Below are 142623 nucleotides of genomic sequence, written 5' to 3'. Positions count from 1 at the left end.
TGGTAACACGGGTAGAAAATCTCTCAAACAAACAATACGAAATCTTCAGAAAACTGTCTCCAGAGAGTTCTTAATGAAGCCAAACAAAAGTTTTGTGTGTGGAAATATCAAGTATAGGCTTACCAATTTCATGCCTAGTTCGTATGCTTTGTACTGAGGATGTGAATGAGGAGGCAATGAATATCCACTTCGTCTGTCTGGTACAAACGTCTGTTTAACCAACTGCGCATACAGACACTTCGTAAAAGTAACCTGAAATGATCACAACATTTTATTAAATTTGCAGCTGCTTCATTTGAATGTACCGTATTTTTCGCCCTATAGGACGCACTTTTCCCCCTCCAAAAATGAAGGGGAAATGTGTGTGCGTCCTATGGGGCGAATGCAGGCTTTCGCTGAAGCCTGGAGAGCGAGAGGCGTCGGTGCGCACCGACCCCTCTATCTCTCCACGCTTCAGGAAGCTATCCGCAAGCCTTGCGCGCCCGGCGGGAGTTCCCGCGGGTGCGCAAGGCTTGCGGGAGTGGCAGCCTGCAGCCTGAAGCACGGGGCGCCCTCCGGAGGACGTCCCGTGCTTCGGGCTGCTGTCCGAAAGCCTTGTGCGCCCGACGGGAGGTCCTGCCGGGCGCGCGAGGCTTGGGGCGGCAGCCTGCAGCCCGAAGCACGGGGCGGGCTGCAGAGCACGTCCCGTGCTTCGGGCTGCTGTCCGCAAGATTTGCGCGCCCGGCGGGAGGTCCCGACGGGAGGTTCCGCCGGGCACATGAGGCTTGGGGCAGCAGCCCGAAGCACGGGGCAGGCTGCAGAGCACGTCCCGTGCTTCGGGCTGCTGTCCGCAAGCCTTGCACGCCCGACGGGAGGTCCTGCCGGGCGCGGAAGGCTTGGGGCGGCAGCCTGTTCTGTGGGCTGGGGTCGGGGGAAGCTCGGGCTTCCCCCGCCCCAGCCCTGTGGCTGGGGGGGAAAATAATTTTTTTTTATTCATTTCCCCTCCAAAAAACCAGGTGCCTCCTATGGGTCAGTGCGCCTTTATAGGGCGAAAAATACGGTACCTTGACTAGTATTTCAAGCATTATGGAAACTGGAAAAATACACACACGATTTTCCAAATATATACTGTTTGACACATTGGGGACTTCCTGTCTAATGACTCATGGTGTTTGATAACCCACAGCTTGATTCATCAGATGCACTAAGATGAATTTGAGTAACATGAGCCTGTAAAGCTTTTTCATTGGTGGTACTGTTACGGAATGTACTCCCTGCTAAAATATGAGACCCGATCTGTAATGGCATTCTGCTGACTTTTGAAGACACACCTGCTTACACAGGGATTCCCTTGATCATGCAACCTGAGTTTCCCATTTTAATTGCTGTGTTTTAATGGAATTGTTTTAACCTGAATTACAGATATTTTTATGTTTGTGTAACTGGTTTTTATACTTCAAAAATTGCTCAAAAGCCCATTTTGTCACAAAATGTTATATAAATTCATTAATAAATAATATTATTAATCAGCATCACTCTCTCTTAATGCTATAAAATATTATGGCCAGCATCAAAAGAGCCGCATGCAGATTTCTGCTCAGGGCCTCCCTTTCCATTCCAGCCCCTCCCACACATTAACAAAATGACTCATTGCCCTGAGTAGACACAGAGAAGAAAAATCACTAAAGCTTCAGATGTGAAAAAACCACAGGACTCTCTTGATCCTGGGCCATGCCTACTTCGTGTTTTCATGTTCTATTTTCATACATTTTCTTTGTTCTATTAAACCATGACAGAAAATTAATGCTTCTCACAAAAGTAGATTTCAATAGGTGAAGTTTCAAAATTTTTTGCATTTCTACTCATCTTATACACAGGAAAAATATGGCATGAAAGCCCATTTAAAACCTTATGTAAAGCACACAGGATGGGACTTGTAGAATCATCACTTACTGAAGTCATTATGCGTGTATCTGGAGGGAAAATTTTGAAAATGCGGCATGCTTTTAAGTCAATGGGGTCTCGCAGATAAAAAGCTTGGACTGCTGCAGATACTAATGCAGGACATTGCTTCAGTACTGCTGCAATACCAGCTGGAAGGTAACAGTGAGCCCGGTGAAGGAAAGTCTGGATTCGCTCAGGATACCTGTGGCACAAAATTGCAACAAGATGCTGATTAGGACACATAGTTTGAGCGTATAAACCTTGTTTATATGAAGGTAATTTCTCTCCTTTGGTCTAGCAACATACATCTGTATGTCAGATTTAAGGTAGCAAAATATATTTATAAAATCCAACTGGAAAACTCAAGCCTATCCACAGTGTCGGATATATTCAAAGTCTGGAAAGAGTCAAAGAAAAATCTGTTTTCTCCCAGACTTCCACAAACCCTACAATTACCCAGGTGAGTCTAATGGGGCTTACTCCCAAGTTAGTATTGGGCTGCAGCCCATGTGACTTGAATTTTTTTTCTATTCAAAGAGACTCTTTCTTCAGTATCATTTGTGATTTGTCTGCTCTGCCGGGGGGGGGGGGGCACTACTCTGTGTTAAAATCTGCTAATGCTATTTTCTCATAGACAAATGACTAAAAGACTGGAGTTGCCAGATTTTAGCAATGTATTTCTCCACCTCTCTCTCTCTCTTTTTTTTGCACAAGCTAGGTGTGAGCATAGCTTTGGATGTCAATGTTTACACAGTCCTTCCATTACAATATTGTTTTGAAATCTGTTCAGAACATGCAACAAACTGCAACACTGAGAGGAAGCCTAGAAAAAACTCTCATGCCTTTATCATAGAAAACACACCATAACATGGGACACCTAAGCAGTATGTGACGCATTCCAGACACTCTTAATAGAAACATTTTTTCCAGATCAGGTCACTTACCCATTGATGTGTTTGTATACTGCTGTTCTAATAGATTTTGCAGCCACAAAGCCACCAGAATGGGCAGATAGCAACTTCAGCGCCTGAGGAATTGTAGGACTGGTAGCAGGTAATAAGGTCTCTTCTTCAGGAGTTTTTGGCAATGGAATTATGCATAATTCCCCACAATGAAAAAACACCTGACAAAAACATACATTTCCTTGCTAAGTCTGAAAGTACTTCATCCAAGTTACACATTCACAATTTATCATAGTTTACAGAAACAAGAGAACGAAACGGAAACCCCACAACGTTAAAAGTCTTCAACATTGTTTTTCTGTAAGATAAACATTGAAAGCATTTTGAGCCACTTTGGGGGGGGGGGCATTTCCGAGGCAGCACAGGAAAAAATAAAACCATTTTGAACAGGTTAATTAAGCATAGCCATATAAACACAGGCACAGGTTTAGCACTGGTTTGGTAGCTGGCACACTTAAATCTCTCTTACCCGATTGCAGCTGTTTTCAGGATTCAACCACTTGGGAAGGAAGTCAGCTGCTTCTATCAGAAGGAATTCACCATCGTTATCGTCCACCCTATTGAAATGGAAAATGATGACAGAATTCAATGGGGCTTACGCAGGCACATGTGTATAGGACTGCAACTTTACTCCTATGTAAACCTAAAACATTCATTTAGCAAGAATGAAAGAAAAAACGATAAATTACTTGGATGTAATCAAACTATGGCCCACTCTTAACTGAATACCCCCCTCCATTGGACACTAGTATAATCTTAATCTAATGGTTTAACATATAGAAAACATGCACAATTTTAGCTTAAGCTGCTTCCACAAGTGACACCTTAATCAGCAAGTGTTCAAATTCTGAATGTAAAAATTGGTAATGAAAAGGTACCTGGCTGCTAATTCTGGAAACTCTTTTGTAATTTCCTTGATAAGGTATACAATAAACCATTCATCTTCAATATTATCCCCAAACTTTGTGAGTCCACCAATATGAGCAGGAATATGTTCTAAAAAAGAGAAGGGGAAATGAGACTACAGTATATTACCACCAGACTATTTTCCAGATAGCCTTTGAAATTACCCTCTATTCCCAATACCTTATAGCAATCCAGCCAAAGTATACTCATTGAAGTTCATAGTATGATCTTATCCTATGCTGCCATCGCCTCCATCTCCTCCCTCCCCCAAGTGTCTATTTTAAAACTGTAAACTCCTTGGGACAGGGCTCTGTCAAAACTGCTCTTTGCAAAACACAATGTAAATAATAGATGGTAACTCTAACAAAACCAATTTGTATTCTATTTTAGAAGTAAATAGAAATGTAATCAAGAGAAGGCTGCAATAAGAGAAGGCTGGAGGAGCTCTGATTCCTCTTACAACAAGGCTGATCATTCCGTTAAGAGATTTATGTTCATTTGCGTTTTTTCTGAATAATTGAAACTAGACTTTGCTGTTTCTGAATAATAATAGAAAAATAAACATAGTTTTAAGAGCATAGGAAACATTTAAATAAGGGCCTCAAAAACCATACAGAAATATCCAGTATGGCAAAAATTCGACAATTTTCAGGTAATCCATTATAAAATTATGATCAGCATAAAAATTTACTCTGCTGCTCAGAATGTTGCACAGAATAACTGTTTAGTGTCCAATTGGGTCAGCATAAATCATGATAATTCAGTATAAAAGCTCAAAACAGCCTGTATAATGCTACAGAATCACTACCTGCATGTTCTATTGTTTCTTACAGAATTGGGAGACCCTGCTCTAGATTCACAAACATCAAAACAGAATGGAGGCAAATGGAATAGCTTTACCTTTGGCAGGTTTGTACTTCAGATTAAATGGTTGGCTTTGCCAAATATAAGAAACCAGCATGGGTGCAAGGTGTGCTAATATTCTTTCAATGTATTGTTGAAGAATTTTTTGACAGTGCGCAGGGTCTTCTGGTTCATGTGTTAAGAACAACTGGTACTGCACTGCATCTTCTGTTGCTGCAAGGTTCAGTTTCTCCATTCTGTACTTCCTGAAAAAGCACCATTTATTAATAAATATTTCAAGACAATTTACACAAGCACAATAAGAATTCCTCCAACACACACCACACTGAAAATGCTGGCAGCACCTTCAAGCAGTGTTCGAAACTCCCATTGTTCTAGGCGCATTTTGCGACAAGGAATTTCATTAGGGCAAACAGTTTCTGAGCTCCGGGCGCAGTATTGCACCTAAGATTTCAGGTAAAAATGGCAAAATGGAAGGAAAAGAGGACTTTTTTCTGCTTTCCCACTTCCAGCTACTCTGTTAAGACTGGATAAGAGACTCACTTAAGAATATTAGGGGGGTGGGCAGGGGAAGAACTAGACCATGTGAAAAATAAACATAATATTTTAGCAGCAGCTCATTCATTTTCAGCTTTGTATTCTTATTATAAAAAGTGTGCTCCCATAACCTAGGTTTAAGGTGCCATTTAGCTCCTAGCTTTCATATCTCAGTTTCTAACAAGTCAAGCTTTTATTGAGAGAACATGCACACTTCTAATTTTCCTGACTAGGTCAAGGACAGGTATATCCAGACATTTCATAACGAGCACTTTTTAATCAATTCTCCCCTGACTTCCAAAACAGCAAGAAGAGTCCCAGAGACAAGAATCTGCCATAAGGAAACCTCTAAATTTTAAAAGCCGGAGAGGATATTTTTTTCATCTGTGTTATCATTTGGACACACACACAAAAACCATTAACCCGCCCTCCATTCAGCTTACCATCCCGATTAGCTGTTAAGTGACTGAGTGAAGTCCCTTTGAATTTCCTCTACTTCTGCCTGTTTGCAAAGTGCGCCAACAAAGCATTTGAAAAGAAAATACCACCGCCCCTTTCTATGTCAATACACATACACATAGCTGCTCATGTGTAATCAATAGAATATCTACCTTTGTGATAGTGTACACGAAAACACCCACCCACCCCACACTCTCTTCCCCACCGGGCGACCCACCGCTCACCTGAGCTGCCACTGCCGCCGCAAGAGCCCTGTTACGTCATCGCCGCGCGCCCTCCCCCCACCACAGAGCGGAGGCTTCCGCTGGCCTAGAGCGGACCGGAAGGGCAGGCGGGGCGGGGCGTCGCCATGGCGGCCGAGGGCCGAGCCGGCCAGCCGGCAGCGCCGACAGGGACCGAGATGCAGCGCTGAGGCGGGAGGATGATCTCGCGATACACACGGAAGCCGGTGGCCCCCGACGCCCAGGGGATGTGAGTGGCCTCTCCTTGCTGGCGTCGCGACCCTGAGGCGCCTTCCGTCAGGGCGGGGGACCCTTCCGACTCCCCGACGGCGACCCTGCCGCCGCGGCCTGGTGGGGCGTCCCGGAGGAGACGGAGGCCTCGGGAGGGAGGGAGGGGGCGGGTCCGGGCTGTATCTTTCCGGAGTGCCTTGGGGGAAAGCAGGCTCCCCTAACGGGATGCCCTCGCGCCCACCAAAAACAGGCCCCTCCACGTGGAAAGCCGCCTTGCTGGAGAGAAAGGTCCCAGCCTAACTTTCACCCTGAAGCCTGTATTCTAGGCTTAGAGCAGGCATAGGCAAACTCGGCCCTCCAGATGTTTTGGGACTACAACTCCCATCATCCCTAGCTAACAGGACCAGTGGTCAGGGATGATGGGAATTGTAGTCCCAAAACATCTGGAGGGCCGAGTTTGCCTATGCCTGGCTTAGAGTGTTGTTTTTTTTTTCATTGGTGGAGGAACAGTCTGCCATACTAACCCACAGGAGCTGATTTATCACCTCCCTGAAAACCAAGGCTGAGATAACAGCGACATCAATAAAATCTTGCCACTGCTACCACCTAGGGCAGAGCTTCCCAAACTTTCCGCTTTGGAGACAGGCATCATTTCACAACACAGTAATTCAGCTTTAAAGTGGTACCTTGGTTCTCAAACTAAATCTGTTCCGGAAGTCCGCTCCAAAACCAAAGCATTCCAAAACCAAGTTGCCCTTTCCCATAGAAAGTAATGCAAAATGGATTAATCCGTTCCAGACTTTTAAAAACAACCCCTAAAACAGGAATTTAACATGAATTTTACTATCTAACGAGACCATTGATCCATAAAATGGAAGCAGTAAACAATGTACTGCAGTCACAAAATCAATCAATCAGTAGCTGAACTGGGTTCCACACAGTTACAAAACAAAACAAAGCCACAAAAACAAAAATGCAAAATAAATAGCAAAAATGGATAGACCGCAGTGTAACACTCAAATTGTCAGCGTAATGCTCAAAATGGAAGTGTGGCACTCAAATCAGAAGTGTAGCTTGTGCTAGAGAGCCAATCAATGTCATACGAAAACCTTTTGCTTTCTTCTGGTATGACAGGCTTGAATGTATATTTTAAAAACTTAACGTACAGTGGTACCTCGGGTTAAGTACTCAATTCGTTCCGGAGGTCCGTTCTTAACCTGAAACTGTTTTTAACCTGAAGCACCACTTTAGCTAATGGGGCCTCCTGCTGCCGCCGTGCCGCCGGAGCCTGATTTCTGTTCTTATCCTGAAGCAAAGTTCTTAACCTGAAGCACTATTTCTGGGTTAGCAGAGTGTGTAACCTGAAGCGTATGTAACCTGAGGTACCACTGTATTTATGTTAATAAGAAACAGTTCCCAACAATTTTTAATGCTGATTGCTTGTTGGTAAGAAGACATTAAAGTCACTATTAGAGGCTGTAATTTATTTCCACTGAAGGTAAACGCTGTTTCCGTGCGCTGCTCTGGTTTGCCAGAAGTGGCTTAGTCATGCTGGCCACATGACCCAGAAGCTGTATGCCGGCTCTCTTGGCCAATAAAGTGAGATGAGCGCCGCAACCCCAGAGTCGGTCACAACTGGACCTAATGGTCAGGGGTCCCTTTACCTTTACTTTAATCACATTTTTACTTTTCTTCCCCCACCCTTTTTTTAGCCGAGGACTTACAAAAAGTTCCTTAGAACATCATCCCCTGCCAGACTCACTGGATGACAGTTATCCATCTACTGAAAGTCAGGAAGACATTTCAAGGTATTCAGATAGTGTAAATATTTGTGGGGGGAGGTTTGTGAGAAGAGGTTGGAAAATACATTTCTGTTGACTGCTTTCATTTTTCATTCCTATGGCTATTTCCCCCTCCACTTTTAGTAGGTCTGGGACACTTGTTAACCATCCAGTCAAATAGTGACTGTCTGTTGTTTGGCCATGGTCAAATGTTAATCCTACGAAGCCAGCAATGCCCTTTTGGAAAGGCGTAACCTAATGCTTTAATTTGCATCATGGTGTCATCAGATACCAAAGGCAAGAGATAGTCTTTCTCTCTCCTTTTTTTAATTACAAACTTTATTGAAAATAAATAAAGGCATTCTTTTTTCCAGTGCTCTAGAATGGGAACATGGTAATACACGGAAACCCCATTTAAGAAGAGGGACCTATTTTCTTGCACTAGATCATAGTTGCTTTTAAAAACAAGTCTTTCTTTTCTAGTTGATATGCATGTTTCATTTTTAGTTGTATAATTGCCACTTGGGGCTCCAGGGTAACAAACAACAACAACAACAACTGTTCTTAAGTATTCTTCACATACATTGATGTTTAAATAATATTGTTAGAAACAATATAATGTGATTTCATTGTTACCAATCTTTATTTCATGATGTTTATATAATATTGTTAGTTACAATATAATTTGATTTCATTGTTACTAAACTTCATTTGTTGATGTAACTTTAGCTTCCTTCTTCAGTCCAATAGTAATAAATTGAACTAAAACATATTTTATCGTTAGCAGAACTTATAAGTGTGTCTATTTTATGGTACCTTTAACGTGTATCCGCAGAATTACATTATTTGAGAGATACCTTCCCCACTAGAATCTAAACTGTTCCCCATATATTTCCTATTCACTTTGGAAAGCTGAACTCATATGACTTTTCTTATTTTAAGATTCCCTTTCTCTCTTCTCTCTCCACTCCCCCTATACCTTTTAGTGAGTCTGAAAGTACAAAAGATTCAAACTACCAATCTGTCACTTCAGTAGACGATGGAAACTCATGGTCAGCTAGTCAGAGCTTCACAGGCACCTCTACAGAAGACAGCTCAGTCTTTTCTTGGGGGTACGATGTGAGTAGATTATAATCCTTCAGTTAAAATGAGAATAATCCTTTGAAAAATATTATTGATAAGTTTAGACCTCTGTCCTTCACATAATTTCACACATTGGTCCTAACAAATACACTTATGAGTCAGTAGGCAGGCCGGTACAAGCGTTGGCATATTTCAGTTACACTCATGCACATGATTTTTTTGCAGTGAATGCTGCAAAAATATTGTAGTCCTAATAGAGTTGTGTGTATTCATTCTTGGAAGTTGGTACAGAGTTCAGCATCCTTAAGAACAGTCTTTATCTTAAAAATATTTGCAGGTTTCAGAGTCCAATAACTTTAGAAGAGTTTCTGATAAAAATTATTAGTGTAGTTCCTCTTTATCGGTTTTGGATAATTTAACAAACAAGATCCTTCGAAAATTAGAATTGCAATCTGGCACATTGATTCTTATACTTAAATAATCTTTTTACCTGGATTGTACCTGGGACTGAAGAACTCCTTCTCTTATCTGATTCTTCCCAATCCCTCCCTCTTCTGCTCTTCATCTTTGTTAGTTTTGTTATTGTATTGCTGATTAAAATGTATAAAGTTGCCTGCAAATCAGTCATTAAAACCTTCATGGCTTAGGATGTACTCAAGTCTTATATATTACTGCTTTAAATAGCTCTTGGAACAAGAACATTGAATTTTAAGGCCTCCTGATAAGATTCTAGAAGACTTAGTTCCCATCCTATAACAATGTACTTGGTGCAGCTCCATTGCTTTTTGGCCTTGAGCTACATTTTGAGTTGTACTAGCAATTCTGCATTCAGGTTACTCATTTATTCTTTCCTAGTGGGCCCTGCAACAAAGAGTGCTCCTATTCAGTGTGTCAGTCTGTCAGTCATAACCTCCCAATATATTTGTTTATGTATTTATTTTTTAAAAATAGATAGATATTCCATTGTTTCTCCCTCCTAGGTTTCCTTAGGAGAAAAAAAAACACTCTTAGCACACAGTCAGTATTCTCTGGCCTCTAAGCATATGCTTTCCTCATTGACCTGGATTTAAAGCCTTGGGTATCCCCCGAGGACCCCTTAACCCTTCAGGTGTGGTGCCTGGAGGAGGCATAGTGAAAAATGAATTATAAATCCCCCCATCTCTTCTCATGCGAGTGTGTGCTACAAGGTTAATTTTATATTTGCTTTATGAAGAAAGTCCTGAGTATCCTGCTAAATTGTGAAAGAAGCTAGTTGGTCCACATAATCCCCCAAAGATGTGATTTTGTTTCCCATTTTTATTTCTTCCCTAATTTCTGTTCAGGAATTTGATAAAGCTGCCACGCGGCAAGTACAACAAATATTTAGATATATTGATGAGCTCTTGTATGAACAGAAAACAAGCATGTATGTTGAAGGCCTAGAGGAGGAGTGCCAACAATGGATGTCAAGCTTTCCCCATCTCAGGTATTTTCATGATGTGTTAGTGATGTATTTCACAGTACTAGAAAACAGCACAAAGCTGTACTTTTCAGCTTCTTCACAACTGCTGTAGAGGTTCATTTTTTGTTTTAAATGTGCTGCCCTCTCTGCTCTTGTTCCTGAGTGAATCATTATGTACCAACACCGTGGCTGATTCTGCTGTTTCTTTCCAAATCTCTTCTTTGATGCTGAATGACTCAACTGTAAGAAGTGCTTTTGTTGGAACATACTAACATAATGTTTCAGGAGAGTCCTTCCCTCACAAGTAAATTCCTTCCTTGAGTTGTAGGTTTTGTATACCTGCTGAATGCTTTAGGTCTTATTTTGTGGATTAGGCATACTTTGCCAGTTTCTCCAAAGCCATTTGTAAAAGATTTTATAATTCTCTCTTTAATATCAGGATTGTAGGGAAACAAGTAGTGATTCCCACAGACGAAGGTTACGGCTGGTACTCGAGTTCAACTTGCAGCACCTTAGGTTCATCAGATATGACCCCATCACTAGAGAAAGATCCGAGTGAGTAAGTACCAGTGATCTCTAATTCTGCAGAAGGGTTCCATTATCAATGAATGATTGGCAGAGCAAACCTACTGGGGCAAGGTGAGGGGAATGTTTGTGGTGGATTAACTGCCAAGTACAAAGCTCTACTGAGCTTTCCCCTTATGGGCTTTTTTTTTGTAAAGCTCCCCACCCCACATTTTGCATCAAGGAGGCCTCAGTGGGTAGACCTCATGCCCCACATATGGAGCTTCTGTGGAGAGGGAAACCCGCTAAATCCTATCGCACTTTGAATGCTTTCCCCTCGCCCTGCCCCTGCAGGACCATGGGATTGCACTTTAGGACTGCAGTCTTATATACACTTTACCTTATATACCTTTACACTTATATACATACATGGGATTGTACCGTCAGCTGCTGTCAGATGAAACATAAAATGACTTTTTAAAAATAGCATAACTAACCACCTTATTTTCATTGGGATAAGAAATTCTTTTTCTTTGTAACTATTTTGTTTATGAAATATATTTGCCGTTCAGAACATGATTTTTGAAAGTAGCTATCGCATCAGTATATTGCAAGCAGCATTGATGCATTTCAGATATTGTCCACATGCCTAGCAAACACTGGAGTTATTGGCTAGGATTCAAAGAAATGAGCAAATGGAGACTTTACTATTGTTTCCTTAGACATCTGCCCTCCATGCCATATGGCAAACTGTTTCTGAAACTTATGTGAGCTTCAGTAGCCATTTATGATATCATATAGGAGTCGTCATTTTAAAGGGGGGGCATTATAGTAATGATAGCTTGTACGGCATTGGCAGAATGGTTGTAGTTTAGTCATTTAGTCGTGTCCGACTCTTCATGACCCCATGGACCAGAGGATGGTAGTTGTTCCCATGTCAGAAGGTATACCAAGTATAATAAAGGAATTAAATGAATCTCTAAACAATCTTAGCATTCTACTGCTAGTTGTACTAGCTTCTACAATGTCAGAGGGCTCATAAGCTAATTTCTCCACAACTACTTTCTGGAATATTTAAGAAAAATGTTTCTGAGATTATTTCTTTACTCTTAGTGCTTAAAAAGAAGAGAGAGGGTATAATTGCATTCAGGATAATTAGGTCTGTTTTTTGAGTTTGTTGTCTAAAATGAAATAAGAACTCAAAAGCCTAACATCATCATCATCATCATCATCATCATCATCATCATTATTAAAACTGAATAAGTTTTTTCAGCTTTCATTTTATGGTTGGGATTTGATATCTGTCCATTGCTGTTGGGAGAGCTTAAGAGCCTCCATGGGTGAGCGGGAAAATCTGCCCATGTCACCAGTACCATAACTGTACCATTGAGATATAAAAGTGATCCTCCTTGTTTACTGCCATTTTTTTCAGGTTTAGTATTTTGGGCAAAAAGGTTCCTGTTTCTGTTACTCCTATATGTAAAGAAGACAACATTTCAAAACCACCTGAATTGTGTTTATTGGAGAGTGAAGAAGGAGACGGTGGAGTGATTGTTTCTGAAGGTGTAATGGAGGAATATTTAGCATTTGATCGCAGAGATGTGTAGGTATTGAATATTTGTTTAACCTAGTCTGCACTGATATTTGCTGCTAGTGACTTGGAATTAATTGCTAAAATGTAATTTGTTCCTAACAGTAGAAAATAATAAATCACACAGTGATTTTGTTGTTTTTGTTGTTCTTCCACTGAAGTTCTCATAATAGTTTTGTAAATCCTTGTCGGCGCCACGCTATAGATTTGGTGATTTTCTCACTAAATAGCTGTTGAGTTTAAAATGCAGTTTATTCCTCCCCAGCATCATGGTGTTGTTCTTAATGCTGATTATCATGTAATGCGTAAAGTACTAGGTGAACAAGTTGCTGAATGGCAGAGGACACACTGGAAACTTGTGAGCCAAAGGACCTGAACTCAAGCTGCACATTTTATTTTTGTCTCATTTGAGTAAAATGTCTATTAACATGGTAGATCCAATGCTGTTTTACTAGCATAACTAGTGGAAATGTACTGCTTGCTATTTATCATTCACAAAGTTCCAAAAAAAAAGAAGTGCAGAGAGTTTTCCAGCCACTGGACTGACCGGGAATATGGTCAGCATTTAGTGAATGCTGCCTTCTAGAACAGTTATTCATCTTTACTGTAGTATTTCCTTCTAGCTGTCTTGATCATTTGTCTTTGGGATGGAGGTAGGGAGTGTTAATTCTGTGATCCAGTCATAGCCACAGAGTTCTGTGCCAAATCCTGGCTAGCCATTGAATCCCTCTATCAAAGTTTTGAATTGCTCAGCAGGAACCCATTGCGACGGGGAGTATATCTTAACCAGGGAAAACCACAGACTCATGATTATAGCTGAAACAAATCACTTGGTTTATTAGTGGACAAAGCTTAATGGTGTTATGACATGGTAATACGAAAGCTTACAGAAGTTACAGAAAACACATAAGGTGGAATATTTTAAAATGAGGCAACTTAAAGCAACTTGTGCATAATTTTATTTAAAGCAACTTAATACAAAAATAATTATTGGTTTATAATTAAACCATTGAAATGAATAAACATGACAAAGTTAAGACCATTAATTTCACTGGGTCTGCTCTGAGTAAAACTTAGTTGACTACCACTCTTAAGGGCAGGAGTCACCTAACCATCTCTGTCAGGAGAAGCCCTGTGCAAAGACTTTCACAACAGGGTTTGCTCTCCCCACCTCTTAGGGGCATTGGAAAATCCCCCCCAGAGCAGTGGCGGGGGAGGGGGGCTCATTCCATCTGGTAAGCTGCAGGGATTGCTCAGACAGAACATTAGAAGAGTTCAGCATTGAATTCCACCCATCAGCTCTAAATTTGTCAGGTAGGCACAAAGTCACTTCTGGCTTTGATTATATAAAATTAAAACAGAACTGTAACATTATCTTGTTTCATTCAAAGGGAAGAAGAGTTGCATGATTGGAAAATGGGTCTTTCACCTGACAGACGGAAATTAGGTTTCCCTCCTATCTCGCCATCCTACTGCATGAGAGATGCTGTCCTTTCCTATGTGTTTGATGATGTCTGGAGTGAAGTCTTGGGCCATATGGAGCAATTAATCTGTAGACACTGGGAAGGGTCAGTCTCAGGTAAATTTCAAGGCTAAAATGCAGTGGATATCATTCTCCAAAGTTTTCCCCGCCCACTTCAAAATGTAGTGTTAAATACTTAGCAAGCTATATCCCCCCCAAAAAAAATACTCCTTATGCCTAGAAACAGTTTCAGTCCAGTGAGTCATAGTCTAAGACTCTTGCAGTTTGCTATAAATTGCATTGGGAAGACTTATCCTGTGTGGATTTTAATGGCCAGATATTTTGGTACACTGACATGCATTGAACTCCATGTATTCTAGCTCTCTTAAATGTCTCTGATTAAAATCAAAAGAGTATGAAGCCCATTTATGTACTTTTCAAGGAGATAAAAGCCACCTTTCTTAAAATTTTGCTTTGTAAGAATCCAAAGTGAACAGTGCATAGTGATTTATGTTTGTCCTATTTCTGGTAGACGATGAGAAGAATGTCATAACTGTTGAAACAAACCGGACAGATTCAGGAAGTCCTTTTATGCAGTTTGAGCCTTTGCCACTGTTATTACCTCGAATGCCGCAAACTAAGATGCCCTCCATCCCTTCAAATCTGGTAAGTTTAAGAAGACACATCAGGTTGAGATGGTGTCTAGGCAAGGAAATTTGTCATGTTAACTTCCCTGAAAATTAGACATTGCAATGGCTTGACTATATCTGTCCTTGCAAAACTTTCACTTTATTACATACTGTCACAACTCTTAAAATTCTATCTACCTTATTTTGAAAATACTTTCCTTCTTTGCGCTTTGATGAAATATGAGGTATACAGAGTTAGAGGACTGGTATGGGAGATACCAACTCAATCATTTCCCAGCTTAGTGGGCAACAGAGAGCACTCTTATTTTGCTGCTTGGATGTATAAAGCATCTCTGTTAATTACCTTTGGTTTTTTTTAATGTGTACTAGTTCTTGCTCTGCATACTCTCCATAATAAAGATAAGAACCCAAGGTTTAACTAGTGTTTGTTCCATTTTAACTCTGTTTCTTTCCTTTTTTATTTCCCCCCTTTCACTTCCCTGTATAATCCTCTGTCTTCCTCATGTATACCTTATTGTACGCATAGTACTCAAAACACCGATGTGGCCGCAAAAGCAAAAAGAAGAGAAAAACACCGGAAGTATGTATGATGCAGGGGGTATAGCTCTTTTCTTTCTCCTGTCAGTGTTTCTCCTGTCACTGTCACCATCGTCATGGTGGGTGGATGACGATGATGATGATTTTGAGTTTTCCCAGATGATGCAGAACTATTTTGAGTCAAAATTCATTACCACAGAAGTATTGTACATTAATTTCAGCAGAACCTACTTCCAAATTAGACAGCTTTGGGTCACGCTGTTTCTTGGATTCCTTTGTTATTAAGGAGGCAATGGGACATATGATGCAGTGTCTGGGGAAGGGAGAAAACCTCATTCACTAGTATATTAAGCAATTTAGTTTCGTCATACATTAATAACATTCCATCTTAGCAGGTTTAGGCTGATCCTGAATAAATTCAGTAACAAACGTCAACGAGATTTGTGCTTACATTTTTTTAGGATTATAGATTTGGCACCCCAGTACTAAGCAGGACTTTTCCTAGTCCCCCTTTTGACCTTTCAAAAACCTACTCCTAAAGGTCAGCTAACTCTAGAGTGGTATTATATTGCATTGGAAGTTATAAGTGAGGGAAGGCTGCAGTGGGCTATGACAGACACTGTGTCTTTTCAGTACAGAAGCTGCTGTAACCAGATATACTTTAGGTGAGAAAATGCTTACAAGGCTGGGGGAGGCCTGCCACAAAGACGGGGGGGGGGTGAGGGACCATGCCCTTTCTCCTAACCTGATAAGAGAGGTGGTTGTGAAACACAGTTGTAAGCCCAGCTGACTTACTGATGCTCAAGTTTGATTTCTCTGCCACTGGGTCAGGATGTGGCTACCAATATTTGCAGCAGGGACCAGTTCAGCAGTTGAGAACAGCAAGTGCCCCCTCTCCCTGTTTCCTAAGATTTACCTCAAGATAATGCATGCTTTGTCATCAATGAGAATTTCAGCAGTCGAATACGTGTAGCTGGTGACAAGGTCCACTGAAATCAATCTATCATGCAGTCATGACTGAGTAGTTAGTTGGTAGCATATACACAAAGTAGAAATCTAACCATGTTGTCATGTTTGCTTATGCATGTTACCTAAACAATTTTTCTCTGCTGAAAGTATTTCGTCCAGATTAATTTATGCTAAGCTTAGATAATTAAATTACCTTGGTTACGAATCCATGTTATATAATAAACAGTGTGTAATTTAAAAAGATATAAGAACTGCTTATAAGACCATTCATGCCTTGTTACGTGTTACTTATGAACAAATTGAGGGTATGCACTGTTTTTCTTGAGTCCATTGACATTTACTCTTTTCCAATCCTTTTTTCAGTAAGAGCCGAGATTGGAAATTAACAAATGCACATCTTTCATTTAATGCTGAGGGCAAATTTAATTTCTTGTAACCTGCAGGCAAATCTCTCACAAGGAACGAGCGGTGGTCCACAACGTAATTTGAATGGTTTGATGGTTATTCATGGGATCCCCTTACACCAAAGGAACTTGCCTCTGATGGATAAAATATTGTAAGAGTAGCCCTCTTTTGTTTGTTCTGTATGAAAGCTGCCCTGCGAGTTAGAGATATAAGGAAGCAGTAGTGTTGGGATTCAAGTTTTTCTAAGTTTATATTGACTTTTAAACTCCTTCCTCCTGCTCTGTGCACCCACAGCTGTGGAGGAACCATTGAATGCTTCTACTCTAGTCCATTTTGGCTTGTCTAAAACTGAGCTGGGCTAAAGAACAAACTAGCTCAGGTTACTATCAAACCCCCTACATAGAAATCAATTACGCCTCTCAACATGCAGAAGATGTAAAATTCATACTTAATATGCTAGTGGATTTGCTAAGTCTAGTGGCTCCTGCACCACAATAGGTGTTGACTAGCATCCCCTTTTCATTGAAATGCAAATGCAAAGGGTAATAATGCTAGGATGGAATCTGTTTTCCTTGCACATTTTAAAAAACTCATTTTATACTGTGCCTTTCTTCTGTCATGGAGCCAAAAGTGGTGGACTTGTGGTTCACACACCCAGGCATGAACTGAACCTGCTTAGCTTTGACCTCATGTGCCTTCAGTCCATCCTACGGGCTTTGTACACACGGGCTTTATGGATAGAGCAGAATAGCTGTGCAGTAGCTGCCTTTGTAGTGGTATTGTGCCTCGTTAATTGATGCGGATGGTGCGAAATCAGTTTATGAATATTTCATTTTGCTCCTATGCTTTCCCCCACTTGGTGCCAGAGACTTGGATGACAGATTGCTTATGAGGCCAGGCTCCACTTCTATCCTGTCAACCAGAGCTCGGCCAAATCGCCCACTTGAGCTCAGTACATCTTCTCTGTCCTATTCTGCACAGTCTGCTAGAAGGCGCAACCCTCCACCACGTACTCTGCACCCCATCAACACGAGCCATTCTCGCTCAGGGACACCGAGACCCATGGAGGATGTCATCAGGGGAACACGGCTGTAGGTTGATATGTACTTCTGGCTTAAATCTCTGCCTTTTGAAATGTTCAGCGTGACAACATCAGATCTTATGGAAGTTGAGGGTGGGGTGGGTGAGACAGGCAGTCGGATAAGTAATATTTGTTATCTAATCTGTTCTGTTTTGCAAAAGGAGACACTAGACACTGCCTGTGAAAATTGTGACCATGTTCTGAGCTGTTCTTTTGTAAGATTTCATGTATGAGCTGAAGCCTTTCCTGGTTATCACTTTATTTGTGCAGTTATTATTTGATGTTGGCATGCAGGTGGCGCTGTGGTGTAAACCACTGAGCCTTGGGCTTGCCAATTGAAAGGTCGCGGTTCAAATCCCCACAACGGGGTGAGCTCCCGTTATTCAGTCCCAGCTCCTGCCAACCTAGAAGTTCGAAAGCATGTCAAAGTGCAAGTACCATATTTTTTGCTCTATAAGACGCACCAGACCACAAGACGCACCTAGTTTTTGGAGGAGGAAAACAAGAAAAAAAGTATTCTGAATCTCAGAAGTCAGAACAGCAAGAGGGATCGCTGCGCAGTAAAAGCAGCAATCCCTCTTGCTGTTCTGGCTTCTGGGATAGCTGTGCAGCCTTCATTTGCTCCATAAGACGCACACACATTTCCCCTTACTTTTTAGGAGGGAAAAAGCGAGTCTTGCAGAGCAAAAAATACAGTAGATAAATAGGTACCGCTCCGGCGGGCGTTTCCATGCGCTGCTCTGGTTTCACCAGAAGCAGCTTAGTCATGCTGGCCTCATGACCCGGAAGAACTGTCTGCACACAAACGTCGGCTCCCTCGGCCAGTAAAGCGAGATGAGCGCCGCAACCCCAGAGTCATTCGCAACTGGGCTTAACTGTCAGGGGTCCTTTACCTTTACCTTTTTATTATTTGATGTTGTAGAGAATCAAAATATCTGCTTCTCCAGCTTATACTTCTTTTGCAGGGAATCACCATTTCCCTATCACTCAAGTCACGATAGACTGTTGCAAGGAAAATGCAGACTTTCTCCAGCAATAGAGTACAGTGGTACCTTGGTTCTTGAACTTCATCCGTTCCTGGAGTCCGTTCGACTCCCAAAACCGTTCAAAAACCAAGGCACGGCTTCTGATTGTCTGCAGGAGCTTCCTGCACTCAGTTGGAAGCCTCCTGTTGGACATTCAGCTTCTGAAAAACATTCAGAAACAAGAACATTTACTTCTGGGTTTGCGGAGTTCAGGAGCCAATTTATTCGACAACTAAGCTGTTTGGGAAGCAAGGTACCACTGTACTACATAAAATGTGGCTGCTTATTATAGCCATCTGAAAGATAGTGCCCATTATATCTTTAGTACTGGGCAACACAATTCCCCTTCCCATCCAGTTCTTCACATCTGTTCTATTTTATGATCTACTATTTTTGAGGTAAAGCATTTCACCATTGTACTGCTCAAGAGCAGGAATGTTTATGAAACCCTTTAAAATAAGGACAAGGAGGGTAACTGGAGGTGAGCGGATCCTCTACTTTACATAAACCTTTAAAATTCTTTACAAAACACAAAGATTGGTGGAGGCTCTGTTCCTCTGGGGCATGGTACATTTTTCAAAAGCCGCCGAGGAACCTTTATTTATTAAATTTATATATCCCACCCTTCCTTCCAAAGGAGCCCAGGAACAGCACTTCCACCTCCAGAGCGAGTTTATCCTGCATGCATTGCATGTGGATAGCCACACTATGCCATTATTTATATCCCGCCCTCCCCAGCCGAAGCCGGGCTCAGGGCGGCTAACAACAATAAAACAGTACAACAGTACAACACAACACAACACTCTAAAATCATTCATTATAAAATTAATTCAAATCAAACCAATGGCAACCTCCGTGCAGATTGTCGAGGGAGGGAGTCAGGCTGCGCCCTGACCAAAGGCCTGGTGGAACAGCTCTGTCTTGCAGGCCCTGCGGAAAGATGTCAAGTCCCGCAGGGCCCTAGTCTCTTGTGACAGAGTGTTCCACCAGATCAGACCCACAGCCGAGAAAGCCCTGGCTCTAGTTGAGGCCAGCCTAACCTCTCTGTGGCCTGGGACCTTCAAGATGTTTTTATTTGAAGACCGTAAGTTTCTCTGTGGGACATACCAGGAGAGGCGGTCCCATAGGTACGAGGGTCCTAGGCCGTATAGGGCTTTAAAGGTTAAAACCAGCACCTTAAACCTGATCCTGTACTCCACCGGGAGCCAGTGCAGCTGGTATAGCACTGGGTGAATGTGATCTCGCAGCTAGGACCCCGTAAGGAGTCTCGCTGCAGCATTCTGCATTCAGCATTCCGCTGGAGTTTCTGGGTCAGTCTCAAGGGCAGCCCCATGTAGAGCGAGTTACAATAATCCAGTCTGGAGGTGACCGTCGCGTGGATTACAGTGGCTAGGTCAGGGCGAGAGAGGTAAGAACAGAATCTGTGCAATAGTTTCAGTTCTTTGTAAACACATAATTAATTCTCTCTCCGCAGTCCTTCTGTTCTTGTTGTTTACTTAGAAGTTTAGAGTTTTGTCTCTTCGGGATATTTCCCCTCGCCCCCTTTTATGGTAGCAGATAAGTTTAGAGTTGCATCATGCTCCCTTGGCTGTTGGCTTTTAGTCTTTGTTTCGTCGTGTTCTTTGATTTTGTGAAGCTGTTTTATTTGTTCATTGCTCAAAGAACATTGTTACAGAGTGGCTCATAAATATAATGAAAAAATATTACAGAAGCTCTGCCATGGAGGGGTGCTTGCTGAGCAGTGAGAGGGCCAAGTTATAGGCAGAACAAGGATTTCCTTTGAGTCCAGTATAAAATTGAGAGGCAGTATAGCGGTGCTGAAAGAGATTGGCTACTTGAGCTTGGACCAGTTGCAGCTACTCTGTATTTTCCATTCTACAGCCCCAGGTAGAGAGCCCTGCAGTATTCATCCCTCAAGGTAACCAAGGTGTAGACCTAGAAGAAGTAAATGTGACCACAGTTGAAACTTGGACACAAGATGGATTGGTCCCAAAGTGTGCACCACGTACACAATCAATGGACAGGTGCTGACAACTAAAGAGGCTGATGCAGAATCTGCAAAAAGCTTCCCTTTGCCCTCAAGCATCTGTCTTACTTGAGTTGAGTTTAACACAACTTGTCTCATCCATTTCAGTCATATATCAAGATGCATATTATGTCAGACACTTAGCTTCACTGTGTGACGATAGCTGCTTCAGATGCTAGTAAAAGCTTGCCTTGTTCCATTGGTATGTTTCTTGTGTTTCAGCTCACACATATCACTCTCTTCTCTCATGATTGAATAATGGATGGCAAGCGAGTATTTTGCCTCAATCCATTCCTGAAGTCTAGGCCTTTGATAAGACTTATTAGGCTATCATTGCAGATACATGTTAAGCTTGAGGCAAATCCGTCCGTTAGGTCACGTTGGCCATTGATTTTTAGAGGTAAAAGAGAAGCAGCGTTTTGAAAGGACTCAACAAGGAAGGCATTTCATAGACTGAAAGCAGTCCTGAAGTTGTGTTGCAGTTAATTGCGATGAAATAATTTAAATAAATCAGCTTTGAAGGGTGCCAGGTTACCTGTGGAAGACAGTTATTTTCCTCCTTTAGCCTTAAACTAGGAAAAGTGTTGAAGCTTGAAATAGCTGCAATCACTTTGTATTCCTCACTGGTGATGGTTCAGTATTGGAGAGAAATGTCTTCAAAATGCATGCCGATTCCTCCATTTCTCATCTCTGCTGGAGTTTCTCTCACGTGGAGCTCACCATTTAAGCCACAATCTCATCGACTCTCCACACTGAAACCCAGTATTTTTCATCAACTTGCATGGACACTTCTTTTTGTTATTTACCTTGAATTCACATCAGTCTTGTAATTTCCAGTGCAAATGTCATTTTTAGTAATTGTCATTGGTGTTTTCCAGGTCCACTGCAAATGAGCAACTGTCATCACCTTCCCCAATGCCACTGAGCAGAAATAACCTCCTTCCTCCAATTAGTACTGTAGATATAGCAGATCATTTGGGATCTCAAAAGCAAATGGTAAGCCACCTCTTCTGTTGAAACAATTCTGGTCTTAGAATGGCAGGGGATTCTTCGAGCCTCGCCTTGTGGTCCTTACTGTAAGATAGTAAGAATCGGTTTTTGTTTTGTTTTGTTTGAATGAATGTTTATGATTTACAAGAAAATATTATAAAAATAATTGTTGTGCGTTTTTTAAAACTAAAACCCACACCAACCCTCAAAGCAACTATTAATTCTTAAGTAGTTATATCTAATTTCTGGGTTGTGAGTGATCTGTTTTTACTTCTTGAGACTATCAACCTTGAAGCAGAATGCTTCATGCAGTGTGTTTACCAGGAGAGTGAAAAGGTTCGTCTCTCTCTGTTATTCATCAGATTAATCAACTGCACCGCTGTCTGTTACTGCCTTAATGCAGAGGGTATGATACCAGTATTTCCAAGCTTTTGCATTTCTTTTAGTGTAAATTTGTATCTAAAACCCATGGCTTTTTTCTCTTCACCATGCAGAAATCTCGGGGGAACGCTAGCCGGGCTCGCAGTGCAATAGCAGATGAAATTAACCATCAACCAGTGCATGAGAGGTTTTTATTACCTGATAGTTTATCCAGGCCCAACACATCGCATGCATTTTGGGTAAGGTGTGTTCAAATTACATTCAAACCTGGAAAGCGTAGCTATTCATCTTGCCATTATCTGTGGCCAGTATCAAAATCCATAGGACTATGCTTGCAGGTTTCCCTGTTATTTTAAGTGTGGGTACAAAATCCTTCGGCACTCAATGGTAGATTTTAAGGAAATGAATTAGGATCTGCACAGGTCCCTTCTAATTGTCCCAGGTTGTGTGGCTCCCACATGAATATTAATTAATTTATAGAACACCATTGCGTGCATGTAACTTGACAAATTCCTATGACCAAGGACTTCCCATCTAAAATAGGCAGAGGGAAACAAGAGGAAGCAAGGAATGGAAACATGGGTAGGTCGGCAGAGGTAGAAAATGGGATTGCTTCAGTTCCATGTACCTTGGCTTAGTTTCAGAACTATGGGAAACAAATGTGAGAAACAAATGTGTGTGTGTGTGACTGACTGGCTGACTGACTGACTTAGATATGAGAGCCTTCAGAGTGGCTGTCAGATTCATAATAGTAGCTTTACACAATGATTACTCTCTGCCTCTCAGTATGTGGAAGCAGCAGCATACCAGGACATTACACCCTCTCTGTCCATGCTTAAGTTACTTGAGATTTCGAGAAACTTTATAGTGCAGAGAAGGAAGAGTAGATGGGGATGTGGAAAGAGTACTGTTCCCCATAAAGTGCCTGTTCCCCATAAAGTGCTGCTCGGCTTTGGGGTAGGGAAGAAGCAGAGCTACAGGAGAACCAGACATGGGGAAGGATTGTGTGCTTTGAGTATTTTGATTTTGCAATAGCCTGATCCAAAACATGGTACCTCTAGTGGTGCAATGGGTCAGCGCATCTGGTTGGTAGTGGCTGAAGTCTACCCAGGACCAGCTGGGGGCAGGATTCCTGCATTGTAGGGGGTTGGACTAATTGATCCTCAGGCTCCCTTCCAACTCTATGATTCTTTAACTTTTTTTTTGCGCTTTTAGCCAGACTCGCAGTATCGTCGCTCTTGCACTGTTATTGATTATGCTAATCAACCACGAAATAGTAAAGGATCTGCTGGCACAGGTACGTGCAAAGTGGAGCATGTCTTGCTTAAAATGGCTTTGGTACGCTAGCTATATTAATAATATGCTACAGTTTAAGATTGAAATCTCGTATTACGTTACAGATGCTATAAATGTTGGAGTGATGGGAGTCAGTTTAGGGGTATCCAGCTCTTCCTATATTAATTCCTTCCACCACCAGGCTCTTGGTAATTTTCTGAATGAGGATGAGGAGGACAAAGAAGACCAACCTCCGCTGGGTAAGAAGTAAGAGGCAACCGATGCCCTTTATTTGGTTGCAAATCATAAAATACTTAGCATTCTCTTTGAAGTTGTTGGCCATTTTGTCAAACGTGTAATTTTGAGCCTGGAATAGTGCATTTAGGTTATATTCCTGTCGTTTCTACTGTCGAGCATACAAAGCAGGGTTCCAGCTGTGTTTATTCTTTCAGTCTAGCCGAGTACCCATGGCACACACCCTCATACATGACAGCCACGGAAGTCTTCCAAGTTCACACTTCTTCAGCCCTACAAATGTGAATTTCATATTCCAAATGTGTATTAATAGACAGTGCCTTTTAGATTGATAGCGGTAGCTTTGAATTGAGACTGAAATTGATATAGGGCTGCCATGTCTTTTCAAATACTTGTATGGAAAGAAGATGAAGCTTCTTCGATCACACCCAGTGTGAAGGAGCTGTGCTTGCTGTTTTAAAGACACAGAAGTCTTGCTCTGTCTTTTAATCCAGCAATATGAACCAAATTTAGGGCAGAGCACTGTTAATTTCCTTTTCCAATTGAGGTCTAGTACCTCCATTGCAGGAGCAGGGGGGTTGCTGTTCTCTTGGTGCCTTTGGTGCCTTTTGGGTAATGTTGTCATTACGTGGGGTGGGATGGACTGATGATGTGGCTATTTCCTGTGCTAGGTTCTCTGTACTGCTGAAGGATGTAATTACTGTCATTGGTCCCTCTCATCACAAAGTTGTAAAGGAAGCTATATGAGAACTCCTGAAAAGCAACTATACCCTTGTATAAAGTGGGCCTGAGAGCAAACTCAAATGGTACAGTCTTTTCACATGCCTGGGGCATCTTAGAATGCATCCCAGTCAAAATTTGTTTAGAAACGTACGTGTCATTGAGGGCCCCATATACATTATGATGTACACTGGCATGAGAGGATCACACCACAAGAGCATGTGCTGTTCTGAATCATCGACAGGTTTATTGTGGCATGAACACTTGTGGGCATAATTTTGGGTTGTATCCAGTGATGTGCCAGCAGGGTGGCACTTGTACAGTGGGACTTAGGTTTCCTCTCTTTCCCCAGCATGCCCCCCAAAATCTCCCCTGGAGGGTCTCCCAACCCTCTGGAACTGATTTTGAGTGTGCATGGGGAGCTGGAGGGGACAGAAGAGGAAGTTCTGTTCTGCACATAAAGTCCCCTGCAGTGCTGGATGCAGCCCATTACTGCATGCATGAAGTTTGCTTTTAGTACCGTTGCTTTCACACCTTTTATCTGGTTTTTGCTCAGTAGGTCTTCAGTTACATGGCTCTGTGAGAACTCACAGCCGAGGTGGATCGAGAAGCAGACAGGGACTATAACATTGTGGCAATAAACCATCTATTTCCAAGATGAGGGAATGACTGTAGAAGCTTTTACAATCAGTATTCAACTGTAGCAATATCAAACCTGTTTACAGAAGAAGTCTTAAAACTTTCTTTACAAAACGTCTTATTTTTGTATTGACTTAAAACAAATGCCAAAGACTACAAGGTTCTCTCTTATTTTTGTTCCTGTAAATCGGCTATGGTATTCTGTTGGGTGCTGAAAGCATGTGTTCAAGAAATCTGCTAACCTCTAGTATTGTTAATACAATCTATTACAAAGAATGTCTGCCTAAAGAACTGGATTTCTCTAACAGTGATAATGTTTTAACACCAATTGACTTGCCAGTTATTGGCACTTGATGGCAATATATTTAGTAAAATTAAATAAGTGTGCTTGGGCACACTTCCGGTATTTTGTCTTAACTGTATAAAATGTTCTGAATGCCAGTTGTTTGCATACTTAGAAAAAGCTGCAGGTGATGATGTCTGAAAGGTGGCCAAGATTAAAACTTGGGAGTGCAACAGTTTTGTGTACTACCATCTATACTTTCAGTATTTACTTTCCCTTGTTTAAAATGAAGCAAGATGTTTGGTACACACATAATGTACAGCAGGAAGGTTCAGTTTTAATGTTCTCTCATTGGGGAGAGAACACTTTGTTAAGATGGAAATTTTTAGAAAAAGCATTGCCTACATTGAATGTTGCATTTAATGTCTGCTGTAATTTTAATGTAACATAAAAAAATAGTTCTAGGTCTTACTAGACAAAGTAAGTGCCAGATGACAATTGTATGAAGTTATGTAAATTAAAGATAGCTTTGCATTATATTCTAGATACCATGTGAAAGTTGTAAAAAACTGGTGGGAACAGATTCTTATTAAATTGTAATACGGAATAACTTTTATATACAAATAAAAAAACATTTTCTAAAATGCATTTGAATTGTTATTAAATCCCAATGGGTAGATCTTGGCTTTGAGAATGGTACAGTCAAGAGTAACTGACCCAAGCAAGCTTCATGGCACAGCAGGGATTTTAACTTGGATCTTCCCAGCATTAGTCCAATTCTATCACTATAGCTTCTGGCCCTGAAAAGTTTGTATGTATGTTCATAGTTATAGGCATAAGTGGCACACTGTTGGCAAGACATTTCATACCCGGAGCACACACTGTTTTTTCACTCACTGCATGAATATTGTCCTCTTGTTTTTTAAAGTCTGGGGGATATTCTCCACCATTCAGGCTGCCCCTCCTGCACAGTTAGAAGGCAGGACCAGCTTGCTAATTTGCTTCTACTGTTGGACGGACTCCCAGACCACACATACCAGCAACAGTGAAGCAAGGTTTTAGATAGCATACTACAGAGCCCAACAAACACCTAAGTTTACCATTTCCCCCTGTCTGCCTCCTACCTTCCTTCTCCAACTGATGCATTTTAGCTAGAGCCCATCATGGGCAAGTTCTGACTTTTCACACACTTTTCAAAAACATACTTTATTAAGTTTAATAAATGCCTTTATAAAATCAAACTGACAGTCCTTGCCCAAACATATTCCTGCAACATACGATACCGTTTTACATTAATTCCAAGGGGAAGTTTTTTTTTAAGATCGATTTTTTTCATTTTACCAGTTTCTTTTTTGTTCACAGCAATCTTGCTGTACTGCTGCAGTCCGAAATGCCACCTTGAATCCTCTGTGGCATCTTGAAGCATTTAATAGCAGCTTTAGTTCTGCAGCTTGCCTCTTCAGAATGTCTTCTACCCAATGTGAGTTTCAATGAATTGATGAAAGCATCTTGCTTTCCTTGGCTGTCTCAAAGCAAGATTAATGCTAATGGAAGAAATGAAATGAAACCAGAAAATAAAGTCATTTCATTCCTTTCTTGGGTGCTGTTTTCTTTCCTCCTTTTTTGGATTTGGTTCCATACTTTGCTTCCATCTGAGCCAGAAAATCATCCATTTCCTTTTTTCGATTCTCATTTTTGCTCTGTTAAATGACAAAAACAAGATGGTTAAACGAGCTTACAAGTATTTCTCATGTTTTGACTACAAAAGGTTTGGCATTTATTCAAGTTACTAATAAGGTGGTATACATAAGAAAATATATATTAATATTTTAGAATAGTGTATCTGCAGAATATTTGAAAGAGATCAGATTGTTGTGAAGTATGAATAATACTGTTCAAGACGAACTATTTAAAAATGCAACTCTAAGGACAACTGTTGGCTGGCAGTTAACTATGATGAAGAAATCAGATCACACATTGCCTCTCCTTGATGCGCAAATTCCCTTAAATATTCAACCCCTTAGTCACAGCCCTATTCAAACCTCATCAGCGTGTATGTGAAATTACAGTTGTTATTATTTTGTCCCAACATGCATCACTTTACAACTTATTATACACACTAAATCTCACTTGCAATTTTGTCGCCTTTGGATACCACTATCATGAACAATTTAGTGTCATCTGTAAATCTGGCTGTCTCATTGCTCACCTGCGACTCCTGATCATTTTGGAATAAATTAAATAACACTAGTCTCTGTAAAAAAAAACCCCAAGGGGACCTCACTGCTTTTTGCTATCCTGAACATTAAAATTAGCTCTGCAATGCTGGAGGCTTAAATCATTTAGAGTTAAAGGCTCCCTCTAACCTAACAAAAGGTAATGCTATCTAACTCGTTAGAATGATTTGTAGCTTACTCCACTCTTACTTGAATTAGTGCTTTTAGGTCATCTTCCCCTTCACCAAGACCCAGTTCTTCTCTGGATTTTTCTGCCTCTTTAGCTTCTTGTCGAGCCTGAAACAATGACACAGTTGTTGAAGCGAAGGCTAAATTTTCTTAACCTACTGCAGCAGCAAGCAATTTATTTGTTAATATTATATTGTAAGCATTTCTACCCGGCCATTTTCAACAAATTTGCAGGATGGCTTGAGCAATGTTAGGAAAATTTGCTTATGAGTCCCAGAGAGAAGAAAGGCCAGCAAATGTTTTGCTGCATTGTAGGTAGATTCTAGTGTTTTACATTAAAGGATTATTACCACATCATAAATAGTAAATAAATGGGAGTATATCATAAAATCCTAGACGATACTCATTTAATACCTAGCTACTATAAAAGAAGGATCAAAAACCAATAGGATTCTGTTCCATAAGGATGTTCTGAATTTGGCGTGTTCACTCAGTGCATCAAGATAAAGAAATACAGGCTTTCTCTTCTCTCAAAGAACTGGGTTGAAATGGGGGGTGGGGGTGGTTTCCCCTTCATAAAACGTCCAGAAACCAGTAGCTGAAGAAAACAGGCTGTGTTCTCTCTGCAACTCAAGCACTGGTTCAAACCCTGAAAGGATGTTACATTTGAAAATGTACATTACGTGAAATAGGAAATATGTTTACAGACAGTGAAACATTCATAACTCTAGTTGATGGTAAGAATTACACATTTTGTCACAGTCTTTTGCCTCTTGCAAACCTACCTTCCTTTTTCTTGAATTCATCTTTTGCTTAGACTCTTTTGTAAAGGCTTTGTAAGATGGAAGTTCTCCAGAATCAATGGCATGTTGGATAATCTCTCTTATTCTCGGCTCATCTGTATAATCAACACAAAGTACAGATTCCATAATTTTGTCCATATCGCCTTTAAAATCCTCATATGCTGCTTTAATGTCCACCAGCTCTTCTGCAGAATCTTTGTACTTCTTCTCAAAGTCTTCAATGTCTTTTACCGTTATCTAATTTTAAAACAACAACAAAAAGAGTTGAATTCCATGAACGACAATCCTTTTTACCACACTCAAGTTACACACACACACACACACACACACACATTTTTCCATCCCAAATTCATTGTTACTTCAAAATTTTACTTTTCTGTAATTCAAGTTCATCTGTACAGGGCCTTTTTAATGGAAGGAAGTGTATCCAAAGCGAGGCAAAGCAAGATGAAGCAGATTGGGACACACACAGGTTGTATTCATCTGCAGAGGAAACATGCTTCATTTGGAGAAAATAGCTTGAATCCAATCTGCTTTCTCCAATTGGTCTTCAAGGGGGCTCCCTGTAATTGCTGATCGGTGGGTACTGGGAGCCCCTTCGAAGGCAAGCTCCCAGCACCAATCATCAGACTGGCGCTGAAAGAACATCTCCAAAACCATCAATCTGGTTACAATGAGCTCCTTTGAACTTTGGCAGGTGTCAGCCACTTGTCATTGACACCCAAAGGGTCCTGCCCACCTGTCAAAGTTGGCCTGCAAATGGGGGTGGGGGATTAAGGATCCAGAAGTCATACTTAGACCCAGGGAAATCGATGGGCTTGACTAACTAAAGTGTATTGATTTGAATAGGTCCACCCTTGAGTATTTCACTGTTGGATACAACCCATGGTGTACAAACTTGAAAGGATATTTCAGCACTAAAGCATTTCAGAGCTATCATTCCTTGCCATGCCATCTCCAAAAATTTTTTAGCTGCACTCCATTTACTACAACAGCATTAAGGAAATTTATCCAGGAATTAAATATATAATGAAAGGGCACTGAACTTCTTGAGCTGTGAAAACACAATGTCGTATTTTGATATTACACAAAAAAATCACATAAGGTTCAGGTTTGCAAAAATCGATTTTTGCAGCCAGAGAAAAATTTGGCATCACAAATAACAACCCATCCCGCAGATGAAAATAAAATAAAGGGGATGAGAGCAAAGGTCCCACAGAAGTTACATTTGCCCTACAGATAAAAGAAATAGCACTTTCTTTACAGATATTATCATTCCAGTTGTGAGATAAGGACCATCATCACATTGAAGAAGACTAACTACTTTTTTGAACAGCAGCCTCCAGTATTCTTCCCAGTTGCGGTCCTGAGTCAGCACAGTTGACTCCTCATCCACAATCCCCTGCTGGTCATACAGAGCCCGCAGTTCCTGGTCACTCAGTACTGCATACACCTTGCCCAGGATCTAAGAGGAGACAAGACAAACCACCTCACTACTCCAGTAAGACACAACCCATGCCATCCCACTGGCTTCTTTCTTATTCAGGTCATGATAGCATTCCCTCTAACAGTGGAATTTCCAAGTAGTTGGGTGCCAGTAAGTTTACAAACAAAATGGGACTACCCCAAAATTGTACAGTGGTTTCAACATACTCGAGGGACTCCGTAGGCAAACAGAAGGGTAAAATTATAAAACCCCAAAATAACACCAAACATTAGAGAGAACCAAAACTGGTAGGACACAAAAGGAAACTGGACTTCTCAAGTCCTAACAGCTTATAGTAAGTGGGATTTAGGTTGAAGTAAAATCCAGACACAAAAGTTGTTGAGCTTTTTCTGCAAAATCTCAAGAAAATAAGTAAGTTTTTGAGGTGTTTTTAAGGGAATTTGCCAAAATCTATACTTCCGACATGAGCTGCCATACATCCAAATTTTCAAAGAAAATGCTAACACAGGATGTTCCAGCACCTCTCAGGATTTGCACAATTGCTAGAAAAATGGAGGCGTTTGTGGCGAGTTCCGGCTCCTCTTTTTCTAGAATAATACCACTGGGTAAACCTTTCCCTTTTCTACCATGCATAACCATTAACCACCCCACCCCTGTTATATAGCTATAAAATACTCAGGTTCAGAATTAGCAGTGTGACCAATCCTCACCCATCTTGTGCTAGGCCACAGAGCAGGGCATGGGCTGGAAAAAAGGGAGAAATGGTCCTCTTGGCTCATGCATTTCCCACCAGGCCTGAACTGGAGCACTGCAACGCAATCTGGCAGGTTCTACGCTCCCCCTCTAAACACGAAGGTGAAGTGGTTTCTCAGACAGGAAGCAGAACAACCCATCCCACCAATAAAGACACAAGTTGGGGAGGGGGACTTCTTAAGTATGTAGATATACGCTTGTAAATTAACCTGTTAATCGATGCCATTTGAGACTGATAGGGCGGAAGGCAGGGACACCAACAGTAGGTGGGGGCAGGCAGAGGCAACTCTTTCTAGTTTTGTCCCATTCTCCTCCCTGCTGAGGAGGAAGTTGACAGGCAGAACCAGCCCCTGGAGTGGTTGTAAGCAAGGAGGCAGCCAAGGAAGGGCAGGGCTCCTATTGCAGGCCTGCCTAGAACAAGAGGACCCTCATGGAGCTGTGCTTTGTTCTCATTTTTTTAAAAAAACACATTTTTTGTTTTTTATCTTAAGCTGTGAACCGGCCTGAGATCTATGGATGAAATTATATACAGTGGTACCTCTGGTTACGTACTTAATTCGTTCTGGAGGTCCGTTCTTAACCTGAAACTGTTCTTAACCTGAGGTACCACTTTAGCTAATGGGGCCTCCCGCTGCCGTGCAATTTCTGTTCTCATCCTGAAGCAAAGTTCTTAACCTGAAGCACTATTTCTGGGTTAGCGGAGTCTGTAACCTGAAGTGTATGTAACCTGAAGCATATGTAACCTGAGGTACCACTGTACTGGAAGATGCTAGAGTGGTTGGAGTTACCCAATCAGATCTGTGCAGTACAAATAATAAGATCATCATCATCACCATCATTATTATATATAAAGAAAGTATTCTTATTATTTGGTGGATCCCACTTTGGTCGCATTTCCACCCTAGGAACCCAGGGTGGTACACAATTTTGCAAAATGAGGCGGAGGGTGCAAGTGGCCTATGTCACTACCTGACTTTTAGAAGGCACCTGAAGTTTAGGGAAGTTTCTAATGTTTGATGGTGTTTTTAATATTCTGTTGGGAGCCGCCCAGAGTGGGTGGGGAAACCCAGCCAGATGGGCGGGGTATGAATAATAAATTATTATTACTGTATTATATTATGATGCAGTCGAGCTTGGTGCCAAGCAGGTCAGACCAGGATTTGAACCCGGGTCCCGCGGCTAACCAACTCGCAGAACTTCCCCGGTTTGATTCCTGCCTGCTGAGGACGGGGAAAGGAGAACCTCCATCCGGCGAGTCCGAGGCAGGTTTCCCGGCGCCTCCCCTCACCTGGAAATGCCGGGTGGCCGCCTCCTTCCCGTCCGGGTCGGCGCGGTCCGGGTGCACCCGCAGGGAGACCTTGTGGTAGCCGCGGCGGATCTCGTCGGCCGAAGCCTCGCGCCTCACGCCCAGCACCTGGTACAGGTCGGCGGCGCCGAAGGCCCCGCGGCAAAGCTCCAGCAGCCCCATCCCCGAGCCCAAGCGCGCGGAGAGACCACCACCGCGCCTGCGCACACTCGCGCGCGCTCTCCCGCTCTCGGCGAAGGGAACCGCCGACACAACCTACTACTGCTGCTGCGCGGGCTGCTGTTTCTCAGCCGCGTCCGCCCGTCCGTTTTCCCGCCCGCCACGCCCACTCCTGCCTCCCCGCGCTGCTTTACGGCCGTCCCGCGAGATGTCGCGAACTTGAAAGGCCAAGAATTAAAGAGAAGGTGGGGGCAGAGAGGAGGAGGAAAGTGGAGGGACTAACCCTAGATATACAAAAAGGTGAAGAGTGACACATAGGCTGCAGTACCCGTAAGAAAATGAAGAGAGATGCTTGGCCGGGATTCTCCCATACAGGGACGTAGCGAAGCGGAGGCAGCTGCCCCTCATCAGTAAAAAGCAATACAAATCAATGCAAATTTGAGGTTTTGTCTCCCTTAAAAAAAAACAAAAACCTGCCTACGCCCATGTTCCTATGCGAGAAGTGAGTTTACAGGGAACCAGGCAGACGGCCTTCTCGGTAGTGGCGCCCGCCCATCAGATCTCAAGGAAATGAGCAACTATCTTACTTTTAGAAGACATCTGAAGACAGCCCTGTTTTGGGAAGTTTTTAATGTTTAATGCTGTATTATGTTTTTAATCCTCCGTTGGGAGCTGTCCAGAGTGGCTGGGGAAACCCAGCCAGATTGGCGGGGTAAAAATAATAAATTATTATTGTATTATTACTATTATTACTACTATTATTATTATTATTATATCTCATAATGAAGATGGAGCCTATGTAACCCACACGCGTTATTTTATATACTCTAAAGCTAGGAAGCTTACAGTGGAAAACTCCATTTGAGACATGGCGTGTTCGCATTTCTCTCATGGATGCGTGATTCTTCATTTTTGCTCTCTCTACCTGTAGAGTCTACCGCTTCAAAAGCAGCAGTGGCGCGCGGAGCTCGTGGGTTGCCCAGGCGATCCATTGCGCGGCGGCCAAATCCAACGGGTAAACCTATTGGCAGATGGCATTACAGTAGATCTCACTCGTTGCGATTGTGGTTAAAGCAACGAGTTGTCATGTTTTTGCTTGAGAAATACACTAAGACCGCAAGTTCCGCGGGGTTACGTTCCGGAGACCACGTCTAAAGCTAAAATCGGGTGTAGTCCAAACACACTGGGTTCAATGGCAGGTGGGACAGCCAAAGTCTTTTCCCCCAGACTCCAGCCCTTTTAGTTTTTTTTTGTCAAGTGCGTAAAGCTGAACGCACACAAATTAAATGTACGTAAATTGCAGGTATACTTTATTTCAATAACAGGGCGATATCCATCTGAGCCATATTCTGAGTAGATACACTTTACTCAAACGGGCTGGATTTATTTAAGCCTATATTTCAGTGGGTCTGTACAGACTATGGACTCTTACTGGATGTCGCCCATGAATATTTATTTTTCATAATTTAAAACAGGCTTATTTCCTTCTTGATTTAATATGTAAATCTGCCTTGCCACTTTTGAAATGCTCCTCCACTTGAGGTTGAAGAGTGTAAGTACTGAAAATGTATCTTGTTTGCAGAGGTGTTTAGTTCCCCCATATATATTTTTGCTTTTAAATATGTTGCTGACATTCTTCTAATTTTCTTGCTACCTGCTTTTTATGATGTTTTTGGCACAGAACCTCTAATGAACGGATTCAAATAACAATAAGTACAATAAAGATTCCAACTAAACATTAGGAAGAACTTTTGACAATGGAATATAGACTACTTCAGAAGGTGGTGGGCTCTCCTTAATTGTAGGTACTTAAACAGAGGTTGGATGACCATCTGTCAAACATTCTTTTGCTGAGATTCTTGCATTGCAGGGGGTTGGACAAGATGCCCCTTTGGGTCCTTTCCCAACTCTAAAATTCTCGGATTCTATGAATGAATCTCCATTGATCCAATGGTTCCTGGTTTCTCCAGCTAGTGCTGTAAAAAAACTCCTGTCTGAACTTCAAGAGAATCACTGCCATCAGAGTAGACAATACCAGGATATATGTAGCTTCCTTTTTTTGTTCCTGATACTATAGCAGAGGGATGTAGATCGTGATCTACCGGTAGATCCCCAGCTGATCCTGGTAGATCATGGGATCCTTATCGTGTACAAAAAGCTATGGGGCGAAAGCTAATAAATCCTCCCCAAAAAAGCTCAACAGCTCTGGGCAATCCACCCACCCTACGCACGCTCCTCCCTCCAATGACAATGGGTAGATCACTGCCAGTTTTTTTATACTGAGAGTAGATCAGTGTCTCTTGGGAGTTGGATATGCCTGCAAGACTGCAGCAAGAATGCCGGTGCAAGTGTTTGGATCAATATGCCAGTTGGGTTTTTTAACTTGTTTATGTTTAAAATAAGGGTTTATTTGATACAATAAAATGCATTTTGAAAACAATCTTAGACAGAAATGACCTTGTTCTGATTTGAATAAAATGAGAGGAAAAAGTGTTTTATATCAAACTTGCTAGTTTTATTTTTTCTAAGCAATATAAATAATAGTATGCATTGTCGGTACGTATAAAAATTGAAAAACACTATTGAAAATCTGTAAGTTCAGTAGTTCTTTAATTACAAGGCTGAAATCAGCAAATATACATGCTTTCTCCAGTGATTACATGCATTTACACACAAAATAAACTTGCAGCCTACATTAAATTTCTATTTCTAATTAGCAACTAGACATTATGAATTTATACAGATCACAGGATCTGCAAAAAGAAAATTTATAAGAGAATGCTTATATACACATTTATGGAAAAAGCACCTCTTCTCTCGTGATTAATCACTGCTTAAATTCTCTCAATCTTGATTTACTCTACTTACTTGACAATTTCCAAAATAAGTCTAACCTCTGATTTGGGAGTCTTTCCTTTAATGAATAGACTTCACTTCAGTCTCTTTCCACTTGCAATCAGAAATGATGAAATCCAAGTATTTTCCAACTTACTCCTCAGACTGCCTTGCCTTTACTTTCTTTTTCGCTGCAGCTGAGGCAACTTTGCTTCCCGAAGGCTTCTTTAATGTTGTAGCTCTCTTTTTTGAAGCAACTTTTTTTTCAGTTTTCTTTCTTTTTGATAGTTTCCTTCTGTTTTTAAAACGTATAAGATCTTCGCGTCCAATTTCTGCCATTTGCTCCTCCCATGATTTCATTTCATTTTCATAACGGATCTTATCATCCTCAGCAAGTTGCTGATATGTCTGGATATGCAGAAAGAAATGGAATTCACATACTGAAAAGTTGCTTGTGTTAAAAGGTACTACAGAAATGTCAGGATATTTACTTTCCACTACTAGAGACATCTCTGAAACATCTAAGGACTAATATTTCATGTGAAAAGGATTTACACATGTTTGTTTCATGCAGCAAAACACCACAAGCTGGTTATTATGACCCCTTGTTTTGCTATGATGCATAATCGTCCTTACGACAACTGCATGCATTTTAAGACGCAGTTTCATGTATGGCTTGAAGTGATGCCAGGATCAGTCCCTGAAAGCATGATTACTCATACAGTTCCTTCAGGAACACAACCTTAGGCATTTAAACTTTTGGTGGCACAAAATGCCAAACAGGTAACTGACATTCTGATTTGTATTTCAAATATTATAATTTGAATCAGAATTTGAAACAGTGATTCAGCCATACGTTAAGTATTAAGATTTGGCTTAGATTTCTAAACATATCTACAGCTACACACACACATTCATACACTGACTTGATTCAGACTTAACAGGAAACAATGGTGTCGTCCTTCAATGTACTGGGCTTACATTATTGAGTCATTATTGAGCCAGAAGAGTTTGAAAACTTTGCTTTTAATTTTAAAATGAACTGTTATCTGGACACAAGTGGTTGGTCTCCACGGCCAGTTCTTACTATAGGTGAATGGCATGTATTGAATTATTTCACACCTGTACTGCACCTTGACTGTCACTACTAGAACACTTGGCTGCACATTTAAGCATGACAGATTCAAATTCCTAAATTTAAATGTCAATTTATTGGAATTCAAAGTCACTTTTATGACAATACCTTCTTTTGGGAACTGCTCATTTTTTGCCATTCATCAAATAAATTTTTCATCTTTGCCTACAAGAGAAACAAAAACATACAATATTTGCTGAAGTTCTGTAGCAGAAATCTCCCTACACCCACCCACCTGCCATATTTATAATGCAAGATATGCAAAATATGGGTGCTACATAAAGTCAGTATTACTCAGAATAAACCAATCAAAATGTATTATTAAACAATTTAAGTCAATTGAGAAAGACTTAACCCCCCCCCCTTACAGCTGCACTTGTTTTATTTTTAAAATACCTGCAGGAGAGCTGGCCATGGATCTCCCATTGTCCCAACGAATTGGGCCCTTACTCATAGGCAACATTTAAAGTTTCCATATCCATTAGCTACAGCTATCAAGCTAGCTTGGAATTTCAGTATATGTAGCCTGATAATGCCAGATCTTTGACAAGCTGTTCAACAGCTCTTGTGTGGAAACTCTTGGTCAGGGACACTGCTATGAAAACCCGCGAGGCACTCAAAATACCGTAAAACTCCAACTGGACCTTCGACAGATTATGGCAATAATGGGAAACAGCCATTAAATCAGTTCTAATTTTCATTCTCAATACGAAAGACAGAATCTTCATCCTTGTAGCTGTTAAAATGAACAGCCCCCCTTGGTTTACCTGAATTGAGATTCCTTTAGCTTCTTGAAAGTGTTCAGACATAAAAATGTTGAAGGCACTCCGAGGTCTTTTAGGTTTTCCAAGCATTGTTAGTTGCTAAAATGACAAAAGGATATCAGTGAGCAGTTCTCTCAGGTGTTATTAAGTTCAGCCATAGAAAACACCCGCACACCCCTTTATGTCTAGGATTTAGGGAATGGCAGACTTGGACATTCAGCAGACCAAGATTTAGACTTGTACCCTATGAAGTGCTGCTCTGAAGCACCCTCTGACCTTTCAGGTGGAAGCTTTTTGAAGGAGGGGTATAAGGGCACCACAAGGAAGGGGAGGCTGAAAAGCCCCATGCATGCGAGAACACCAGACACTTCTGAATCCCAGCCGTACCAGACATACAATTTCCAAGACAGATAGAATTGAAATCAGAGTTCTTCAAGTCACATTAAAAAGAATATATTGTTAAAATCCAAAGATTCCTATTAAAACTGGCTTAAGTTAGAAAACCTTTGCCATTTCTGTGTATAGTGTTGCAGTGCTTTATGTTGAGTCCTGTAAGACCACAGTAGGGAAAGGGAAAGGCCAACCAAGCTGCTGACATGATGACACAGAGATCTGTCAGGGATGTTTTAGCTGAGATTCCTGAATTGCAGGGGGTTGGACTAGATGACCCTTGGGTCCCTTCCAACTCTTATCATTCTATGATTGGAGCACACAGCACCAATTCTGTGCCAACAGCACCGGTGGCTGTGTGTTTCCATGTTCAATTCAAACAGGTAGTTTTAATCTTTAAAGCCCTAAATCAGGGGCCCCCAACCTTTTTGAGTCTCTTGAGCACATTTGGAATGCTGTAGGTACCACCTGCTCTGGTTGCTTTTCTACCCACTTCCCCGCTCCAGACAGAAAAAGCACAGGTGTACACATGCAAAGGTGCTTTTTGTTTTTATTTTGCTTTTCCAGAGGCTTTGGGTAAAATTCAGACTCAGCAGAATTAAAATAGATGTTATAGAATCTGCATGATTTTACACAGATCACCCCAAAGCCACAATCAAATCGAAGTTTAAATTGGTAGATGTACAGTAAAAAAAAAATCTGTTCCCTTAGAAGTGAAGCAAGTTCAAACACTTAGGTTTTATGCTTTAATACCATTTTATTATTTGTATTGTTTGAAACTCTGTTTCTGTACACCACTTGTGTACTTCCTGAATGTAGAGTGGTTTATAAATTCTGGAATAAAAAAATAGAATTTAAAGCTTTTCCCTTTATACTATTCGTAAGCAGCAATCATAAAATATTAGGCACCAGTTGTAAGTATACAAAAGGAAAAAAGTTTTGAGTAGCATCAGAAGACACACCACCTTCATGTGTAACTGGTGTGAGAGCATCATGTGTTTTGTACTGAAACCTTAGTATAAGGTGGCAAACGTTCTTCAGGTACTTGGACAATGAGATCATCCTATTTCATGACCTATCCTGTTCCTGTGACTGATTTGTTTTAACTGTTTTTATTTCTGAATTTTAAAATGTAACCTGCCCTGGGACCTACTGGTGAAGGGTGGATAATAAAATTATAAAGATTATTTAGTATTAACCCTCTTTTTTCTTGCTGCTCTTCTTTTTTCCACTCTCCTTCTCTTTTCCTCTTTCAAAGCTGCCTCCTGGGCAGGAGTTAGTTGTGCTTTGTATTTGATCATTTGTTCTTTGTAGATCTGTCTGTCAGTCTTGGCGGCTGCTTCATATGGCTAGAATATGAACAAACACAATTTTACTAAAACTTGTGAAAAGCATATATATCTGTTTCAAATAATACAGAACCCTAGGCATTAAGGAGGTTTCTTCAAACCAAGGAAGCAATTTTATTAGTAAAATAGAATAACATTCTGTTCACATGAACACCAAAATCCATGCTTACTTGTTTGTCAGATGCTGGCAGCTCCCTCCAAGCGTGTGCTATCTTTTTTGTGATGTCCACAACACTTACGTCTGCAGAGTAAAAAAAAAGCTACAAGGATGAAGATCCTGTCAAACTTAGTGTCAAATTTCAAAAAGAAATTTAAGGAATCAACAAATTCAAATTAACGTCATCATTGATATACAAGTTGGGTTTGACAGACATATATCCAAACTATTTGAAACAAAGCTAAAATTTGGTGTGCATTGTACAAAACACCATTGTTACTCAGAAGTCAAAACACAGAATTTATAAAAATATTTATATAATGCCTTAGAGTTCTCAAAAGTGTGGTTTACAATTATGAACATACATTTTAATACAACAGAAACAGCAATAAAAATAGTGAAAACAATACTTTAGAAGACAGTCTCAAAAAAGATTAATCACTCAAATACTATCAAAATCTTGGCAAAATAACATCATCTTGGCCACCTACCAAAGCCAGGGGCTGATGAAATCCCCCCAGTAGTTACCTTAATAACTGGGCTGTGACCAAAAAAGTCTCACTTCAGCTGAAGCTGGGCAAAAGCACTCTTAGCCACAGCAAGGCTACCTGGATATCCAGCAGCACCCCTAAACTGCTAACCTGGTCCTTTAGAAGGAGTGGAATCACACCTAGAACAGGCCATACTTCCACTCTCAATGTGTCTACATGCAACACGAAGTCTCATAATATCAGCAGGCAATCAACTCGTGCAAGTTCTCCATACTTCTGGATGCAAGTCTCTGGTTCCCTAAATATATATGTCCATTATATTGCTTATTCCCAGAACTGCTGCACAGTGACACCACTCTATTCCTTCAAACAATTCCTCAAAACCTGCCATTTCTGGGCTGTTTCACCCGAAACTGAAATGAAGCCTAAATAAGTGAGGCGTGTTATATATTTGCTTGCATTCATTCTCTCCTCTTCTCTGCTGATTCACAGGGTAAAGTAAAATTTCAGAATTGTTTTTGAGTATATTACTCAGCAAAGTGATATACATACTGATTTTGTGGTATACTTATGATTACCTAGCCAAATTTAGGAACATACCATTTCCACTTGGCTCTTTCCTTCCAGCATTCTAAATACAGTACAACCTATCGGTTTTTGCAGAATGTGAGCTCACAGATTATCTAAATACAAGTGTACACAATGGCTATAAATGTAATGAAAAAAGAGGCTTTGGGGATTAATTTGCTGCACACAGAAAACCAACGATTCAAGCAAGTTAGGAGAATCCTGGCAAAAAAAATAAAAGGCCAGTCAGTCTTTTAACATATTTTACAAAACAACAAAAACTTTTATTACAGTGAAGTCTCATTCTTAGTGAATTCCTTACCTGGATTTTGTTTCTTATAAAAGGGTTGCTGTTCTTTATAAAAGCGAATGTATGCTGTCAGTGGCTGCTTTGGACGGTTATCTGAACTACTTTGTTTTGAAAACCATTTCTCTACTGAACAAGTTGCACTGCACCTTTAAAAAAGCAAAATTGATACCTATTAATAGAACAGAAGCTTCAGATAAAATCAGACATTACTCCAAGGAAAAAATGTAATGAAATGTAGTGGAAATGAATAATGCAGCTACATTCACAAATATAAAAAATAACAGCCTGATGTGGTATAGTGGTTAGAGTGTTGGACATGGGAGAGCAGGGTTCAAATGTCCACTTGGGTTGTTGTGATTAAATAAGGTTGAGGAGAACTATGTCACTTTGAATTCATTGGGAGAAAAAGATGGGATATAAATGCAATCAATCTACCTTCTACCCAATCCCACATTTAGCAGACTTCCAAGGGCACATTTTGAACTTGAACTTTTCCTAGACTCACCTAAGAATTGTATGACCAAGCCCAAATGGGTCAAGTGGACACAAACAGAAAAACTTGCCACAAAGTTACCTCTATGATTTTGGTTTGTACAGCAGACCAGCTAATGCTAGCTCTGCTTTCACCTCTATCCTCTGTAACAAATTGTCATAGGATCAAGCTCAGTTTAGAGATCAGATGCAATCACACACACTTAATTACCCCCCTACAAGTCCTATGCAACTACAGTTAGCTAATGATGATGTAAACTGCTTTGAGGTGTGTGTTTTTAAAGCAGTGTATAAATTTTATGAAATAAAATAATTTATTTTTGTTTGGATGCCATTAATTTCAGCAGACCAACAGCTTTGAAGGTGAACAAGAGAAATGTACAGTCTGGACCAGATAAAAAGGTACAGTGGTACCTCGGGTTACAGATGCTTCAGGTTACAGATGCTTCAGGTTACAGACTCTGTTAACCCAGAAATAGTACCTCGGGTTAAGAACTTTGCTTCAGGATGAGAACAGAAATCGTGCTCCAGCGGCGCGGCAGCAGCGGGAGGCCCCATTAGCTTAAGTGGTGCTTCAGGTTAAGAATAGTTTCAGGTTAAGAACGGACCTCCGGAACGAATTAAGTTCTTAACTTGAGGTACCACTGTATTAACTAAATATAAAACCCTATTACCATGCTCCCTTAATAAAAACCACAGCATTACTTTGTGTTGTTGAAGGCTTCTTTTTCTTAATAAAAGTTAGAACCAACTTACTCAGCTGAAGCATATTGGTGGAGAATTAAGCTAGAAGAAAATAGGTGAGAAATTTCAGCTGAAATGATGAGGAAAATATGGGTTTCACTTTGATTCCCCTCCAGTCAAGAACCAAGTCTCAAACAAAAATCCTTTCTAATCAAAAGATATAACCACAAGGTGGGCAGTAGCCAATTCTGGCTCATATTCTGAACAGGGAAAATGAAATACATTTCTGCTCCATAGCACTCAGAAATTCAAGTCAATTTTCTAATAGGTAAGAGTCATCAAGCCTCTTGAGCCTCTGACACTAAAGGCTGAAAACAAATTTATGTGCTGGTTGTGTGGGTTCTTCCCAAGGAGGAAGCAATGATACTGAAGGCACGGGATATAGATTATATAAATAGATAAATATATGGATGGTGTGCCTGGGCATTAGCCAAGATTTATGTTGGGGGGCATGCATAATGTTGGGGGGGGGGAGCAGAACTGAGTTATCTGTGACACAATTGGTTAGTTATTTTTATTTACTTGATGAGAGGGCAACTGCCCCCCACTGGAAATGCCCAGGATTGTGTGTATCGGGTCAGAGAATGATTTTTGAAGATCTCATTCATATGCACGTCAAGTACAAAGTTACTCTCTCCCTTGCCTGCCAACTTTCACCAGTGTTTCCAAGACAGGTACTAAGCCTGGTAAGAACACAACGGAGAGAAACAAAGGGTGGTTGAAACTTTTAAAAAATAATTATTTTATTGCACAAGAGCATGTAGACACCCAAAAAGAAAACCAGGTAGCCTAGACAAAGAAATACAGAGTTGCCGAATAAAACAGCAAACCAGCGTGCCCATGGTGATGATAACGCCAAGGATGCAGGTTCGATCCTTCCCCCCCCCTCCCATACGGGGCAGCAGCATTGCTGGGGGCTGGACTAGATGACCCTTTGGACCCCCTTCCATCTCTAGAGTTCTACGATTCACTGAATATCAGATTTTATTTTTAAGCATCCTAGCTCCACCTTGAAGAAAACTGGAAAACAGCTTCCCCTCCTTCCTATTTCAACTCCTACCCCTGGAAACATCCACAGCGAGACTTCAGTCTCCAGACACCCCGAGATCAAACCTTGAGATCTGGCAACGGCATGAGGAGGAGCAGCAGCAGCGAAGGACACAGAGCTCCCTTTACCTCACAGGTCAGCGGGCACCGGGTAGGACCGAAAATGGCTTTTTCTTTCATCGAGAAAAGCGAGTGGGGAGATGCCAGGGGAGGATGCCGCCCCGCCGCGGGCAGTGTTACCTGAGGAAATAACGTGGTCCAGAGACAGACGACGACCACACGCGGGACAGCAGCGCCGCCGCCATAGTAGCGCCGACTCCGCTCGACTCGCCTCAGCCCTCGAGCCTCAGAACCATCGCGCGCCACTGGCGCGGGGAATTGTGGGCAAGCCGATGAAACGACCCCACGCTCTGCTTATCTGCAATCCGCGCAGTCGCAGCCGGGAGGGGGGAGGGGCGGGGACTGGGGGGAGAATGACAGGCACCTGCGAGTGCGTGCGCTCGCGAACCTCGAGCAGGAGGGGGTGCGACACAACTATGCAAGACCTCACTTCCGGTTCTCTTTCGGCGCGCCACCATATGCGGGGACGAGAGCATAGGGTATAAATATATAAACATAGGGATGGTGTGCTTGGGCATAGCCAGGATTTATGTTAGTGTGGGGCAGGCATTATGTTGGGGTGGGGGAGCAGAACAGAGTTATCTGCGACGCAACTGGTTAGTTAGTCAGGGCTTGGAACCTTTGTTCCGCTCAGTTCAGGAACCGCGGGTGTTTTAATTCTCTCGTTACGCCGCTTCTCTTGGGGAAGCGGCAGACGCGGGCTCGGATGCTTTTCTGCGCGTGCGCGTCCATCCCGTCGGCGGGGAGGAATGTTTTGAGGAGCGGAGGGGAGGGCGGGAAATCCGGGTGGGAAGGTAGTTTTTGATTGGAGCGCGGTCGGTGGACGGAGCCAGCGTGCCCTTCGCCGCCTGTGAGGAAAAGGCGGGTTTAGTTGCGCGCCTCTCGCTAGTTGCGAAGGGAGGAGGGTTTGGTTCGTGGAGTCTGATGAGAGGTCGGAGCGCTTCTCATTCCTCGCTGCTAATAGGAGGAGAAGGGGAGAAATAAAGGCAATATTGGATCAATATGGATTCGCGGCAGGGAGAGCAAAAAAGGAGGGAAATCCTGCTTATCTGCAGTAATATAACGGTGATGCTCAAGGATGGTGTCTGGGCGCTGCAGGTTGCAGCTCTGGGCACGTTAATAGCTGCGTCAGGAGAAAACTAAGCACCCTCTCAGCTCGCTCTCTTCCGGGAAAAATATATATTGCCCATTGCCATTTGTAAACCCGGACACCCCCTTCTCTCGCAGCCCAAGCTCCCCATCCCTGCTCTAAAGTAACTGACAGCAACCTCGTGCCTTTCCTGACCCCATTCCTCACCCAGCCTGGCTATTCTCTTAAGGTAGGAGACCCTGGGCAGCCAGTACAAAGCAAAGCTGGACAAATGGATGATGTCCCAGGAAGTTTGCTTTTGCAAATTATTAATTATTATTATTAATTGACCCATCACCTCCTGGCAAATAGAAGGGGAAGAAATGGAGGCAGTGAGAGATTTTACTTTCTTGGGCTCCATGATCACTGCAGATGGTGACAGCAGTCACGGAATTAAAAGATGCCTGCTGCTTGGGAGGAAAGCAGTGACAAACCTAGACAGCATCTTAAAAAGCAGAGACATCACCTTGCCAACAAAGGTATAGTTAAAGCTATGGTTTTCCCAGTAGTGATGTATGGAAGCGAGAGCTGGACCTTAAAGAAGGCTGCTCGCCGAAGAATTGATGCTTTTGAATTATGGTGCTGGAGGAGACTCTTGAGAGTCCCTTGGACTGCAAGAAGATCAAACCTATCCATTCTTAAGGAAATCAGTCCTGAGTGCTCATTGGAAGGAGAGATTGTGAAGCTGAGGCTTCAATACTTTGGCCACCTCATGAGAAGAGAAGACTCCGTGGAAAAGACCCTGATGTTGGGAAAGATGGAGGGCACAAGGAGAAGGGGACGACAGAGGACGAGATGGTTGGATAGTGTTCTCGAAGCTACCAGCATGAGTTTGACCAAACTGCGGGAGGCAGTGGAAGACAGGAGTGCCTGGTGTGCTCTGGTCCATGGGGTCACGAAGAGTCGGACACGACTAAACAACATTATTAATTGAATTTATATTCCACCCTATACCCAGCGGTCTCAGGCAGTTTTTAGAAAAGATCAGGGTGGTTCAAAGCTATTCTTTGCATAAGAATGTAAGAGCCTGCTGGATCAGGCCAATGGCCTATTTAGTCCAGCAAGCTGTTCTCACAGTGACCAGCCAGATTGGCCTAACCAGCTTCTAAAGCCCTGCAAGTTGGTGGCCATCACTGCCTCCTCCTGAGGGAGCAAGTTCCATTGTTTGACTATGCTGTGTGTGAATAAGTACTTAAAAAAAAAATCTGTCCTAAATCTTCCAGCATTTCCCTTCCTTGGATGTCCACGAGTTCAAGTGTTCTGAGGGAGAAAAATAATTCTCCATGCCGTGCATAATTTTATAAGCTTCTATCATGTCGCCACTCGCTCTCCTTTTCTCTACACTAAAATGTCCCAAATGTTGCAACCTTTCTTTGCAGTGGAATCGCTCTATCCCTTGATCACTTTGGTTGCCCTTTTCTAATTTTTTCCAACTCTACAATATCCCTTTTGAGCTGAGGCGACCAGAACTGGGCACAGTACTCCAAATATGGCTGCACCATAGATTTGCACAACAGCATTATTAATGCTGGCTACACATGCACTTTCACATTAAACTAGTAGTGTTCTTATATAGTAGGAAAGGCTTTAATCCCAATTCCACAAGCATGTAACAGGAAGTCTTCATTACTTTAAGATAATTGCATCCAATATATTAAGCTGTTTCCGCCTTAGGTGACACGCTCCTGGTTCATAGCTGTCAACTTTTCCCTTTTCTTGCGAGGAATCCTATTCGGAATAAGGGAATTTCCCTTAAAAAAGGGGCAATGTTGACAGCTATGTCCTGGTTTGCTTCTGTGAGAACAAGCTATACCCTTAAGGAAAGAACCATGGGAATACAAGAGAGTTCAACATAGCTACTGAGTCACATCTTACATATTTAGAACCTGGCACTTTCAGTAATGTTTTGTTTTGCCAGCACTCTAGTACACGGCTCCAAAAGAACTTGGAGCCTCCTCTAACAGCTTGGATAGCAAAACCACACCTACCCTCCACCAGACAACTGTCACTTGCAAGTTTAAAGTGCTACCACTCCTTTTCTCACTCAAAAGGGTGAAGGTAAGAATAAAACTTGACACACTCAGATTTCAAATCAAATCTTTATTTTCATTCAAGCCTCAGCTGACATCTTTAGGCAGAAAAAATACCACATCAGAAGTAGCTAGAAAGTACGCCTTATTTAACAACTAGAATGACTAAAGATTACACTTCAAGAATTTCAGTGATACAGAGATCCTTTGCTTTAGTCATGCCAATAGTGCCAAGTGAGGAATATACAGAGAATGAGATGGCTCAGTTAGTGCCCTCGCTAAGGCATTGTACAGTATAAACTGGTATTTGGTGGAGGGGACTGAAGCACAGACAACATTTATGCCACCATAATGGAAGCACCAGGACTGAGCAAATGTTTGATACAAGGAGCGGGGCGGGGAAGGAACCTTCACAATGGATCATTTAAACAGCAAAAGAACATTTACCAGGAAATACAAAAATACTTAAGAGGGAATGCTTAACACCCTCAGAAGCTGTGGTTTAAAGAAAGCCAAGAGAATGGAGTTCTTGTCTTCTTAAAGGCGCTACGATTGGCCAGACAGTATGTAAAATAAGTCTCTGAACTTCAGGTTTAAATGTCACTGAAGAGAGAGACAAGTATGGGCTCAACACATTTGTTCACAAATAACTCTTATGAAGCAAGAATAAGAGGCTTGCTGATCTGCACCTTTTGCTCAGCCTGAAGACTTTGCATTATGGTAAGTAAATTCCTTTTTGTATGATGCATACTTCAAAGCATAGTAACATCTAAACAGTTTCAAACCAGCCTCCATATAATTTTAGCAAAGCAGAAGATTAAATGTTCTTTCACTTAACAGGCATGCAAATCAAACTACCAAATTACACAAGAGTTTATTGTAAGGGATTAAAGGACTATAAATTATTTAATCTGGGACAAGCCTATCATAAACATCTAAGACAGATAGGGGTAAAAAAGTTTGGGAAATCACTCCATCAGAATATTTTACCAAGGGGTAATTTTTTAGTATTCATGTCAAAATGTGGTGAATAGTTTTGCTTTTCAAGCTATGGCATCCCCTTTTTCAAGTACATTGAAGCAATCATATACTAAATTGAAACACTTATTGGCTATTTGTAGAAATTGTTTCTTTCACAGTAAGCAAAGTCACTTACAGAATGCAATGAATTTTTTTCAGTGCTTATTTCAGAAAGCTTCCATCTTACGATTGTACAGATTGAGGTAAACAACTGAAGCCTAGATGACCATTACGATAAGTAGAGACTTATTTCCTAGGCTGTCAGAACTATCCAAGAGTTTCAAGATTAAAATGCTGCACAGGTTTTTTTTAATTTTATTTAATTCCAGTAATACAAAAAATAGCCACTGGGATGCTTGCCACATTTCTACCTATTCCAGTTGTGAGCTTTTTGTTTAATTGTTCCTTGGTGTAGCCAAACACTAGGACTCTATTCCCTTCTCTGAAAGGGGTCAAATGGTGTTTATGGTGGCAAAACCTCCTAGTCAAGTAAGTTGTGTTTAGTTAGAATTGCTACAGCCACAAAATAAATGCATTCAATAAGCATTTACTACCTCAGAAGCAACATACTTTTTAAAAAATTAAAGCGCTCTTATTTGTAAAGTCCCTAAGGCTGTTTTTCTCCTTACATGCAAGGTGAAGTATACATATAATGGTTTAGAGGCATCAGCTTAGTGTGTGGAAGTATAACATCAATATATTGTTATACACGTGAGGAAGAGAAGAAGCGTCAGTGACATTTCAACATTCGTTATCAATTTAAGCAAGATTTGGAGATCAGAGAGAAGTTTTTGTAGTGGGTACAAGATCCAAGAACTTAGATCATATACACAACACAATGAATTTGCATGTAAAGTTATGCAACAGCTACCATAATATCAGTTCACAGCAATTTCAAACACACAGGCCAATTCCTCCCAATAGCAATTCACACATTTAACATTAACTTGATCTTTTCAGAGCAAGCACATGTAAAGGATGTGCAAGAGTTAAAGAACAGCCAAGACAAGTAGTAAAAAACACATTTTATTTATATGGAAAAGCTTCAAGTCAATTTTGTTAAAAGGTCAGAGATTATACTGCCCTTATGGGATAAAAAAGTCAGCTGTGAATAGAACAAAATTAGTTACATTTCTTTCTACAGAGTAGTGCAATTAGTTCACATTGCAATAAAATTAAGTATGCAACAGAATCAAAACCAAGTGTTTCTCCATAATCAGTATACTGAGAATTAGAGTGCAAAGTTTGTTTTAAGAAGTTTATCAGTTTATAGAGCATTCCTCTGGGGAGGAATAGTTCACTCATTTAATAGCAGTTGTATTTTTTTTTCAATACTGTGCAGAAAGTCTAAAGTGAGTTGACTTGCATGGTAAATAAAATATAGTCTATACAGTAAAAAAATACAAATTATACAATGAACTAACAAAGAATGAAATTCAAACACAGACTTACAGGACTGACATCTCAAAGACACACAGAATATCTCTCATGTAACACCTAGTTTTTCAGCAAAAATAATTTGGTTGCTCTACAACTGCATTATGGATCTTGTAGGCTGGAGACAGAGATGTCCACATATCTTTAAAAAACATAATAAATGTCTTTTGCAAAGCATACAAAAAGGATAAATACTCTCATCACAGTCTTCAGGTTAATTTTCGTAGTTATTTCCTTGTTCCAGAAACACACTTATATGGGTGAAAATCAAAAAGGGCTTCATGGTACACTGAAACAGTAAACTGTGCTCCATTTACTTCTAATTTTGAAAAAACCCTAGAATTTACAGTACTCTGGTATATATGAAAAAGTCTTCAAAGTTTACATTGCATATTTCTGTGTCCATTCTCTTGCATGTCTGTTGTATCTGTAAAAGAAAATAAAAGTGAAAACACACAAGCTTAGGAGTCACAGTGTTGCCAACAAATTTATTCAATGGCTTATTTAACAATCTTATTTGGTTATATGTTACTTATCTTTGCTTAGAAAACAAAGTATAGATTCAAAGCACACTTGGGCAACCTGAGCAGTGATAAGCAGCAAGCACCCAGGCCCACACTTGGGCAAAAGAGCAAGTGCTGAGCAGAAAGCAAAACAGTCTACGGACGGTGCAAAGTCTTAATGTTAACACCTAAGAGTAGCAGATGGTTTTGGTGCATTTTAATGGTTCTGCATTTTATAGATACAGTATTTTAAAGTGTGTTGGTTACTGTTATGTCTTATTTATTATTTTCTATTTGTGTTTTAATATTATTATTATTTGTATATCATCGTGAAGTCTTTGGAAGGAAGGGTGATTTGGAAATGCAGCTAATAATTAATGATTTTCCAAGGCAAGAGAACCCCATGATGCACACCTATTGCTTCCATTGTATAATATCATAGCTGTCTGCACACAATCAGTGTGTACATTTGCATCCTTCCTGGTCCGTCAGAGCTTAGGATACAAGCCGAATAGAGAGTTTGCTAGCCCAGCTGAAAAGCTGTGAACACGGTGATGTGGGATGTTATCCACAGCTAGTGGAATTTAATGGGTATGACTAATTTAGATTCATTAATTTCAGTGGATCTACTCTGAGTTGGATTTAGTTGACTACAAGACATGAATTGCAACTGATGGACAAAACAAAAAAAATTTTTTTCTTCCAGTAGCACCTTAAAGACCAACTAAGTTAGTTCTTGGTATGAGTTAGTTAGTTCTTGGTATGAGCTTTCGTGTGCATGCACACTTCTTCAGATACACTGAAACAGAAGTTGCCAGATCCTTCTATATAGTGAGAAGGTGGGGAGGGGTATTACTCAGAAGGGTGGTGGGAATGGGTGATTGGCAGATAGCTGTGATGAGCCTGTTGACGACTCTTAACGACTGCAATAGGTCTTACAGGAAAAAGCAAGGGGTGAGAAGGTGAAAAATGGCTTTGTCATGTATAATGAGATAAGAATCCAATGTCTTTGTTCAGACCAGGTCTCTCCATGGTTTTAAGTTTGGTAATGAGTTGCAATTCAGCAGCTTCTCTTTCCAGTCTGTTTCTGAAATTCTGATGGACAGTAACCTGATAATGGGCAGCACCACTATGCAAGATACAGACAGGGCTGCACAGAGATTACAACATGGGATAATTCCGAAGTACTGTACAGACTTTAGAGTAGCAATCTGTAACCTTTACAATGCCTTCATATTGCTATACCTCAACATCTTCCCCCCTTTCTCAATCTTACAATTTAAGAGACAGACGTTTACAAACTGAATTACAACAAATATTATCCAACACGTGGCAGGATTGTTGCCATCTTCCTGAATCAAACGTGTACACGAATTAGCCTAGTTACCTTCATTAGGCTGAGTACGATACTTACAGCCTGTCAAACAAGCAGCTATAATAACAACCATCTCAATCTGCTCACAAACTAGGATGCCACACAGGTAAAGACAGTGAACCTCTTAGCTAGTCTAAATTAGCTTAAAGTCTAGCTCAAAGCAAGGGAAGTATGCTGAACCACAGACTAAAGATGATATGACTGAACACAAGGTCAGTTTGATGACACCCCAAAAAGTTCAATGAGGTTCTCTTCCAAACATTTGTAGGGACACAAAGGCGGGTGTCCAGAACTTTGCAAAGCAGTTTGCTATCTAGAAATTGGCTCAAACATTAAAGCCAAGCTGGCAGATCAGTGAACTTTAGGATAAGTAATACATCAGAAAAAAGGAAGGAACAAGGCTGACATGGTATACAAGTTAAATAATTCTACAGACTAACTGCTGCTTCAAACTGAGGAATGCAAATTTAAAATTTTCTACTTATGTCCTTAGTGGCCCAAGTATGCAAGATGTCAAAATGGAACACTGTAAACATTCTGAAGTAGTACAATTGTTTGTAAGCTTTTTAAAAAATCCATTTTTATGTTAAAAAAAACCTTATGGGTGATATCCAACGTGAGTCCTATTCAAGAGTACACCCGCTGAAATCAATGAAGCTCCTCTGTTGCGTATCACCCTATCAGAGTAGTCAAATCGAAGTGTGGTGAGAGGCTAAGAATATAAAAACCAACTGATTCAGATTTTTAAAAAATATATCCATACTTACTTTTCCTTGTCTGACTTGTAGATTTGTGCAATATCTGGTACTAAAGGGTCGTCTGGATTAGGATCACAAAGTAAAGAGCATATGGACAAAAGAACTATATTAAAAAGAAAAAAGATCAGTTAAAGAGTGTTTATGACATGAATGTGATAGTAAAGGTTAAGAGGTAGATGCAAAATTTTTCTCCTTTATAGTAATGCAGATTTTCAAACTTTATTGAATGATATGTCTTCCAAAATAGTAGATGATGTACATGGTCACACAGCCAATGCATCTGGGTATAAGATCCTGTGGAAAACTTTGAAGATCAAACACCTCTGTCTAGATAATGCCTTCCTTTAAACTAGATGCATTTTCAGCTATAAATCATAATCAGAAACTGGGATGGTGGCGTTAAATTGGGCATAGTATTTCTCCAAATAGTTACCTTTTGATACAGTCAGAGCAGGTGACCACTGTGACCTCAGGATATCAAGACAAATACTCCCATTACTATTTATGTTTGGATGGTATATTTTTGTTGTGAATGCAATCTGCAACAGAAGAATGGTTACATATTTTTACAGAGTTCTAATCACACACACTGTCCTTTTCTTACTCTTTATTTTATTTCTCCATCTGACATCTCTAAAAGCCCAATACCTTGGCTTGATAACAAGTAGTGATACGTTCTGTTACACAATCTGTTACGAATGCACAAGGAGTATTAGCTATAGCTGTTCCCTGGGTAAGATGATATAAAAAGTGCCTTATGGGCTATGTAGAACATGACGATCCAATTCATCTAGCAGCACCTAAATGCAAGCTCCACAGAAAACATACGGCCACTTAAACAGATTAAAGCAGTAATTCCTATTTTAACTTTATATATGCAATTCTAGCAAAGTTAAGACTGTCAAAAATTAAGATTAGCAATGGGTTAGCACAAATATTTTTTTTCTTTTTCCTTTCTCCTCCTGTGATGAGGCTGCATTTTAATGTTTCAATATTTCAATTGTTGTATTTTAATCTTGTTTTTAAGTTGTATTCATTCAACTTGTTTTTATTATTGCTTGTTAGCCGCCCGGAGCCCGGCCTTGGCTGGGGAGGGCGGGGTATAAATAAAAAAATATTATTATTATTAAAGATGCATTAAAGCAATTTGCTTATTAAAGGAGTTACAGACCAATAGTTTTTAAAAATGCATTTGAGGAAAATGGGGTTCTTTGGAAACGTACCAAGATCAATAATGTCAAAGAAGCTCTGTGCAGAGACCAATGGTTTAGGTTTATTAAATTTATACATCACTTCCAACTAAAAAAGCCCCGAAGTGATTTACATCCAAAGTAAAATAAAATAGTAAAATCACAAGCATGGTTAGAAATGTGTTTTAACAGAACAATAGGCCAGATCGGTATTCCGCAAAAGCCAAGTGTACGCTTTGTACACTTCACAGAATTTCCTACATCATGGTTATTTTACCTATTACCTTCCATGGTCAATAAGCTGTGTGTGGAAAGAGTTCCTGGAATAAATAACTCATTTTAAGAGTTTCACAAGGCTCTCGGCTAGGCCCTCTTTAATTCTCTCTTGCTTCAGTAAGTTATCTATGCTATTCTAAGGGACGCAGGTGGCGCTGTGGGTTAAACCACAGAGCCTAGGACTTGCCGATCAGAAGGTCGGCGGTTTGAATCCCCACAACGGGGTGAGCTCCTGTTGCTCGGTCCCTGCTCCTGCCAACCTAGCAGTTCGAAAGCACGTCAAAGTGCAAGTAGATAAACAGGTACCGCTCCGGCGGGAAGGTAAACAGCGTTTCTGTGCGCTGCTCTGGTTCGCCAGAAGCGGCTTAGTCATGCTGGCCACATGACCCAGAAGCTATACGCCGGCTCCCTTGGCCAATAAAGCGAGATGAGCGCCGCAACCCCAGAGTCGACCACAACTGGACCTAATGCTCAGGGGTCCCTTTACCTTTACATATGCTATTCTATGCTGATCCTTCCAATGTATTTAGCTTGGATACATCAAAACAGATGTCAAACCTTATTCTAAAAAGTGCATGCTACATTTAATTTTCATTTATATTTGCACATTACACTTAATTCTGAAAAGCACATATCACATTTAAAAGATTACCTTTGGTGGTTTGAATGGGTAGTCTGTTGGAAAATGTACTGTGAGAAAAAAGACTCCCCCTTGATATGCACTATCAGGCTGGAAAGCAAGCAAATTAACAAGGTAATGCTTTCATTCTTCACCAGTATCTCCCTAGTACACTTTGCCCAAGTTCAAAGCCTTAGTCCTCCTCTTCTTCAACAGACATAATCTGTGGCCGCCACACTCTATGTTACAGGAACCCACACCATGCAGAGCATGATGCAAAAACTAAAATGTAGTATTAGGTCATCATGGAATTTTTGCAAATTCTGCTCATTACTTTTTTAAAAAAGAAAGTGTTTGCAGGCTCAGATCTAGTGTGTATAGAAGCATAACCCAGAAGAGGTTTCAAAGTATATTCTGCAGAAATCCCCATTACCTGAGAAAAACAAGTTAAAGAAGTTCAAAAGGCAGAGCACTGAACACATAGAAACTGAAGAATACCACAATGTGATGCACATTTGAGAGGCAGATTTAAAGTATCTTTCCCCACTTCCTTTTGATCAGGAGGATGCAGCTCAAATTACTGAAGAATATGTGTGTGTGTGTGTGTGTGTGTGTGTGTGTGTGTGTGTGATGAACTCAATGGCCATATCACTTTTAACCATAGAGAAACAAGTGTATCGCTTAAAAAAAAACTCCTCAGTATGTTCTTTTTAGGCCACTTCCTTCTCTGCACACCTTAGACCACACACAAATTTCTGACTATATGCATTTTTTTAACTTGAGGTTTTTAAAAGCAAAGAGGAATAACAGCCAATTTTATTATGAAGGCACATACCAGAAAGTATATATTAATTAGCAAATTAGGTTTTGAAAACTTGCCTATGTAATTCCTATCCAGATATGGCTCTATTTGTTCATATTTGACCTATCATGATATCAATACTACTTTTGTGTTGAAGATAATACAATAAAATACAAGCTTAATCAAAATAAACTGTAATCAAGCTGAAACTTGAAAGAGAAAGGTTATAATGATTAGAAATATACTGTACTTCTTGCTACAAAGGAATATAAAAAGGGCAAATTAATTATTTCTATAAGCCATAATTATAAGCCTTGCTATTAAAATATAACCAATGTTATGATACTATGTGATTATGTACCAACTCTATTCTGTATCCTACTCATTAATTTTTACCCCCCTAACTGTCTTATATGCATTTTGATTGCAAATGGCTCTGTTGTCAATACAAATACGAGTGGGGCTAGAGGATAATCATTTCTAGCTCTGTGTGAAAAACTGAGTATTTCTGAAGCAGTCTCATTTATATAGACTTTGCTTTCAGATTTCTGTATATAACTTGCACTCATGTCATAGATATTTCTCCAAAATAGAAGGTGTTCAAAAGTTTGAAATAGGAAAGACCTTTCAATTTTATCAAAAGCTTTTTAGTGTTGAGAAATAACAGAGCTGTTTCTTGCTCAGCAATAGAAATAAAATCTATAATATGTGGTTATATGTATTCCATAACTAAAATAACCTTTCATCAGTCTGATTTTATAAATTCATTTTTATGCATAATTTCTGCATGCCTTATGCTTTACTAAAAGAACACTTGTCTGAAGGCAACTGCTGGACTGGGAAAGTAGTACATTTACGTAAAACAATGTATGACTTCATAGTACAGGAATATGAATTAGGGAATTCTGAAATAGGGATTATTCTGCCACAGCTGGATATAAACCTAGTAGTAGATTGATCACAAATAAAAACACAAGTGGTCCTTGAACCCATCTTTGTTAGCTTACTTGTTATTTCACATAGCTCTCCACTACCATAGGTCTCTGCAATCCCATCTGTTGGTCCTATTTATTACAGTCTTTGGACTTATCTCTTATATGAAAAACATGATTCAGGCTTTAAAAGCAGACAGTACCTTGGCTCAGAGTTCTTGAATGGCTTAATCTCCAGTCCAGCTCTGGAGTTTATTTTTTAATTCCCTATGTTGGGCCAACGTGTATAAAGTGTGACAGGGTATCTCTCATTGTGTATAAAGTACATCTCTGGTCCACAAATAAGCACAGTCTATTTCTTCCTCACATATAACTCTATAATCTAGAAAACATTGACATCTATTGTCTAGAATACAGAAATCCATTAAAGCTTATTACTGAAGAGAAATCAGAAGATCAGTTATGTATAAATTGCATACTTACAGGTCCCATAATTGTTGCTTGCCAATGGAACACTGAAAAACACAAAATATTATTCACTTTATTAAGTGTTTAAGCATAACAAAATAGGCAAAAGTATCTTGCCATCAACTATAAAGATCTTACAGTCATCTCCAACAGGTCCTGCTGAACAGTGTGCAGGTGGGTCACGTTGCAGATCACTTAGCTCCTACAGGAAACATGAAAACATTTGCAATGTTACTTAAACAAACCCAAGATTAATTATCCAAATGTGGATCCTCTTTAGGTTTGATCAAGTGCTCCCACAATTTACAACAAAAAGGAAAGAAAAATTTCAATGAAGACAGAGTTTTCCAAATACAATGACAACCAATTCAGCATTAAGCGCTACAATTAGGCAGCTGATCACCATACTTTACTGCATATAATTTACACTTCATTTCCATTAACATGTTATTCAACAAGAAAGTATGCATTCCACAATATTTTAGTTCTCAAATGGGAAAAACCTGATGTAGGACATTGGTAAGTGGACTTGAAACTCAAGTTGACCACAATATTGTAGCTTGATCTAGTCTGTGACTTGCAAACAGGAACACACAATGCATCGTTATTAAAGCATGTTTATTCTGCTATTCAGCCAAAAAGATTCCCAGAATGGCTTGCAATAAATGGTGCGGAATGCCAGACAGAATGATCCCTCCTCTCCTTCCTCCATGTGCTGTTCTGGGGGTTCCTTCTCCGTGTGTAATATCATTCCATTCCAAAGCCCAACAATAACCTCCATTTCTTTTCCACAATATGAACTTCCCCTTTCAAACTTCTGCTTAGTTACGATTTATCAAATGAAGCTTGAAACACTGTGGTTCAGTTGTTGGTGCTCTTCTAACTACCATCAGCACCAGGCACCATGATCAATGACGATGGCAGTTGTTGTCCAGCAACATCTGGAGGACACCACACTGATGAGCCCTGGTCTAGCACAAACATGGGGAACCTCAGGCCCAGAGGCCAAATACAAACCTCCAGGCACCTATATCTGAGCGCACACCCTCTCCTCAGGCCACATCTCTCTCTGGCCCTCCATTGCACCCACGGGTACTTTTCCCTGGTTGGAGTATGTCCTTTAACTGCATCTTCCTAGCCTAGATAAAGAAGTGTGGTGTGTGTGTGTGTGTGTGTTTGTGTTTGCTTGCTTGCATGTGTGCGCACCTGCAGAAACCTCCAGTATTTGCACAGCTCAAATGTGGCCTACTGTATGAAGGACAGGCTACAAGAGTCAAATTAACTGCTCTGCTCACTTCTGCTTCCACAAGGAATTCAGCGTTTGCATTGAAAAAGATTCCTCACCCCAACCTAGTTAGGGCCATTGGCAAATGTCTGCCCTCATAGATATTCAAAAGAGCACCAATCAGGTTTTTGTGTTCTCAGTGGAATATAGGCAGTTTCTTGAGTACATTTAGCCTCATCACTTTAGGTTTTTAAGTTCTCAAAGTTACTTGCTGATCACTTAGATGGGCAATTTTCAGTTAGCTGAATTCTCTGCACATCATTTTTGAAGGTGCCATTCATAGGGATGTTGCAGCTGACTTCATTTCTCCAGAATACTGCTCTGGACATTTTGCTCTCCCACTGCAAACGTAAGTTTAATGAGTTACTGGTGGCATGCAAAATAGTTGGTTTGGATATGTGGTTCACCAACCAGCGGTTGATAAGCAGCAGGAAGGTGAGCAAACATAACACCATGCCATCCAGGGGTTCATCCTTATTGGTACAAAATAGATTTCCAGCTATGCTTGAGGAAAAATCACAGTTCAGGATTATTCACATGAACATTTCTTCTGGGAATATTCATTCGAGCAGAGCATATAGAAGGCATGGATGGGAGTGGTAACAGTATCCTGGAACTGTTTGCATTGGACTCACTGGCATATGTAGGACTCACATGGGACTCTGCTGAATAACTAATGGTATAATGTGGAACATGCAGGATTTGGAGCAGAGAACCCCATAGGAGTGGAAGCTTTTCGTAGCATTGCTTGCACAGGTATTGAGCTCCAGTAGGTGAAAAAAATCTTGCCACCCCTGAATAATTGAGATGTTTCTGGGCTTCAACCGAGTACAGTTAAGTTTTTAGAGAAGTGAACAATTTAAGGGATGTTTGGTTTCATCTGAAGCTGGAAACTGTAAAGATGTCTTCCTCTGCCTTGAGTTCTCCTGCTTTGTTTAACAGCTTGCTGGCTTCAATGTTCATGACTCATGGTGCTTGGAAATCTGACACTAGTGGATCCTCTCTCGAACTGGTAATATCTGGCTTTGCACATATAACTTGTTCTCCCCTCTCAGTGAAACCTGAGCCACTTAGATTAAAAAGGGAACTGCACTTCCAAAAGATTTTGCCATTGGTTTATTCGGACAAGTGTACACTCGAATGACCTCAGTGGACTGGCATGCAACTCGTTTCTCTGAATAAAATTAGTTGCAAGTAGATAGGTGAGAGCTCTTTTCTGAAGGTCAAGGAAATTATTATGTGAGAGTAACACGCCGGCTACTATATTCAGATAACAGAGCCAATAGTTTCCCCAAGATTGTTTGGAGAAGGGCAAACTGATGTTTTTCTGGCTGCCATTTGGAAAAACAGGATTCTTCAAAATAATTTAAATAAGTATGAGAGAAGTGCAAATTTTGTCAGGCTTATACATGTCCTGCTCACCTATGGTAATTAAGCATCATTCCCAGGTGACCAAACAGGGAAGCTTTTACAAACTGGGTATGATATAGCCAAAGCTAAGTACTTTATTTTCTTTTATTCCAATGATAGTCTCTAGTTTAAATCAACAGAAATACTTAACTTTCGTTCACTGTAATTGCTGAATGTGCCTTGTGATAGCAAATGTACTGCCTTTTGAACTGAAGCTGACTGGAAGGGGAGGAAGGGAGAATTAGGGGGTTGGGAAACCTTTAAAATAGTTTAAATAACTATTCACTAATGTTACTGGCGATGGCAGCGCTGTTATCTTTTGTAATTATAGAACTGCCTGAAACTCAGTCTTGATGCTGTTTGTTACAAATTATGCTCATCTTATAAACTCTAGTCATGACTTTTGGTTCCAAATTTAGCACTGCCTTTCGGGCAAGAAAGGCTTTAACTACTGGCGGTACAGCTCTTTAAATGGGTTCTGTTAATTAAAAAAATAATTCCCAGCTGCTGCCATATTGGGACATAGCAAAGAGGAAACTAGTTTGCATCAAGGTGAGTAGAGAGACGATAAATAAAAACTGATGGATCGTATCATTTTCCATTTAACATCACGAACAGTAAATTTGAAAAAAGGGTTTGTTAAACATTTTTGTTGTGACCCTTTTCAGAAGAGCAGGTACATAAAGCTTGCACCAAGTAACAACAAAACAATTTTTAGCCTAACAGACAAAAGGTGGTATCCTACTAAGTTCTACTTAAAGTAGGCTCGTAGACTTTAGTTGTGGATAAACCATTGATTTCAATGGGCCTCCTCTGAGTAGGATACCACACAGATTGTGGGAAAATGTAATGCTAAACAGTGAAGATGTAAATTTTGACTAATACACTGCTAGGAGAAATTGCTCCTTTATATAATTATAGAAAAGTAGTGCTCATTCATAATGGTACACGAACTTGAAAACAAGACTATATACAAAGGCAACTGGCCAATTCTAATCGGAACCTGAATAAGCTCATAATTTTTTTCTGCATTGGGCTTAACAGTTAATATACACTCAGAAGCACTTTTCAGCCGAAGACTGATTTGTACATTGAAATTAACCATTTATTTTTGAGTAGCTGATGGGCATGAACAATTTGTCATGAGGGAAAGTAATGGATTTTGAGAATCAAAATGCCTATTCAAGGAAATAGCTCCTGTGATGTTTCATGAGCTTAGAGATGCGAGCGGAAAGGAGGCAGCTAGCAGAGTTAGGGAGAGGCACAGAGTCTGCCAGCAGGCTCCCTACACAAGCAGCTGGTTCCAAGAGGCTATTGTTCTGGGAGGATAAGGCCTTGTTGAGGCTTTCTACCACCTGCCTGAGTGCCTGCAGCTGCTCAGGGCACCCCCAAACCATCACACCTTGCACTGGTGCCGGTGCAGGCTGCCCTGAAGGGGTGATACCAAAGCACTTTCCACCCTCTTTGGGTTGCATCTTTAGGACAGGTTGAGGACAAGGGTTCACCCTCTTTTAATCGTTTTATAGGTTTTATGTGCTGTATTTGTCTTCTCCTCTGGGGGGTTGTCATGTTCCCTCCTTAAGGCCAGATGGTACTTGCCCCTTTTCCATGGAATCATTCATCACCCCTAAGACCCACCCAATCAACTCTCTATGGTTAGCTTTAAGAAGCCAAGGCAGGCAAAGCTCAAGGGGGCAGGCGGTTAGCTGCACTTCTTCAAGCAGCTTGCTCAGATCCTCAGGCTGCAATAATCCAAGCTGATCCAGTACAAATGGAAGAGACAAGGCTCTGGATGCCTTGATTGGACATGCTCTAACTGTGGCACTCAAAACTATCCAAAAATCTGAGCCATCTTGTCCCTTAAGCACCCTGCAAAGTTGCCCCAGGAACCTTTCCAGATTGTAGCCACGGAAGACGGTTTTGTATGACGAGAGCTGTCTTGTGTCACCCATGCTACGTCTAGGCAAAGCTGCTGGGAGTTGTCATCAGATTTTGAATGAAGTGCCAACAATATGCAGACGACGCTCAGCTCTGTCTCTGTGTTCCATCTGAAGCGGGAAAGGTGGTTGATAAGCTGTATATGGGACAATAAACTGAAGTGGAATCCTGAGAAGACCGAAGTGTTGTGTGTCCCAAGTTCTCACGTCCGGGAGGTGGGGAGACAGCCTATTCTGGCCAGGCCTGCACTCCCCTGGAGTGCAGCATCGCAAATACTCCTGAATTCAACACTGCCAAAGGATGCTCAGGTAGTCTTGATGGCCAGGAGTGCTTTTTTTTAACTCCAACCAGATCGCCAGCTACGGCTCCTTTCGGAGAGGAATGACTTGCTTACTGTACTCCATGTTCAGGTATCTTCCAGACTGAACTACTGTAATGCACTCTCTCTGTGGTCGTTCCTTGAAGAAGACTCAAACTTCAACTGGTCCAAAATGCAGCAGCCAGATTTAGGTATCACATAACCCCTGTTTTAAAACAGCTGTGTTGGCTGCCAGTTTGTTTCTGGGCCAAATTCAAAGTGCTCACATTATTGTTTAAAGCCCTAAATTTAGGCCCCAAATGGAGGAAAGACCATGTCCTTCCCTTAAGACACTCTCTGGTGTTAAGATCAGCAGAAGAAGGCCTCTTTGTAGTTCAAGCCCCCTCAGAAGCATTGTCTAGGTCCAGGTCATATGCCTCCCTCTCCACTGAGGTGCATCTGACAACTCCAGTATAAAGCTTTCTGCAAATGTTGAAGACACACCTCTTTCCCCTGGCCTTTGACTCCTCAGATGTATATTGTTGGACCCCACCCTATTTTTGTGACTGTAAGTTATTTAAATTGTTGAAACCTGCCTTGGCACCTAAGCACAACTTTGGATTCAACCTCATAATCAAACCAATGAACTGAGATCAGCACTGATACAGTATCCTGGAACTTAACAAGACAAACTCTACATTCCATTCTATTGGTTGTATGATCTGTTTATGCCAACTAACCAAGGGGTTTTCTATACTGGATATTCAGTTTTTCCAACGTTTCAGGTACTCTTGCAAAATGATCACCAGGGGATTCACTGGGAAATTGTGGCCTAACGCTGCAAAGTGGTATTTGTTTATTTTTCTTTATCATGACTCCTGTTTCAATTATGCTTTCAAAGCCATTGAGTGGTTCACAATGAAGAAATAAGCCACATTGAAAAGATGTTCTCTGCTTAACGAATCACCAGGTAATTTTGTTATATACATTCATAGAAGAGCACTGGTGGGATCTTCTTATGCTTTCACAGACGGAGGATGAGTTTGTCTAGTTTCATAATGCTTGAGAGTCTGTTTTTTTTAAAAGGATGACACAGCAGCTGATTTAGATGACTTATCATGAGTAGGATCATTCTTGCAAAAATATGAGTGTGTTCTGGTCCTTGCCTGCTTCTAACCACTCACAATATGAAAAACAGTATTCAAAAATTGGTCTAAGTCTATACCTATCACTTCTTTGCTCCCTTGCCCATACTACAGCTGTCTTCTTGACCCACATTTGAATCCAAACTGGATGCTTTCTTTGGAGGAAATGGTGTAACACTTTCAGCTGAATTCTCATCACCAAGGGCTTCAGTCTCTATCTCCCCATGCACACACTTTTGATAAAAATGACAGCAGTGGTGTTTGTTTTGTCACCATGTTAGTGCTGCTACTTGTGCCTGGGTTAGCTATAATTCCTGCTCAGAATCCTCTTATCTGACACTTGAGTCGGTCTGTCTGACACAAGCAAGGAGCCCTCTCTGCAGTGCCCTGAAAACAAGTAATGGCTATTTTGCTCCTACAAGCTGAAGTGATGGACATCACCTTGGATGGCTTTAAAAGAGAATTAGACAAATTCATGGAGGATGAGGCTCTCAATCTCCATGCTGTACAGAATGCCTCTGAATGCCAGTTGTTGGGAATCACAAGCAGGGAGAGTGATCCTGCACTTAGGTGCTGCTTAGGGGCTTCCCATAGGCATCTGACTGGCAACCATGAGAAAAGGATAATAGACTAGATGGGCCTTTGGCCGTATCAAGCTGGGTTCTTCTTATGTCATCATCTGTGTTATCTGCAAACCTCAAAACCTATGCCAAAGTTTTGTGCTGGTTTTGTGTCACAAGGATGGGATTTTGTGTTGCAAATGACATACCCAGTGGTGGGTCCTAAGAAAGAAAATCAGGACTATTTCACACCTAAGAATCAAATGCATTTCCCTATAATAAGTGACTTCCAGCATGAATAATTATTTGCAAATATACTTTCCAGAAATATTTCATGGATTCAAATATTCCCCCATAATCCTGATAAGAATAGCTAGAATGAAATTTTTAAAGAAGTATTTCTGAGTAAAATTTGAGCTATGAGCAAATTTATTCCTTTCTTCTTTCCAGCAGAAAGGAAATAACTCCTTATGGCCAAAGCATCTTCTCTGCTGTAGCATTTTCAACAAGAGAAGTTGTAATAGAAATGTGAATGTGTACTGCCCACCGAGTCCTAGACAGTGGTTCTGCAGATGAGCTGTGTGAATGATTCACTGAGTTGCCAACCACAAATAGAGCCTGTAGAGTTTAAAATTAGCACCCTAATAACCTCTCCAAAGTTCCCAGAGGTTTACTGAGCAACTTGGCACTTCAGTACAGTTGAGAAAACACAACAGCGCTTTTTCAATTTACACCACAAAAATACTTCCAGTGTACCCAAGGTAGGGAGATGGGATTGAGAACATATATGGTACTGCCGGGCTGCAAATTGTTTAGACAGATTCTGCTTCAATAATGTTATAGTTCCTTCCTTTTCAACCATTTTCCTTGCCACTCCCCCAAACCTCCAATGTAGATTCAACACATCAAATTCCCAGCCACTGGACACTCATGAACAAACTACACCTTCCTCTCTGACCAGATACAGACCTATGGAAAATATTAGGGATGTTATAGAAAAGCTTAATGTTGTTATTAATCGGCATGAACAATTCATCCATGTGTAAGAATGATGCATGGAATCCATGGGATGTACCCTTTTCACACACTTTTCCAGTGTATTTTGGTGTATTTAATGTGTAGCTTATATTTTAACAACAACCACAAGCAGGGGGGAAGCAGGACTGGGGCATGCAGAGACAGGGTTAAATGCTCCCCTCTGACACGCCCCTTAAGCTGCTATTAACTTCAGGAGGAAAGCTACCATTGGTGGCAGTGGAAAGCATTACTTCCATGGCTAACATCATCTTGGGCAGGCAAGAGATTTTTCAATCAAATCACAGTATGTGTGTAGTTAAACCAGTAATCCCTGCAGTTCTGATTGTGATTGGGGCCCCTAGGGATGTTTAGACAGATTCTGCTTCAATAATGTTATAGTTCCTTCCTTTTCAACCATTTTCCTTGCCACTCCCCCAAACCTCCACATACTTGTTCAATGTATTCATGTATTTAACATCAAATCATCTTTGGCCCTCAAGACTCTGCAATAGCAACATCAGTAATAGTTTATTTAACTGGGCAAGCAGTAGGCTTCCATGAAGACCTGCACTCTAAAATCAATTAAGCTAGCTGGTCTAAATCCAAGATCCTGGTTTCACGCACTCTTTACCTATGTTACACAGGAAGGAGAAACCAGTCTAGAATACAACTGCCAGAAGCACATTAAGTTAGAGGGCATTAGCCTTGCTAGGCCTCCCAATCTGGATGTCGTATGACATCTGGCATGGGCAAAGTAAAAGCCACAGCTGGAAAGCACCAACTGAGAGTTTAAAACTGCGCTTTTTATTGTTCCTTTGTAAGCTTGACTTCCATTGGGCATTGTTTAAATTTGGTGCCAAATGCAAGCTGTGCTGCTTTCGGTCTGCATTGGTTCCACACAGGAGCTTCCAATTTATAGTCACAACAAGTCCTATCATTCCTGACTCGTGGCCATGCTTTCAAAGGCTGATGGGAGTTGGGAGTCCAACCTCGGTAGGCCATCATGCTGATTATAATACCCTGCTCTATCTAGTGCATTCATTTGCTGACAAGTCTACTTCATTTCCTCATCAAGTCAGTCACCAGCTGCCAGTTGCACAGGGTCCTTTCAAATTATCAGCACACCTTCTCTCACATATTAGCTCACTCTTCTAAATAATGACTTTCCTGAATACACCATATATCACTAGGTGGATCAAATTAGTATTAAAGCTGTGCTTTTATGACAGAAAACCTATTTCTGGAAAAGGACCTCATACAGGGCAATCTGAGATAGAAACCTATAATACAATTTTTGAAAGTATTCTGACAATACTCATTAAACATAAAAAACTTACTATAATGCAATCTCACACAAAACACAATATGAAAGATTAACGTTCAGCATAACTTTGCAGCTTTACCTCTCAGCAGGCACTTCACGTTAAAACGTGTACATTAGTAGAAATATTAATCTCAGCAGGAACTTGAGCTCCATGTACTCTATAATGCCCCCAGCTATTTTTAAAATACAGAACTCCTCCAAGATTAATTGTTTTTATAACTCTGAGATGGAACATGTTGAGCAGAGTTGCACATACATTTTCAGTAACAAGTGCCAGAGGGCAGCTGCTAATCTGCAGAGGTTTGCTGAATAACCATAATATGCATTGTGTTTTTTTTAAATGAAGCAGATGCCAAACCGCACTTGTTAGTCATGTTCAGCTGTTTTACATATTACTCAAAATCGTTCACTTCCAGCATATTTTTTTTTTACCATGGCTTGAAAAACTTCTCAATATTTGAACTTTTTGAGTTGTCCTTTCTTACCCTCTGATTATGAAATCCTTTAGCATTTTAGCATTATGTTTTTCAGTTTAGTCTCCATGACTAGGAGCTGTTTATTTGGCAGTTGTGTTACACCAGAATTCTACAAATGTTTCCCCATAGAACGTAAAAACAAATTGTGAATGGACATCTCTTTAACAGTGAGACATTCGAGGAGCCACAGTTATACTTTAAAATTGTATGTCACTGTTCCTCCAAGGAACCCAGGAGAGTATATAAATAGTTATCTAATTTTACCCACACCACCACCTTGTTAGACCAAGACACAGTGGCTTGCCTAAGGCTGCCTAGTGAACAGCTGAGCAAAGATTTGAACCTGGCTCTCCTCAGTCCAAATCCAATACACTGTCCGTGACATCTCAACTGGCTACATCTCCCTGCTACATCTCTTCCCTTCTTAATTAAAAATATTTACAACCAACACTGGTGTAAGTCATTATTTAACTTGGTTCCAGTAATTTCACAAGATGGAATTTGGAACTATTAGATTCTGTGCTTGTTAAACACTTCAATCCAGACTTAACATGGATCTATACATTTTTTCCAACCACCTTGTTTTTAAAAGCCATGTGCTTTATTTAGAAACCCAAGTATTATTCTGACTTGCATGCAATCATTCAAAGTCATTTTGTTTGGCTATATAATTCACACAACTTACATGTTTGCTTATCGTACACTGCCCTTGCAAATGTGGCCCATACTTTGACAACCACGGTGCTCAGTTTCTCTTAAGCCTCTTGTTAATAAGGAACTTTCTGCGCGTACAATTTGATGGTGAGGCCAACTGGCTTGGCCAATGCCTTTCTGACAGTGCACCCTAAAACATGGTTCTGGTATCCTCAGCACTGCAGAAGAGGTTCTATACCTTTCACATTGGCATTCCTCATCAGATAGGGAAAGGCTTCGTGGAAGATAGAAAGCACTGGTAAAGACAAATGTACCGTATTTCTATTAAACTTACCGCAAATTCTTTATGATGGCTGCCTTTAAGGCAGCAGATAGAGAACATAAGCCTGCTTTGTTGGTTATCAAGCAGATATTCCAACCCCTCCTGAACCCTTATCCTTATGGCTGTGCTGAGACACATCCCACTTTCAGAAATCCTACCACTTCATTTTAAGTTGACAGGCACCTTAACGTGGAACGTACCTTCAGATATAAATCATTCCCCACATGCTTTTAGGGATTCACTGTCAAATTACTCTTTGGTATAGCTCCCCTTCCCATCGCTTGTAAAAGTGTGTTTTAATTTGTTATTAGTTTATGTAGGCGCAGAGGGTACCGAGTGTATTTTGTTTTGCAAAGCTTCTCAAGCACCAGCTGACAGCTGGGTGGAGGGTGAAGTGCGCTAATTATTATATTACTTCCAGCTCTAGAACATAACCATAGTTAAGCACTGGAGGCTGAACACAAACCGCATTTGCCATTTATGATAGCAGCATGTCAGCCTTACTGCAAGTGTTAAAGCATAACGTCATCTACAATTAGTAGGGATGCTTGTGTTGCCTTGTAAGATTCTGTCCCGGAAAGTGTAAGATTCCGTAACCCTGAAGGGCAGCTGCATCGACAATAGCTCTCCAAATGTCTCTCCCCCCCCCCCATTTTACAACCTTTGTCTAAATCACTGCTCTTTTACAGCCAGATTTACTGCATTCCTCATTAGTATTTTATCACTTGGGAGTCTGGCTTGCAGTCACTTGCCCAGCCTGTTTAGGAGGGCTTTGGGGGTGAGAAAAGAATGGAAGTCAAGATGATGCTTAGCAACAGTGTTTTCAGAGTAGGTTCTTCTGTTACCCGGAGCCAGTGAATCACTGAGCCTTCCTCTACTGCTTAGGTAAATGGCTGGTCCTGGTCCACAGGTGAGAAGCTTACCCTGCAACAACCTGCCCATGCCATAGTCAGTCCTTCTGAAAGTGGGCCAGACCTGGAAAAAGAAGATCTGCAACATGGGACTTCTCACCTTACACCATGGTAAATAAAGGAGAAGTGCTGCAGCAGCTCCCTCACCACTGGGGATGCTGGCTGATGAGAGGCAGAAAGGGGCCCATTTTTGGACCTGATGATGTCATCCACTATCTATTCCAGTCATCTCCCTTCCTGCTTTAGCAGGACACTTATTTATTTAACATTGCTGACACTGCGGTAGCTGCCATGGTCTTACAAGCAACAGAGTGAACAGCAATGATTTGCCCCGCCATTTGTCATTCAAGCTGCAGACTGTGCAAGATTTTTATATTATCCATCTTGTTTATTTCAGCACTAAAGAAGCTAGCTGGTGGTTCCTTTGCTGTACTGAAGAACACCATTCAGAATATGCTTGTTCTTCACAGACCACCACATTTTCTTACCTTCTAGCTATGTCATGGGGAGATAAATGAAAAGCTTTCAAACTGAAACTTAACTATATTTCTGGTCACACAATGCAGTGAAGTTCTGCATGCAATTGGGGGGCAAGCAAGGCACACAATGGTAGTTTTGCTGAAGCATCCTCTTCAGGTACCTGCACTACTCAAAAAGCAATCTTGTCTTAAGCTACAACTGTATTCATTATTATTTCGACTATGCTATTAGCACACACGGTGCCTTAGAGAGCAACATAGGCAAAAACTGATAGGCACCCACCCCAAAGAATACAACTAGAAAAACGGAGGGACAAGAAAATGGCAGGAATAGATGCTTACCACAGAATGTGGGTGATGCATATTCAAAACGGAAATTGAACTTTAAATATATACGGTATTAATTTAAAAGAGTTGCCTCTTCAGCAGAGAGGCCATTTCAAAGAAAGCTTCCAAAATCTTACTCTATTCTGGTATTTTGAAGGACAACTAAAGAAGCACAAGGAACTACTCACACTTCCCAGACCACAGTTTAAGAACCAATACATTAACCAAACTCTCTAATCTAGCTTAATAGCGTAAAAGGCGTAAGGCCAACAGCGAAGCAGATTAAAAGATGCAACTTTTAATACAAATCCATTTAAATACATGCTTGTAAGATTCCTACTCTACTTTTCCACTATGAAAAGGCCTCAGGGCTATTTACAACCAGCATTACAATAAAAACATGTCAAATATCAAAATGCAGCATACTATTTTATAAAACCCTTTATATTATAGTAAAAAAAAATGCTTTTAATTAAAAGCTTAGGTAACTAAGATAGTCTTGCAGCACAGTCCTATGCATAGTACTCAGAATTAAGTCTCAGTTAGACTTACCCTGAGGTTGTGTAAAAAATGACAGCCACAGCCTATCACTGAAATTATAATGGAGAGTTGCAGTCATATATAGTTTGCTCCTTGTCACTGACCAGGTAGTAGGATTGAAGTTTGACTGATCAAGTGTCATCAGTTATTGGTCAAATACAAATCTATCAGAAGTGTAACAAGAGAAAGTATCTTACAATGATAAGGACTTCTGTCTAAGGCCCTAAAGTTCAGCTGACCAAGATGGGAAAAGTGCTGAGAATACAACAGAAGAGAATACTACAGACCAATCATGAATAATCTTATGATACTGACTAAAACTATCCAGGCTCATTCCAGAATACAGGGAAGCAAAGGGTGGTGTTTGCCTCCCTTGTGATGAACATTTCAAATCCAGCATAGGGTGGAAATACTATTCCTTTGTTGATCAGATGCCTTGGAATAAGAGCTACTCCATCTGTGCTAGACACACATGATGGATGCCCCTCAATCCAGTGTTGCTTGGTATTTACCTTGGTTGGACTGTGGGTCTTTAAAGTGTACCACAAATCTCTTAAGGGAGAGTCTGAAAGGCAATGAAGCTAGTAGACACAGCACCCCTCAATATAGGTGAACTGTAGAAATCATACCAGCATCCAAAATTTACTCAGGTAGTTCTGGTCATACCTTGTTAAAATGTGCAACTGAATTAAAAATACCTATTTCACTCTCTATGCCAGTAGTTCAAAACTTTTCTCCCATGGACTACTTGAAAATTGTTGAAGGTTTTGGTGAACCACTTAATTTTTTTCCTGCCTATCATAGCAATTGTAGTGCATTGTGCCAGATGTTGTTGTACAAGTTTAAATTGTATTTTTACAGACATGCTGCAGACTACCTGAATGAAGCTCGTCTGCAGACCACAGTTTGGGAACTCCTGCTCTGTGCATTAAGAACGTCTGCAAGGGAATATTTCCTATACCCAAAGTATTCTAAATGCCCATTCCTAACTATTCTATCTTTGAAGTGAGTCCTGATTTCAGTGGGGCTTACTTCTAAGTAAATGTAGTTAGGATTGCAGCCTTGGCACATTTGTAAAATGCCCTAAGCAGTAAGCTGCTCCCAGAACAACAAAGTAAAGCTGAAGAGTTATAAGAACAGCCCTGCTGGATCAAGCCAAACCCTATCCTGTTTCCCACAGTGGCCAGCTAGAAGCCTGTAGGATGCCCACAAACAGGGCAAAAGGCCTCTCCCACTGTTGTTCCCCAGCAACTCTTATTCAGAGGCCTGTTACATCTGATCCTAGAAACAGCATATAGCCTTCATAACTAGGTGCCATTGATAGCTGTCAAAAGAGATTAGAGACAAACGTATGGCTATCTAAGTTGGTGGTCATCAGCACATCTTATGGCAGTGAATTCCATAAATTAGATATGCAATGTATGACAAAGTACTTTTTCCTGTCCTAGATCTCCTGTCAAAGAGAATCTCCCAAAAGTCAACTGACTGCGTCTGTTGCAATGAGACATCACCTTGGGTAGACAATGAGTCAGAGATGTCAATTGTTCTTGCACATTGAACACAATTTCAGAAATGGTGTTAAGTAGTTCCCCTTATCTACATTCACAAAGAAACTGTGTTAAGTGACACCAATTACTGATAGCTGTAACATCTATAGAGCTTGCCTCCTTTTTGGCAAACCTTCAGTTTCTCAGTCTTTCACCTTCCCTAGCTTTTCACTATTAACATTCACTTGAATATCCCTTTCTTTTTTTAGACTATTAGCAAGTACTGAAGCATATCATTCATGTGGAAAACAAGTTAGAAACAAGAAATCCTCCCTCCATAAATGGCATTAGCAGCAATGATGACTACCAAGGGAAAAGGTAGAACAGAGGGACATTTCAAAGCAAATGGACCACAGAATGCTCTTTCAGTGAGGCAGGTTTTAGACCCCTAATATTTGGGGGCAGAGGTGGAGCAACCTGTGGTCCTCCAGATTATGTTAGACTCCCAACTCTCATCACTCCCAGCCAGTATGGCCAATGGTCAGGATGATGGGAACTGTCATCTGTCCCCATCCATTTTAGGGAAATACACAAAATTACACCTTGTTATCCCAAGCCACAAGTTTCTCTCTGCCCTCATTACATCAACCAGAAAGCACTGCCAGCACGGTATCCATGTACACTCCCAATTGCTACTAAGGATTAGTGTTTCAACAAAGCTACAAGCTAAATGGTAGAGCAGGAGCCCACCCACTTAACACATTTTTAATTAATGTGTGGATTGTGTCGTTATATGGTCTACTCACTAGGTGGCACTGAACTTAGTTATGTTTGGGTGAAATCTGGAGCTTCTTGTTGTTTTGGAGACAATTGAGTTCTTCTCTCGTTTCCTCACTGGTGTGAGTCCTCCAAACCTTCCAGGACAATTGGCTTGAATGTGAACTAGTGAGGTTTAAATATCATACTGTTCTAGCTGCATGCTAACTACTGCATCAATACTTATTCCTGCTTTGTAATGGAAGAAGTCCAGAACATGGCTGGAAGAACTCACACTGAACTCCCCTTGCCAGCATTGGCCCAATTTCCCAAATGCTGACCATGGTGTGGGGAGAAGCTGCAGAATGAACTTCTCAAACTATCCCAGCCACACACACAAAAATCTATTCCATGCCTGTGGAGCAACATAATGACGTCTCAGTATGCATTTCCCCAAGCATTCTTTTGCACCCATTTCCACACTTGGCAGCCTGGAATAAGACAATTCACTAAGACTTTACTTCTTGTTCCTGGGCTACATTAATTCAGATTGCTGGTGGATCGGGAGCCTCTGTATGTGCAAATGCTCTCCTGGGGATTTATTATTATTTGTTGATTTTATATCTCACCTTTCCACTAACTGGTGGCACAAGGCGGCTGATTATGACCATGACATAAACGCAAATGCAAAGAGCAATCCTGGATGCTAAAGCATTTTGATGGCCTAACTAGATACGGTAACCCTTCTTTTCCTGTTCTGATGTGATGCGTGTGTGTTGTGTGCGGAAGGTAGGTAATAAGCACACGCTGTACCCCTCTGCCTCCCTCCCATCCGAAGTGGTACAGTCCAGGAAAAAAAGCTGCTATACCATTGTATTGGTACAAACGCGAATATATAAGGCTTGCCTATGGGGGGGGGCCTGTCAGCTTAACGAATGATTTTTCAGTGACCCCCAAGCGTTTGCCTAAACCATTGCAGAAATAAGACGGGGCCCTTACGGCTTCCCTGAAGGTGTCCGTGAAAATATACATGCCATCTTCTATATTTAAAAAAAGGGGGGCGGAGGGTGGTCTCAACCGAGCCCCCCACCGCCCTTAAGCCCCTCCATATAGGCCCACATCCCCCCCTCAGCCATCACTCCCCCCACCTCCTCCGGCCCCTCGCGAGACCTGCGCATCCCCCCTCAGCCCCAAAGCGCGCTCCTCGCCTGTCTATTACTAACCCCCCGAGGCCCGGGCGGCTCGAAGCTCACCCAGTTCCCAACGGACGGCCAGCAGCCCAGCCCGGCCCGGCCCACTCGGGTGCTCTCACCTTCTGTATCCGTTTCAGCGCCATGGGGAGCCGGGGATGCGGGCGGGCCGGTCTGGGGAAGCTGCGAGAGGGGGGAAGAGAGAGGAGGAGGAGGAGGCGGCGACGGCGTTGGCTGCTCCAGGAGGGGGCCGGGCTCTCACGGGGCGTGTTAAGGCCGAGGCCGAGGTGCCTCTCCGCTCCCAATCGAAGGGTCTTTTGTTTCCGCTTCTACTAATAGACTTCCACGCCCCGCCCACCGCCTCCTGACGCCCCCGCGCTGCATTCTGGGGCATGTAGTTCCAGAGGCGCCCCGGCGGCTGCGGCGACCCCCGCGGTTCTGCTCCGGGGAGGTGGGTGATGACGGCAGGACCCGGAATTGGTCGGGAGCAGCCCCCCACGCGGCAAAATACTGGTGTGGGGGGGTGACTTTAAAGGTTAAGAGCATTAGGGCTGATTTGCTGCTACATGGCATCATAGGCATCCCTCCTCAGCAAAATATGATTTGAAGCTCCATAAGTAATTATTGCATATATTCCGAGAAGAGGTAGGTCAACAGGGAAACACGGTGGAAGCCATTAGATGGAGCTTGAATTTTGTTGTGCTTCATGAGAGAAACCAGCAACTGGTAAAGAGCAAGGCACAATTCTTTTGGTCTAAAAAGACAGAGGCCTCAGAGACAAAGAGAGCTGTGTGATGCTTTTATTTAAAAGTTGATGTTGGCTTAGAAAATAGTTTGTTTGACGCTGTGTAAGTAACTCAGTTGTCTTGAAGCAAGCAGTACAGTGAGTGGAAATGCACCTATGGGTTCTGAAATTGCACCCTTGAATCTCTGAAAGCAATATTTACTTATTTTTCCTGCTAGACTTTCTGTACCTTTAGATAGCTGCCTAATAATCAACAGTATTGCATGGCAGACAGACAATCAACATCTCCATTAAGCAGCCTTTCCCATCCTGGTACTATCCAGATGTTTTGGACTTGATAATTCATCAGCACCAGCCAGCATAGCTTGATGGTGAGGGATGATGGGAGTAGTAATCCAAAAATCTGGAAGACACAAGGCTGAGGAAGTCTGCTATGGAATTTGTGTGTCATGTATCTGTAAAGCAGAACCTTTTACAAGAAAGAGGTAGCAGGGCTACTTGGAACATGCGGTGAAGACAAAATAATAAATATGAGATTTCATTCTTAATATATGCAAATTGGCATTAGTTCACCACAACAGTGAAACCATAGATACCACTATCCTGCACACTACATAACTGGTATTGGAAGACTGCATAGGCTATTCTACTGATTTTCTTTATTTTTCTTTTTGCTGCATATGTGTGAAAGTTGGGGTTGTTCAGCCCATCCTCACCAGTTACATAATAGTAGATCTACTTTTCCAAATAATCTGGATACAGTGGTGCCTCAGGTTAAGTAATTAATTCGTTCCGGAGGTCCGTACTTAACCTGAAACTGTTTTTAACTTGAAGCACCACTTTAGCTAATGGGGCCTCCCGCTGCTGCCGCGCCGCAGGAGCACGATTTCCGTTCTCATCCTGAAGCAAATCTGTCCCCCAAATCTTTCCCGGCTCATTTATTCAGCTGCTTCTCGCATTTGCAGCATTTATGCTCAGGGTGGCATTGACTGTTCTTCCTCCTCCCCTTCTCCTTTAATCCTCCCGACCACCCCCGAGGTCTCTAAGTCTCCAGCCGCAGGCGATTTCACTCCCGACCCCTGACCTCCCTCCACCCTTCCTGCTAGAGCCGCGCTGGGTGGTTTTGCAGCGCTTGCCCCGCCCCTTGAAGCGGAGAGGCCGCCCCCGGCCGGCCGGCGCCATGTTAAAAGCCCTGGCGCGCAGGCGCGTCGCCGCCGGGTGTCGCTTCCCTCGCCCCGCCTCGCGCGCCCTTCGCCGGAGCCTCAGAGGGTGGCCGCGCGGCGTGCGTCCGGGGTGCAGTCATGGGGCTCGGGTCGAATTCCTCCGTGCGGGGTAAGAGCGTGCAAGGTCGCGGGATTGCAGCGGCGCCCTTGCAAGGGGGGGCATTTAGGGGGGCGGGTTATGTGGGTTTCTCCGTGGTTCCCGAGCAATTCTTTCCTCCCTTTTACCCGCGTTGCCAACCGAAAGAGAGAGACCTGTTACCTTAGCGCGGGGCCCTGTGTGCCATGCAGTTCTCTTTCCCCGTAAAAACAGGCATCTTCACGGCCGGGAAAAGAGAAAAGGCTCCGGGAATGCGGCGCCTGCAACGAGGCGGGCGGGGCATAGTTTTTTTTTTAATAAAGTGGACCCAGCCTGACTGTAATAGGGGGCGAGCAGTTTTGCACCTGCGACCTCTGCAGCTCCCCTGGGCTTTTTTTTGCAGTGACCTTCAGCAGTTCTTTCCCCTCCAGGGCTCCGGTCGCCGCTGTGGAGCGTTGCGCTGCGCAGCAGCAGCGATGCCCCGAGGCTTCTTCCTCCTTCCCTCCTCGGCTCATCTTCGCAGGCGTTGGCTAAGCGCTCGCCTTTCTGCCCGCACCTGTTTGCTCCGCGGGAGCCCTCGGGCGCCGCGCACTTCCGACAGTCGGGCTTCCCTGCCTGACTTCTGCGCCGAGAACAAAGGAACTCGTGACTGCGCTGCAAATGCCAAGCATTTCGGCTGCTGGAATTGTTGTCTTAGTTCTTTAAGCTGAGGCACCGCGTTCCTAGCCGGAATTTGGCTCTTTTTGGAAGGGGGCGTGGTGAAGCTCGGCCTCTGAACTGCTCGTGGTGGACGCCCTTGAAGCGCCTTTAACTAATACCTTTGGGGATTAGTGGGGTAGTTTAGTGCTCCTGCTGGGGGAAATGTAACTAGGTGTCGGTTTGAGAAAGGTTGCATTCAGGCTCCTGCTCCTAAGGGGAGAGGCTTCAGGGCTTCGTTTGCCTAAAAGGCGCACTTTGATGTCAGGGCTGGCTTTTTGGTCAATAGTGATCAGAGGGCACTTGGCACATAGTCAGAAACTGGCTGGGATTCTCCCGTTTTTACTTGTAAGATTTAGCAAACCAACATCAACTAAGGGTGCTGATTGCTAATTCATAATTTTGGAAAACTATTGCCCAGCTTTGAAAAGAAGAAAAGATTCTAAAGCAGGCTTCCTCAAACTCGGGCCCTCCAGATGTTTTTTTGGCCTACAACTCCCATGATTCCTAGCTAGCAGGACCAGTGGTCAGGGATGATGGGAATTGTAGTCTCAAAACATATGGCGGGCTGAGTTTGAGGAAGCTTGTTCAGAATCTAAAGGGACCTAACTATTCTTTGATCCTGGATAAGTAACAATCTTTCAAGTTCCAGGATATGTAGAGCAAAACTGTCATCTTGTGATGAAAAACAGGATAAAGCAGCCGGGTGCTGTACAACAACACTAAATAAAGCACTATTGCTGTAATAGCTGTTTTCAGTATTTGTGTTATTCCCTACTCCATGTCAAGTCTCCCAATTTCAGGCCTTAGTTTCTGGGCATTCACATCTCTAAGGACACCTGATGCACACCCAGAGTTGTAATTTTTTGTAGGTGTCTCTGTCCAGCATTTTAGGCAGGTGCCTGTCGGGATCATATGTTATATAGCTCATTCCTTTTGTATATGATATACATTCACCATAGTTCCCGATCACCCATTTTCCTTGTGCCCTACAGTGCTCTTGGTGGCAGCACTCCATCCTCCACTTATGTTAGTTAAGTTAAATAATTGGAATCAGAATACTCTTGCCATATTTTTCTTGGTCTGCGTGATCTGTTCCCTACTATGGTTTATATGTGATTATGGCACAGGTGCAGCCTTGCAGGTATGTAGTTAGACCCCACTAACTTTCAATAAATGCAGGGCACCTGAAAGTTGCAAGCTTCTTTTTGTGATGTGTTGGTCCATCCTTTCTTGTGTTCTGTCTGACATGAACCGGTTGGATTTCATGAGTGTGTAGTTATATACTATATAGCTTTTGTTGTATTGACATGTGTGGGTATGGAGTTTGTGAGCTGTTTGTCCTACTGAACTTGGAAATAAAACACGGCACCAAGGACTTTCCCCTATATACAAAAATATTCAGCAGCAGCTGTGTTGCTCCACTACAGTTGGTTAAATTGAGAGTCTAGTTTAACAGTTTTATGAGGCTTGCTAGATATTGACGGTAAGAACTTTACAGTTTCACAGAACTCTAGGCAGGCAGAGATAAAGAAGAGGGAGTAAATAGAATACTTTTGGTGCAGATGGAGTTTCTGCCATGCCCTCCAATATGTTGCAGTTTCCAAGATGGTTGTCCAGGAAGCCTTTTGCAGAGCTTAGTCTTATTCTCTGCTCAGCATGAAATATCTCTGGTTGTGTGATATGATTTTTCCAGACAATTTTTATAGGGAAAATTCTTCTGTAAATTAGGGTAATTTGCAAATGAGAAAATCTTCCATTTGCTTTAGTAAATTTTCTGATGTCCCAGATCTAGAGAATAACCTAATTCAACATGCTTATCTTAGTTTTCTTTAGTAGACAAAGCTAAAAACTCCGAAACCTCCAAGTCTGGCTAATGGCATCTATTCTGTATTACTAATGAGCTTCTGGAATGCAACATTTTCTGCAGAAAAATAACTGGGTGTTCTCAAAACATTTTGATTCTAACTGTAATCAGTCTTTCTAAAACACTGCCTTCATACTGCGACCACACATTGTAAACACAACTTTCTACCATGTCTTCGCTAACAACTTTATCTCTTCCCACCTCCCTTCATTTAATACTGAGCTTGAGAAGAATTCTGTGATGATTCTGCAAAAGCAGCCCACTTCTGGTTTTTGTTCTTAAGCTGGTCCAGATAAAAGTGTTATGGACTTGCACATAGGTGTTAGGGACCAGTTGGTGGAGCTTAAGCTTCCTACACTCTGGAATATTTTTGGTCTGCCTGGAAGCCCTGCTGAAGCTTCTAGGGTAAATATTTTGGTTGTGTTGACTGCCCCCCTTGCTTTAGTGCAGGGGTGGAGAACTTCCAGCTGGCAGGCCTGATTAGGCCAACCAGGCACCCTCATTTGGCCTATGAGACTGTTTTGGCCAAGCTGCAGTAACTTTCTCTGTACCTGATGCTGTGCATGAGGTCAGGGCAGGTAAAAACCTGGTTTAGCTGAAAGTGTGTTTATTTGCACTGCTGATCAGCACTTTGAAAGGAACTTCTGAAAATCCAATAATTGGCTGATTGTCAGAAGCCCCTTTCAAAGCCCTGCACAAAATAGAGTTTTGAGAAAGGGTTCTGAAGACCACCTCTGAGCAAAAAAGGCCAGTGGACCTCATTGTGACATCAGCTGATTGACAGATGGGGGAGATAACAATCTGGCCTGCTGGGCTAAAAATGTTCCTACTCCTACTTTAGTGGAACTCCTGATTCAACATAATGCCTTCTGTTGAAATAACAGTGTGGACAAGGTATAAAGAATTATTGCACAAGATTGCATCTTCAGGGTTGCTAATCCAAACACATAAATCCCAATGCAGTCAGTGGGATTTTTAGAATTTTTAATTGGGAAATATTTGCTTGTTTGCAAAGTTAATCACCTCTGGTTAGCCTGGAAGCTAGTAACATGCATTGTGTCAATGATTGTGATTGATGAATAGGTTGACTTCTCTTTCCTCAACAGAGTACTAGATTAATAATAAATAAATGTACTAGTGACCTTATTTTTACCTGCCGGATAATATTGGAATTCCTTCTCTTCCTATTAGAACCATTTCCAGGTTATCTCTTGTCTCAATATGTAGTTCTATGTAACTCTTTAGATCTAACTTACTTGTTTCTCATTTTGGCATTCCTTAAAGTCCTGTGTTAGCTACATTTTTGACCTTTTGAAAATAGTACTTACCGTACTTGGAAATGGTTGTGCCCTAAGTTGCATAGAGAGGGGGAAGAAGTCTTGAGGGTTAAGCATTTCCTTGAGAAGGGAAACACGATTTCTAGTATTCCAAAGTTTATTTACCCCTTCTACTGGGTCTACACAAAAGAAATGAAGTGGTTCCTTTCCATGAGTGTCAGAACAAAAACTAAAGCTACAATCGTATATTTGAACTTGATCAAACTCACCACTTGGTATAGAATAGCATTTTAGGGGTTGAATCCAACTAGGTTTTACTTGGAGCTAGACCCACTGAAATCAAGGGACTCATGTTAACTATGTCCATTAATTTCAATGTCTGTATTCAGAATAGGTCTAACATTAGATGTAACCCTAAGGCGCTAATCCTGTGCACACTTTGGAAGCAAAATCTTTCTGTGTTTAGTGAGTAGACATGCATGGGAAAGAGTGCTTTCAGTTTATATTCTGGCAGTTTGGGAACGCAGATTAAACCCTCCTAAATGCTATGAAGTTTGTATGAGGAGAAAATGAAAATTCTGTCAGACAGTAACTTCTCAGCACCAGTTCGCACAAAAGGCCTTAGTGAGTGCTCTTTAACAATTTCTCCATATTTCTGTTTCAGTTGAATGGATTGCAGCCGTTACGTTTGCTGCTGGAGCGGCAGCCATTGGGTATCTTGCTTACAAAAAATTTATCAGCAAGGACAGATGCTGTAATGGGATGGTAAATCTCCATATCCAGAAAGATAACCCAAAGGTAGTTCATGCATTTGATATGGAAGATTTGGGGGAGAAAGCTGTGTACTGCCGGTGTTGGAGGTCTAAGAAGGTAAGAGAAGAAAATGGCAAATATCTTGTAACTTTTAAATTACAAATTAGCTGAACCCTCCACAGCCAAAGTACTTACTTTTAGTTCATCACGAAGAATCAGAAGGAATAACTGAATTAGAAGCAGCCATTGAAGGAAAGTCCAATAATCGGCTATTTCTAGAATCAAAGCAATTTTCCATATGAGGAAGGTTTCCTCCTGAGAGCATGTAACATAAGAGTAAACACCATTGAATATTGATGTTTAAGCATTCATATTTTAAAAGACAACTGAGAGGGGTAGGTTATAGTGGGAAAAGAAATATTGCAACAGGAGAATAGGTTGTTCAATGTTAGAAGCAAAAAATGAATTATTATAGTGTAAATTGTAGCAGTGGTTGTATAATAAAGCAGAAATGTTGATCAAATATGTTGAAATACTTTGATCCTGTCCTTGTTTTCAAGGCCAAATGTTGATACTAGTCCTCAGACAAATGTATTTTATTTATAATGGCAGGAATTGAAAATTGCACTTTTTTGATGGTCCTGTGAATGTAAGCATTTTTGCAAGCCAGGCAGAATGACCCTGCTCTCCCCCCCCCACCCCAATGTGCTGTTTTTGGGATTCTCCTGACTCTCCAGAATAGATTTTGGGGGACGAGAGGGTAGAAGCCCCATTGCTGACTTCTGCTAGTGCAGTGGGTTAGTTGAATCTAGGTCTAAGTTTAGTACGGACAAGTCTTCTGTCATATCAGCACAGGAACTGTGATACCTTCTGATGGCCTACTAAATTACTAGATGGTAGCATAGCCAAATTTCTTCAGCATTGGCTGTAAACAGCATTTAACTCTTGACCATGGTTTGTATTAATCATGGTTTGCTTAGCCAACCGTGTGTTGGTTTCACACTTAATACACTGTGACTTGGTTCTCCAAAGTGCAACTTGTTTTCCACCTGTGCTGATCTTGTGGGCCTGTAGTTTGGCAGGTACCTGGGAAGGAATAGTCAAACAAACCATGGTTAAGCAAGGCCGTTGGGTTGAGAAATAATGCCAACCATAGTCTTTAAAATCAGTGATTTATAAGCCAACTACAACCCATAGCATTACATTCTGATTTTCTTGCCAGAAAATAAATCATGGCTATCCACTGGGCTGCATTCAGATTTTCAAGTGAACAACACTTAAGCTAAACAAACCATGACTTGGTATAAATCAGGCCACTCTTAGGTTTCCTTGTTGTTTGTGAATTGCTATTTGCTGTATATAAAAAAAGTAAATTTAAGGCATTTTTTCCTCCCTAGTTTCCATTATGTGATGGGTCTCATACAAACCATAATGATGAAACGGGAGACAATGTGGGACCTCTGATCATCAAGAGAAAAGATGCATAAATGATGAATGATCTGGACACCGCACAAACAACCATATTGCAGTGTTTTCTGCTCACTTGTAATTGGTGTAAAAATGAGGTCTTAAGTCATTTCACTGAAGATTTTTAGATGTGTGGTATACAGTATGCTGCAACTGATGTAATTCATGGTGTTTGCCTTGCTTAAACACTACAATGTATGTTAGGAATGAATACTTGTGACCTTGCTTTTGTTTTGTCTTGTAAACTGTACATTCTCATTAAGTGTATTAAAAAAAAGACCTTTAGAATGTACTCGGAACTATGTATGGGAAGATAATACATTAAATTATTTTCAAATAAGCTGTTGTAAGCTGTCTTTATTGTTCACATCCACAAGCAATATAACAATGAAATGACTCATTTTAGTTGTTATTTTTTAACCAAGTGGCATATTTCTTCACCTACTTCAAACATGGTGCGCTAGGAATAGGGCTTCAAAATGTAATGAAAGCATTAAAAAAAACTGAATTTATTTTAAGGAAGCATTTTTGACCTACTAATAGTTGGTATAATTACTTATGAATGCTTTTGCGTAAGACATAAATAATATGAGAGCATTTTCCCCCATGCAAAATTATGTCAGCTTAAAGCATAATCCTATACACGTCTACTAAGAAATTCATTGATTAATTGCATCTTATTTCCCAATGGGTGGGTATAACATTGGATCCATAATGCAGAGTAATCCTACAGTGGTAGTGGTGGGAAATTGCATGCCAGAAGAACTACCATTTCAAAGCCCTTCTGCTTGCTTTTACAGCAGAAGGTGAAGGAGGTGCTTTTCCTGTGCCCCCCAGGTTGTTGTTTTTCAACAGGAAGGGAAATTACACTGGCTCCAGGGCTGGCATAGATTTTGCCCCCTTTCAGGGGTGTGTTGGGGAAATGAAGTGGCTTTTCATTCTGCCCCTAGCACACTTATTTTTGGCCTCTTTGCCAACAAAAGATATTTCCTCTGCCACACTGCAGAAGCCTCCACTTAGGGAGCATAAAACGCCAATCCTGGCCCGACTGCACTGACTGCCAATTTCTGGGCCCAATTCAAAATGCTGGTTTTGACCTATAAAGCCTTAAATGGCCCAGGAATACAATACCCCAAGAACCGCCTCTCCCTGTATGAACTGACCCCACAATCATCATCTGAGACCCTTCTTCATGTGTCACCTACATAAGACGTCTGGAGGGTGGCAACAAGGGAATGGGTTTTATCTGTAGTGGCTCCCCACTTGTGGAATACTCTCCCTAGGGAGGCTCACGTGGCATTTTCATTATATATGAAAAACATTCCTCTTCACCCAGGTCTTTGGCTAATTAAACAATCTATGGCTTTTGAAATGTGTGTGTGGCAGGGGAATTATTTTTGGTTGTTGCTATGGTATGCATTTTTGTGTTTTTATATTGCAAACCGTCCTGTGATCCTCTGATAAAGGGCAATGTAGAAATTTAATAAAAACGAATAAACTGATAACTGTACCCCTAGGCAGAGGTCAATTAAATGTGCTACACAAGAATGACGATGATGTACAGATGTATTACAAAAAGCAGGTTGAGTAAAACAAGGTCGCTTGCAGGATTTTTACATTTAAGTCTAGAAAAGTTGCAGACCATTCCAGGCGAGAGAATTCTGTTTGCACAAGGTGGCATTATTTTGGTATGGAGTTTTTAAAGTTATCCGTTCCGCATTGAGAAGGTGGCTACCCAGCCTAATGGGAAACACCCACTGCCCATTTACCTAACAGTTGCTCTAGGGCTCCAACCAGATTCCTTGGACTCTGAATTATTGCTCTCAGTCCTACCTGTGACTATTAGGTTTCAACAGCAAGAAAGCTTCACTCCCAACATACAGCAGACCATTAACAAAAAGTATTCTGTTTAGTAAAAAAATTTTTTTCTGGGCCTGAGCTCTTGTTTTGCCCTGACTCTAACCCTTTATTTAGTTGTGGGCCCCTCTATGCTCTGGAGGAAATAGTAAAGGCATTTTTTTTTTTTTGAGTGCATAAGAGGAAGGCATTAAACACTGAGAACTCTGAGTACCACAGATAGTGTACGTCAGTATGAGACTGCTGAGTCTACAGCACAATTTGTTCACTGCTATTGGGCAGATATTACATGTAGCCTTTTCTTGCCAGTGTGTGACTCCTTTAACAACCTTGAGTTAAATTTATGAAGCTGAATAATTAAATCACTTCTAGTACTGCAAACCTTGTGAATAAATGGTTGCAGGCAGTCATTACTATTTGGCAGCAGCCAGGGTTTCAGCATTGTAGCAACTTACGTTTGTGATAGTCCTTGTTGTCTGTTAGTAACGCTGCAGCTTCTACTGTATTTCAGAAATTTTACATGCAGAAGCATTTGTGTCCTGTCTTTTTGTTATGTAGCATCCTGGGGCGCTTACAGAAAACTTTAAAAGACATTGAAACTGTTATTATACAAATGCAATCAAATAAAGTCGAGAGAGAATCAAGAAAAGAGCAAAAAGTAAAAATTGGTTTACCTAACAAAACAATTGCCTAAACAAGGCTTGGGGAACAATTCTAAGGCTAGATCTGCCAGGATGAGTGGGGTTAGGATCCAGCTGATCAGCTTAACTCCCTTAACCTGGCTCAGCCAGAGATAGGCTAGCATATCTCCTCAATCCTGGCTCAGCAGACCCTATTGGATCTTAAAAGGTAAAGGTAAAGGGACCCCTGACTGTTAGGTCCAGTCGTGACTGACTCTGGGGTTGCGGCGCTCATCTTGCTTTATTGGCCGAGGGAGCTGGCGTATAGCTTCCGGGTCATGTGGCCAGCATGACTAAGCCACTTCTTGTGAACCAGAGCAGCGCACAGAAATGCCGTTTACCTTCCCCCAGAGCGGTACCTATTTATCTACTTGCACTTTGATGTGCTTTCGAATTGCGAGGTTGGCAGGAGCAGGGACCGAGCAACGGGAGCTAACCCCGTCGCGGGGATTCGAACCGCCAACCTTCTGATCGGCAAGTCCTAGGCTCTGTGGTTTAACCCACAGCGCCACCCGTGTCCATGTAAACTCTGAAAAAGGGGGGGGGCAGGACAGAAGGGAGTGAAACCTAGGCTGAATCCTAATCACATCCATGTTGGTTATGTAACCTGGAGTAAATTAAGGCAACGAAAAGAGTGGTGTAACTCAATTTAAATGCTTTTTTTCCCTCTTCCAGGTTAGGGCAGTTCAGCCTAGTCCTGAATGGCATTTGGATCCGGTGTACGTTTGCTGACTTAGTTTATGTTGGTTCAATTTATACCAGCTTCTTGTGTTTTAAGATTGCTCTCAGTGGTGAAAAGATGGTAAGGTGGAGTCCAGGCAGGGAGTTCCACAGCTTGGGTGCAATTAAAGGGAAGGGCAGTATTCCTGTCAAATACACCACCTTGATAGGACAGGTTCTTTATGTATTTTGGTCCCAAGCCATTTATGGTTTTAAACATAATATGTAGCATGTTGACTTATGCAAATAAACTAATCGGTAGTCATTGCAACTGGAGCAACAAAGTTATTGACATTAACCCTATAAAGATCCTGCTGGGCTAAGCCTCTCACAAAACAGGAAATTGTTAATTAGGAAAATATGAAGATTTTAATCTGTTGACAGTCAATTTTTTTTTTTTGGGTGGGGGCGTGGTTCCTTCTCAAACTGAGAGGATATAATGCCCTTTTCTCTTCCTGTCTTCTGCTCAGGGTGTCCTGTTCAGTTTCCTAGCTACAAAGTCTCTGAATTTTATAGTGTCAGACTTGTGAACTGAACTCTTTATTAGGAAATGGAGATATATTACACATATGGAACAAAAGCTGGTGGAAGAAACTACCCATATTTCAATTGCCATATTTTAAATGCATACTTGTGGCATAGTTTCACATATCATTCAAACTGATTTTACTTGCTATATTTCTGTCCCTGTTCCTCCAAGGAGCTAAGTGAAACACACAGGTTCCCCTCCCCTTTATCAGATCAACAACCCTGTGAAGGAGATTAGATGGAGATGAAGTGATTGGCCCAAGGTTATCTAGTGAGTTTCAAAGCTGAGTGGGGATTTTAATCACTCCTAGTTCAACACTCTTAACTGTTCTCTCAGAGTGTCCCTTGGTCTGTTGTGTGAACCTTTCCTCCATCTTGCCATCCCACCTGCAGAATCCCTGCTCTCTTGCAATATCATGGTGCTTAGTGGGTCAAGTAGGAAATGGTGAATTCAGGGCTGTGACTTGGATGCTCTGCGTTACTAAACATATTTACTCAAAGTAAGTCCAATGGGGCATTTACAGCTTAGTAAGTGTGCTTACAGGGATGCGGGTGGCGCTGTGGGTTAAACCACAGAGCCTAGGACTTGCCAATCAGAAGGTCGGTGGTTCGAATCCGCGCAACGGGGTGAGCTCCCGTTGCTTGGTCCCTGCTCCTGCCAACCTAGCCATTTGAACGCATGTCAAAGTGCAAGTAGATAAATAGGTACCGCTCCGTGTGCTGCTCTGGTTCGCCAGAAGTGACTTAGTCATGCTGGCCACACGACCTGGAAGCTGTACGCCGGCTTCCTTGGCCAATAAAGCGAGATGAGTGCTGCAACCCCAGAGTCAGTCACGACTGGACCTAATGATCAGGGGCCCCTTCACCTTTAAGTGTGCTTACCAGAAATGTATCCTCTAGCTATCTAGCAGAAGTCTAAAGGCTAAAAAAAGGCTACCAGTGTGAGGAGAGCAACTTTGCTCACAGTGAGACTTCACTCATGGCCTTCACTTTGAGCCTTGTTTAAAATTTATTTATTTTAAAACTGAGCTTTGTCAGACCAGGGGTGGGGAACCTTTGATCCTCGATGTTGCTGAACTTCAATTTCCATTATATCTAACAATTGACCATGATAGGCTTGGGCGGATGAGAGCGGAGTTGGAGTCCACTGTGGCAGAGTTTAGTTTGTAGCACAACTTGTGGTTTATTACTAGAGCTCAGTCCCGTAAAAATAATATGTACTGGGACCTCTCTTCCACAGAGCACATACAGAGTGCTTTCTCCCTCTCACCACTCCCTAGACAACAGTAGGACTGGCCCACTCATGGGGTGCATGCCCTCCAACATTTCTCCGATGAAAACATGGACATCTTAAGGAAAAGTGGGACATTCTGGGATCAAATCAGAAACTGAGACAGCTTCTGTAAATCCGGGACTGTCCCTGGAAAACAGGGACACTTGGAAGGTCTGCTAATCAGTAGATCCCGGTTGAGAGCTTTATCTCTCCATTGTTCCCATAGGAACCAACTCCCAGGGGCCAAGGTCCCTTTGCCCCCAATAAAATATTGGAGAGGGCCGGGCACCCCCAAAGTTGATGAGCATTGCCATTCAGATGCTGTGTGTGCACTGCATCAGATGTGGGGCAGAGCTTACCTGTGCCAATATTTTATTCAATATTCAATCGACTACCAATTCAATTCAATATCCAATTATTCAATACCAATATTTTATCCAAGTTGGCACCCCTGATTGCTCCTGATGTAGTAGATCTTCCCTGGCGGAGAAGGGGGCACCATTCTCAGGTGCCAAAAGGTCTTGGGTCGGCCCTGGACCCCTGAGCTTAGAGGGAAAGTCTACCACCGCACAGAAGGGCGCGGCTGTCAGGTAGCGCTGTGCCCTTGATAACAGCAGCGCTGCCTCTTCCTCGCGTAGGGAAAACCATTCAGAAGCCGCCCCCCACCCAAGCCAGGGACGAGCGGCTTCAGTCGCCGCTACTGCGCAGGCTCGCTGCGAGCCGCGCAGGCCCAGTAACGCCGAGGTGCTGCTTATCTCTCTCTGGCTCTCTCTCTCTCCTCAGTGCCGCTTAGTCAGTCGACCCGAGCGGTTGAGGTGGCCGAGGGAAGCCTCCGCTCCGCTCGCCTGAGGGAGTGGAAGCACTGCGGGCGGGGGCGCACGCCATGGAGCCGCGGGCCTGGTCTGGGCTGCGAACGGCGAGCGGCGGCAGCGGAGGCAACGGCGGAGGAGGCCCTTGAAGGCGGGGAGGAGGAGGAGGAGGAGGACGTGGCGGCGGCGGCGGCGGGAGCCTCCGAGGAAATGGCCACCGAGCCCCCGCGCTGTGCGGCGAGCAGGGAGCCCGAGCGGCTTCTTCGGGGCGCCAAGGCGGACGTGCCTCCGGGCTCCGCGGCGTCGTCGTCGGCGGAGGGAGAAGAGGAAGGAGGAGGAGGAGGGAGGAGCGCCCGGCTGCTCAACGGCTGCGTGCCGCTGTCTCACCAGGTGGCTGGGCACATGTACGGCAAGGATAAGGGCGGTAAGTGGCAGGCCTGGGGTGGGTGGGTGGCTGGGTGCGTGTGTGGGGCGGGTCCTAAGGGGAGGCAGGAAGCCGGGACCCACGCCCCGGGCACCCCTTCGGCAGGGAGTGGGAAGTGGGGCTGCTCAGGTACCCCCCCAACCCAACCCAAGTCCCTTGGGTCCGCGCTCAGGAATTAGTTTGGATCTGGATACAAAGCAACCAAAGTCCGGTTTTTTCTGCCTTGGGTGTTATTCCCCTCAACGTTTCCAAGTGTGTGTGTGTTTATGCACGCGCGTGCGTGTTTTTGGTGTGTGGGATCCAGTGCCCTAGTGTTAAATAATAATACCAGGGCGAGTTTTGTTTTTACTTACGACATCGGTGTGTCCTTAATGTTGTGGGTTGCTTGTGTCTCTCTTTCTGACAGCCCTCTCTCTGAGCCGTGTGAGTAATATTCAAGACGTCCCTTGCATGCGTGGGGTTGCTTAATTTTGTCGTCCCCATCGTCCCCCCCCCCCGCCCCAATTCGGCGAGAGACTGCTTTGAGGTCTTCTAGTGACTTTTTTTATGGCTGAATGGTCTTTCCAGGCTCCCCCAATCCAGCTGAGAAAGACTACTGGCTGTGGCTCTATGCAACAATAGTATTAATTAAAAATAGGCATGTTAATTGTAAGCCATCTTGAGCAATATGTGTAGGAAGGACAGGGTGTGTTACTGTATATGACAGCTGAAAATGATGCTCTGAAATGGGTTTTCAAAAGTAGAATTTGCAGGTTTTTGAAATCCACGCAGAACTTCAGTTTGCTTTTTTCCTTACAAAATAACATAGTGGTATTCTACTGTCTCTGTTGTATACACCTTGGTGGTTTACAGTAAAAAATATTTTTTTTCTTTGTTGGGAATGTACTAATGGAGCAATAATGAAATGACACATTCTCCTGCCTAATAAGCTGTTTAAAGCTCTTTCTTTTATGGTGTCTTTGTTGTGTTTGCTGCCGCACATTTTTTTGTGTTAATTTGGTTTTCTAATATGACCTCCCTGCTCTTTCTAAATCTTCAGGGGTATCTACCTACAAGGTCCCTGCTTTTCTTGTTGATACCTAAGCATGTAGTCTTAATCTGAGGTGTTTTGTAGGTTTAATGTTTATGAATAGGAAGTTTTGAAGCTGGGGATATGACCTGATTCTCTCTTCACCACCCCACCCCAAAGAAAAAAGGAAATTGGATTGGTAGGTTTGGAAAATGCCTGTGATTCTGCTCCAGAAATCCCAAAAGCAGTTACTTTAATTGCGAAATCTTGTTTTGGATTTCTACAGGAAACAAACTGCATGAAGAATAAACACACGGATGTACTCCTGTTTTGAGTAAACAGAAGATTTGGCATTCATTAGGGAGAAATTTCATCACTGCAGAAAATGTGTTTATCCTTGTATTCACATTGTGTTTTGTGGCAAATGGACATGAATACAATGAGGAACTTAAAGAGATTGTGGCATTTAAAGTGATTTATATGGCAACTAGAGGGGCTTTACATGTGCATATATAAGATGCCGTTACAAGAGACAGATTCTGGTTGTTCTATTTTTCTTTCCTAGCTAGGTTCTTCTAGTCTTTGTATTAAACAAATCAGACATGATCAGCCAGTATTAGACAAATACATCTGCACTAAGATGAAGTGGAAAAGTGCCTGATCACTTAACCATGGTTAGGTTTTTCAGCATACTGGTTGCTTCTCCTCCCATGCCTCTTCTTCCCCTTCTTTGGCAGGTATTTGTAAAGTTGCTTGATACCACCCAAAGACCCTACCCGGGTGGGAGAGAGGAAGGAGAACAGATAATGTTTTTGTTTATATGATAATATATTGACCGAGATGGAGGTGAGTGAATGAGCTGGCTGTAACCTGTGCTTAATGCTTCTGGGGATGTTTTGCAAACCAGAGTTCCGGTTGGCAACAATTAGTTGGGTGGGGATTAGCTGTGTTATGAGTATAGTTAGTGGGAATACAGTGGTACCTCGGGTTACCTTCGCTTCAGGTTACATACGCTTCAGGTTACAGACTCCGCTAACCCAGAAAATAGTACCTTGGGTTAAGAACTTTGCTTCAGGGTGAGAACAGAAATTGCATGGCAGCGGCGCGGCAGCAGCAGCAGGCCCCATTAGCTAAAGTGGTGCTTCAGGTTAAGAACAGTTTCAGGTTAAGAATGGACCTCCGGAACGAATTAAGTACTTAACCTGAAGTACCACTGTACTTGAGAGTGAGGTTCTTATGTAGAGGAGTGCTAAGGCTGTGTCTGGGGCATGTTACTGTGGAGGTGGAAGTGTGGATACAGTTTCTATCTCATTTTAATTTGGCTAAAACTTTCTAAGTGGAATTGTTATTGTATTTAATTTTTACTTGCATTTTTAAAAATTAGGAACATATTTTGTTTTCCTCTTAATTATGCTGCTTTAATGTCTTTATTGTATTTTTGTACTTAAATTTTCAGTTGTAATATTTATTGAGATTTTGGAATTTGATGTTTTAAGATGGGTTGTAATCCACTTAGAGAACTTTTCAAAAATATAATGTGATATAGAAATGATTTGAATAAATAACCTGGGTGCTGTTGCTGAGAAGGCCCTCTAGCAAGTTGTAGATCACCTGATTGATGTATGCCCCCTTTTCTTCAGTAAACGCACTAGATGGTTTCTCCTAACTCATTCACACTTGTAGAGTACTCGTACTGAGTTCAAAAAGTGGTGAAAATCAACATTTCTTGTATTTGCACCTTATCCTTTCTTCCAGGAAGCTCATAGCAATGTGTTTTAGCACCAAAACAATGTCATGATTCAGGTTAAACTGATAGAGGGTGATTTGCCCAAGGCTGTGCAATAAATTTTGAAGCTGAGCAGGAATTTGAAACTGGGTCTGACACATGTTCAAGCTCAACATGTAAATATTCATCCCCATCATATTCTTGCATATGCATCTTTATATTTTTATAAGATGTAATTATTCATTTTTATAACATTGTTTACCCATGAAATGCAGATAGTTACAAAAGCATAGGTTCAAATGGAACAACTGAAAGCAAGGATTTCACAAGAAAACTGGTTTGTTCCTGAAAGGAGAGGATTTTTAAGTGAGAACATAGATTGTTTAGCTGCAGTTTTCATGATTAACCTTCCTCACTGACTTCTGCTTAAGCCAACATCCTTCTAAGGTCATAATGTGTGTCTCTTCTCTGGGGGGGGGAACCATGATTGAGAGCTATCCCTGTTGCAGTCAACTTCAGGAATAACAAATTTGCACGGATTATAAGAAGTTGAAGTTCAGGGCTCTGGCATGTATGTGGTAGTGGTTACAGAATTTAGCTTCCAGATTTTTTTTTAAAAAGTGTTTCTAGCCCTTGTTGACTACAAATATAGGTATGAAAATGCATGGTTAATGTCTTCTGGAATCTCAGAACCTAAAGTGGTGACTGAATGATATTTAAAACAAGAAAATAAGCAACTTTCACACACTTGCGTAACTCACACAGATCACAAGATATTTTTGCGTGTGTTCTGGGGTTACCTTGGTGCAGATTTTCAGGGTTCTCCCAACTCCTCCTCACTGCTGAAATTTAGATTATAAGCTCCTTGATTTTGTATTGTTACTGTGGAGTGTCATGTATATTAGAATTCTGTGAATGAAAGATACTTTTTAAACACTTCACATATTCATAAGGAGAGATCTGCTATATCATTCTATATTATATTTATACTTTACTTATTCCATAGGTTTTCTTGGGATATAAGAATATCAATGGCTTTTTGTTGTGCTGGCTATATTTCCTCCAGTATCAGAGTTAGTATGTATGCTTCTGAATGCCAGCTGGGTATAATAATAGGACTGAATCATAGAATCATAAAATTGTAGAGTTGGAAGATAGTGCTACTGCAGTTATGTCCTACTCATGGGCTTCCCATAGGCATCTGGTAGCCACTGTGGGAAGCATAATGCTGAACTGGAGTCCTTTGATCAGATCCAGCAGAGCTTTATGTATGGTTTCCATACATAAAATCATAGAATCACAAATACAAAAAAGTAAACATGACAGCCTATATATTCCACTATTAAACTGTTGAAACAGTGGAGCACATTAAAATACCCTTTTAAGTTTCCCAGTTAAAAATTTGTTGTAGTAAAACTTTGCTTTCGAAAAATAAACAAACTTGGGCTGAAGTAGTCTTTCATGAGCAAATAATTATGAAGTATTGGGGTCATCACTGAGAAGATCTTACTTCTCTTATCACTGTCCCAGCTTCTTACCTTAAATTTCCTTTCCCTAGTTGCTAGCACACACAGAATTTCAAAAAGTGGAGAGACTCCTATGAGAGTTGCTCTTTTCACTATACTAGAAAAAGGCTGTTCTGACATGTGCTCTGACTACTTAAAATTCTTAATAAAGGGAATTTATAATAGAGGTGGGAAGGGGTAAACACTCACATTTTGCTTGTCTGACAAAGTGGTTTTGATTGTGGCTTCACTCAGGGTTGCATAATGTGACCGTGATAAGAACAAAGATTTATTGCTGAAAATAACATGTTCAATTTTACCTAGAAGCTAAAGTTTTACTTTTACTTTTACTAATAATAAAGTCCAAAGGCTGATTTTTATAACTATAACCATTACTAAATAGAAACCTTGGTTATTCTTCAACTAGCGGAGATAACATTTATTGTAGTCTGTTGTCCTAATGGTAATACTGCAGCCTAGAATGAGTCTCAATTTTAATTTGTGACGTTGTGGTTGTATTAATATTGCCTGTCTTGAATGTCTTGAATAACATCATTAGAAAGAAAAAAAAATGACATGATACTGAAGTCTCATTTGGATCCAAAGGGCTTATTCCAGTAGTTGCAAATGAATGTTTAAGGATTAAATTTTAAGTTACCACTGCTGTGAAGAAACTTCAGTGAGATGAAACCGTTCAGAACTAACACTGTTTTGGTGATTGAAAAATAGCAGAGAAGTTAGCTGCAAAATAACAAAACTCTTGCTCCACATTCGTCCTGGTTCTTGTATAGCTAGGCCATGGCTCAGCATTACGTGTGAACCCTTCCCAGCAGCTTATCTATTGTTTCCTTATTGCCAGTCATCCATGATTTGAAGCCATGGCTTGTTGCTTATGAGCCTGTCTTCGTTTAAGCTATGGCTTGGCATTACATGTGAGCTCAGCACTTTCCTTAGCCATAGTTTGCTTGGCTACTCCACTCTAGATGTTCACCAGGGTACAAATGCATGAGACTATAGCAGATGGGAAACAGACCAAACTTTGGAGAAACAAACCATAGTTTGACAAATATGTAGGATAATTTATGGTTAACTACTGATTTGTTAAACAAATCATGGCTTAGCATTACATGCAAACCAGGCCAATGTGTGAAAGATTTGCCTGGTCTTCAGGATAAGTACCAGACTCTAAGGGTAAGGTGTATTTTCTCTGTTTTATTGATTTCATTTAAAGAAAGCTGCTTCCTAACACGAACTCTTACTTTTCCCCCTAACAAGAACTCTTGGGTTTTTTAGAACATTTAGTGTATATACTAGATCATGTTATCATAGTTGGACTCAAAGGCATGCTGAAGTTAAGATGTGAACAAATGTATTTGTTGTTTCCCAGGCATCCTGCAGCATCCTGATGGCACAGTCCTCAAACAATTGCAGCCACCACCTCGAGGGCCCAGAGAACTAGAATTCTATAACAAGGTAATTGTTTCCTAATTCATCCTCTAACTGAAGTTATGCTTTTTTTTGCTGAATTGAAGCACCCCTCTGTTTAATTATCACTGGGAACCTCTGTGCATAACCTTACTGTCCCAACTTAGCACATACTGTAAATGGCAAACTCAATATGGTAGTCTTGATCAGTGTCAGAGACTGATTATATGGGAGGAAGATGACATACTTTGGAGCTTTTGACATCAGTGGGTCTTGATTATGACTAGTGTTTGATGTCTTCCACTGTCAGTAATGTTGGTGTGCATCCCTTTATTGACAGTCTCAGAGGTCATCTTGTGTACACAGCAGACACACTGGTAGTTTCATCATGTGCCTGTCTGGTTGTTGGGCATCTATCCATAACTTTCTCCTTGTTTTTCTATACAGTCATACCTCGGGTTGCGAACGTGATCCATGCGGGAGGCATGTTCACAACCCGCAGCGCCGCGTCTTCACACGCACATGACGCGATTTGGTGCTTATGAGCAAAGTGTGATTTAGTGATCTTGCACATGCGCGAGCGCCAAAACCCGGAAATAACCCGTTCCGGTACTTCCGGGTTCGGCGCGGTCTGTAACCCGAAAACACACAACCTGCAGCGTTCACAACCCGAGGTATGACTGTATTCCATAAGTGAGCTTCATGCTAGTTGTGATGTGGCCCCATTGGCAACTGCTTATTTGATTATCTAGGGGACTATTTAGGCATGGAGCCTCTGGAGGAACAAAGACTGGTTTATGCATTGAAGAGGGAGTGGTACATTGCACCAAATAAAGTGTGATATTGGAGTAAAAGCCAGTTTGGTTAAGGGGTGCTAGAATGCTCCTGCTACCCTGTTTCCTTGAAATCACTGTACAGGAACCTGGGGCTATGTAGCTAGTTACTGGATCTCATGGCATAGGTGGCACATCTTTGAAGTTAAATTTTGGTTGTCAGTAGAACAAACTAATATTGCAAATAAATGTTGAAACCATTCTTGGAGAATGAAATTACAACATATGTTTGGTTGAGTCAGAGTGAATTATGTACTTTCTACCAGAGTTGCCTAAAGTAACATTAGTGTGCACGTGGAGAGAAAATGTAAATAGTTCATTAATATATGAGCTCTTGGAACAGTTTGTGCTGAAACATTTGGTTGCAAATGATTCCATTCCCTATTAAAGCCAAAGACAGTGTGATCCTCATTTAGGAAATGTCTCCTATAACAAAGTATTTTTTTCTGCTAATCAGACCTTATAACTTCTTCAGTATAAGTAATTTGATTATTTTACTATTCCTATAGCTGGATGCCTATATTGACTTGGTTTTTAGGGGGTGGGGATTTGGAAAAGGAATAAACAATAATAATTTAGAGTCCTAAAATTAACCTGTTAGCAAGCTTCAGCTTTTTCCTGACCTACATAGGAGACAGGCAAGGCAGCCTGTGATCTGTCACCTGGTTTCTCTTGGTGACAGAAAATCCAATAGTTCAGGCAGACAAAAGTTTGAAGGCATTTTTTCCTTTATAAGTATATATAATGGACAACAGTAATTTGTAAATCCAGCAACTCAGTTGTATGGTCTTGTTCATTTCCTTTTTAAGTGTAACTAGAATAACAGGACTGACTGTCATTCTGTCTCTGAAAAGTATTTGCTCAGCATTTTGCCTCTGCAGTTGTTATTGCCAACTAAGGGTCAAAATTTAATATTGAATAAAATATTTAAAATTGCATTGGTGTCACATTAGGAATTAGCTGTTGAGTTGCATGTTTTAATATTCTTTCTGTTCGTCATTGATGGTGTGGCTTTGCTGCAATTGAATGACAAGTCATGAACAAAATAAATAATTGCATCCCTCTAACAAAAGCCAGGTATCTTATGGCAGTAGAAACAATGCACTTTAACTGTTTTACAAATTCAATCAATGATAAAGCTGCTAATGTTACAGTACACAAGTTTTGCAGTCCACTCTACCTCACCTTCCCCTCCTCCTCCTCCCCTACTTGGAAGCGTAAACCCACAGTTGGTAGGCTATGTTAAGAGTTCCTGTATTTACTGGATGCTTTCTAGGGTTATACCAATCCAATATAATCTTTTAAAGGCCATTTAGTTTAGGAATTTGGGGAGGGAGAATGCAATTGATTAATTCATCACTGAAAGATTATCCTCCTCATACTTGATTTTGCCATAACTGAAGGTGAAAGGGAGACCAGACTTGTCTCCCTGTGCCCCATCCTGCCACTAGTGCACCTAAGAATGTTTTGATTAGATTGACTCATGCTGCACAGGATCCCTAAGCACACATTTGTGTGCTTTAGTGCTGTCAAACTCTGAATTTCAATTTGGGGTGGGGTTTTTTTGAAAGCAAAATACTTATTTTTTATAAAAGACTTAACAGTAGTCAAACATTCTGGCACAATTTACAGCATTTATTCTGAGAGACACTTTGTTTCCTTTCTAAATGGATATTTCTATTGAGTGTGAGGTTTTAAACATACAGAGGGTAAGATTCAACTAACAAGTCCTGTTAGTGGAAGCCCTGGGCAAGGTCTTTAGGTTGTGTACCCCTGAAACTGGCTGGGTGCTGGTGGTTGGAAGAAGCGCTGGGACAGCGTGCAGGGGTACGAGAATGAATTGTTCCATCTGGCAAGCCGAAATGCTTGTGCTGAAGATTACCTTAGCATGATGTTGAATTCCCCCCATAAGTTCTAAATATCCAAATGTAGTCTGCCACAAGAGGGAATTGAGTGGTTTGTTGCAGTTCAAACATATTTCTTTTATTTCAGGTGTATGCTGCTGACTGTGAAGACTCTGTGTTTCTAGAACTCCAAAAATATTTGCCAAAATATTATGGAACCTGGGCATCACCTACTGCACCCAACGGTAATGCTGTTAGACAGTGCAAGAAGCACTAATTTTTTGGCAACTGCTTGGGAGATGGCTCTGAAAATGCCAGAAACTAAGTACCCGAGCACAGCGTGATAAATCACTATCATGTGGAACATCATGAAACAATATATTGCTATGCTTTGTAGATGGAAAAATGTCATGTAAATAAGGGCTGTTTTCTGCAAACTCAATTGATTCTTCAGTAAGATCCAGTTTAGCATATTTAGGTCTATTGCAGAATTTGTATGACAAAATACACCTTCTACTGCTAACAGCAACAGGGGTACCACTAGTAAGGTACAGTAGTCTTGCAGGAAGATAATAAGATGACCACCGCCAAGAATAAATGTTGGCAATTTAAAGCATGCTAAAGGGCTTATTGTTATCTTTTAACATTTTATACTTTCTCAGAATGTTAGTTACAATTTGCTTCATTGAAAGGATGGTTACTGTAATTACTTACGTTCTTACACAGGAAGCTGAAGCTGACCTGGACAGCAGATTTCATAATAAAAATAATTTATAAAACACTACTATTATATTAACTTATACAACACTGTCTGATAGTGAGAAGGGATATAAAAATAGACACAATGAAATAAAATCACAGACTAAAAGGAATCATTGTTGGGAATTAGATGGTTAATATAATGCTTGTTGTAATATACCACCACCAGGAGGATGCCATCTTTGAGCCACTCCTGTACTTGTGTACTTTCCACTGACCTCTAATGATTGGGTTGGTTAGATTATGACATTGATCTAGTTTATTCTGAATTGTTAACAGATTTGTACCTGAAACTGGAAGATGTGACACACAGATTTAAAAAGCCATGTATAATGGATGTAAAAATAGGCCAGAAAAGCTATGATCCATATGCTTCCGCTGAGAAGATTAAGCAACAAGTCAGCAAGTATCCATTAATGGAAGAGATTGGGTTCTTGGTGCTAGGCATGAGGGTAAGATGCAGTTCTTCATTGGATTTTAAATCTTTTTATGTTCTTGACAACATGGGGGCAACTAAAATTATGTTTAGATGATATTTTCAACAAAACACCACCACCACAAACTGGCTTATAAGTATAAAACCAAATTTACTAGAATAATAGCTAGAATAGAGATAGACTTATAACCATTCAAACAACAAACATACTAAGGTGCCATGTGCAAGACAAAGCCTGGAGACACTGTAAACATGGAGTGGATAAATGTACAACTCTATCTTAACAAGTTACATGTACAGTAAACGTACAGACTGGATAAATGAACCGTTCAACTAGTAGCATAAGTCCAATCACGGAATGGCAACCCCGTGCTGCCACAACGGCATGGGTAGCATCCAGTGCCAGATAACGAACGAGACTCTGGCATGCTAACTAGTTATGCGACCCCAAGCTCCTTTTGCCTACTTGCGGTATTCTCACCAGGGTGGTAGCTTTGATTTTCCTTCCCGTGATTGATCCATGTACACGGCTTTGTGTTTCCAACTCAAGACCCATTGAAGAACATCTCATCCAGTTCAATCTTTGAAAAACAGCTTTGAAAAACCTTTTCATATTCTCCAGTGTGCTACCCTTGCCGTTGTGGCAACACGGGGTTGCCGTTCCATGATTGGACTTACGCTACTTGTTGAACAGTTCATTTATCCAGTCTGTATAACGTTTACTGTACATGTAACTTGTTAAGATCGAGTTGTACATTTATCCACTCCATGTTTACAGTATCTCCAGGCTTTGTCTTGCACATGGCACCTTATTATGTTTGTTGTTTGAATGGTTATAAGTCTATCTCTATTCTAGCTATTTTAGTAAATTTGGTTTTATACTTATAAGCCGGTTTGTGGTGGTGTTGTTTTGTTGTATTATTATCACTGTCACCACAGTGATACTTTGTGTATATAGATGATATTTTCCCCACGGAAAGATGTTACGAGTCAGCATGCTTTGGGTTTGAATGTTTTCTGTCATGCCGTATTCCCTGCTTCCCTTATTGCAGGGAGATGTAGGGGACTGAATTGAGACAATCTGCATTAACTTCTCATTAATAATAATAATGAGAAAAGAAGTGGGTAGGGTTGGCGATCCAAAGGAAGACCTATTATTGATTTCTCTTTTGAGTACAATAATCTGAACAGCATCTTCAAGATTTTCTTTTTTCTTTTTATAAAGAAGATTGTACTTAGTCTAGATGTGGACTTCGATAACATACCGTATTTTTCCCTCTATAACACGCAGATTTTTTCTCCTAAAAAGGAAGGGGAAATGTCTGTGCGTGTTATTGAGCGAATGTGTGGTCCCTGGAGCCAAATGGCAAAAAAAATCAGGCAAAAATCAAATCGCGCGTCTCGGAGAAGGGAAACCTGAAAAGAGGAAGTGGCTGCTTTCCTGCATTCTGCCTCAGGGTCTTACTGCCCACCCTCCTCTGTTTCCTTGCTGTGTTTGCTCAAACGGAACAAAGAGCAGGGAAAGCCCCTCCCCTCAAGGCAAGCAGAGGGGAAAGCAGAGTGTCGTCTCTGTGCTCCGGTGCTGCTGAAAACATGCAGGAGGGGGAGAGAGAGAGAGAGAGAGAGAGAGAGAGAGCGCTGGCTGGCTTGGGTGGGTAGGTGAGGGAAAACTTTTGCCTTCCTTTCCTCCCTCCCGTTATACCCCTCTCCTGCATTCTTAGCCAGCTGCTTCTCTGCACACCCCTCTCGTGCTCCTTGTCCATTCTGTATTTTTCCTTCCTTCCCCACTTAAAATGTGGTTAAAAAGCATGGATCCACATGGATCCTCAGGATCTTTGCATTGGGTCACCCCAAATTCACCATCAGATCACATAGCATGTCCATGGCTACAGCCTGCCCCCCCCCAAATCACGCACCCACTGTTGCCTGGGGCTGCAATGGTGCAAAAACGTGGTTACAAAACATGGATCCTCAGGATCTTTGCATTGGGTCACCCCAAATTCACCATCAGAGCACATAGCATGTCCATGGCTACAGCCTGCCCCCCCCAAAATCACACACCCACTGTTGCCTGGGGCTGCAATGGTGCAAAAACGTGGTTACAAAGCATGGATCCACAGGGATTCTCAGGATTTTTGCATTGGGTCACCCCAAATTCACCATCAGATCACATGTCTGTGGCCACAGCATGAAGCACAAAAATGATACATCCACTGTTTCATTCAGAATGTTTTTTCCCTTGTTTTCCTCCTCTAAAAACGATGTGCGTGTTATGGTCAGGTGCGTGTTATCGAGCGAAAAATACGGTATTTCTTTTTATCTCCCTGGTTTTCTCATACAGCTCTATCCTTCCTCCTTTATCATATTATATTCTCAGTAGTTCCGCCTCTTGCACCCCATACTTACGTTCCATTTTATTGTTCTACTCAATAACACCAGCAAATAGCTAGATTTGTTAACTTGGTTATGATGGGTTGCATTCAGAAATTTAAGCTGTTCACAGCAGTCCTCCAGAGAGCTAACATGTTGTGTTGATAGCTTGGCTATCCCTTCAGGCCTTTGGTGCAGCATGGTGATAAACTGCAACAGTCTTGCATAGCATTGTGTTAGTGAAGCATTAATTGACTTTTAATTTGAAAGATTTGGCTTTTAACTGTATAAACTGAATTCTGATGCTGAAGCGCATTCAAAACCTTAAAAATTAGCCTTCAGGCAATAGATTATAATTGTAATTTCCCTAGCCAAGTAGAAGAAAAGAAACAACATGTTTTCTGTTTGGTCCCCATAGAGACCTCAATGAGACTCTAGTTATTAACATATTTTATCAGTATATTACTGAAGGTGGATGATGTTGTTTGGCACTTGAATTTGACAGGCATTTTTGGTCTCTGTTCATAGATGTTTAGGGAGCTATTAATGTTCTGTACTGTATGTGATGTTCAAGTTCTTTAGTATTGCTGTCCAGTTGCTTTCTTATAGTGCCAAGCACATGTTCATTAACATTTGGAGGGAGAAGTGTATTATTCCTTTATCATATTCTTGCTGACTTCAGTCAAGTGTATTCCAACCATTCCCAGACTCCCTGTTAAAGCAGCCCTATATCTGTGCTTAACTTTCAGATCTGGTGTAGCAGAATAAATGTCCTATGTACATTCTGGATTGGCATAAAATATGTCAGCAAAAAAATCTGTTCCTTTAATATAATGAAAATGGGCAGATTTGGATAGAGACATAGATTGCAAAAATATATATGCTGTATTTCCTATGTCTGTATGCATCTCTCTGAGATTTTAATTGGAACACCATGGTCTGAAGCCTGTATAATAATAATAATAATTTTATTATTTATACCCTGCCCATTTAGCTGGGTTTCTGGTGGACCTTGCTGGATGCACTGTCAACTGCTTCTGTTTGTGTAGTTGCTGAGAATGAAAAATAAGTATCAGTTCATTTGCTGTCCCATGTAACAGATATAATTTAAATGTTGGTTTAGTGATCTTATTCTAGATAATTTTTATTTTGTTTCTAAACGTGCTGCTGTTAGTGGTTATATGCACACATATTTTTATATTCATTTGATTTCTATTTTTATTCAGCATGTTTATTGTTTTCCAGACAGACTTGTTTTGCAATGATGTGTGGTCATAAACTTATATGTCTGAGTTTAGATCCCCTGTAGAATACTAAGCTATCCTCTATCACTGGCCTATATCTGAAGACTACATAGGCCAGTTGATTCTGGGGCATCGGAGTAGACATTCTGAACACCCATAACTTTATTTGCACTGGTTTCTTGTTATTGGACTGTAAAGTATAGAGAGGTATATAACATAACATCTCACTGATGTATTATTCCATTGAAAAAGCTATATCTGAATATACAAAGTTTATGATGTTTTCAATGTGAACTTGCTGAGTTTGGATTGCTAGATAGATCCAGCTCATGAAATAGTTTCAGAGATGTGTGGATAAAGCATTTTGAAAAAAAGCCTTCTTTCGTATGCTGAAGAGTACAGTGGAACTAGTCCTAGGACAAAGACATTTTTTCAGAAATCAGATGGCAAAATTACATTATTATTTTGTGTGTTTTAAGGTTTATCGCGCCCATTCTGACAGCTATGAGACGCAAAACCAGCACTATGGAAGAGGCTTAACGAAAGAGACAGTAAAAGATGGTAATGTTTGGATTTAGACCAGGTTGTAGTACTACTATTTTAGGCCTTTATTACGAGACTGTGTGCTTATAAACTCCGTGTAGCTTGTCTCATAGTGAAGAAAATTGAGGACAATATTATAAAACCCTCTAGCATGCAGGATTGCCAGGGAAGGGAAGGAAGTGGGATCATTCTGACTTGGGGTTAAAGGTGGGAGAGCTCGGATGGGGGAAATATGTGTATCTCTGACTTAGCTTCGGATGAAGGAATTAAGGCAGCATAGCCTGCCTATGCCAAGAACCTCCTAACTCACATGGAGATGCACTAGATCCTAACCTGCTCATCCTAACTTGAGATCCTGCTATAGGATTGCTCCCCATGAATATTTTATAGGGCAGTCCCAGCTCTTTAGTTATAAGTTCTGAGCATTGATAGTATGTTTTGAGGGTTTAAAGTGATTCCCATAAACTCTCACAATAATCCTGGAAACTAGGTCACTTGTACAGTGTAATCACAACTCACTTAAGGGTTCTGTTCCAGAAGCAGCACACGCATGCAGAATTGTGCATAGTCAAAAGCTGCCTGCTGGAAGGGGGGCGGGGATCTCACGGAGGAGCTCCCTGCATCCCCACTGCCAGGGGAAGAAGAAATCTTGCCTTGGCAGCAAGACGCGTGGGGAATCAGTAGAAACAGATGGAGGAGGAAGAAACCTGGTTCCTTCAGCTGCAGAAGGGAGGAGAAAGGCAGACAGGGAAAGAGGCAGGCAGAAGCTGCAACACTGTTCCAGCTTTTTGCTTCTGCCTGTATGTCTCTGGGTTGGCCTCTCTCTTCCCTTCTGCAGTGGGGATTTTTTTCATCCTCACTTCCCTGCTCACCATGCAGCTGAGAGAGGTGGGTTTCTTCTTCCTCTGTCTGCCTCTCACCTCCCTTCTGTCTTAGTCTCCCCCCACTCGTCTGCTGTAACTGTTACCCAGAAGGCAACTGCTGCCTGAGCTGAGTGTGTATAATTGAATTTGCGCAATTAAAATGTCTGGAAGATGTGATCATGCTATAGTATTCCCATAGTGCATTGGGTGGATAAAACTGAAAGATGAGGGCTTGCTTAAGTGCATGTAAGAAGTGAGACTTGAGCCAGAGAACACCAGAATAAATCGGACACACTTGCTCTGAAACCTTTAACATAGCAATTAATATTTTGATGATGGGAAATCTGAATTGGGACACTTGTCTGAATTTTTGGGGGCATATTATCAGGTGACTGTGAATAGCAACTTAAACCTGAATTCTGTTATATGAATAGCTGAGAATTTGTTGTCAATTTTGCTTTTTGGAAGCTAGGCACCATTGCTATACTGCAGTTTGAACTTTTCCAGTCAGTGGCTATTAATTTTACTGGTTTCTTTCTTGCAGGTGTGGCTCAGTTTTTCCATAATGGATTCTGCCTGAGAAAAGATGCTGTAGCTGCCAGTATTCAAAAGATTAAAGAAATACTGCAGTGGTTTGAGAAGCAGAAGCAGCTTAACTTTTATGCAAGTTCTTTACTATTTGTCTATGATGGCTTGTATCCGATGACAACTACATGGTTAAATGATGGCAGTCTGGTCGAGAAGGGAAGAGTGTCCAAGGGTCAAGTGCCAAGTGGTGGTACATTGGAATATAATAATAACATTCGTGTCATCAGTTCTACAGAGAATGGCAAGGTAGAGACCTCTGTAGGCAAAGGCTTCTCTAAAATGTATGCACTTCACAAAAGGCACCAGAGTCAAATTTCCCTTCAAGTTGAAACTGTGGAACAAGACAACATATGGAAGAGCAGTGCTTGCCTTTCACAAGAACATCTGAATGGAAATGTTATACCTCAGCTGGAAAAAGTTTTCTGCCACATGCCTACTACGCTGCCAGAAAGCATGGAGGTTGAAGTCAGGATGATAGATTTTGCGCATGTGTTCCCCAGCAACACACACGATGAGGGCTATATTCATGGTCTGAAGAATTTAATTACCGTCCTTCAAAATATTTTAGATACTTAAACTTTTTGCTATGATTTCTACTGGGGGCCAATTATAATGAAAAGCAACAACATTTCTGCACTTGTGATTCTGTTATATGTTGGTTTGTATTGTTCTACATTTTACTTGTCTTTGTACTTTTGGTAGGATGATCAAGTATTTTATAATCTTACTCAGGAAAATTATTCTGTAGTTTCTTACAGTTTAGTAAGAGAGAAGCTAAAGAGATTTAACTGGTAATCGTAGGAACTTGCATTTAACTTGTGAAGCTTAGCTAAAATTGGGGGATGATTTGTGTCAGATAAAATGGTAGAGCTTTCTCATACCCTTAAATATTTTTAGCTTAATCAGAGTCCGTCCATGCAGCCAGAACACTGAGCCATATCTCTAAATAACGGGTTATTAGGAGAATATTAGAATATTATCCTTAGGTGTTTACTACATCTTTAGAACTGGAGCATTTCTGAGGGATAAATACTTAGAAATCTATATTCTAAATGAACCAGCATTTTAGTGTGAGGTGATCATACTGCTTCGTTCTTAAAACTGGGTAGGTATGTTCCTCTTTTCATGGCTAAACTTAAAAGTATACTCAAACAGTGTAATTTATTATGAGTGCTATTGAAAAGTTTTTCAAAACTTATGAAATAGGAGTTGTTTGCCATGTAAAGATGTTAAATGCTGTTTTGAAACCTTTGTGTCAGATTTTGTGCCCTATTTTGTTTATAAGCTTTATATTTAGATATTCAACAAGGAGTTGCTTTGGACATTGCAGAAAAACAGCAAAATAATATATCTTAGTGAGTCTACAATGTCTAAAGTCAGTTATAAAAATAAGGTAGTACTATGGCCATTCATTGTGTGGGCAGTTTTGTAAAATTGCACAACCAGTGGTTAAGATAGTTTTAAGAGGTTGCAGTTGGAGAGAGTATTTAAAGAGCTCTCCAGTCTCTTTAAGTTGCATCCTCTTGAAATCCTCTCATCCAAGGAATGTATGAACACTAGAAATAAGTCCATGTTGAAAAATGGCCATTATAAGCCAGGGTCTTCAAAATTATTAAATTGCCTATGGTGAGAATAAAGACTGCTTTATCAGACATAATACTACACATTGATAAATACAAGCAGATGGAAGCCAGAGACTCAAGTAGAGGATGTTTAAAGCTTACACCCACATTTTGGAACAAACCACAGTTTCTGTTAATTCCAAATACAGGATTTTCAATTTTTTTTTTTAAAGCTGAGTTAGTTCAGTCGAACCAAAATTGCACTGCGGCTTAATGTTGTAGTTTCAATAAGCCACAGTTTACCTGTATTACAGTATAATGGGAAACTGCATTTTGGAACAAACCATAAACAGTAGCTATAAATGCTTTCTTGTGCTCGAACAGGAGGGGAGAATTTGTTAGTCCGAGGCTAGTGTCTGCTTTCTCTCTTAGCGTTACATTTGAAATGGGCCTTATCGTGCAAACGTTGGGCTGATACAAGAGGGCTTCCTTCTGGCAGCATGTGCATCTCCATAAACATAAAAAAGGCAGAAAGGAGAGTATGGACCTCATTCAACTAATGTGTCCTGGTAGTGGAAGCCTGTGCAAGTACTTTTGTTAGCTCCTATGGCTCTATAGTGTCAGGAGACCCCCCAAAGCAATAGGAGGTAGAGTGTGGATATTTTGTCTGGCAAGCTTAAGTACTTGTGCTAATCAATGATTGGCATAGCTCTACAATGAATTTCTCCCTGGGTGACATAGCATGACACCCCACAGCAATTCTCATGGGCATGTTTCAGAATCTGTCTAGCATGGAAATGGTTGCAGTCAAATCCAGTGATACAAGATGGAAAATTGTACAAATCAGAAAATTTTCTGGAAAATCTTTCAGTGCTTTATTTTTTTCCATGGAAATTTTTTCCTTTTTGTAAGTTTATTAATAACTAGACGCCAGCTGCAAATACAGTTTAAGGCAAGCTTGGCAGTTTTGACATTTTTAGCTTTGTTTTTGAAACACAGGTAAATTAGATCACTTTTTATAAGCCATCAGAAAAAAATTCTAGCACAAATTATGCTGTGTAAATTAAGTTTACTTAATTTGCATAGGAAAAAATATCCTCTACCACCTCCTGAAATTCACGTCGCTGGAAAATACTTTTTAACCAAATGTCCATTTTCTAGTTGTGCCGTTAAGGAGAACACTTTGCTTGACTTCAAAACTACCAAGAACCAGAGGTTTCTGTCCCTGAGCGGGCCCCACTTGGAAGCACCTTACAGCAGTGCTGTGAGGGAATTATGCAAACAGACACTCTCTCCTGAATTTGATCACCCTCCCCCGAACTTTTTAGAAGGAAAGCTACAATTTTAGGATTAATTTCAATGTTCTGCTAATACTGCTTCATTGTATGGTGTTTTGTAGGCTAATTGGACATAAGAATTTATCAGAGTTTTGTGTTTCCACTTTCTAAGGTTCACTAGAATACTGATTTTAATTGGAAGCAACATGTGGTAAATATACATGGACTTTTTATTTTCTATCAAAACAAATGCTACATTGATAAACAGTTTTCACATAGGTTATAAAGTGAGCCTTAATTAATAAAAGCCTATGTCAAAGGTGATACTACCATCTTTAAGAGTGATTAGGAGAATTCAGTGTTCTGTGAAGTAATTTAAAGCATATTCTGGAAAAAGTTACACTATTCTGCCCTATTGAGCTACCTTTGTAACAATTAGCTTATTCTATAGTAGCTTATGTTATCTGTGTCTGTTTTCTGTTCAACAAAGAATCTTTACACTCACACACACACACATATGGGTATGTCTAATGTAGGCAGGTATTTATTCTTTCTTGTCCTGTACCATTTCACATCTGTAGAGCAGTAATCTGTGTGCTCTGTAATATTAGTATTATAATTGTTCATTGCTGTGCTGCTTACACTATTTAATGTAACTAGAACATTGTAGGATCACCTTACAGAAAGCACTCCTATCTAATTTTCAGTTTTTATAGTTGCAATTGTAACAGAATTATACTTATTTTTATTCAGTTGGAAGTTAATAGTACTTTAAATTAAAAACTGGGTACAGCTAAAGGTAACCCATTCAAATGTAGACTGCAGAAATGGTGAATTTAGAACTTATGTGACTTTCACGGGAGGACAGAAAAGAGAATAAAAACTCAGAATGGGATAGTATGCTTTCCTTTATGTTAGTATACTCTCACCATTGTTTATGGACTAATTTCCTCGTTTCCATTTCTTGTTCATAGGAAGCCTTGTAGAGTGATGCTTTAATAACATAAGCTTGGGTACGTAATTGTGAAAGTTCTTATTTCATAGATTTCCTGATTCTGTAGCTTATTGTGTATGTTGGAACTTGGATGTACACAGGAATGCCTGGTACACACAGGGCCTTCCCTATTCACCTAATGAAGGAGGCAAGTTGATTTTATGTGCAAAAAACAGATACGCCCACCTCTAATTGAAGTGGATATGAAAACCTGTGTATTATGATAACTTTGTGTACATATCAGAGCACCTACAGGGCTTGAAATTGGAGCCCTTGTGTAGCGTAAGGAGTATTTAAATGTGTCTCTTTGGAAGGAAGAATGACTGATGTAAACACTAATGAAGATGACTCCACAGCTACAGCCTCTGTAAATGACATTGATTTTGAAAAATTGGCTCTTGTCACAAGGACACTTCTTAGTATCGCTTCTGATGTGTTTGTGAAAATACTCCTTTTAAATGTATTTTGTGGGAAATTATGTACAATCTTACCTGATAAGAATTTAAATTATATAATTTTTTAATAGCAAAACATTTTCATTCTTGGTATTTTTGGATATTAGTGGTTCCTGGTGCATATATTCAAATGAAATTTAAAATAATGGTATTATGAAATGTTAAAATATTTTAACTAACTAGTTTTACAGAACTATGAAATTGTGTATAATTGTGTTTTCACATGGAGGCTGTATTTTCAAACTGAAATTATTTTTGTTCTATTGTACAGGAGAACTATTTTTGCGTATCCCATACATTACATACCATTCCATTTGAGATGCTTAAATTTTAGGAAGAGACTATTTTCACTTAAATTGTGGATTGAATGAACAATTTGGCAGGTTACAAGTAGGTCCTATGCATGCTTACCTGGAAATAGGTCCCTCTGCCTTTTGTGGCATTTCTTAATAAGCGTGCATAGCACCGTGGCCATAGTTTGCCATAGCAGAACTGAATAAGGGTCACTTAGGAATGTGACTGGTTGTCACTAAGGGTGCAAAATACTGCACGGATTTTGAGGGAAACATATTTCAGTATTAAATACTAATCTAGAGAGAGAGAAGAGGGCACAACCACTATAGACCATGAGCCGAAACCCTTCTAAATTCCTTTATATTATGGCCCTTTTAAAGGACTGCAACAGATACAAAACACTCCTTTCGACCTGTCCATATTTTAATTTTTTTTTAATATAGTTTACACTATTTGCAATAACCGTCCCTGCTGAGTGCCTTCTGCTTCAGGTTTGGTACCTTTTAAATGACCTCACGTAGCATCTATTGTGATGTAATGGAATGCTTTAAGGGAGAGTTGAATGACTGTATTGATTATGTCCCACTAATGTTGGAGAGTATGGTTTCAATAGTTAGCTTCTTTTGATCCAAAACAAATTCATTCGGTAAACTGCCATGCTTTGTGCTTAGTTCCACAATAATAGTAAATTGTGAGCCATGCTTAAAAACCTATGAGTGAATCACATAATGAATTACTGAAGCCCCTGCCCCCCCCAGTTATGTTGTCTGGCTCGCATGTTACCAAATAAGAAGCCAGAAAGGTTGAGGAGGCATCTATAGCAACAGGACTTGGGAACGGGGCATTCTGAAAGGGTGGGAACTGTGGCTTTGGCTCACCCACCCCATATCCCTTCTCAAGTGGCCCTACCTCAAAACTTTGCTTTCTGTGGACATACTGCCTTTACTCAACAATGACAAAACCCCGGGGGCTTAATACACAATCATATGCATCCATGTGCCTTGCCGGTACTCAAAAGAAGCATTGGATTTCAATTCCTGAAAAGAGGCGACCTCATCTGTGTGGTTGTGAACCAGTCCTTAGGGTGCTTGAATCTGGCCATATGTGAATCTTTTTGAAGAGAGCCTTCTGTAGCATATTGTGTGGAAAGGAATTTGAATAAGAGTCTAGGTGGGAGATGCTGAAGAAGGCAGCAGTAAATAATTTATTCACTCAACGTGTAGCTTTTTGCAGATCGTATCCATCCAAAAGCCTTACATTCAGTTTTGTTTTGCCTGTTTTCTATGTACTGTTCATGCTGGTAAACCATTGAATTGGAGCATAGAGTGATGAACTCATTCAGCTGTGAAATATTATTACATTATATATCCAGGAGCTAAATACTGCACATTTGTAATTGTTAATTGTGGTTTTGTTAGCTGAAGTTAATGCACACTTTAAAAAATAAAAACTTTCATACTATGAATATTTCTACTAATCTTCCCTAGGTAGCAATTCTGAGTAGTTTTGTATGTAGGTATAGAAAATTAATTTTTGTTTGCCATTTAGAGAAGTGACGTCTGTACATTTAGAGTTTGTTGGAGATTAATCTTTACGTGAAATCCAGCAACAGGAAAGAGAAAGCAACAGTGGTTTTGGGAACAAACGAACATTTACACACATTGTCTGAATCATTGTCTAAATATGCTTTTGAAACATGTATAAATGTTGGCACTGGAAAAAAAAAATCTGAACTGGCTGAACTGACTTTGAACTAAAATGTCCAAATATGATTAATATTGCACATCTGCATATGAATGATACCAGAGTGCACATAAGCACTTTAATATTCTGAGAACTGTACTGGAAAATATATGGAAGCATGTGAAATTGCACCTGGAGCTGGATTAACTGGTGGGGGTGGGAGGGGGGATTTTACAGTTTAAATGTACATGAATGAATGAATGTAATCTGGCCTCATTTTCTCTAGCTCAAAAAGTTGAAATTGTGTTGTGCAATGTCCTTTTTTGGTGTTTGACTGTAACTGATATTTTGGGAGGATTGTTGTTGGACTGCAGAGGTATGTGTTTTATAGTTAAAAAAATCTATTATGCTATATACCAATTCTTTTGTAATTTATGTGATATTTAGGTGATTCTAATAGCTGTATATTAGGCTGACTATTAAATTGTCTTTTAAGTTACCTTGAATGCATTGTCCTTGACTTCTTAAGCAATGTATTGCTTCAATTGTGAGAAAACATTCTCCCACTTTTGTAGTTTCTGTTGCCAGGTGAGTTTTTCCCCTCTTAGCTGTTTAGTTCCTCCAAGATACTGATGAAGGTGTGTACTATCAAGCCCCTCATACTTTTGTTACTAAGTTACAAGTATTAATGCACTTCACACTTATTAATGTACATCACACTTAGGCAGTATTATTAAGCAAAAAAAGCCTTTGGCCTGAGGAGCTTACTGTCTAAAACTGTGTGTTAGAGACAGAGGTATATAGAAGTAGATTGGTTCTCTGTTCCAGCATTAGCAAAGATCTGACTGATGGGCACTAGAAACAGGAGGAGATTTTTTGTAGTGATACTATAGTTGTGGAATTCTTTCTCCAGGGAAGTCTGGCGAGCCCCTCTGAGGGCACTTGAATTTTTATTATCATTATGTAAGGGAATTTACGATTGACATTATTATGTTTCTACTGCGTGCTTGCTGTGTTTCGCTGGCTTTTAATCTTGGTGTGTATTTGTATTTGTAGTGCTTTGTTTGATTTTTAACACTGTCTTTTCTTCTAATGTTTCCTTTGAGCTGTTTTAATTAGTTCTGAAAAGCAGCCTGTATATAAATGCATAAATAAGAGTAACAGGAAGAATATGTTCAAAGGCAACTAGATGTGCTTGGGTTTCACCTTTGTAGGAAGAGAGAGGCAAAGGTGGTATCCAGTAGCGATTTCCTATTATGGAAGGAATGTGTCTGCAAGACTGGGAAGGAGGGAATTCATCCTCCTCCTTGAAGTGCCCAGCACCCCCTAAAATCTTCTCTGGAAGGGCTCCCAACTCTCTGGAGCAGATATATAGGGGTGAAGGGGACTGCACTGTGGAGGGGGAATTGCCAAAAAACACCTGCTTCTCAGTTTTACTGACAGATTCCTTCTGTCAGTGAATGGTCACCCTTAAGGAAGTAAGCCGTATGCCTGGTAAAGAATTATGAGAGGTGATTTTTGAGGCAGTTTTGGTTTTCATTTATTACATATACATCCCTTTCTTTTATATAACTTGAATCCAGTGGACAAAGGGTTCCCAGGAAGCCAGTGTGGTGTAGTGGTTAAGAGCGGTAGACTCGTAATCTGGTGAACCGGGTTTGATTCCCCGCTCCTCCACATGCAGCTGCTGGGGGACCTTGGGCCAGTCACACTTCTTTGAAGTCTCTCAGCCGCACTCACCTCACAGAGTGTTTGTTGTGGGGGAGGAAGGGAAAGGAGAATGTTAGCCGCTTTGAGATTCCTTCGGGTAGTGATAAAGCGGGATATCAAATCCAAACTCTTCTTCTTCTCCCAAGCACTGACCAGACCCACTTAACTTTAGCAAGGTGGCTGTGTCATTTGCCTTCAGATAGTAATCCTACCCTACTTGTGAATGGAAGAGTTAAGTTGCTACAACAGAAAGGCAGGGAAGAGGGGGCCATAGTAGTCGAGGTGGAAAATGACAAGAGCAAAAGAAGTAGTGCTTGCCAAGGAGCTGAAGGAGGACTAGATTTCTGGAATATTGTACAGGGAGAAGCAGTTTAAGATTACGTTTTTACTAAGTTAGGAGTAGCAGCTGAAAAGTGTGGCAAATGGAAAATTGCATATTCCTGTGCAATGTGTATGTGCTTCTAACAGCACATTTTGCTGTTTTCCTCGTGTTTTTTCTCACCAGAGCAGCATGGAGGCAGAACAGATCTACACATTTATTGTAAGAAACCTGTTCCTATTTTACCCTCTTAAAATTTGAATGATTTTTTTGACGAAAATTTAAGATATTTTCCCATTGACCTTCAGTAACTATCTATCTATCTATCTATCTATCTATCTCTATCTCTATCTCTATCCCAGGGTGATTTACACAAAAGGGAATTAAAAAACAAAGATGTAAATAAAACAGACCCCAATCTTGAACTACCTAGAGGTATGCCTCAACATCTGACTGTGACGAACGCTTGGCCAAGGGGTTTTGGGAAACTTGAGTCCAGCTTGCTCCACATTTCTATTAAATCAATGAGCCTGGTCAAGGACTAGTTGACTGCTTTACCAGAGTGAAGAAGCAAATACTTTGGTTTCCTCTACACACACACACACACACACACACACACACACACACACACACACACCCCAGCTCAAGCGCAACCTGTTCAGACAAGTTAGAAATGTAAGAATTGTTGGAAAGTCCCCTGCTGTTTCCCTTACTACAGCTCTTCTGATTCTTAGTGGAAGTTTGATTTCTATACATTTCAGATGCAGTAGCCCGCAGGACAGCACAGCATGCACTATTTCAGAGGGAATGAATGTTTAAACCTCTAATTTTTTTGCCAGTGGGAAATACAGGAGCTGTGGAGTGCCACTAATGTATCTTAATTGCCATAACTTTGGATCTCAATGGGAAAAAAAACAGTTTACAAAGTATTTACAACCCCCCAGCCCACCCCCCAAAAAATAATCTTGAAGAAAGGAAAAAGAATGAAGTTCAAGGATGACTTCTCAGAAGTGGGAATGGTGGTGCTTCTCTAAAAAACAGACTACAAAGGTGAAGGAAAAATGTTAACACGGAAAAGATTTCTGCTCTGGTGGTTGTTTTCGACACAAGATAATACTACCTTGTGTCAATTGCAGTAGACATTTGTATCACCACCCTGTTCATTATTTTATTGTTATACTCTGGTGGAAGTTTGGCATAATCTAGCTACCTGGGAGAAAACACTGCTAAAACTGCTTTACATACTTGTTTAAATCCTTTCTATCTTTCTGCAAGAAAGGAATTTACAGATAATCTCACTGTGGGAAATACAGCAGATGCAAGTTTTTCTTTGGAGTCCCCTATTACCCTTATTGCCACATGCATGCATGGTTTTCAGAACTGATTTATTATTTCCTTCAACAATAAAGATGTTTGGGTTTTCCCTCCCTTTCGGAGAATCAAGATGACATTGGTGATCTCCTTCAGCCTGTTCTGTTTCGATGGTAATTGTAGTCCATTGTGAAATTGCAGTCACGGTCACGGTGCAATAAATTCCACCTGCTGCCATGAGGGTGCTAAAACCCACAGCGTTTTCATCTGATTTAGGGTTGGTACACGCAACCTGCCTACCAAGTGGGATCTACTTGCAGTGTCTCTCATTCTTGTGTCCATTTTGGGGTCTGACTTGTTTGCATTAAGCAGAGTGAGCAGAACTGCACATTAACCACAGATCTTTTCAATGTGTGGTAAATGATGCCGTGGAACAGACAGGTTGCCACGTTCTTGCTAACTCAGCTGAGAACGGTCAAAAAGTGGAAAGACTGGCCTGGTCAGCATCACCACACGTAGCCAGTGGTTTTTTTTTTCCTGGGGGGATGCAGGGGTACGCATACCCCTAAACATTTTGTGAATCTGTACTTTTCTCCATTTACTGTATTTTCCCCGATCTGATCTTTAAAATGGTGATTTTCTTGAGTCAAAATGAGAGCACCCCTAAACATTTTCTTTAGGAAAAAAAAGCACTGCATGTAGCTGTTGGAAAATTCAGTTCATCAGCTCAGAAGAGTACACTCAAACACTCATATATACAACCCGTTGTTCTTTTATCCAATATGCCAACAATGGTATGTCTCAAATGCACCCACAGCACACCTCCATCAGTTGCTGGTATAACCCTCACAACAGTAGTATCCCATATTTGGGTCACCCTGATTCAGTGCTTCTACTTAAGTAGATAATACTCAGGGCCGGATTTAGGTTTGATGAGGCCCTAAGCTACTGAAGGTAATGGGGGCCTTTATATGTCCAGCTGTCCTTTGTCAACAACAAATTGTCGCTGCTTTTTGTGTTGAATATATGCTATATGGTCACTTATGGACCTAATAGGTCTCTAAAGCCATTTTATTTGTTTTTTATCTTATATTTTGGAAATATACATCCGGTTTTTTTCCCTTTAAATTTTTTTTGGGCCCCCAAGAGAGTGGGGCCCTAAGCTATAGCTTGTTTAGCTTATATGTAAATCCGGGACTTATTAATACTTTATCTGTACTTTGACTGAAGATTTTCCATTGTGGGTTTTTGTTTGTTTGCATTCCTTGTTTTCTTCTTTACATTAACACAGCTGCTGTGGGGTGATTAAGAAAATGGTAGGTTCCACGGAGATGGCATTCCCACTGACCCCCACACCTTTGCCACAGTCCGGGAGCAAGCACATGTCCCAGGGTTCCTTGTTAATACATACTTGCCCACAAGCTATTCAAAAAGGTCAAGGGGCATGGCCTGCCTTGACTAGACAATTCCTCCCTGTGCCAATGCTATTGTTACATGGACACAGATACGGTATTTCTACTAGGAGAATTAACTGTCCAATGTGGTACTTTCTGTTTGAGATCAAGCTTCCTGCTCCTGTACATCCTAGCAGAGAGATCAGCATGTGCTCTTTGTCAATCATAAAAATGCCCTTGTAGTTGCTGTTAAAAGGTTCTATCAAATAAGGGAGTGTGCAGTGTAAGATTGGCAAACAACCACCAGATGGTGCTATGTTCAAAATTTGCTACCTAGAGACTATTACAGCTAGTGGAAATGCTATACGTATCTTTATTAATGATGCAGTTAATTCTGGAAAGTTTTTTTGTGCTACATAAATGTGTTGCCTACTTAAGTTTCAGTTTCTTCCAGTATGATGATCTGGAGTAACGGCTGAGCTGCTTCCTAAAAACAAGAGTTATTCTGCATCCCTCTAAATATAAGACAGCACATTAAAACCGCCTTGCGTTAAGTTTACTGCTGTGCATTCTCTGACCTTATAAATATGACTCAGACCTCACCTACAATAATATAGTTTTAATAGGGTTGCTGCAAAAGCAAAGAATAATTGAGCTCCTGCATAATGAGGAGTTGGGATAATTGGCTGACAAGTGAATTATTAATTGGTGTTTAGAGAAATTGTGCCCCTGTGAGGACAAAAATAGTGGCACATGTCCCTTACAGAGTCTCAAAGTTACATTTAATAGCCTGGTAAACAATGGCTGACCATTGTATACTCATCTGTTCAGCAGTTGATAGTGCACTGGAGTAAACAGAGGTAAGACTTGATGTGAAATACTTCCATAAAAACAACCTTAGACAAACAGACATTACTTGTGGAAATAAGTGTTGTCTGTTAGACAGCTGGTGTAATGGAATTCCACCGAGCCCCTTCTAGACAGATGTATTTAACAAATTTAGAAACTGCTTTATGTTATAAAATAAATGAATACATTATAAAAACAAATAAAACAATTTCTACAAACTAAATTCTACATTCCTGCAGTCTTTAAAAGCTTACATACGTAATTTTATTTGTAGGCCGCCTTTCCATAGTTTAAACCATACTCAAGGCGGCTTTTTGTTGTTGTTGTTGTTTAGTCGTTTAGTTGTGTCCGACTCTTCGTGACCCCATGGACCAGAGCACGCCAGGCACTCCTGTCTTCCATAACTACAACATAACAAAAAAACAGTCAAACATAAAATAAAACATTAAAAAAATACAAAACCAAACTCAGCGATTTCCACGCAAGTCACAACAAAATCTAAAAGATGCAAGATATCAGCGACAACACCCCCTTCCCCAGAAAAACAATACTTCAGCCCAAAAGTCTGTTCAGCATTTTAAGGTTTTGTAGCTGTAGTCCAGCCCCCTACCCTCCCAAGCCAGGTCGAAAAGGCCTGCAAGGCAGGGAGCAGCTCTTCCAGGACACACAGCCAAGATGGTTTCTGGCCTCTTTAGCAGCCTCCGTTTCAGCAGCTGTATGATTGATATTCGAGAAAGCCTTATTAAACCAAAATTTCTTCTGTAGGTGCCAAAATATCATGCTGCTAAGCAGCTTTCTAATTTTGGTAAATGTACAGTGTGGGCCCCTTCAAAGATGTCAAAGAGAACAACAACTACCAGACTTTTAGAAGGCATCTGAAGGCAGCCCTGTTTAGGGAAGCTTTTAATGTTTGATGTATTGCAGTATTTTAATATTTTTTGGAAGCCTCCCAGAGTGGCTGGGGAAGCCCAGCCAGATGTGCGGGGTATAAATAATAAATTATTATATTATTCAAAGGATCATGGGAACTGTAGCCAACCCCTCACAGAGCTATAGCTCCTAGCACCCTTAAAACCATAGCTCCACCCCCCAAAAAAACCCCTACATTTTTGATGTGCTTTTAATTGTAAGGTATGTCAAGCTTAGGCTTATCTAGTTTCAAGGTGCAACCTGAAACCTGCCTAGGTTTGCTGTGGGACAAAGAAATGCATAGTGGACGGCTCCACATTGTTGAAAATAGAAAATCCAGCAGCAGCTGCCTCTAGCCTTAAATGAAACACAAAGGTTCCTTGTTAGGTAAGGAACAGAAGACAGGGCTACTGAATCTATCACCCATGACTCACCCAGGGGAGTTCTGCACAAACAGCTTCCCAGAGCTCAGTTAAGAGGCACAGTGAAGTCCAGGTCAGCTTGACCAGAGTGGCAGAGGAAGGCAGTGAAAGAACTGTCTGTTCTTAACCAGGTGATCAAAATCTTCTTCCTTTGCTCTATTGCTTTTTCAACAGCAAAAGAATGGACTCCTCATGTTCTTACATGTAATTTGCTTTCTGTTGAAGTTAATGGCCAAAACCTTCATTGATTTTTTTAATGCGGTGGGTTTGCTCTCCTGAAGCTGACATTTCTTCCAGGCTGCCCTGATAGCAGTGGGCAAATGTAGTTTCATTTTCTTATTACCATATTGCTACTCTCCTGGGCTCATCAACGACCTCTTATAAATGGCCCTTTTAATTCTGAAAGAGCTTTGTAATCTTTTATTGAGGCCATCTTCCTACTGGTTCTAGGAAGCAGGCAGGTGGTCGGCGAGAAGTTGAAAGGGAGGGTAAAGACAGAGGCAGGAAAGGAGATTATTATTTTAACAGATTATATGTGGAATTTAAACATAAAGTAAACTGGTCCCAAGCTTTTAAAGGCTTTATATACCAATAGCAACACATTGAATTTGGCCTGGTAACAGACTGAACAGCTACTAATATTCTGTGACATGCAACTGACCACTCTCTGTGTGAAAAATGAAGTGGCCGAGTTGGTGTGCATGGGCTTCTCACACGTGTTTGGTAACAATGGGGCTTAAGGTATGAAAGAGAAGTCGCAACACAGAGGGAGAGGGGCTTGCGTCAGAAGCAGCTTTTCCACAGAGTACAGCCATTTTTGTTGAGGAGGCTGGTGCAGTTGCGAAGACATGAATCTCCATGAGAACGGTGGTCTATTTTGGGAACCTTCCTATATCTTGAAAACAGAAGACAAGATTGTGGCACTGTTGCAGTTAGCTTTTCTGTGCAAGATTTCAAGTTTCAGATGAGTTGAAAATTCATCCACTGTTTTTGAGTTATTTGTTTTTCATTTCCTTGATATAACCCCCTCCCCCCCTGGACTTTGGACTGTTGATGATAAGATTATTAGTTTTGATTTAGGCATTTAATCTATGTATGAGGAATCTTTCCCCCCCGCAACTACACTTCACCCTACAGAATACACATTTTCTGCCATTGCCCCCTTTCCCCTGCCATAAGAGAAGTGTCATTTATCAGTTGCTTCAGACATCTTGTGAGAACATTAGCTTTTTGCCCGGGCTTTTCCTGACCCATAAGATTGGACTTTGCTATTTCTGAATTCTTTTTTTTTTTTTTTTTTTAAATATCTGTTCTTGTTTTTATAATGCTGTTGTCTTATGTTTTTAATAGGCTGCTGAGGGATTTTTAAACAAAAATATTAAGCAGCTTAGAAATGCTTATATGTACATACATAATATATATCTTTGATTTTTAATCCTTTATGGGGGCTAAGCTGGATCAAGACAATGGCAAAGGAGGGTGGGACTTTTCTCCTGCTATAGTTTACAATGTCTGTTGGGCCTCATACTTGCCACCTTGAGGTGTGGCAGAGGATGTTTTCCTCTCACAAGTCTTGAAGTAAGATGTAGCTGCCACTCCCGTATGTAAGGGCTGCCATATACACAGCCAGGAAACGGGCTTTCAAATGGCATCTGGGCAGACTTTCTTTGAATTGGCAAAATGTCCCAGAAAAGCCCCTCCCCCCATACATCAAATGGCCACCATCTTGTCCTTTGCCTCAGTCTTGGTCAGGCCCTCATGCTCAGATGTAGCCGCACTACTTTCAGACAAAAATATTCAGGACAACAAGAGCCATGAAAGGATTTCTCCTCAGGGAAGGCCATGATAAAAATGCTGGTCATCATGGCTCCCTGTGAGCTATTCATCAGCGTGGGGAAAATCTTGACAGAGGTATTTACTGCTTGGCTTATTGTTTTGTATTAAGGTTTTCTACTTAGCCCCAGGAATAGAGATTCAGCTGAAAGTGAAGCCTATTAAGGTCTTTAAGTAAGACGCGGCACCCTAATGCAGCTCTGCTTTCTTTTGCCTGCAGCTGAAATAAGCTTTTAAGGAGGTAATGCCTTGAACAAAGAATAATATGAAATAGGTTATTAGATTCCCTTCCCTCTTCCACCCCACCCTGCTTCCAGAGGAGAAGCTCTTCTCTACAATATGCAGTTCAACTCCCAAGCTATGCCTCCGCATACATTGCTGTTCTTGCTGATGCAAAACCTGGGTGTAAATGCTAAAATGTGGACTTTTTTTTAGTGCATGCTTTGGGACTGTTTCAGGTGAGGTCGTTCTAGAACGGAATTGATTTAAAAACAAGACTGTTTTTATTGCTATTAATTTATAATGTAAAGTAATACTGACATTCCCCACCCACCTGCCTACAACCCATGCCCAAATTTCATTATTACAGGTGTAAGATTACAGATAAAGGCCATCTATATCAGGAATGGCGAATTGCTTGGGTCTCTTTTCATTGCATCTGTAGTGGAAGACTTCTATGAGGAGGCTGGCTTCTTAACTCTTTCATTTCCTGTGATCCCCATCCCCCCAACTGCTAATAAAACCAGCCCTCCAAGCTGCATTTGCCTTGCTTACAAACTGAATGAATCTTGGGTCATACACGAGAGAGGCTACTTGAATTTCCTGGAAGCTTTCTGTAATAGATGTGATATACAAAAACACATTGTGAATCTGCATTGCATGCGGGTTTCCTTTCCCTTTCCTTTCCCTTTCCTTTCCCTTCTTGTAGTTGTTCAATTTAATGAGAAGCCTTGGGGGGAAATGTTACATTTTGCTTTTCCCATTTCCCAGTGGCTTTGCGTTTGCTTGAATGAGACCCAGTAACTTAACAAATAAATAAACCCAGTGGCCAAGTAACAATTCGCTCAGTTGCTAAGCAGCAGATAGATTATTTAAAGAAATGGCCATCCACCACTCTGCCCATGCAATCCATAAAGGAATTCCAGGTCTCTTTTATCTCCTTGTCCTCTGCCTGTCCTGTTCGACACAGGCCCATCCATATTTGTGGTGCTGAAGGATAGCAGGTTAGTTGCATTGCTGAAGGGATTTTACAGTTCTTAGATCTCTATCTGTAACTGTGTTGGCAGACAGCTGCATAGCTACCTCCTTGGTTGTTCACGCTGCTGGACTTGTGTGTGTGATATCATACCCTCTAACAACCCACTGATTAAAATTGGGATGCGTGTCTTTCAGTGTCGTGCACCCATGCAAGCCAGCTGTGGCTTCCTTGCCCCAGCCTCCTGTCTCCGTTACTGGCAGCAGTTCCCTCAGTGAGCATCGCACTGGCACCTCCAGTTCCTCCTCCTCTTCACCATTGTCACCCTTGCCAGCTTCTCCTCCTCCTCTGGCAGGGGAGGCATTGGGTGGAGGAGGAATGGCCTCTGGGTTTGGCTTATACCACCCGCAGCTCCCCCTCCCCCCTCCACGGGCTTTGGCTCGGGTGCCTTCTTTCACATTTCAGCACACACATCTTTTGGGGCCGAGCTCTCATGTGAGTGAACCGACTTGCGTGAGAGCTTGGCAATGAAAATAGGACATCCAATCAGAAGTCGGGATAGCTTCTGTAATTCCAGGATGTCCCGGTCAAATCAGATACATTGATGTGTGTGTGATATTTTCTTTGGCCTGCCAAGATGCTTAGACTAAGACTTTATGTAGTATGATGTTGTGTGAAGCCTATATGCAACAGTGTGAGAGAGAGACAGAGAGCAATGTATGTTTTCCTCCTCTTGTTCCTTCAAACCAGGAGTCACCAGTCTTTTGCAAACAGGAACAAGTGTCTACTGCAGGCATAGGCAAACTCAGCCCTCCAGATGTTTCGAGACTACAATTCCCATCAACCCTGACCAATGGTCCTGCTAGCTAGGGATCATGGGTGGTCCCAAAACATCTGGAGGGCCGGGTTTGCCTATGCCTGGTCTAGTGTCACCACTTGTGCCCACTAGACCTGATGTAGCTGCTAAAATCGCATGGGGAAATGGCCAAGTTTTGGTCCCACCAACCCCTGCAATCTTTGATAACACTAAATTGGGAGCCGCCCAGAGTGGCTGGGGAAACTCAGCCAGATGGGTGGGGTATAAATAATAAATTATTATAATATTATTATTATTGCAGTCCTTGCAAGCATGCGGTGACACTTTTTTGCACATAGCACCAAACAAAATTGAAAAGGGTCTTATTTTGTTCCAGAAGGCGTCTCTGCTGTCACAGTTGCTTCTCTGATGGGAGAAAAGTTGTGTGCCCTCCATTTCTTTTGGTTCTTTCCCTAGCCTCCTCCCTTTGGAAAGAAACAGTGGTCCCTTAGACATTGCAATTTTATTAATACGCAGTACTTAGCAGAGCGTAAGTCCTATGCTTGTTCTTATGAGTGCACACACAATTAAACCATACCTCCTCAGTTGTGAAAAGAAACATGGAACTCTTTTCTTGATGCTCTCTGAATCCTGTTTTTTAAAAAACACATATACAAACCAAGTTCCCCATCCCTACAACATTTCAAGTGACATTTGCACACTCCTGTATATGCTAGAGAAGGGGCAGAAATCCTTTTATGCAATGTACATTGGATTGAGCTATGGGATAAATGTTTGGAAAAGGACATGCACAAAACTGTGGCGGTGGTGGCAGGAGCCGGGGGGGGGGGGCGAATAATGTTCATGTGCTGGGGCACTCATTTCATGAAAAATATGGTTGTGTATATGAAGCCTGAAAGTAAAATTTCAGCATGGGAAGATCTGGATCTTTTGGACACAGATTCTGACTAGAAGAATGAATGAGTTGGCTTGCTCACAGACACTGTCACAGGAACCCAAGTAAGAATAAAATAGAAGTGATTATTGAAACATAAGCATTCAAAAATATGAACGTATGTACAGTCATACCTTGAGTGGAATGAGCTTCGGGTTGAGCGCATTCGAGTTGTGCTCCGTGGCAACCCAGAAGTAACGGAGAGCATTACTTCCGGGTTTTGCCGCTCGCGCATGCGCTCAAAATGACGTCACGTGCATGTGCGGTAGCGACGAAACGTGACATGCGCAGACGCAGATGCATCGCCACGTCTTGCGTTCCATTCGGGATGTGAACGGGGCTCCGGAACGGATCCCGTTCGCATCCTGAGGTACCACTGTATAGAATACAAAATGCACTTTGTCCAAGCTGTGGCAACTGTATTAGCAACAATGAAGTTTTTGTCTTTTTGTTACTTTTTGTTGTCTTTGGGCACTCATATTTCTGTTTTTTTTAAAAATCACATACAGGGCTTTTTCCCCATCTAGAACTCTCTGGGACTCAGCTCTGGCACCTCTCAGGTGGGCACCATTGCCAATTTGAAAGAATGAGGGAAGTGTTCATGGTGAGTTCCTGCACCTTTTTTCTAGAAAAATAGCACTGATCACATATCTTGCTATGAACATGAAGACTACGGAGCTTGACTCCTTGTCTGTAGATGTTTAATTTCATTGTGGAACAGCAGACTCCAACTGTGTTTGAAAGCACTCTGAAAAGATGCTAGCATGTTGAGAAAGATGGAAGTATATTTGTGTGGGTGGGTGTGAGACGGTAGATGATCTTATGTTGTATATCTACACAGACAATCTGGTGACACAGGAAAAGGAACGCTACCCTGCTAGCATTTTGACAACATATCCAACAATAACCAATCAGCTTCACACATTCACAGCTATCTAATCTAACAAGCAGCATGGCCTATGGCTTCAAGGATTTTGGTGGGTGGCATGGTTTGTTAACAGATATCTGTGCATATTATCATCTCTACATTAGATAGATGTTTACATTCTGCTGGGAAACATTGAAAGATAACTTGAAGGTGCTAGCTTATCAGTAGGGTATGATTTCTCCCCTTAATATGAACGGCAGTTCCTGTTGTATCTTGCTGCTCATGCCCTTTCGATTCTAATTTATTCTGTGGGTTCTTCTGCTCAGTTGATTGAAGTGTGCCTCAAAGGCTTTCACATGGTACCTCACCCAACCCCCATTTTCAGTGGCATAAAGACATAGGCTACATTCACTCTATACATTTAAAGCACTATGATACCATTTTAAACAGCCATGACTTTCCACCAAGAATTCTGGGAACTGTGCTGAAGGTTATTATTCTCCTCACAGAGCTACAATTCCCAGAGTTTCAAGTGGCATGAGGGCACTTTAAATGTCTGGTGTGATGTGAACAGAAGCAGACTTTGATAATCTTTTGTAATATTGTGCCCTGTGCGAGGTCAAAATTGGGCACCCCTGAACGGATCTTCTCAATTATGGATTTTTTCAGTTTTGCGCACCCTTGGCTCAGCACCTTGTGTGGCGGAACCGTCCACACCACCCTAAATCTGTTGCTAGTGTGAAGGTGGCCTAAGTCTTGCTGAACCAAACCAAAGGTTCTAAGGACAACAAGCCAGATTGGGCATTTGCAGTGGAGTTCAGAGAACGATGCAGCTATGGAATGGAAAGAACTGCTTGCTGCTTATAACTTACGTTCAACTCTTGCTTCCAAGTCATGAGAAGTAACAGTCTATTCTGCTCTATTCTGAACTTCAGCTGAAGTTCTCTTTCCTTTTTTGGGCAGTACATTCCTGAGAATCTTTTTTTGGTTGCTGTAAATGGATTTGGATCTGAATCTCGAGAGCTTTTCTAATAGCCCCAAAGTATTAGATCTGAAGTATTATAGTCTGTGTGGAAATCAATAAAACATATTTATTACAGTTTAAATGTTAAGTTTGAGCAAATTCAAAGCTTTACTTGGGCATTTATTTTTATTGAACTGCTAGTAAACATTTAAAGACATGACAGTGGTCTAAAACCAAAGAATGGGGAGAATGTAGGAATAAGCCATCCATTTTATATTATATTTAATATGCTACCATAAATATAGCAGTATATTTATACTATTTAAATATACAATTGTAGCTTCCTCCTTTGGCAAATGCAGTGGTTTTTGCTTTGATTTTTTTAAAAAGATCTTGATTAATTATATATGTGCAGACTTTTTCAACACCAGATGTCAGTAGTGTCTCAGTTATTTCTTCTGTTCCATGTACCTTTGGTAATGCTTGCTACTCATATATAAGAAGCATATTATCCTTCACAAATGTTTTTCTTTTACTTTTTTGTGTGCGTAGTGCGTTTTGTGTGGTTGTCCTTTACTTTTTATTCATTGTTTATTAGGGTTCCCCCCACCACCACACTAGCAGCACAAAGAGAAAACAATAAAAAGGAGTGAAAACATACTGGGTAAAGCATGCCAATTCACAGCACCATCAGGAAAATCAGACACCTGCAGTCAAAGCCTATAAATATAAATATATCATAGAATCATAGAATCATAGAGTTGGAAGAGACCACAAGGGCCATCGAGTCCAACCCCCTGCCAAGCAGGAAACACCATCAGAGCACTCCTGACAAATATATCTGTAAGTAAATTTAAAAAGTGGTACTGGGAGAGAAGGGGCCAGAAAGGGAAGGGAAGAGTCGGAGATAGGATCCAGCAAAAGTCCACCTGGCACAAACAGCTGTGAGCAGGGTTTCCAGATATTGGAGTATTAAGTCTCTTTACACAGCTGAGCAAAAGCTGCTCTTTCATATACCACAAGGGAATAAAGGTTCTCTGACTGGTGAACAATACAGTGAACTGTTAGATCTTTCCAGCAATGTGAGACCAATCCCTTGGCCACCAATAAAGCATGCAATGAAATTCCAGAGCATCAAGATATAATGAAAACAACATGAACATCTGAGTATTTTAGAGAAATCCTAGGACCAAGTTAATATGCGTATGGACTTCTACCCAAAACAGGGCCACTATGGGGCAAGGTTTGATCATATGTTTCAGTGCTGCTCCTGTCTCGCCACATCACCAACACACATCTGTAGACCTAAGATGCTTGGGACAGAGGTGATGGGCCCAATATACACCCCCAAAACAACTTTCCCTTGGAAAAAATGCCACCTGAGGTCCAGGGAGCAAAACTGTACAGCATTCAATATTGATTGCCATTTTCTCAAACATATGGGATATTCCAGCTCTCTTCTCAACCCTTTGGGTGTTCATGAACTCTGGTTGCTGAATAGAGGAGCTTTTTATGCATGAACTGCATGAAATATACTCTTAATAGTTAGCATACCCACTGTCTAGGTGCTACTAAAACCCCTCAAATCTAGCTCCCTTCTGCCACACCAAACATGTGAGCAATAATTACCTGAGAGATAAATTAATCTGGTCTTCCTGATGCGATGAAACAAGATGTTATCAGTGATCATCCACAGAAACATGTAGTTTGGCAGCTGTGTACAGCAAAACTAAAAATAGCTGGAGGTATTCTAAGGGGGGGGGGAGTAATATATCTAAATCATGTTTGACCCACATTTCTTTCCCACTTTATTGAGTTTAAATTGGAACAGCTGTCAATCAAATGAATCAATAAAATGCCCTTTATTACACCATAGGAATTCATATGTGGGGGAAGGAAGTGGTAAATAAATTGTTGCTGACATTTAGGATTCCCATATTTCCCAGGTGATCTCAGCTTAGTACGCTTTTGAAACACCATGGAATGGACCAGAAATATTTTTTGTTTGGATTCTGCGTAATGAAGGAGATGTTTTGCAAGTGGGGATGGGCAAATCTGCCAGTTTTGGTTTAAGTTTCACATTTTCCCACTCTTAAGTTTAATTCTCCAGATTTCTATATTGGTTTGTGAATTAAAACAACTACGGACTGTCTCCTAATATGCATAATTTTTGCAAAGCAATCCACCCATTTCTTGCTTTTTCTGTATGTTACTTTCAGTTATATATGCATTTAATTTCAAAACCTACCCTAGTATAGACTTTCTCATACACATTTCTTGACTGGAGAACTGCATTGGAGAAGTTTGAATTTTGAAGGACAGCTGTATTTTGGTTCACATAGTGTTTCAAAGTGTGTCAGCTGTTTTCTTGCTCTATAGTTCAGGTGTTTCTACAGCAGGCATGGCCAAACTTGGCCCTCCAGCTGTTTTGGGACTACAATTCCCACCATCCCTAGCTAACAGTTCCAGTGGTCAGGGATGATGGGAATTATAGTCCCCAAGTTTGGCCATGCCTGTTCTATAGAGTGGAAAGTGAAAAGGCATCTCTGCATAATGCAGGGATTTGTTGTTTTCAACCCTACAGCACATATCCTCTCTCTACCCCAACGTAATTTGCTGTGCAAGTATAATTTGCTATAAGCTATTAAAGGTTTTACAAGGCCATTTTGCTCTCCTCTCTGTGTTTCATTTTCTGTGATCTCTAGCAACTGGTATTCAGTGGCTTAGGACCTCTGATGGTGGAGAAAATAGCCATTGTGGCTAGTAGCCGTTGATGTCCTTGTCCTCTATGAATTTGCTTAATCCTCTTTTAAAGCCTTCCATGCTGGTGGTCGTCCCTGCCTCCTGTGGGAGCAAATTCTGTAATTTAACTATGCTCCATTTTCAAGAAGGAAGCAGACTTAGGTGGCAGCTGCTGAGTTGAAGCTCTGCATGAGATCCAGCCCCAGAGGGGCTCTAGTTGCATACGGAGAGAGAATACAGAACCATGGGGATTTGCTTAGGGAGTGGTAATATCATATTTTGGGTATTTAGAATGAAGCTTTGTAGTGAGGGATCAGCCTAAACTACATTCTCACTACAGTGGTACCTTGGGTTAAGTACTTAATTTGTTCTGGAGGTCCGTTCTTAACCTGAAACCACCTGCCATGCATGATTTAGTTGAGATTCCTGCATTTGGTTTGGACTAGATGGTTCTCAGTGTCCCTTCCAACTCTACCAGATGATTGTATAATGTGTAACTCTGGCTTAAGGTTCCTTCCTGATGCTGACTTTGCTGTGTGTTGATGTGTTTTTTATTTTATTGGGTTTTACAGTGGTACCTTGGGTTAAGTACTTAATTCGTTCCGGAGGTCCGTTCTTAACTTGAAACCGTTCTTAACCTGAAGCACCACTTTAGCTAATGGGGCCTCCTGCTGCTGCTGCGCCGCTGGAGCACGATTTCTGTTCTCATCCTGAAGCAAAGTTCTTAACCCGAGGTACTATTTCTGGGTTAGCGGAGTCTGTAACCTGAAGCGTATGTAACCTGAAGCGTATGTAACCTGAGGTACCACTGTATAATGAAGCCAAACCTGGGGAGCAAAGGGGGTGGTGGTGTCAGGTTGGAAGCTTAACAGAGGAGTAGAGTTTCTTCCTAGCTTTTGCTGAAATCACAGAACTCCCTACAGAATAAGCTTATAAGGACCACTAGGGGGAGAAGCAGATCACTCTTCAGGGAAGACTTGGTATGCAAACTGGAAACCAGTGCAGTTCTCCACAGAGTGGTTACTGGTGTTGCCAGTAACTTGCTCCTGTGAACAGTCTGGCTGCTGTGTTGTGCACTAGCTGCATCTTCCAGATCAGATACAAGGGCAGCCCCACATAAAGCGCATTGCAGGAGTCAAGTCTTGCTGTTAAGCGGGCTTGAGAATGTTTCCCTGTTCGTTCCGCGGCTTGGCAAGGCAACTTTCCCATCACAAAGCGGGAAGTGCTGAGGCAAGCTGATGCGAACTTTGTGATAGAATCAAGATTCTAATTACTTCTCAGTGGGGAAGCTTGTCATAAATATTCACTTTGCATTTGGGCAAATATTTGTTCTGCTCTAGTTTTAGGCTTGGAGATGAAGCTGTTTCAATCTCATAAGCACATTTGACATGTTTACAGTTTCCCTTTCAATGGGACACAGTGGTTCATAGTGGTAGTACTGCTGTTCTTAAATGGCTGGCAGTTTAAGCTAAGTGATGCATCCTGGGGAGGACAGAATGCAGAAACCATTGAGAATAATGAATGTTCCATTTAAGAAAGAGTTGTACTCTAGCAGGCTTGAAGATGCTAAAATCAGGCCCTCATTGAAGTAGCCCTTTCTAGATCCTCATGACTTGAGTAATTATAGGACTCGCCTAACTTTCCCTTCCTAGCCAGGATGATCAAGTGGACCAACATCTTGCTCCTGGATGAAATTGAATATATCTTGATCTCTTTTAATCAGAGTTCTGGCTAGACTCAGGAGGGAGAGAGACTTAGCTGTCCTGATTGAAAACCTTCTCTGGCAGAGTGACAAGAACATGTGTGACCCTGCTGATTCTCCTCAACCACTCGGGTAGCCAGTACCATTGATCATGGCATCCTTCTCTTGCCAGACAGCAGTATTCTGCCACCATTTTCCATGCTTCTTCCAAATTTAATTGGCTGCATTTTAAGCTGGTAAGGTTCTATTAAACTAGGAGGAAGCTTTGTGTATGAACAGCCAAATCTATTTTTCCTGTATTCCTGTGAATACTGTGGCAGTCTCCATTGCTGAATAATTGCTTGTAGAGGTTACGAATGTGCTGGATTAGGGTGAATAAATGGAAATCAAATCCAGATGGAATGGAATTGCTTATGACTGGTGGTCTCTTGATCAGGCAAACGGAAATCAGCTAATTCTGCATGAGGCTAGCCTTCTTCTGGAAAAATAAATAAATATGCAAGCTCAGCATTTGAGGGTTTCCTGGATCTCTGCCTCCTTCCGTATGCTCAAGTTGAGGCTATTGGCCAAGAGTTCCTGAGCCTATTGTTTCTTAGTGTAGCAAATGACAGCTTCAAGGAAGGTAGGATAAGTTGGGGAATTGCCACTGAGACAAATGTTAACTTCTCCTCATCAAAACAAAAAAATATTTTCCTTCCAGTAGCACCTTAAAGACCAACTAAGTTAGTTCTTGGTATGAGCTTTCGTGTGCATGCACACTTCTTCAGATAGGTATCTGAAGAAGTGTGCATGCACACGAAAGCTCATACCAAGAATTAACTTAGTTGGTCTTTAAGGTGCTACTGGAAGGAAAATATTTTTTTGTTTTGACTATGGCAGACCAACACGGCTACCTGTCTGTAACTTCTCCTCATCACACATTATAGCCCTGAGATACGCAACTCGCTTCTTTTGGGATGGAAGAAAAAACATCCTAGCCCACCCCCAGAACTCCATATAGCAAGCAAACTGGCCTTTATAAGCTCATTGCACAGTGACTGCTGCTCCAAGTTTTTAGTCCTTATTTGGGTCACATCCACACTGTGCATTTAAAGCACCACTTTACCACTTATCCCACAATATTGGTTTCCCCTAGAGGATCCTGGGAGCTGTACTAGTTTGTTAAGGGTTCTGAGGTTTCCTAGGAGATCCGTCATAGAATTGCAAGTTAATTTCCAGCATTCTCAGGGGGAAGCCATGCTTGTTAAGGTGATATAAGAGTACTTTTAATATATGGTGTGACCTATTCAGACGCGCACCCCTTCATGAGATTACAGTGGCACGAGGGGGTACTGTGGAGCCATGCTTGCTGCCCCGCCCCCTTGCTGTCCACCCCCAGCACACATGTTTTGGCCAGGAAAGTCTGAAAGAGGCAGCCTTCCGGGTATCTCCAGGCTCCTGACATAATTCAGAGCCCTAGGTTGATGACGAAGAGGCAGGAACCATGGGGAGCCAATGGCTATGGCAGGTCTTTCAAGTGCAGCCCCACTCTCCTGAGGAGAATACTGAGGTCCAGCGCTGAGGGCCTTGTAGTGGTTCCCTCGCTGCGAGAAGCCAAGTTACAGGGAACCAGGCAGAGGGCCTTCTCGGTAGTGGCACCTGCCCTGTGGCACACCCTCCCACCAAATGTCAAAGAGAAAAACAACTACCAGACTTTTAGAAGACATCTGAAGGCAGCCCTGTTTAGGGAAGCTTTTAATGTTTAACAGACTATTGTATTTCAATATATTGTTGGAAGCTATCTAGAGTGGCTGGGCAAACCCAGCCAGATGGGCAGGGTATAAATTATTATTATTATTATTATTATTATTATTATTATTATTATTATTTATCCTCAATGGCCTAAAACTGTTTCCTTTATGACCACATGTTGGTTCTTAAGTTCAATCGCTATTCATTACGGAGGACCCCCCTTCCCTGATAATATAATTCTGCAACTTCACCATTCTTCCATAACTTGTGGCATGCATAGGTTGCTGTGCTGTCAGTGTCACTGCAAGTTTATGTACATGGTATTGTCATGTTACATCAGTTGCATCATGTCAGTGAGAGCCACAAAATGGTGCATGATGTAGCCCATGCCTCTCCACATCTGGCTCTTGGGACTTTCCTCCCAGGCCTCCTCCTCAGGCCACCCCCTTCATGGGCCCTGGCCCACATTCTCCTCCTGTGCTGAACGTCTCCTGGATCTGTAATCATGTCTCTTGCTTGCCTGGATAGTGAATGGAGGGATTGTCTGTGTGGGGTGCACATGGGGTGTTGTCTGGAAACATATGATCTTTTCTTCATCTGGTAACAAGCAGCAGAGTCTACAAAGGTCAGAGCAACAGGTCTTGTTCTGCTCACTTTGGCCTCTGGCCCTGCCAGGGCCGGCCCAGGACATTTTGCTGCTTGAGGCAAAAATGAAAATGCTGCCCTGTCTTCTCCTTCTCCATAGCCCTACCTGCTGCCACCTGTTCCTCGCCTCTAGCTCCTCCTGCCACTGCCACCTCTCCTCCTCGGCCTGAGGAAGCAGCAGAGAAGGCAGTCAACAAGTGCAATTCACTCCTCAGTCAAGATCAGCCACTCCTCCCAGCTGTCCAGAGCCTGATGCCTGAGGCAGTGGCATCACAATGTCTCTTGAGTGGGCCGGCCCTGGGCCCCATCCACTGTTTGCATGTGGCTTCTGATAGATTCCTCACAAAGGAAGATTGCCCGTGAGTTGAGAAGGTTTTCCCCATCCCTGGTGTAGCCTGAGATGAAACAAGAGTCAAGGCCTTCTGTGTTTTCCTGGGCAGGTCTACACACCATATTGAATGCAACTTGTCAGCCATGGAATTGAGTCCACCACTTGCTTGACAACTGGCCTGTTTTTGCAGATGTAAGTGGTCAGGGGGGGCTTTTGGAATTCCTCCTTGGCTGCTATGCAGGTTGCATTATGCAGACCTGACTGAGGGCTCCCCCCCACTCCCTTTCACCTTGCATGTCTTTCACATTATTCCTTGAGCGTTATACACAAATCAGAGGCTGCGGTGATTTAAGAAGTGGCTATTTCGGGAGAGCTGCTCATATAAGCAAGCCTTGGGTAAAGTATGAAATATCTTGCTCTGCATAATCATCTGGAGCAGTCCTGAAGAGTCGGCTTGCTAAGCGTCGTTCACCCCCACCCCACTTGCTAAGGACGGCACATATTATGACTCGCCCCAAAATTAGAGCTGTTTTAAAAGAAAATAATGAGTCCATTGAACGCTCTCTGTGACTGGAAAAAAAAGATTAATTAATTCAAAAGCGAGTGTTCTTCACTCCGGCAAGCAATCGAAGGCTTTCTCCCAAAGAAAAACATCTCACATTTCCTTCAAGTGCCGGAATGATTCATGTTAAGATGAAGCCAAGCACAACCCCCTTAGCAACTGCTTCACTTACCCATTTTAGTACATGAACATGTTCTTCTAGTAGGATTGATGGCTCGTGGTTGACAGAACTTAACCATTCTCATGCAGGCAAAATAAAACCGGCAAATTCGTCTGTTGAGCAGTCAGGGAGGAATTTTAATCTACTCCTAACCTTGGTTTTGAGCCTTTTTTTAAGCAGATCAGATTATCCACCACAGCCGTCAGTGGGAGCTGGGCTTTAGGATCACAGCCTCATGTTAGAAAGAGGCAATTGCTGCTGTTTTTTGTTTTAAGAGAGTTGAAAATCTTGTGCAAGAGGTTTTGCTTCCTGCGGTGTGGAGTGGTTCTTCTACTGCCCTGTCTGTTTAACCCTTCCAAACAATGTGAAAGACTGCTAAACCTGTTCATCTAAACTGAAAACTGGTGACCCATCTTGAGCAGCAATAAAACTGCCTTCTACTCTGTTCAGCTCTGTATGTGTGAGAGTCAGGACTGGAGTCAGTCCCAAGAGATAATAATGCGAGACCTGGGTCTGAAGTGAGCGATTGACTCATGATACGAGATATCTCTGAGAAGACACAGGCCCCCCATCCCTTTACCGCCTTGTACCATTTGTAAGTTCCTCTAATTGGAAATTGATCTATCCTATTTATGTGCCTTTTAGCTGAATGTGATCCATTGCATCAAGATTTGCATTGAAGTGGTGTGCTAGCACGATGCGTAATTGCTCTTGACATATTATATTGACTAAACTAAAATCTGGAAGAGTAAGATGAAAAAACATGTTTTAATCAGAAAGATATCGCAGTGGCTGTGAAGTCCTAAAGCCTTTTAATGTATTTTTAAAACCATTTCTCTTGTTCCCTGTTGTAACTTTTCCACCTTAACTTTCTTTCCTTGACCTACTTATTAAAACAAGATAACTGCCTTTGAGCCCACGCAGATTTATTTTTTTTTTGCCATCAGGTAATTTAATTTTAATAGAGGCTATGAATCAATGTTATTTAATTGTTTCATTGTCAGCTTCCTGTGAGCTATTCATAGGGACTTTCTGCAACATTGTGGAACAATGGTGAACTTTTATCCTAACCTCTAGAAAAGTAACATCCATCCATCTAGGTCTGAGGTCACAACCCCATCTGAAGTTACAAGCTAACTGCGGCTCAACAAAGCATATGGAGAATCGGAGTTCTAATGGCATGAAATGAAATTGCCCTTAAAGCCAGCATGTTTTCTCCTTGAGCAAGATCATGTGAGTCAAGAATAGGGCCGGCCCTACTGTTTAAGCAAGGTGAAATGGCCACTTCAGACAGCAGATTTCAGCATACCATGAAAGGAAGGAAACAAGGGTGCCATCTTGCCCTCAGGATTGTGGGTGCCCACCACAATAACATGAATGTGCGATGGCACACATCTGCATGTAGCGCATGTGATGTCACATGCATTATGTGTAGGCTTGTGCGGGTGATGTTTCACGTCCACATGGCAATGCTGGTGGCTCCTCTTCCTCATCTCTGCAGCCAGCAAGGCACCCTTTTCTGCCTCTGCTTCCAAACCCCCTCTGGAACTGCTCCTCTGTCAGAGGCAGCATCACAGAAGCTGGCTGGCTGCCTCTCTCTCAGAGGCAATGCTGCCCACTAGCTTTGCTTATTGACTTTGTGGGTGCCCAAGTACCCACAGCCCCCTGGAGTTGGCTCCTATGGGAGGAAATAATTGATTATTAAGGCTCAGGCTACCTGTGGCACTGACAAAATCTTCTCCAGCAATGTATCAAGCAGGAGTAGATGGGGTTGTTGTTATTTAAGAATAAAAGAAACTCTGCCATGGGTGTCCACTTATATATAAATATATAAATCCATATTTTGAAAACTTTTAATCATATTTTGTGCATTGTCTTGAGATACAGTGGTACCTTGGGTTAAGAACTTAATTCATTCCAGAGGTCCGTTCTTAACCTGAAACTGTTCTTAACCTGAGGCACCACTTGAGCTAATGGGGCCTCCTGTTGCTGCCACCATGCGATTTCTGTTCTCATCCTGAAGCAAAGTTCTTAACCTGAGGTACTATTTCTGGGTTAGCGGAGTCTGTAACCTGAAGCACCCGTAACCTAAGCGTCTGTAACCCGAGGTACCATTGTATATATTTGGTTACAGGAAATTATCAATCCCCTTCCAGTTTCCCCTTCTGCCGCCATTTTGCCAAGGCCACTCTGTCTTTGAGGTTTGCTTCTAATGCCTTAAGAGTACTGGATCAGCTGTACTCTTAAGATCAGCTGTACTCCTAAGACCTTGGCTACCAAAATATATCACTGAGGATGACAGCTCAGAGCACTGTGGGTCTCTATCCCAAAAGAATGAGGTTGAGCACTTTCAGTTAATAACACCAGTGGAAAGTGTTACCGGACATAAAAGTGGATGACAACGGTGCTAAAGACTTATTGATGCCCCACAAGAGTTTCTGGTACAGAGCAGATGCTCCGAATTGAATGCCTCCCCCAGTCAGGAATAAATCCATGCAGATAGCTTCATAGTGGTAGCAGCCCCATCTGAAAGCCATGTAGCGAGGTCCTTGAAGCAGCAACCCAACAAGTGTTAATATCCTGCCATTCATTTGTTCATTGATTCTTACTCATAGAGCCAGATTTCACAGAATCTGGTTGTACAAGCTGCAATGTATTTAGAAAAGTCTGCCTTATTCCCTCTTTTTCTCCCCCCTTTAATGTGCTTTAAACAAAACACAAAGAAACACAACAATGAAAATGAAACAATCCTATAATTTCCCCTCTCTACTAATCCCTTGGAAATCTTTTTAATCTTGCTTTCTTAAAAATTGGATTAAGATGGCTACATTTATTTCAGTGCCCCTAATGAATGACAATGGGCAATTATTATTTTATTGTTTTTGTTCCCTTATCTTAAATTCCTGGCCAAAAAGAGTACCCCCCCTTTGAACTGCTAGCAACATAATTCAATCCTGTTACAAGATACAATAAATATAAAATCTACTTATCTGTCCAACATTTCCACTACTATGATAAATTTCAGTAAGGAAATCAGCTGGCTTGTTAACATATGCAGCAGGATGTTGTGACACAAGTTTAATAAAACCACAAACAGCAAGGCATAGTTCGAGCTGGGGTTCAACAAGACTAAGTCCTTCAATCTATTTGTCATTGTCCCGTGCTTTCAATACATAGCCTAATGAAAAGAGAGGGGAAGAACCTCTAATTGTAGCCTCCTACCGTCTAAATCTACATGTGTAAACAATGTGTAAACAAAAGTGCAAGTAGATAAATAGGTACCGCTCCAGTGGGAAGGTAAATGGTGTTTCCATGCACTGCTCTGGTTAACCAGAAGCGAGATGAGTGCCCCAGAGTCATCCATGACTGAACCTAACGGTCAGGGGGTCCCTTTACCTTTTAAACAATGTTAAACGTGGGTCAACTATCTTTCCTATTGCCCCCATGAAAATGAAGAGGGCCTATTTAAATATTTTCAGGTGGGAAATTAATGGGGAAATTTCATGGGGGAAATTTGGCCAGGGAAGGCTTCTGACCTTAAGAAAATAAGAACATAAAAAGAGCTTGCTGGATCAAGCCAGCGGCCAATTTAGTCCACTATCCTGTTCTCACAGTGGCCAACCAGATGCCCATGGGAAACCTGCAAACAGGGTTCAAGCCAAGAGCTCTCTCTCCTCTTCTGTGGTTTCCAGAAACTGATATAAGGCTATCCCCCAGTGATAGAGTTCAGGCCCTAGGACACTTTGTGCTTAGCCGTGCATAGTTTCCCCTGACAACATGTTCTCATCGGACAATATGCAGCCAGAGAAGGCAGCAAAAAAAAAAAACCAGTGAGAAGAACGGGTTTTATAACTCTTTACTTCTGTGATTTCCCACCCTCACTATGCCCTGCAAGTGAACAAAGCTTGACCTACGGAACTGGCAAACATACCGGGAGAGACCATAGCATTTCCCAGGCTCTTGCTACTAGGAAACACCCTTGTGTGATGCTGCCTCTTAGGGTAGAGGATTGTGGTGCTGTAGACAGGCTGTTAATCTGAACTGGTTCTGAGGTCATCAAAGGGAGACATCTGCTGAAAATCATTTCTTTCAACACCGAGTAACCATGCAGTCAGCCTTTCACTAAGTCTTGGATTCAGGGGGATTTAGGGGAACCATTTTCAATTTGCACAGTATTACTTTTGTGCAGGGTGCATGAGACAGGCTGAGCACTCTCAGCTAAGCTCTCTCAGCTACACAACACATTTAAAGCATCTCCCTGAATCCAAGGAACTGCAGTTTGTAAAGGGTGCTAGGAACTGTAGTTCTGTGAGAGGTAAACTGCAGGATTCTTTAAATATATGGTGGTACAGCATTGCACGGGAGGCGGGTGGAGCTGTGAGTTAAACCACAGAGCCTAGGACTTGCTGATCAGAAGGTCAGCGGTTCGAATCCCAATGGGGTGAGCTCCTGTTGCTCGGTCCCTGCTTCTGCCAACCTAGCAGTTCCAAAGCATGTCAAAGTGCAAGTAGATAAATAGGTACCACTCTGGCAGGAAGGTAAATGTGTTTCCGTGTGCTGCTCTGGTTTGCCAGAAGCGGCATAGTCATGCTGGCCACATGACCTGGAAGCTGTACGCCGGCTCCCTTGGCCAATAAAGCGAGATGAGCGCCGCAACCCCAGAGTTGGCCATGACTGGACCTAATGGTCAGGGGTCCCTTTACCTTTACAGCATTGCGCAAGTGTACTTCCCCATCTGCAACCTGCACCTCCCCAATCTACCCTTGGCACTGGAGGTAATATAGCCATTGTGAGTAGTTTTAGCTGTGATAGTCTTATCCTTCAATCATTTTAGGCACATGTGTGCCTGTAAATATATACTGAGCAACTCTCCTTTGTGCACAGAGCAGAATTTTGTGTTGAACTCTTCTGATATCCCACAACCTTTTAAAAAAGACATTTTCATACAGAATCTGACCCTGAAACAAAATGGACTTATCTCTGTAGTTTTTGTCAGTACTGAAGAAGGAGAAACTTTGCAGGCTCTGTGCCTTTAGGGATGTGATATTCTTGGTTAAGGTGATGGATGTTTAAAAAAACACACAAAACAACCCAGCAAAACAACCCCCAAAACTTTCCTTCATCTGTCGTCTTTTCTCCAAACAACTTCTGAACCAAATATGGGGGAAATCCAAGATTTTAGAAATACCATCTCACCTCCTCCCTGCTCTTATTATTGTTGTTGGAGGAACAAAATTGACAACATCACAGTTGGAAGCCTTTGTGGCCTCAGCCTGAAGCTTTCGTAAAGATGGAGCAGTAGAGCCAGTCTGCCCTGAATAAATCAAACTCCGTAAAGCCAAAGGACTCATGGTGCAAAGCTAAGCATAAATGCAAGACCCTCTTTCTGACAACTGCAGGTAATATACCAGTAAGGACCCTGGAGTGAGTGACTGACACCTGCAGGGATTTTCGGATATAATGCTGTCCCAGATACATATAAAGCTGCTAAATCCTGCCTCTCAAGGTCACCTAAGGTCAATACCTAAGTGGTCTCTCCTCACAAATTTTCCTTCTTCGCTGAACACTCAGGCACTCCGATTCACTGCCAGCATCTCCCTAATGTTTTGTGGCCTTGAATAATAGCCACAAAGATAAAGCAGGTAGGAGAAGAAGGTGGAAACTGAAACTGAGCAAAGAAGCCATTATATTTTAAAAACCAGAAGCACATAGCCCGGGATAGCTGACACCAGAGAGAGGGAGAGGTAATAGCAGCAAGATGCATGGTTTAAGCGTTGTGAAAGGAAATAAGTACTAATTGGGTGAAGGAAACTGAATTCCATGAAACATTGGGTTTTCAAAATGGAAGCCAGGCCACGTAGTAGACAGAGGACTGAGGAATGGCGCATCTTATTTTATCCCTAACTCTGAAACTGATGTGTGTGTGAATTTAGGCAAGTCATTCTTGTGGTATTTTATTGTTATTATTTAACTACGACGACTACTACTATGCTTTGTTATTTACGGCTTTTAGTGATTTACCTCACACATCTTGCCTTCACGCAAAGTGAGACATCTTGAGCACTGAGGAGAATGTTGAGGTGAGCTATAGTGTCCCCCCCACTCCTATTCTATGGATGGGGGACTGGAGTGAGGGTTTCTTGCCCCAGGTTCTCCACTGGGACAGAGGTGGGGTTACAAGATGAGTCTCCAAGATCTGAGTCCTGCTTCTATCTTCTGTGATTTTCAGCTTTAGATGAATGTTGCACTTTCATGTAGCAACAGGAGATTAACATTCCTGCTAGGCAAAAAAAATACAAAAGTGCTTGACAAAACAAGGAGAGACCGAACTCATGTGTATTGGTGAAAAGTAATATAGCCAGGAAGCAGTGCTTCTGCAAAGAAGAAGATGCAAACTAGGAAAAACTAAGGGTGATGTTGAAATCAGTGAATGTCACAATGGGTGGTGTGCCTAATAGCAATTGTTTGTGTTAATGCTGGCACAGTAAAAGCCAACACAACATTGGTTGTGTTGTTTCATTGTCTTTCCCCCCATGAAAATATCCGAATACCCCCTCCTCATTTCCATGGGGGCAGGAGGAAAGATAGTTGACTCATTTTTAGCATTGCTACACTTGTAGTTTTAGAATGTAAGAGGCTACAATTAGAGGTTCTTCCCCTCTCTTTTTGTTGGGCTATATATTGAAAGCATGAAGCAGTTGTTGAAAGCCATTGCCCGTGGTCACACAGGGATACACACAAAGGCTGAAGAATGGGCAGGGACTCCACAAGGCTAATATACCAAAAAAGAGAAGGTTTTCAAACAGGCTTTAGAGTAAGACACAGAAGCTATAATTACCTGCAGTAAAAGAACTGAGTTTATGTGCTAATATGAAAGATAGAGGTTTTTTTTAAAAAGCCCCACTGAGGTCTTTGAAGCTGGAAGTTTTAATTTGAAAGGAATTCTTATCTCGGAATGTAACAAGAGAGAACAGAGCCAGCATATTACAAGTGAAGGCATCCAAGTGTGATCAGCCCCCAACCTCCCGCTATATATACAGAATTCTGTGCAGAATTATTGTCTTAAACACCTCGAGGCTGGACCACTTTTGCTAAACATTATATTGGCCAGCTATCAACCAATATTGTTCCGTTGTAATAACTTCTTGATAGAAGCAATATGTGTATTTTTAGATTCAGGGTGGGTATAGGGATATAGACCCAGTTTATAGGTGACAGTGGTATGTTCCAGAAGGCAACTATCTGGTGAACAGATGAGGGACAACAGAAGGAAGAGTTCAGGGAAGCTATTTTTCCATCTTGAACATTGACCTGATGAGTGGTAGCTATAGGGATATGGGAAATGGACACTAGCTGTCTAGTTCTAAGAGATCCCCTTCCTTCCCTAGAGAGGATTGCGGAAACCTCGTGCATTGTGGAGCATGCTTTGAATCTGCCACTAGCCTTGGGTACAGGAGTCCAGATTCTTGGTGGCATATCTTAAGAAGAGCCAAGGCTGGCAAAAGATTGCATTGATGCAAGAAGCACTGCAGTCAAGGGGCTAAGCGGTGAAATTGGGGGTTTGTGCTTGAAAAACAAAGAACTTATTTATGTATGCTACAACAGTGGCAAGAGTCTTGTTAGCACAAGGATGGAAGAATGAGGAAACCCCAATGAAAGAACAGTGGCAAGAAAAACTGATGAGTTATGCGGACCTGGCCAAATTGACATACAAATTATGTCAGAAGGACAATTGTGACTTCAAAGAAGATTGGGAACTTTTTACAAATTATTTTAAAAAACAACAAAATGACTTGGACTTGTTGGCAGGTTTTGAATAAACATACACAAATTTATTAATAGAATATATGACAGATAAGGTAATGATATGTACAATTTTTAACATGCAGAGAATAACAAGTGCAAACAAATCGGCGAAGGGAGCTGAGGGAAGTCTTGGGAGGGATGGGGAAGGGGGGATAAAAAGGGGAAAAAATAATGTAACTGATTATTTGGATTGGTAATTTGTTTTGTTGAAATTGTTTATATATATATATATATATATATATATATATATATATATATATATGAAGAATGCTAAAAAAAAGAATAGATAGAAACCTTACCTCTCAAGGCTTAGTGTCTTATTGAGGTATTTTTGGCTCCATCGCTTTGATTTAAGTGTGAACTCTCTCTGTATAAAACATTTCCCCTGCATAGAAAATTGGATACTACTGGCCCCTATCTGGAAGTGCCAGGAGCTGAATCTGGGATATTTTACATGCAGAGTATGTGCTCTGCTGCTGAATTATAACCCTTCCCCAAACACCCCCTCCCCCCTCAACACTGCTGCTGTGAGGAAATGGACAGACCCTCCTGCATAGATGCCTTCAGGTTTTTTTCTTTTTTAATGCAGAAAATTCAACCCCTGTTCTTGTGATATATGGAGAGTACAGATACCTTTGGATGTATTAATTTAACACCCAGGTTAACCTGAGTGGAGTAGACAGTTGTGGATTTATACTTAAAGGCACAAAAAAGGAGTCTGTGAATCAGATGGAGGCACCATTTCCCTCTGCTCATGGCACCTTTAAATGCCAAAGGAGTCAGCTTCACACAGCTTGTCCCAGAAGAGCGACGTGCTGCATTCCCCAAGGGAAGACTTGGCTGCCTTGTACTTTGTTTCTTAAATTTCTCATGAAGCATCTGGTTCAGGAATCTGCATAACATAGTTGGGGAGGGAAGCCATGTATCTCAAAGCAAGGGGAGGAAAAGCTTGTCTGAAGATTCAAGGCCTTTCCCCCCCATTGTTTAAAATCACCCTTGTTTTAACTTCAACATCATTCTCTCCCCCTCTTCAAGTAATTAATGCAAGTTTGAAATGGATTGCTGGCATTGTTTTTTGGACACAGCAGTGTCATCTTAACCTCTGAATGTATCTGGTTTGCTAACTCCCGTCCAGATGAACCATGGTGCTAAATATATTGCCAAGGTATTTGTTCTGTTTCCATAGCAATGATCTATGCATTGTTAAAGTATCACAAATTGTTCTTAACCAGCACACACAAACACACAAGCACACAGAGAGAGCTGTCATCCACTGCACCTACTCTAATGTGTGTTTTATGAAGTCCCTGTAATGGTGGCAAGAGTGCAACGGAGCATGACCAGTTTCACCTAATGGCTGGATTCCAAACAACTTGAATCTGATTTCCATAATCTTTGTGCTTTTGTTTGTTTCCTTCAAACACAGATGATTATTTGTATTTCGCAAGCCGGCAGCGCCGAGACAGAGGTGCCTTGTCAGATGCTGGATTACCGCAGCGAAGAGCACTTGCTTTTACAGGTCAGAAAGATTAATTGCTGTCCCCAGTGACTCTGGTTCACAGAAGGTGGAGGAGACGCTGCTGGCGCTGAGGACCCCTGCATCTGCTGTTGAGCCCCTTTGACACTGCCTTGGAGGAAGCTGCTCTTGGCTTCCTCGCGCCTGCTACTAGTACATCTGAGGTTGTTAGGATAATTTGGTACTGTGTTAAATCCACCTGAAAACATCAACTCTAATCCACGAACCAAGTGCTGGATATAGATAGGATTATGCACCTAGTGCCAACCCTTTACAAACCCTCTTCTTTCATGGTAATAGTAGAGCCTGAATCAGAAAGTTGCAGCATGGAGTGTTGCTCTTCAGAAGTCCACTCTGTTTCATTCCCTCTCCCAACCTCAGTTTCCTATTTTTCTTTTTATTTACCCTGGCAGTCAAGGACAGAACCACACCATTTAAAGCACACCCAATGCATCTTTAAAGCACTTGGTTCCCCACAAAGAATCCTGGGAACTATAGTGCCCCCTTCACAGAGCTACAGTTCACAGTACTCCTTACAGACTATAGGTTCCAGGATTCTTTGGGGGAAGTTAGTAAAGGTAAAGGGACCCCTGACCATTAGGTCCAGTCGTGACCGACTCTGGGCTTGCAGCACTCATCTCACTTTATTGGGCAAGGGAGCCGGCGTACAGCTTCCGGGTCATGTGGCCAGCATGACTAAGCCTCTTCTGGCGAACCCGAGCAGCACACGGAAACGCCGTTTACCTTCCCACCGGAGCAGTACCTATTTACCTACTTGCACTTTGACGTGCTTTTGAACTGCTAGGTTGGCAGGAGCTGGGAGCAAGCACTGGGAGCTCACCCCGTCGCGGGGATTCGAACCGCCGACCTTCTGATCGGCAAGTCCTAGGCTCTGTGGTTTAACCCACAGCACCACCTGTGTCCCCTTGGGGGAAGTTATTTGCTTTAAAAGTCTATTGGATGAGGGTGGACCTGCCCTCAGACAACATGCAGCACCCATTTGAGCATGGAAAGTTCTCATTGACCTATTTGGGGGGTGGGGAAGGGTATGCCCCCTTACATTTCCCCCCTAAATAGTTTTTTTTTGTTCTTCTGCTATGAACCTTGGGATTCCCACAAGCATGTTGACAGCTCCATTTTTTTGCATCAACATTGCCACTTTGGCTACCTATTAAGGACTACAATGTCAGAGAACAGAGATTCCTTTCTCTCTTACCTTTATATAAACAGATAGCATGTAGCATTCTCTTCTCCCTGCTATTTTCACTATAAACAGGACTCCATTTTTGCACCCACCGCTTTTAATTGTTCTCCAATACGTGGAGAGAGAGGGGGGAAAAGGAAAACTGGGACATTACGGGATCAAATCAGAAATCAGGATGGCTTCTGTAATTCCTGGATTGTCCCTGGAAAATCAGGACACTTGGAGGGTATGGCATGGTATAGAGGCATGCAAGAGCCATCAAGGTTGCTCTCCAAAGTTCACGTGATCCAGGTCAATCTTTGAGTCTGGAAGCTCTAATACAAGAGTGGGAAAGCTGCAGACCCCCAGATATTGTTGGACTACAACTCCCAGCAGCTGTGACAATCAGGCATGCTGGCTGGGGCTGATGGGAGTTGTGGTCCCCAGATGCACCTGGACTCTGAACTTCCCAGCCCATGCGCTGTGTAACTTGACCCTATGTGTTGCCATTTTGGCTGTTAGTGGGCTAACATTGATTTAGCTGTTCAAGCTAAATTGGCTTTTATGGTGAAAGGAGTTGCAGGGAATTATCCCATCACAACTTTAATAAGATTTCCCCCATGAATATTTTGTCTTGGTCTTGCTTCATTGTTTGCTCCAGAAATGTCATAAAATAAGCAGAAAACTCTCTGCCATTCACCCGTTGTTATTATTATGTTGGCTGCTCTCTCGTAGAGGGACGACTGTACTACAGAACTATTAAATGACAAAGAGGTTGTGGTGCTTTTCCTCTAGGACTTGACATTTCTGGAATGGCAATACAGATAAAATGACTGAGAGTGTAGGTGGAATAAATACTCTACACCTGATTTGAAATGCGTCTACAATAGTGGCTGTGGTCTCTTTTAGGCTGTATTGCCTTTGCCAGCCAAAAGGCATTTTATATGGCAAAAGATGTGAACTGAAGCTTCTTCTATGTGCAAGGCATCTTCTCAGAGTAAGTACCCTTTTATAGTAAGGATCAATTATTCTATCCAGGAGCGAGCCCTTCACCTAGACTAGGGCAGGGAAACCTCCCACCTGGGGACCTGAAATGGCCTCCAAGAATATTTTTCTGGCTTCACCTATTTTGGCAGTAGTGGCAAAAAGAAATAGATAATTGAGGTGGTCATGGCATCAGAGCAGACAGAGAGGTTTCAAGTTCTCCAGCTACCTCAGCACCCTGAACGGAATGCAAATGGACCTTTCTCAGCTATCTGAGGGACAAAGAAGGGATAATAAACCCCCTCCTCAGATCAGCTGAGAAGGGGGTCTGTGTGTGACCTCTGAGTATGTGTTGATGAGTGTGTAGATGACCAAATTTACTTTTGTCCACCCGCTACTGTCACATGGCCCCCGGAGGGGTGACTAAGGTTGAATGCAGCTGTCTGGTCAGAAAAGATCAGCTACTCCGAAGACACACAAAAAGAACTCTCTCTCTCTCTCTCTCCCTCCCTCCCTCCCTCTCCCTCTCTCTCCTACAAAGCTGAAAATATTGTTCAATCTGACCAGTCTTGTGATGAAACAACTTCAGGGAATGTTCTTCAACTTTGTAAAAAAAGGTTCTCAGGACACAAAAGATTACCCAGTAAATAATACTAAGTGTGATACAACAACAACAACAACAACAACAAAAATGGTGCAGCTCTGAAAATGAATGCTGGTCTATTTCTAGACAGTTGGAATTGTTAATACAGTTCTTTGTGAAGTTTGTTATTTTTGAGGTCCTTTTTCTGTTAGTTTTTCATTATTTAAAAGGCTTACAGAATCCCACAGAGAGAAGCCAGAACAAGCTATTATTTTATAGAACAGAAGATCTAACTTGCGTGTCGTTATCTCTTTTGTCAGAACAACAAAATCCCTTTTCTGTTCTTTATTACCCCCTCACCCTGAAAAAAAGCCACATCAAATTTTGGCTAAGGTTGATATTTCAGGTTGTTCATGTTGTTCTTGTCGTTGTCATCACCATTATTAAAAAGTCTTTACTCTCTTGCAGATGATAGCCCCCCCGTCTGTTTCTTGGTGGGTAATGTTTGTTGTTACCAGTGGGGGTACGTAGGGGTATAAATACCCCTAAACATTTTGTGAATTTAACAGGAGAAGAAACTTTTTTTTTCCAAAAAAATATTTTCTTCTTTAGCATGGTGAATTGTCAGTTCCATTGAATAGCATGGTGAATGGTCAGTTTCACTGCTATCCCTGATGACGGCCTCATTTCCTGTCACGGTGTTTCCTGAGTCTCAGACGGAAGCGAGCATTTAATGTGTGAAGCAGTGTGGAATGTGGATGTGTGGTGTTTTACTGATGAAAGTTTGGCCTCATTGAGGGGCAGTATTTCAATATGAGTAGGAAAATTACTATTTTTCATCATCGTGAGTGTCAGGGAACTGCCATCGGAGCCAAGAGTGGAGGTAAGGCTCCCCAATGATGCAGGAGAAGGGACCAGCAGGGAGAGAGAGAACACTTCCTTTGGGGAAGGAAATCGGCGTGACACCAGGAAGAAAGGGGAGCAGGGAAGGACTTCGGAGACATGGCTCCAAGACTCTTCCACAGAGGCCAGCGGGGAGAGCCCAGGACCTCCGCTGGCCACGCCCACTCTGCGCAGAAGACTTCCACGCAGGGAGGCTAGGCGGAGACTTGGCGTCAAGCAGCTTTTATGTTGGAAGAAGTTCAGGAAACACCCACTGACGGATTCTGCCAGTGACTGACACAGCCACGGAGAAAGGGCTGTTCAGCCAGGGAAAGGTTTAGCCAGACAACGTTACCTAGAGCAGTAGCCCCCTTACGCACGAGCAACCCCAATTCCCTTTACAGTGAGGTAATGCATGTTCTTTGTACTTTTTATTTTTCCCAATTTGAACTATAAAATGGTGGTTTTCTTGAGTCAAAATGAGAGTACCCCTAAACATTTTTTAAGAAAAAAAAATTGGTTGTTACAATATATATCCTGGTCATGGCAATTTGCCATGGTCCACCAGTGGCTTGCTTGCTCTGATGTCATGAAGGGTTCCTCCAGATGACCTGTTTACTGAGCATTCATCTTGATTTGCTTCCACAAATCTGACACAGAAGTTAGAATTGACTGGTCTTTATTGACCGTTCATGTTGATTTGCTTACAGGGTGTCATATTTAATCATTTCTTTAGCCCACATTTTTCAGTGCATAATGTGGTGGGCTTAAAACAACATGATTTAACAATGTTGTCTGAGAACCAACAAAAAGTAATCCCAACAAATTACAGGGGACTAGAAGACTCTTGGGGTCCCTTCTAACTTTACAATTCTATGATTCTATGAAATTTTGAGAATGTGATTAAAATAAGAAAGAAAGATGAGTGTCAGAGATTCTCTGAATGGGTTTTTTTTAACCCTCTCATACATCACTTTGCTCAATATCTTGCACACATTTTACAATGTTCCAAAAATAGGCTCTACCCTTGAGCTTGATGCATCTGAGCGTGTGTCAATGGGTAATGTTTTCACAGCAGAATCCTACCAGTTTTGAGCAATGTTGCCATTTGCTGTAGCTCTTTACATTGCATGCTTACACCCAGTTGCACCCAATTTCACCGATCAGTAGCTCTGGCTTAGCTTTAGCCCTCATGAATTTAATAATTCAGCAGCTTGGTGAAGAACAGAGGAGAAAGTTGCATCTTGTACAGGCTGGAACGGATAACGTGCATTGAGAACTACTGCTTGCTGATGCTTAATTTGTCCATGAAAGGAGCAAACAGTAGCAATAT

The 142623-nt window shown here is 41.5% G+C and overlaps 7 protein-coding genes across 14 annotated transcripts in view; 3 read left to right on the top strand and 4 right to left on the bottom strand.

Moving 5' to 3' along the window:
* Nucleotides 1-5921, bottom strand: part of ECD (ecdysoneless cell cycle regulator) — a 10760-nt gene extending 4839 nt beyond the window's left edge. The window contains exons 1-7 of the mRNA XM_083614127.1: nt 5876-5921; nt 4692-4900; nt 3764-3881; nt 3355-3442; nt 2868-3046; nt 1933-2125; nt 124-252 (exon numbers count right to left, since the gene is read on the bottom strand). Of these exons, the coding sequence (XP_083470253.1) occupies nt 124-252; nt 1933-2125; nt 2868-3046; nt 3355-3442; nt 3764-3881; nt 4692-4890 (906 nt within the window). The 5' untranslated portion in view covers nt 4891-4900; nt 5876-5921. The remainder of the gene's footprint in view (nt 1-123; nt 253-1932; nt 2126-2867; nt 3047-3354; nt 3443-3763; nt 3882-4691; nt 4901-5875) is intronic.
* Nucleotides 5922-5930: 9 nt separating this feature from the next.
* On the top strand, nt 5931-25845 carry FAM149B1 (family with sequence similarity 149 member B1). Of its 7 annotated transcripts, none has more exons than XR_014548144.1 (16): nt 5931-6122; nt 7816-7911; nt 8871-9003; nt 10290-10432; nt 10848-10967; nt 12345-12515; nt 13895-14082; nt 14498-14631; nt 15142-15195; nt 16565-16677; nt 17393-17617; nt 21537-21654; nt 22143-22268; nt 23245-23326; nt 23399-23564; nt 24839-25845. XR_014548144.1 is itself a non-coding variant. In XM_083614106.1 (16 exons), the coding sequence occupies exons 1-16, from the start codon at nt 6073-6075 to the stop codon at nt 24904-24906; spliced, it is 1956 nt and encodes a 651-aa protein (XP_083470232.1). In that variant the 5' UTR covers nt 5931-6072; the 3' UTR covers nt 24907-25845. The 7 variants fall into 7 exon arrangements, 5 of the variants coding, with proteins under 5 accessions (XP_083470232.1, XP_083470231.1, XP_083470235.1 ...); XR_014548145.1 differs by having other exon boundaries at nt 24836-25845; XM_083614106.1 differs by having other exon boundaries at nt 23430-23564.
* A 546-nt stretch (nt 25846-26391) lies between these two features.
* DNAJC9 (DnaJ heat shock protein family (Hsp40) member C9) lies at nt 26392-32284 on the bottom strand. The gene is made up of 5 exons (XM_083614244.1): nt 31898-32284; nt 29734-29874; nt 28392-28646; nt 27628-27714; nt 26392-26901 (listed from the first exon to the last, which is right to left on the bottom strand). Exons 1-5 carry the CDS (start codon nt 32075-32077, stop codon nt 26782-26784), a joined length of 783 nt encoding a protein of 260 aa, XP_083470370.1. The 5' UTR covers nt 32078-32284; the 3' UTR covers nt 26392-26781.
* Nucleotides 32285-34665: 2381 nt separating this feature from the next.
* On the bottom strand, nt 34666-42885 carry TFAM (transcription factor A, mitochondrial). The gene is made up of 7 exons (XM_083616103.1): nt 42596-42885; nt 40085-40218; nt 38718-38788; nt 38398-38547; nt 36812-36907; nt 36153-36209; nt 34666-35317 (listed from the first exon to the last, which is right to left on the bottom strand). Exons 1-7 carry the CDS (start codon nt 42658-42660, stop codon nt 35063-35065), a joined length of 828 nt encoding a protein of 275 aa, XP_083472229.1. The 5' UTR covers nt 42661-42885; the 3' UTR covers nt 34666-35062.
* A 2804-nt stretch (nt 42886-45689) lies between these two features.
* On the bottom strand, nt 45690-71550 carry UBE2D1 (ubiquitin conjugating enzyme E2 D1). Of its 2 annotated transcripts, XM_083614276.1 has the most exons (7): nt 71256-71550; nt 55153-55216; nt 55030-55061; nt 52846-52923; nt 51161-51266; nt 50737-50830; nt 45690-48518 (listed from the first exon to the last, which is right to left on the bottom strand). In XM_083614276.1, exons 1-7 carry the CDS (start codon nt 71277-71279, stop codon nt 48473-48475), a joined length of 444 nt encoding a protein of 147 aa, XP_083470402.1. In that variant the 5' UTR covers nt 71280-71550; the 3' UTR covers nt 45690-48472. The 2 variants fall into 2 exon arrangements, with proteins under 2 accessions (XP_083470402.1, XP_083470403.1); XM_083614277.1 differs by lacking the exon at nt 55153-55216 and having other exon boundaries at nt 71256-71483.
* A 1512-nt stretch (nt 71551-73062) lies between these two features.
* On the top strand, nt 73063-79577 carry CISD1 (CDGSH iron sulfur domain 1). The gene is made up of 3 exons (XM_083614281.1): nt 73063-73210; nt 77682-77887; nt 79168-79577. The coding sequence occupies exons 1-3, from the start codon at nt 73180-73182 to the stop codon at nt 79255-79257; spliced, it is 327 nt and encodes a 108-aa protein (XP_083470407.1). The 5' UTR covers nt 73063-73179; the 3' UTR covers nt 79258-79577.
* A 5438-nt stretch (nt 79578-85015) lies between these two features.
* IPMK (inositol polyphosphate multikinase) lies at nt 85016-107444 on the top strand. Its single transcript, XM_083614170.1, has 6 exons — nt 85016-85528; nt 91156-91241; nt 94019-94115; nt 94909-95081; nt 99159-99240; nt 100630-107444. The coding sequence occupies exons 1-6, from the start codon at nt 85315-85317 to the stop codon at nt 101247-101249; spliced, it is 1272 nt and encodes a 423-aa protein (XP_083470296.1). The 5' UTR covers nt 85016-85314; the 3' UTR covers nt 101250-107444.
* Nucleotides 107445-142623: the final 35179 nt, after the last annotated feature.

The sequence above is a fragment of the Podarcis filfolensis genome (genome assembly GCF_964270895.1).
Source record: "Podarcis filfolensis genome assembly, chromosome: 5".
In the NCBI taxonomy this organism is placed as follows: domain Eukaryota; kingdom Metazoa; phylum Chordata; class Lepidosauria; order Squamata; family Lacertidae; genus Podarcis; species Podarcis filfolensis.
The sequence above is the reverse complement of the archived record's forward strand: the minus strand, read 5'-3'. Positions and strand labels throughout refer to the sequence as shown.

Bases quoted from the DNA above. Each gene is read 5' to 3' on its own strand.
- FAM149B1 (XM_083614105.1), top strand. From the start codon at position 6,073: ATGATCTCGCGATACACACGGAAGCCGGTGGCCCCCGACGCCCAGGGG. The intron at 14,083-14,497 runs GTAAATTTCAAG...TATTTCTGGTAG, and splicing joins CTGGGAAGGGTCAGTCTCAG to ACGATGAGAAGAATGTCATA. The intron at 23,327-23,429 runs GTACGTGCAAAG...ATTACGTTACAG, and splicing joins TAAAGGATCTGCTGGCACAG to ATGCTATAAATGTTGGAGTG.
- UBE2D1 (XM_083614276.1), bottom strand. From the start codon at position 71,279: ATGGCGCTGAAACGGATACAGAAG. The intron at 55,062-55,152 runs GTAAGATCTTTA...TGTGTTTTTCAG, and splicing joins AGGACCTGTTGGAGATGACT to TGTTCCATTGGCAAGCAACA. The intron at 48,519-50,736 runs GTAAGTATGGAT...TTTCTTTTACAG, and splicing joins TACAAGTCAGACAAGGAAAA to ATACAACAGACATGCAAGAG.
- CISD1 (XM_083614281.1), top strand. From the start codon at position 73,180: ATGGGGCTCGGGTCGAATTCCTCCGTGCGGG. The intron at 73,211-77,681 runs GTAAGAGCGTGC...TTTCTGTTTCAG, and splicing joins GTCGAATTCCTCCGTGCGGG to TTGAATGGATTGCAGCCGTT. The intron at 77,888-79,167 runs GTAAGAGAAGAA...TTTCCTCCCTAG, and splicing joins GGTGTTGGAGGTCTAAGAAG to TTTCCATTATGTGATGGGTC.
- TFAM (XM_083616103.1), bottom strand. From the start codon at position 42,660: ATGGCGGCGGCGCTGCTGTCCCGCGTGTGGTCGTCGTCTGTCTCTGGA. The intron at 40,219-42,595 runs GTAACACTGCCC...GCTTTTTTAAAG, and splicing joins GGACCACGTTATTTCCTCAG to GTGCAGTGCAACTTGTTCAG. The intron at 38,548-38,717 runs GTAAGCATGGAT...TTCATATTCTAG, and splicing joins TGCCAGCATCTGACAAACAA to CCATATGAAGCAGCCGCCAA.
- DNAJC9 (XM_083614244.1), bottom strand. From the start codon at position 32,077: ATGGGGCTGCTGGAGCTTTGCCGCGGGGCCTTCGGCGCCGCCGACCTG. The intron at 29,875-31,897 runs GTGAGGGGAGGC...GTCTCCTCTTAG, and splicing joins CGGCCACCCGGCATTTCCAG to ATCCTGGGCAAGGTGTATGC. The intron at 28,647-29,733 runs GTAGTTAGTCTT...TTTTAAAATTAG, and splicing joins GGAGGCTGCTGTTCAAAAAA to ATAACGGTAAAAGACATTGA.
- IPMK (XM_083614170.1), top strand. From the start codon at position 85,315: ATGGCCACCGAGCCCCCGCGCTGTGCGGCGAGCAGGGAGCCCGAGCGG. The intron at 85,529-91,155 runs GTAAGTGGCAGG...GTTGTTTCCCAG, and splicing joins GTACGGCAAGGATAAGGGCG to GCATCCTGCAGCATCCTGAT. The intron at 94,116-94,908 runs GTAATGCTGTTA...AATTGTTAACAG, and splicing joins ATCACCTACTGCACCCAACG to ATTTGTACCTGAAACTGGAA.